At 48.9% G+C, this 108,385-nt stretch overlaps 2 protein-coding genes across 5 annotated transcripts; one reads left to right on the top strand and one right to left on the bottom strand.

Moving 5' to 3' along the window:
* Window positions 1-2,280: 2,280 nt before the first annotated feature.
* TTYH3 (tweety family member 3) lies at window positions 2,281-77,411 on the top strand. Of its 4 annotated transcripts, none has more exons than XM_074599432.1 (15): window positions 2,281-2,612; window positions 42,673-42,842; window positions 50,298-50,409; window positions 51,068-51,288; window positions 52,103-52,198; window positions 54,702-54,774; window positions 55,128-55,203; window positions 62,862-62,917; window positions 64,164-64,256; window positions 64,377-64,469; window positions 65,232-65,368; window positions 67,382-67,558; window positions 68,494-68,569; window positions 70,699-70,800; window positions 76,313-77,411. In XM_074599432.1, the coding sequence occupies exons 1-14, from the start codon at window positions 2,490-2,492 to the stop codon at window positions 70,777-70,779; spliced, it is 1,584 nt and encodes a 527-aa protein (XP_074455533.1). In that variant the 5' UTR covers window positions 2,281-2,489; the 3' UTR covers window positions 70,780-70,800; window positions 76,313-77,411. The 4 variants fall into 4 exon arrangements, with proteins under 4 accessions (XP_074455533.1, XP_074455534.1, XP_074455535.1 ...); XM_074599431.1 differs by lacking the exons at window positions 2,281-2,612; window positions 70,699-70,800 and adding exons at window positions 29,439-30,056; window positions 30,417-30,455; XM_074599433.1 differs by lacking the exon at window positions 70,699-70,800.
* A 12,036-nt stretch (window positions 77,412-89,447) lies between these two features.
* On the bottom strand, window positions 89,448-101,223 carry LFNG (LFNG O-fucosylpeptide 3-beta-N-acetylglucosaminyltransferase). The gene is made up of 8 exons (XM_074597825.1): window positions 100,756-101,223; window positions 93,347-93,395; window positions 92,355-92,454; window positions 92,044-92,197; window positions 91,867-91,952; window positions 91,412-91,577; window positions 91,034-91,119; window positions 89,448-90,942 (listed from the first exon to the last, which is right to left on the bottom strand). Exons 1-8 carry the CDS (start codon window positions 101,146-101,148, stop codon window positions 90,876-90,878), a joined length of 1,101 nt encoding a protein of 366 aa, XP_074453926.1. The 5' UTR covers window positions 101,149-101,223; the 3' UTR covers window positions 89,448-90,875.
* Between the last annotated feature and the right edge of the window lie 7,162 nt (window positions 101,224-108,385).

Below are 108,385 nucleotides of genomic sequence, written 5' to 3'. Positions count from 1 at the left end.
GAGAAAAAAGCAGTTGGTATTACCTTTTTTTTTTTTTTTTTTTCCAATGGGATACACAGCACTCCAATATTTTTTTGAGTTTTCATGGGCTATAATGGTTTCTAATTCTAAACAGTGCTAATTAGATGGGGGTTTCTCGAGCCTGTAAGACCTGAGAGACCTTGGCTTGAAGCCTGTTAGAAGGATGGATGGTCCTCCTTCTCCTTCCAACTCCGAGTTGTGTTGAGTGATATTTCAAATGTGTTGCTTTCAGCTTCTCAAATCGGCAGTGGGTGAGTTGTGCTGCTGCAGGGCTGGACAGGAGACTTTGGTCCCTGTTGACCGTACAGAGAGGGCAAAGGCCAAGGAGATGGTCTGAATAGATTGGGCAAGTTTAGAAATGTTAATGCTGGACCACACTGCATAGTTAGAGCAAGAATGAAATGATTTGATCTCTTCCTTTTAACAGAAAACAAGAAATATTTGTATACATTTCAGTTGTTTTAGGAACAGCACAATCTTCGTAATGAAGTGAATGAATTTGGGATTGCTGCTGCTTACTGCTGTTACCGTTTCTATTTTACTATGCTATCCTAACCTTATCCAGAATATTTATGTACTCGCTGGTTTCTGACACGTCCCCCCTGAGAGGGTATGCTCGTATTTTTTTACCTTTAAGACTAAAAATAGTTTGGTTATGTTCTGTTTAGGAAGAAATGAAAGTCCTTTCCTGCCGGGTCAGAGTATAATCCTTGGGGAAGTTGTGTCTGAGCTGCTCTGCGGGGAGCACCCCACACGCTGTTACCTTATGCACAGCTCCGCTGCCGTACGCAGGAAGATGCTGTCATTGCTTAAACACCGAGGTGTTTAATTCACGGCTCTGGTTTACATAGTCATCAAAACAAGCTGACAATTCCAAGCCCATTGAAGTTAACGAAGCGATGTAATTGGCTTTGGGTCACGGACTGGAAGAGGCCAAACCTTTGCCTGCAGAGAAGACAGTGGAAGTTAAACCCGAGCACTTCACGTCTCTATGAAACGGATGAGGATTGGGCATGCTGGAAAACCATGCAAGGGGCCGTCAGCTTTTTCAGACACCTCGGTACTGATAAAAATTTCCCCCTGAAAAAGCCAAGGCAGGCCAGGGAAGCGAACAGGGACCTAGTGCTGGGGAACACGGGTGTTGCAGGAGGCACGTTCCTCTGCTAGGGCAGCTGCCACGTTGGCGCCCATGGCCTGGGAACGGCACTTTCCTCAGCAGCACCCAGGGAAACTAAGCGCCGTGCAGTTGAGTGCGTTTTGGGGTTATTTTGGAGGGAAAGGCTGCCCGGCAGAAAAGGACTTGGGGGTGTTGGTCAGCTGCTGGCTCAATATGAGCCAGCGGTGTGCCCAGATGGCCAAGAAGGCCGGAAGCATCCTGGCCTGTATCAGGAACAGTGTGGCCGGCAGGACTAGGGAAGTGATCGTCCCTCTGTACTCGGCACTGGTGAGGCCCCACCTCGAGTGCTGTGTCCAGTTTTGGGCCACTCACCACAAGAAGGACACTGAGGTGCTGGAGCGTGTCCAGAGAAGGGCAACGGAGCTCGTGAGGGGTCTGGAGCACAAGTCCTGTGAGGAGCGGCTGAGGGAGCTGGGGGTGTTCAGCCTGGAGAAAAGGGGGCTGAGGGGAGACCTTCTCGCCCTCTACAGCTCCCTGAAAGGAGGGGGCAGCCAGGGGGGTGTCAGTCTCTGCTCCCAAGGAACAGGCCATGGGACAAGAGGAAATGGCCTCAAGTAGCACCAGGGGAGGTTTAGGATGGATATTAGGAACAAATTTTTACACTGAAAGGGTTATTAAGCATTGGAACAGGCTGCCCAGGGCAGTGGTTGAGTTGCCATCCCTGGAGGTATTCAGAATACACGCAGACATGGTGCTGAGGGACAGGGTTTAGTGTGTTTTTTGTCAGTGTTATGTTGATGGTTGGACAAGGAGATCTGAAAGGTCCCTTCCGACCTAGACCATTCTATGCTTCTAAGGGGACGCCCGCTGATGCCGGCTGTGGGACGTCCACCCTCTGCCACCCGCGTCCGCACACCCAGGCACCATGTTACCGCACCAGCCTGCGGTGCTGCCGAAGGCTGGGCGACCCGGGCGCGCCGGGGCACCCAGGAGGACGCAGGGCGACCCGGCAGGGCCCGGCAGCCGCTTGAGGCCAGGGCCCGGGGGAGCCCCGAGGGTCCGGGGGAGGCCTGAGGGCCCGCGGCGGGCGGGGCGGGGCGGGCGGCGGCGGCGCCAATGGGAGCGGGCGGGCGGCGCCGGGCGCGGAGGCGGTGGAGCCTCTCGGCGAACAAAGAGGGAGCGAGCGGCGCGGCGGGAGGGAGGCGGAGAAGGCGGGGGGTGCCGGCCATGCGGGGCCGCGGGTGAGGAGGGAAGGAAGGAAGGAGGCAGCCGAGCGAGCAGCTCCATGGCCGGCGGGTCGGGGTGAGGTGAGGTGAGGTGAAGTGAGAGGCTCGGCTCGGCTCGGCTCGGCATGGCGGGCGTCAGCTACTCGCCGCCCTGGTGGGTGATCCTGCTGCACCGCCTGCCGCACCTCAGCCTGCGCTGGGAGCTCACCGCCGCCGACTTCCGACCGCACGACGCCGAGTACCAGCAGGTGGGTCCCCGCACGGGGGTTGGGGGGTGTGTGCGGGGGGCCGTGTCCTGCGGGGGGACTCCTCGCAGGGTGGGCGGGGGGTGGCTCCACAGCCGTGGGCTGTGCGGGGCAGGGGGCTCGGCCCGCCCGGGAGGTGTGGAGGGGGGGGGGCCCGGCCCCGGCTGGGGGTCCTGGGGTGGGCGTCTGTGGGGGCCGTGTCTCCCCTGCCCCGTGTGGTGTGTGTCCGCCCCACCAGGGGCAGGTGGGGGCTGCCTCCCTGCTGGGTCGGGGGAGGCAGGAGGCCATCACCCTCCGGCGGGGTGGGCGGCTTGCTGGAAGGCCAAGTTCTTCCTGGGAGAAGGCGAGGTGGTCCCCCGGAAGGGGAGGCAGGAGGTGGCCCTGGCCAGGTGCCCTCACCAGGTGCCCAGCTGTCGCAAGCGGGCACTGGATGAAGGGGCCGGCCCGGTCTGATGCCCCTGGCCGGGTCATAACCCCTCATCGCTGGTGGTAACTGCGCTGCCGGCCATCCACGCACCACCACCGCCAGCCAGCCCTGTGCCGCCGCCAGCCATCCTGCCACCCCGCACTGCCACCGCCAGCCAGCCCCGCACAGCCCCGACCTGCGGAGAGGCCGGCAGTGCCTTTCCAAAAGCGACCAACTGCCTGCTGGAAAACGGATGACTTAATGCATGAGCGGCGTTAGCATCAAGTGCACGGGAAGATGCTCGCGGAATACTTGTGTGACGCTTTTTCTCTTTTTCTTTTTTTTTTTTTTTTTCTTTTTTTTAATGCTGCTTAGCCTGTATCCTGTGCTTGGTTGGCTAGGCATGTAATTAAAATGATTGTGGAGTGAATCTGTGTGCCCTAACATCTGTGTTCTCTGCTGTCATCTTGGAACAGAGCTGCAGTGACTCTGCTGCCTCATTTTGCCACGGTCTCTGGTTTTGAAAACACCATTTTGCTTTTCTGAACATACTTGCAGTGTCCTATATATGCAGCCTGCTATCGTGCACGCAGGCGGAAAGGCTAGGGCATCTAAATGGTTCTCATTTGTCCTAGAAGTAAAAGGTATTAGAAATACTTTAGAAAGCAGTACGTTTTGGCTTTTTATTTTAAAGAGATGAACAGATCTGTGGGCTGAAGCTAGAGCAAAATGTGAGAGATGTATTGAAAGAGCAATGGGTGGATGCAAAGTATCATCTTTAAACCAGTAAACAAAACAGACTTTTGACTTAACTTTTGTGTTTGGGTCTTCAATTTGTTAATTTGTTTTAGTTCCCTTGCCTTAGCACAGTTCAAGATGGCCACACACAGATGTAACACTGCACAGCAGCTTAGCTGTGTTTCCATGACCTCAGAGGGTAGCTGCCTTTAAAACAAGGGATATGAGATGCTCGAGATCAGAAGTTAAGAGTTCATGGAAGGATGTTCTTGGGAGCGTGTTATCATGAAACAAGCACTCGTTGACCTCTGAATAGACAGCAGATGTACTGTTTTTCACTTAAATTGCTTAAAAGCATTCCTCGCAACAGTCTGGGGTTGTGTTCATTTGTCAGATAATTTTTCTACAGTAATCATATTCCGACTTAAAGGCTCCTGCTGTTCTCCTCCTGTGTAGCTGCCTCCCCTCCCTTGATTATATTAGGGACTTCTTGCACAGCAGTGATGGCCTTTTAAGTCTTAACATCAGTTCGCAAAAAAAGGTCTTATCAAATCCAAACTCAAATGTCTGGGTTACCGAAGTGTCTGTCATCAAGAAAATGATTTGGGCGGCAGCAGCATTGCTGGTTTTGGCATCAGTGAGGGATAGGAAGAAGGCTCCAGTAACGCAGCCCGTGTTATCAGTGTCGTCCCTTACATAACGAAGCTGCTGTGGCTCTGCAAGTTGGCTCTGGAGTTCGCAGCCACGTAGATTAATTCTAATGCAGTGAAACGGGGAAACTTAATCCAGGAGTAGGAACTGTAATGCTAAGTGTTCTCTCATGCTTTAAATTGTTCTGAAGGCCTTTTGGTTTGAGTTCTCATTTTTGTCCGTTAGCTTTGTTATGAATTTGCATCTCTTGCTCTGTTTGCAGCCAGTGCTGGCATAGTCTCCCCTTTTCTTCAGGAACCTTTCGCATTTAGCAGGCAAGATTGTATAAGTCCTGGAAATAAGAAAGTCCGTGGGGTTTTTTTGTTTTTTGTTTTTTTTTAATTTAAATTCTGCATTATTTTTCTTTTCTTTGTAGGTCTCATTGGCACAAATTCTGTGTATTTTTGTTTTCTGTTCCATTAGTGGTTGATACCCTGGTTCTTAAGTATAAACTGATAAACTGCACGCTGCCTTTGAGCTCTCCAGTGGCTGAAGAGAGGTCAGTGGGGGATGCTAGCTGGGAGTTTATGGGGATGGGAGAGGGCAGAGTGTCCCTAGCTGCAGTAAGGAAGGATTACCTTTACTAAACTGAAAATACCTTTAAAGTTTCCATGACTTCAAGTCATCAGGTAGCTAGACTGTTGTCATAAATAGGCAACGAGCAAGGCTCAGCGTCCTTTCTCATTCTGACTTGTTAGGAGGAAGGAAGCAGTGTACCCTTTCTGATTCTTCACAGCTTCTCTAGAAAAGATTTCACAGCCCGTGACCAAGGGAAAACATTGCTTTCCTTATAAAACCGTTTCCTTTGGTAACCTCTTTGTAAAGACCTAGCTTTTTTGTGTACTCATGTTTTGATGATAGGCTTTGAACTTGTGCATCAACTGAACATCCCATTTCAACCAAAAGTGAAATACAGTGGCGTGGATTTGAGTGCTGTCACGTCACTTGTTGCAGTGCCACGTGCTCCTGCAGGTGAGGAGGCTGCTGATTTAACAGGCTTTCCACCTCTACCTAGCAAGGATTACTGTAAAGCGCAAGCCACTATTGCGCTGAAGCAGCACACATGCTTTTGTCCCCTGAAACCTCTCTAAATATGGTGTAGCTTGTAGATAAGCACATACTGCCGGTCTTTGAAGTCTAGGTCTTTGTTGTGTCTTATGGGACCCTGGATGATGGAGAATATCTGGAAGGACTTAGATCTAATGGCTAGTTATGCTGTTCTGTCCCATGTAATCCTTTTCGTCAGAGCAGCAGGGACACCCACTGTGCGCCGGCCTCTCTCAAGGCGGCTGAGTCCATTGTGTACCAACCTACAGGAGCTTCCTCCTTTTGTCTGAAAGCATGAGAAATACTTATGGCAATGTTGTTGCCAAGGGCTGAGATCAATGCAGCTGCAGGTTTTGGCTGCGTACCTTCTTCACCTGAGTCTGTCTCTAAAATGCTCTCTCTTGGCATTACTTACTTCTTATCTTCTCCCACAGCATATCTTGTTGCATGAGGTTAGAACAGTGTGTGCAAGTGTGGAGGAGCAGAACAGATCCCTTCCCTCTGGACTAGATTGTTTAAAAATGTACGTGTATACATATGTCCTTCAGATGTTTTGCTTCCATCATGACAAGCTGTGGACGGCAGTACAGCTACTTGTTCCTTTTTCTGGGGGAATGGAGGTGAGCTTCAGTGTAGAATAGGCTGGGCTTGTGATCCTCCTTCTCCAGGGGTTCTGGCATGCTGGTGAGTCCTGTCAGAGCTGCCTTCATGTGCTCCTTGCAGGACTTGCTCCATAGAGTCATCCCCACAGAGGATCTTATCAGACCAGTTCTAATCAAACCTCATCCTCCCATGAATCATTGGGGTTGAAGATATCTTGATATGAACAGTTTTGTTCTGGCTGTATTCTCATCTGAGTCATACTGCAGTGCTCTGCAAAGCCTTTTCATTGTGTAGTGAGTCACAAACTCTGGAGTGAAGGGAATGTAAAAATGGAGCAAAGCTCGTGTTCCTTCTGACAGCATGATGCTAAAGCCAGTTCTGGTCTGTGTGCCTTTTGCTGCTGAACAAATGATGATGATCTTACCAGTACTGTCCACTTACTTTCCAATTCAGTTAATCAGAGCAGTAAGATGGTCCTGAGACTGCTGCTCTCACTAATTTAATCTATTTAGTAATGTAAGTACTCCTACTTGTGACTGACTTAGTTGCATGGCTTTGACTTTGCTTTATTTCTCAGGGTAGAGTTGGTTGAGAGCCTTGAGGTAGTGTGGAGGTTACATGCTGGAAAGAAGTAGAAAAGCTGAATAGCTTTTTAATACTCACGACAACAGGCAATGGGATATCTGCCTGAGACAGGGTGTCTTTGGTAATGACAGAAAAAGAGTCAAAGTACAATGCTTTATTGTAGCTCTTAAGTCTCACTGGGTGCTGAGAAGTGTCCTAGAGACAGTGAAGAAGAAAAGAGGGCTGTAAAAGCTAAGCTACAGACCACCTTGACTTGAATTTCTGCTTTTCCCTGATTGTTAGAAAGTGGCAATGTTGACCTGAATCTGTGTAAACATATGGGTTATGTGTGAATCAGGCTAGAATAAAGCAAAATTCTCTAGCATCTTTGAAACTCTTTCCTTGCACCACTCTTGCTTTTTCTGTGAGAGTCAGAACTGCAAATGCACAGATAGTAGGTGTAATGGCAACAGTATGTGCTTTGGAAAAAAGACTGGATGATTGATTCACAGCAATTAAGATGCGGAACCACGCTAAAGGAAGCATTGATAAGGAGTATGCTCTAGTCCTTGGTTTTGAGGTGGGCTCTTTAGTGTTGTCACCCAGGAGTTTCCTGTCATACATCTATCGGTGCTTTTGTGTTGTAACATTCTTCTTCTACTCCTGTATGTGTGTTGAGGGGGGATCCAGCAGTGAAAGGTGCTGTGTAAGCCCAACGATGCTTCCCACTTCTTGGCTTGCGGACTCTAATCCAAGGCATGTGTGTTTGAACCTCTAGGCAAAGGTTCAGTAAGGAATTAATTCTGTCAGGTACTTTCTGGCTCTGTGAGGCTGTTTCCCTACACAAAACAGCTAATGTCATCTTTGGAAGCGTATCTTGGCTGGAAAAACACGATGGAGCCTAAACTGCCAAAAAACTTGGATTAGAGAGATTGTTTTAGAACTTCCTCTACTGTACTGGCATCTTATTTCAATTCTGAAATCAAGAGCCTTTCTGTAAATTGGAAACATGTGTATTAGTCAAGTTGGATGACGTGTTCTTGTCTAGTTGGCTCAAAGTCAGAGGGTAATGTGCCTTTCTTAAAGGAGTTAGACTGAAAGTTTCTTTCAAGAATAGATGGACCAGTTCCAAGGTCTGATCAGCTATCCTGCTCTAGCACTAGTTTGCTCACATTTCCAGAAAGGCTAGGTGATCCTGGTTAGTAGAATCCAATGTTTTCTAATTAAACTGAAGTTGCTTTTAGGTTTTTAAGAACTGATGGTAAATCCCCTCTTCCCTTTACTCATCAGTTTCGGTTGCATGAGTAACCATGCAGTAATACCTCTCATCAGCACATTGGTGCTGTAGTCTGACTCCTCTGTTGTGTATTTAATCTGGAAGAGCCTTTACTAGGGATCTGCAGCATAGTGAATAACCAAAAACGTAGAATCAAGACAATTTTTGATGGCCGGGTTTTACCAAAGGTAGACATGCAGTGGTTTCTGCTGACCATAAATCCAGTCATGCAGCAGCATATGGTATACAGACAGGGTGAAAAAAGTCAACCTTTGCCAGCTTTCTGTCTGCAGCCTTACTTTTTTGCTGACCCATGCTGTGCTGCTCCGTTTTGAGATGGTCTCCTGAGAACTGACAGTTTCTGGAAACCCTGACTGTAGATTACCTTCCTCTAGTCAAAAAAAGTAACTGTTCTGAACGTATGGTTTTAGCAGACCAAAGTACGCACAGAGGGGTAAAAGGTGACTTGGACAAATGCGAAACACGTTGTGGAGGGAGGAGGGAAGGAGACGCAAGTGAGTGTGCAAAGATGTAAACCATACTTGCTTCATCTGGGTAGAATCCTAAAAGTATTAATACTGCACAGAGAAGATGCTTTTGCCAGCACTGGTGAGTTTCCCAGTCTTAGGAGACCTCTATGCTGCATGTGGTGTTCTGAAGGTATCACGCTGGTCTTAGCTGGAAGAGTAGAACCAGAGTTAAAAGCATTAGTCTGGTCAGGTAGCGGACAGACACTGGTACCTTGGTGCTGCTGCACCAAGACATTTGTACTCTTGAAAATCCTTATTTTTTTTTTTTTTCCTACCGAGTGTAACAGCTTATGTCTCCTGGTCTGGATTTAAGTACTTACAAAGTAAATCTCGTGTAATGCATCTGCCTCCTCTGAGCGCTGTCTATGTGTTGTAGTTACCTTCACGCACACGAGTGTTTATCCGTTTGGAGGAGCTGACGTTCATAAACCAAATTTCGCATTTGCTTTGGAAAAAGGGAGTCTAAACAGGAATTGAGAATGCAGATGAGAGTCTCAAACCTTCACTTTGCCACCAAAATGATGTAGCTACTTAGGAAGTTTATCTTGATGTCCAGCTGCAAAGGCTGATCACTAGCATTCTGGAGAAAGGTCTAATCAAAATCAGTTCAGTCTTACCATCTCTTCCCTTTTATTCTTTTTTTTGTCTTCCCCTCAATTCTTAATGCCTTTTTGAGCAGAGAAAAATCCACGCTCTTCAGGTTAACAAAAAGCCTTTGTTTAAATGTTGATCCAATAAAACAAGCCGTGTTTCAAGCAGTTGTTGGTGTGGATTTTTAGTGCTCCTTATTTTTCATTATTAGGGAAAGTGAGAAATTCTCACCCCGAAGAACATATCCCATTAGGCATGACTCTGGAGATTAAGGGTGGGAAGTCAGGTGCTTTCCTCTGACTTAATCCCAAGGTTTTGAATGTGGATTAAGAAAATGTGCCACAAGTCGTCTTGATCTCTGACTTGTATTTTGGGATTAGATTTATTTTTGAACCTGTAAACAAAAATCTGTCTATTGAGAGTGAGATAGACAAAAGTTATGGGCGGGCCTTCGTCACATCAGGTTTCTTGACATATGTGTTTTCAGAACAGACAGTTGGAGGGACAAGCACTCTCCAGTCCCTTGGCATTTCTCTCTTCTTTTTTTTCCCCTCTATTTTTTTTCCCTTTTTCTTCTTCTTTTCTTTCTCCTTTTTCTTCTAGGGCAAGACTAATTTTACACCTCTTCTCCCCCACCCTTTTCCCCCACCAGCACACTTACTGGTGGAAAGGGTGAAGTCCAGAATCGATGGTTCATGCTATTTGTGTTGATGTGGTAAGACTGTGTTGTGGCAGAGCTTGCCTGGCCAGCTCTGTGTGACTCCTTTCTGGGGACAGTTCTGTACCTGTAAGGATGCTGAAGACTAAGCAGGGATGGCTGGTGCTTCATTCTTTTATGTTCTTTGATGTCAAGTGAGTACGTTTGGGTGGCTGCAAGCAAGCACTGAGTAAGCTCACTCAATTCTTGAGGTGGAGGGGAGTCAGCAACTAACCTCTTGATGACTGTCAATTCTCCTCTTCTTTCTGCTTTATCTTTTAGTAGTAAACTTTCCACCAGTTACGTTGAGATTTCCCATTGCCCTGGAGTGGGTAGGAGAACTTGGCTGTTTTTCAACTGAATGTAATTCCCATAGCTGGGGGAAGGGACGTGATGTCTGGGAATTTATTTGCTCTAAGATTCATTTGAGACTTGAGTAATTTTGGAATATATCAGGATTACTTTCTGTACTGAACTTTAATTCTCACTTTTAAGACATGGATAAGACTCAGAACACTCAGGGTCATACTGATATATACTGGAGAGTTGTCTCTAATGATGATAATAATAACAAAAACAAAACCTGGTAACCCTGCTCCTCTCTCAGCAAGGCTGTTTGTACTTTCTGGGTATGTCATCCTACTAGCTCTTTGTCTTAGCTGATGATGATTAACAAGACAGATGACCTAAAATCAAGGAGGATCCAAGTTCATGCAAGATTTTTAGTCCTGGGGGTGCACTCAGAAGACAGTCTAAAAAAAGAAAAAAGCCATCACTGTTAGAAATCCTTCCCTTTCCTCCACTTCAAGGAGTGGCTGAGGCTGTTGGTTGTAATGCAGTGGTGAAAAACTAGGAATTGATTATGTTTATCCCCAAATCAGAAATAACTTTTGCTGCATGGTGAAAGGGTCTGCAGGTATCTAGCAAATAGTCACTGTGGGGCAGTGCCATGTTGATGCTATTTCTTTTTTATTTTTTTCATATTAGATGGACTAGGAAAGAGCAAAACACAGTGCACTTTCATGCTGCAAAGGCTTTAATTTCAAATTTTTTTTTTTTTTTTTTTTTTAGATTTCTGGGTAATGAGCCGCTTGTAGTTTTTGAGTCTGATCCTTATAATTGTGAGCTTTAGGGTTTGGTAAGCCACAAGTGTGCATGTTCTTGCAAAGTAGTCATTTCTGTGCTTAAGGCTGCAAGGCCATTCTCTTGCTAAAAAGGAAAAAAAAAAGTAGTTTAGCGTGCAATCCATGGACACGGCAGTCGGTGTAACTCAGCCATGATGCTTGTACTGATTCCCTTCTCTAAGCACTTGGATATGAGGGTAACATTTATAATAATGTAGGCTTTCACATGGTTATCAGGTTGCTTGCTTCAGCAGATACAACGTGTGCCAGACTTAAGTTACGATTTTAACAAATGAGCGGGTTTTTTTGGTGAATAGCAAGAGCAGCGTTGAAACCAGCCAGGGGAAAGAGCTGACGCTCCCCTTCACCCTCATGCAGACTGGAGCTGCACCCTCAGATTGTGATTTCCTTGGTCAGTGCTAAATGCTTTTTCTGGCTGATATGCCTCAGAATGGTGCTACACGTGCATATGCATGAAAGTCTTTTGTAGTGTGAAATTAGGGATGAAAGATATTGCTAATCAGTCCTAACAATGCTGGACTTATTCCTGGACAAGGGGAAACGGGAATGTGGGGAATGGATGTTTCACAAATGTATAACACATTCGGACGCGTTGTTATGCCAGTGTTGGTGTCTGTGCATGGACACCCTTTTGAGTCTGTAAAATGCTGCCGTTCATGCAGAGAATTTAAACAAGCTGCCTATTCAACACTGAAATTCAAAATAACACCAAAATCCAAATGGAGGCACTTCACTTGCATAATAGTGTCTGTTACAAGGAGGACTCAGTGCCGTAGATGATGTAATGCTCCTTGGGAGCTGGGGGGGAGAGAGGGGAGAGGGTGTCTGTGAAGGGAACCCTTCAGGGTATTGGTAACGGTATCAAAGCTATCCATAGGGTGTTAATTAGCAAACCTGAATGATCCCAAAGTTGATTGGGTTACAACTGTACGTGGGGGGGGGGGGGGAGGGAAGGCGCATTGCTTGGTACTACCTGTTTTCTCTGATTATAATTGCTTTAGTGTTGAATAGTAGATTTCTGAATAATGCGGAGGGGCAGAGTATGACCTCACCGTACTTCATGCCGTTTTCTTGGGGTCAGCTTTCTTGCAGTTTAACAGTGTGCTCAGGTTCCGGTAGCTGGTAAACTGGTAATTCTGAGGCTTGCTATAGGAGCTAAGATTCTTTTTTTCCGCCTGCCAAAGAGATGCTCTCTGTTGCATGGCTGACACTGTAATGCTTTTCATCTGGGCTGTGCCTGTAGCCTTGCTACTTAAGTGCTAGTTGTAACGGATGATGTTACTGTTCCCAGGCCTCTGGCAGTTTGGTACTTTCCTTCCTCCCTAAATTTATGTTTAGCATATACTTATTTGTTTCAGTTTAGGAATAGCCCTTTATGTTGTTTCCTCCCTGCCAGGGCCTCTCTAGCCTCTTCTCGGACTGTCATGGTCAGAGGGGCAGCATATGATTGCTGCCTCACATACGGCCCCCCCGCCCCCTTTCTCTCTTGTTTTACAGTATTCACTCCAGGAAATGCTGAGAAAGTCGAGAGTAATGGAATTCATGAAATTCAAGCTGTGCTTCAATGAAAACGTGTTTTCAATTTCTGCCTCCTTGGGAGCCTGAGACTGAACTGTAATTGTCAGCGCTGGGTGGGGGCTGGGGCTGGGGATGAATGAAAGCGGTGGAGTCAGCGCTCGGCAGAGCCTCTCGCCCAGCATCTCCCTGCTCCTCGGCATTCAAAGGCTGGTGTGTGCTTTGTGACCGCTTCAGGAAGCGTTTTTGTATTCAGCTGTCCAAAAGGGCCCAGGCATTTTCCTGCTGGGCTTGATCTGGCTGTTGGGATCTGAATGACAGTGACATGTTGGAGAAGAACGTGATGGGGGAAGCATCAGCTGGGGGTGGTTTATCCCCCCTCCCTGCTCTTCATCTTGCTCACGCTGTCCTTTGAGTGTCCTGCTGCCGATTAAGGGTGAGAATTATAATGGTGACTCAAAAGCCTTTGGTAAAACTCATTAATTCATTCCTCCTTTAATTAGACACCCAGCCATGGGCTTATAATTATCAGACCCTAGGAACATTTGCAGCTGTAATAAGCTGTGCTGCACCAGTTGCAGAAATCATGGATTTCTGGCCAATGCCGCTGTGGCGAGCTCTGACTTGGTTTGGGTTTTGGTGAGGAATGTGGAAGGGCATAGAAATGGAGGAAGTAGCCGAGAGTGTGCGGTGGTGACCTCTGGCTGAATCTTGCCTCGTGGGGTTGAACTTGGAGGAAAGGGTGGAGTTGTCATGCTTATAATTTTTTTTTTTTTTTTCCTTTTGAGGTGTAATAATGTAACTTTCAAGGAGAGAAAAGAAGAAGGAGAATCTATTGAAAAGTTACGCAAACACCTTTTCTTAACTTCAGCACCTGAGGGAATTGTACTTTTGGAATAAAAGTGTAACAGGAGTACTTGCAGGCTTTGCAAACAGTGCCCGTTTTGCTGTTTGGAAGTTAGGGAATGGTCGAGTGTTTTACAACAAAAAAGTACCAGCTTCCTTTTTTTGGGGTCTTCTGGGGGAAAGAATCAATAGTAAACTTCCATTATTTTGTAATCTCTTCTTGTTTCTGAAATATGAAGGAAGGTAATTTTCAGAACTAATTTGGTGACCCCTGACAACAGATGACTAGGGTCTTCTGAGAGAAGTTTGTGCTACTTCTGGTATCTTTGAAGTACTTGTGCTTTTTTTTTGCCTTTTTTTTTTTCTTTTCAGAAGGAGAAGTAGAGGGAAGGCTAAAAGGACTTCAGGGAAGAACTTGTTATTTCTACACTACTGCAACTCTACTTGTAGCTAGGATCACTGCGAATGCAATGGTAGACCCTGAAAACATGATCTCCGTTTAGCTTTGGACTGACAGACTGTCAAGTGTAAGCAATACCGAAAGTCACAGACCTAGGAAAAGGCTAGGGACGGAGCTAGCTGAGCTTAGATAGGTATCCTTAAAAAGATAGGTTTGCTTTTCTTTTTCTTAGGATTTGAACTTGAGTAAGGTTAGACTGAAAGCCTTGGACTTGAGTAAATGGGGGCTATTGCCCAAGACTAGGTTAGAGGTACTTCTAGTCAATCGCAAGTATTAATGTTCATGCTCCCTTAAGAGGGAAACCGTTTCAGTTGTAGTAGGTGGCAGGAAAAAATGGATCAGCTGTGTTTTGGGTCTTTTTCTGTCTGGATTTAGTGGAAAGCACAGATAGCACATCCAGTGAGGATGGAATGATTTGCTTGACACTTCTGTAGCTAAACAGAAGTCTTTACTTCGGATGAGAGTGCTATTTTAAAAGCACTGTACAACACTTCCTGTGTGCCTTTTAGTATTTCAGAATGTGACCGATGTCTTCTGTTTGTCCTTATCGTCTTCTGCCCACACAGTCTGAGTTATTCTTGGCTTACGAGACTGAGAAGTGCATAGAGCTTGGGTAGGACAGGGTTTCATCCCTGGTCTCTGAGGTCAAATACACTGGATCACTGGCCATTCGTTATATAGGTATATATATCCAAAATTTTTACAGGTTAGACAACAGATGTCGCATCAATGTGAGTAGACAAATTAGTGGGAGCGACAAATTGACAAGGTTAAAATAGCCTTTCGTTCTCATAAGTACAGCCAGGTAAAGATGCTGGTAACGCTCTTGGCTGGCCTCAGGGACCTTGTTCTGGGGCAGGTTGAGTGCTCTAACAGTGAACCTCTTGATCACTGCAGTGGTTGTTTTTCGAGCTTTTTCAGCTTGACCTGTTGCAAGTTAAAAGCTCTTCAAACACAAGCTCTTCAAAAGCATTTTAAATGCTTTAATATTAAAGGGTAAACTGAAGGTGATGAATATAAAATATGCCCAGTGCTGTTGACAGAATTCTCCAAGTGGACAAGCGGTACTCTGGGATGCGCTTCCAATGCCTGTGCGTTAGCAGGCGGCTCTTGGAGAAGCTGTGTGAGTGATAGTAGATGCTGGGAGCGTTCTGCTGAGGTGTAAATAACAAGGTTGGACAGTTTACGCTAGCTGTGCTGTTTTTATTAGTGCAGCTTAGCTTTCGCCTTGGGCGATGTGGAGATTATGGGAGAAGGAGGAAAGGACAAGCTGTGAACTTGCCTCTGCTCCCAGCAGAAGATGCTGAGAAGGTATGGGGATCTTGTTACCCTAATCCCCATTTGGCATGTTAATTCTTCTTGTCTGTGCAGTCCTATCTTAAGTCTGAAATACTTACCAAAGCAACTGCATGCTGGGTCACATGTATGTCTTGCTCCCGTGCCCTTTCAACCTTTTTGATGTTTGTGTGGATTTTGCTGCAGCTATTAAAATTCAGTTGGCTGCTATAGTATTTCATCGCTGTTAATTTTGTTTTCAAGATAAAGTTGCTCTGAGAGACTGCTGCTCATCGTATTACCTCTTCTAAATTCATTTAATAGCTAGTTGCTAGCTATTGCTTCTTCTGTCCGTGACTGACCCATCTCTTGATGTGTTCCCAGTGCTGAAGAGGACTGCAGATCCAAGTTTGTTTGGTGGGTAGATCTGAATTGTCTTCTGATGATGTCAGCTACGCTTTAGCCTGGGGGGAGATGTGCCCCTTTTACCACAGCAGTGGCATATCCAACAGGTGAAATGTAGTTCTGCAGGTATAACCGATGGGCAGGACTTTCAGCACCAACTTAATTATTAGGTTTGGTTTGCTTGTGCTGGCTTCCGTAAGAGTGATCTTGATGACTTGATGCAATAAATGAAATCTAAGGTTCCTAAAAAAGAACCAGTTTCAAGGATAGGCCTCAAATGCTCATTGAAGTTTGGGTGCAAACCAGGCATGTTTTTCCCTTCCAAAGTGGAATTTGCTGCTTGATGTCTGATGTAGTGAATGCCAAGTTTTCTTTCTGACAACTGCGCCTTCAGATGGGATCCACCAGCTATTTAGTTCTTTACTTCCTACTCACAAACACTTACACCGCCACTTCTTTGATACTAAAACTAGTCCTACAAGACTTTCGTCCTTGGGGATGTCCTCAGCTAGCCTTTGACATGCTATTGCCTTCCAACAAATCACTGATTATGTCTCCTGGGAAAGCAGATATCCTGAGTATTTTCAGTGTAGCTACACTCGGACCTTGGTCAGTGCATGGTCTCTCCCATGTGCTATGAACAGAGGCTAACTATAAAAAGGGCTGAGAGCTTCTGGAAACTACGCTGTAGTCCTCAGCAAGAATATTTTTTTTTTTTTTTTTTTTTTCCTGTTAGGACACCTGTGCAGCAGAACCGCAGCGTTGTTCTAATGCTGCAGTCAGAAGTATTACATGGTGCACAGTCTGATGTTAATGTCAAGCTATGTATTCCTCTTGTACTCAAAACATTAACTATACTGGGATAAGAATCTTGTTCTTGGTGCAGCTGTGGTTTGGATTGTGCAAGGGCTCTTTGGATTCTACTGCAATATTTCTGTATCTCCTGATCTAGATCAGGGTCTTGATGGCTGAAGCTGTGCTGGCAAGACCTCAGAGGCACGCATGCGTAGATACATGCCATCAGTTGGGCGAATGGTGCTAGCTGCTGCGTGTGAGCATCAGTGCTGTACGTGGGGCGCTGGCTCCCTGTGCAGTCCTGGCTTTAAAGATCTAAAGCTCCTCCAGTGTTGCTGAGTGGGGTCTCAGTAGGTAGGAAAGCGTCTTGTTTGATTCCCAGTTGCTTGCAGGGAGTGCGGTCTTTAGGTTATTTATGCTGCACGCTTAGCTGTCCTGTATTTAACTTCCAGGCAGCACCCAGATAACCCCCAATCCTTGTGCCCCTGGTAAACAGGCTTCCAAGAGGGGTTTTGCATTCCAGGCACGTATGCTGTCCTGCTCTGCTAGCTCAAGCTGGGTTAGTCATGCGTCTCACCGAGTGTGTCAGATGGTCTGTCTCTCTTGCTTCGGATCTCTGAATCCTTGCTCTATAAAAGACAGTAATCAACAAAAAGGCAGTTAGAGTTGTGGAGCTTGGTTATATGATCTTGTCACTTCTTTCACCCTGATCTTTGGACTAAGGAGATGGTGTTTTGGGTGCAGAGAAATTTTCAGGGTCCCGGGAGAGTGGCTGGGACTGTACTGTTCAGCTGTAGGGCACTGTCTAAAAAGAAATAGTGGGAGCCAGTGACAGGACAGTGAAACATCTGAGTTTTAGGAGAAAATCGAATGAAAACTTGATGCCTCGTGGTTAGATTCTGCCTCTGGAAGCTACTGTTAAAGCTCCTAGTCATTACACGGGGATTGCACTATCATGTCTTTAAAAGTATGCAAAAACCTGCTCTTGTTCCTTCACTTACAGGTTTTCCACCTGAAGGTATAATGTAGTGACAATATAATCTCTTCCATAGCAACCAGCATGTCGTAAACAGGATTATGGTGCCTAGTAAGGATGGAGGGCACAAAGAATTTAGGAAGGAAGTATCCCCTCGTGTAAATACCCTCATTAACATGGAGCAAAGAAGGGTAAATTGAGTGTCATACGTACAGAGAGCAGCACCCTGCTTTGCATGCTGTGTGGCACCTAAGGGCTGTGTCACCAGGAGAACAGGGGAAGAGGAAGGGCACACAGGCACGTGTGTAGCATGACGTGTGTCCTTAAACTAATGTGGCAAGGCCCTAAGAAGGTGAATCTGTGCTGTTAGCAAGCCAAGGTAAACCCTACAGAGAGCCTGTTATTGATGTCAAGGTGCAAGTGCAGCAATCTGCCTTGTCTCAGCTAAAGTGATTAAAACTCTGACGGCACCACATATTCTAGCCATCTCTCTTCCTGCCTTTCTTCTTTTCAGTCCCCCATCAAGAATGTCCTTACCCCCAGTCTGGAGAGGGTAAAGTGTGTCTGCTACAAAGTACTGCATTTTTCCCCACTAGTACTGTCTGTAGAGTTAAATTAAAATGCTTTCTCAATACACATTCAAGCTTGCTTTCTCTTTTTAGTAAAAACTTGAGCTGGCTGTTTTATTGTAAAAGATGATGGGAAGAACCAGCAAAATCAAAAGCTTCTCTCTTTAGCCCCTTCTGCAGTGAAGACTAACAGTGTCTTGTGACGTTCTTCTGCAGACCCATAAAGAAGAGAGAGCTACTTGACTTGCACACAGTTACTGCCAGAGGTCGCGTGGTGGGTTTTATGCTGCATAGAGTTAAGTGATAACAGTTACTGAATGCTGTGTAAGAGTGTTTGAGCAGATGCCCTGCTCTACTGTGTTCCGCAGTTCATGCACCACTTGCTTTCATTCAATAAAAAGCAACACGAAGGCATGAGAGTTATTGCAGATATTTGTTTTGTGGCTTCAGGGTATCTTATCTTGGGGCTGCTCAAAACTTCTTTCTAGTGAATTGCTCTCACTTTTTGGAGTGTTTGGATGATGTAATGAATGGTTCGATTGCTTCAGTGAGTCAAAATTACTGCTTGGCTCTTTCCCAGAAGCTTTAACACCTGCTAAAAGGGTGAAGAATTCCAGGCAACTGCTGCCAGCCTGTAAGTGCTGTGAAAAGTCTCTTGTCAAAGATCCAGTTTTCTGTATAGGTTGGGAGTCAGATAATGTTCCCTTCTAATGTAATGCGATTTGTCAGAGCGGATCTGGGCAGTATTGCTGCCCAAACTGATTTTCTTGGTGGTGGTGTAGTGAGCTGAGTTTGTAGCAAGGGATCGTGATCACTAGTGGTGATACCAAAGCGGCGATAGAGCTAAGGAGAGCATGGCTCTCTCCTTCCTACCTTCAGAGAATCCGTGATGGATGTCTTTAAACTGCTGGTTCTGTACTTAGTGAGGTCTGCCAGCCTCGCCTGATTAGAGAATAAGCTTCAGTAAGAGATAGTATGAGTCCTATACTGGAGCTTATAGTTTTTGCTTCTCTTTGTTCCCGATTAGGATACTCTCTGAAAATAAGTTCACAGATGTGGCTTAAAATACCTGTCTATAAAGAGTAAAAAGAAGAATTGTGTGTAGGGAAGGGTGGCTCTTAAGTTTGAGATTTTGAGTGCAAGTTGAAAATCTAGTGCAACCTGGCTTAAAAAAATGTATAAAACTACTCAAATGCAAAAAGATCCACCTGGCTCCCTTCTGTGGCGTCTTTTATAGGAGAGTTCATAAACAGCCTGGGGGACTTCTGCTTACAAATTGGTCAATCTGACTTTGTGTTCTAAATAGGCAAATTGCTGGTCTGCACAGCTAACAAGATACTTGGTGCTTCAGAAGAGCTATTTCAAACTGTGAAGATAAATGTAGGTATTAACCCTGAAGGTTATTATTAAGCTAAGGAACGTGATTCACCAGTCAAGATAGCTCGCTGAAAGTCCATCCAGCCGCGGTAGTGAACTGAAAGGCACTGAATTAAAAATAAACAAAGCAGGAGATGGTTGGCAAATAGCAAATAAGTAACTAAGCACCAGTTCCTGGTGTGGATCTGATGAAAATGTGTTTCAGGAACCACAACAGCTAGAAGAGGTGAGCCCATGTATTTCTGCATTCAGCATTGGGGGAACCTCTAACTTCAGAATGCTGATCTGGTGGCAGCCCTAACAGCTGTTTTTAAATAGCCTAATTTTTTATATTTTTAAGTTTCTGTAAGCACTCCCTGGAGGACTGGTAAATGCTTTTTTTGAGTTTTGGTTGTGTTTTTTGTTCTGTTTGGGGCTTTTTGTTTTGTTTTGTGTTTTTTCTTTTTTCGTTTAATGGAAGCGGCCAACCTTGGTGACGTTGCAAACATACTGAATTTGCTATGAAGCACCACAAGGTGTGTGTTGGATGGCTTGCCAAGGCAAAGGTCAGAGGAACCACAAGGATGGTTCATAGCAGGCATTGCCCACTGCTCTGCTCTCAAATGGCCGTGGCCTGGGTGTTGTATGGGAGGTTGGATTACATAGTCCTTCCCAAGAGTTTTCAGGCCAGGAATCTATCCTGACTCCACATTGCTTCAAAGCACTGCAGTACACGAGTACATAATAGTCAGTGGACAAGACAGCTGGCTGTTGTCCATTGGATTTCTTCTTCTTTTGCTGGATTCCTCCTCATATTTCCAGTTTGAATGTCAGGAGGCCGTGTTTCTATCCCCAGATGTGAGGTTAAAAATGAGACAGCAGGGTGAAACGCCTGTGTTTCTGGGTCTTCTTTCTGAAAGACACTGTAATCCAAAATCTGCCGCTCTTCTGCCAGTCTGTAGTTTTGAAGGTGCTGGAGGAAGAGAGCCTGGTTTGTGGTTAGAAGTTCAAGGCCCTTGCGTGGCCACGTGAGGACCTGCTGAGCAGGGAGCTCTGCAACCTGGTTGGTTCTTCAGCTGGTGCTGGTATGACGGCTTGTTGAGTCCTGGCTGCTCTTACTCGTGTGCCAGATGCAGATGCCGTGACGGGGTGGGGTGGGGGGGTGGCGGTGGTGGTGTTCACAGCAGCTGTTTTGAGTGAAGAAGCCTTTCTCTTGAGGTTTATCGGGTGACTGTGCAACACCTTGGACTTGACCTGTTAAGCTCTTCAGCTGTAGTGCTTCTGGCTTGTTGTGATTCTTCACGGATAGAAAGGGTTCATCTCAAGCACTGGGTGTTAATCTAAAGGTATCACTGAGAAGACACGGAAATATACAGTAATTACAGTGTATCTATCTAGAAGAAAAGAAAAAGGGGTTGGTGGGAAGCATAGCTCAGGATTACACTGAGGGGGGGAACTATTAGCCAGTTTAGGATGTGAAAGAAAAGGTACTTCCTCCTTCTACTTCTTTATAATTTTGCCCTCAGTGGGTAGCGTTGCTGCTGCTGTCTGAAGGAAGGCTTCAGCGTGCGTAAGGTTTTCAAGGTCAAAGGCGCAGGGCTGCTGACTAGCGAGGCTGTCTGGTGGTGGGAGGATGTGATGCTTTCAAAATGCAGAACTGCAGTGGTGGGATGAATAGCCTTTTGGCGGGTGGAGAAATGGGGAAAGGCTCCATATCTACAGCCAGTGTCTAAAGTGGCTTAAATTTCCCAATGAAATACAAGATGAAAGATTGCAAAGGGTAAGTTGATCGCAACTGGGGAAACCAATTTGCAGCCAGTGCCTTTATAAAAGGCACAAATTTTGCTTTTAGCTTGTGGGGATCGCTTTTTTTCCCAGACAAAAGGTGGCATTTAGTGCAGCTCTGCATTGGTAGCAGTATATAAATCATGCATTGAATGGCCCTAAAAGAACAGCGTTGCCAGACGAAGGCATGTCAGGATGATGGCTTGCCTCTCTGTGGTTATCAGGTGTGACAATATCAACAGGGGAGCTGTTTGCGGTTATCTCGGAGCTAACACTGGTACTCCAGGCCCGGCTTTGGAGCAGCAATCCCAAGTAATGAAGCGCACTCGGTGGCTGCGTCCAAGTGACAGACACACGGCTCAGCGCAGAGGGTTGGGGTGGCACATATTGACAAGGCATGGATCTATGGAGCTCTGAGCACTAAAGCTTCAGCAGAGCATATGGTGTTTGCATTTCTGCCTCAAGACCTGATCCAAGTACTGCTCTGCTGAGAGGTAGATGCTTTGCAGTAATTTCTTCTCCAGATGTAGCTGCTATGAAAACAAATGTTGAAGGACTTATTTTTCCACAATAGCCCTCTCTCTATCAAGGGCGCTTCAGTGTTCGCAAGTTACGGGATTAGCATAAAAGGGGTGGCTTGAAGCAATGCCGATAAGAGCAGAGTGTTTCCTGCTAAAATTATGACCGAGTGACTTATAATTCTGCTGTCTTGCACATTTTTCAATCACAGGCTTAAGAGGAAAGCTTTGGCGGCCTGAAGTGTCACCACTTCCTCTTTTGCATCTGTAAATTGCAGAAGGGTTTGATGGTGTCCAAGCCTGCAGCGCAGACTGGGGTTAGTGCTCAAAGAGGTCACTCTTTGTTCTGGGAACTGTGAAGCGTTACAAAAAGTTTCCTCCCTTGTGCTGTGATTGGAAAGACTGTTCTTTCTAATAACCCAGAAAAACAGGGCGTTCACAAGTCCTGCGTGGGTGTGTTTTTGGTTTTTGTTAAAACTGTTTTTTTTTTTTGCAACATGCAGGTGCTTAGATATGCTCAAGGGATCCAAGAGAAAACTAACTATTGTCACTTTCCTTACAAGTTGGACAGATGTTTTGAAGTTGTTTAAAAACAACAAAAAATCCACCTTTATATTGTAGAAGCCCATGCAAACAAATTGACTTTAGGTTTGCCTGTTTGTACACTGAAAACCCAGGAAATATGATTATACTCAGTCCAGACTTTGCTGTGTCGTTTGTATTTGCGATCTGAATGTTTGAAGAATGAATCCGTTTCTCTACAGAGCAGCAGATCTTTTTTAAACATCCCCAAATTGCTTCTGCTGGGCAAGCCATGACTCATTTTGAAACGCACGCTGGAAGTTGTCCTTGCGTAACATGCAGGAGAAGGCGATAATGCACCGAGCGCAGGTAACCTCTGCTTGCGGTGGAACTGGATGTCTGCGTTCGGTAACTGCCTGCTCCGCTCCAATGCTCTGGAAGGCGGCTGTGCTGAAGACAGCACGGCTGGAACGTGCTGCTGCTGGCAGTTCTTAGACCACCTAGAAGTCTACGGCAGTGTGTACTCAAATATTTGTTGGTGAATCTATAAGCAAAAAGTAAATAAAAGTTAGTAGAAGTCTCCAAAGAAGGTGGTGGTGAATGCAGTGCAGGAGTGCACAAGCTGTGCTTCCAGGGAGGTGCAGCTCAGGGGGAGCAAGGTTCTAACGAGCTCTTTCTGGCATTATCTTTAGCTGTGTGCTCAAAGTCTCCTTATTAGCTTTTTCTTCACTGTAGAATTCTTCTGCACAAAATTTGGCACCGAGTTGCCGAGCTGCAGCCTTGGAAAGCTGGATTATTATTTTTTTTATTGGCATCAAAGACTTTTTTGCTCCTGAACTGCTGTGGAATGGCACTGCTGTATCGCTGCTGCAGTGCTCAGACCTCTCTCTTCCAGCATTCACTTGGAATAAATACATGTGTAATCCTTGTTGGACAATATTTCTGTACAAGAGGAAAAAGGATTGATAGTGCTGTATTCTAACATACTGAGTGTGATTTTAAAATTAGATTTGGGCTGTGAACATGAATGCTTGTCCGTGCAAGGCCTCTTCAGACAAGACCTCAGTGGAGAAATAGTGCAAAAATGTGGTTTCCACATTGTGCCTTTGTTTGTGTAACTGGGACCTAAACCTGAGGGCCTGCGTAGGGAATCCTGAAACTGATGAGACTCTCCCATCCCTAATAAAACTTGCAGCTTCAGACCCTTTAATCACACCTGTCTGAAGTGGAAGTTTGTGGCTCCTGAGGCCATGGTCCAGGGAAGGCGGCTGGAACACTTTGCACCCTGGAGCTGCTCAGTGATTACATCGGGGAACTGACCTGGCTGAAAACAGGGTTCAACACCGGCACAGAGGTATGTCTGATCCAGGTTATAATGTAACTAGCCCTGGTGTGAAAAGAAGCAGTCCGGCTAACCAGAGGCCGAGGTATTTGAACGGCTGCCCAGTGAACGACATTGAGCACCTGATCCGGGCATAAAACACTGTTTCTTCTTGTCGGATGAGTTGTAACCCTGCGCTGGCATAAGCATGGGGTGGGAAGAGAGTAGCTGTGCTTCAGCGTTAAGAAAGTCAGGTGGAAAACTGTGCACCACACTAGGCTTTGTCTTGACTCTACCTTTTGGAATATTTTGGTGTGTTGAATCAATAAGCAGAATTCAGGAGGCAAATAAAAGTTTCCTGGCTGACATCTGTCTTCCTGTGAACCGATAGTTTTTTCTAAACCATAGCCTTTTTTTAAACCGTCATGGAAAACCACACACTTCTAGGTTTGGCTTATACATTAGCTGCTTCCTGCCCTTTATGGCTTCTTTCTGGTTTGGAGTCGGAAACAATGCTGAAAGCTGGTAGAACAAACCCCTGTACCACTAGTGAAAGGAACCTGTAATAGCATTTTATTTCTGGTTACTTTGACCTGCAGAATTGAAGCTGAGCAGGGAATATTCCTGTTAAAGTGCTAGCATCAACCCATACTTTTCATCCTTTCTTGCTTTGTTTCTCTCTGCCCTGAAGACCGCACTCCATCACTTTAACAGTCCTGAGCGGTTCTTGTTGCTACATGAGCAGTTGATCAATTGTTCACTTCTACAGCAGTGGATTATGTGATTTGATGCTCTCATTGGGTGGTGTGTGTGCATCTCCTCCTCACCCAAGTGCATTGAAGCTTTGGGCATATCCTGTGAAATCGCACACGACTGTATTGTGTCGACACTGAGCGTCCAGGGTGGCGGTGGAATGCAACTGTTAAATGCTAAATGGTGTAATGATATAATGTGGTGGAATGCCACTACAGTGGGACAAGCAGTAACACAAACGACTGTCTTCGCTAGACCCCTGGAGTTCAGCTGTACCTCTGTAATGTAGCCACGGTCCTCAGCTTCCCTTCAGGTTCCGCTGTTGCAAGTCTCTCTGCATTTTGAAGGCCTTTGCAGAGTTGTACCTCTTTAAAAGAGTAATGAGGTTGAAAGCAAGATACAGGGCTGTGTGACTAGTTCAGGCCCATCCATTTATCAGGGAAATTGTTTCCTAGTGCTGCATACCGATAGAAAGTGTCAAGTCTGATAAATATGCTCGAGCTTCTTCACTTCTTCATTCTCCCTAGAGCTTAGTTTCTAGAAAGAAATATTGATATGTAAAATATTGGAGATACTCACCAGGGGCCAACCTGGAGTGGAGACAGGGTAGGAATATTTTAATTTTGAAGCTGGCTGGATAAAGTCAAACAAAGAAATAGTTTCTTTTGTTTTATAAAGACTTTATTTAACAAAAAAAAAAAAGGAAGGGAACTGAACTTCATACATTGAAGTGTCTGGGAGGGAACATCCTTTCAGATGTTTGGTGTGTTTGAGATAACAGCTCCCTTCCTTTAATCAGTAGCCATTTTTCCAAGTGCTTTTTTAATGCAGTGCAGAGCCAGTGAGTCTGGGCTTCTGGGCATCTTATTTCTGTGCTCTGGTTGAAATAGCTCTTCCTGCTGGAATCGAAATCGGAAATGACTTGAGCCTACACACACTGAACAAGAGGAAGATGGGGAGTGGCTTGCCAGCTGGAGACTTGTTAGTTCTGTTTATCTGTTCAGTAGCTTAGAAATAATTACTTCTGAAATGTTAGGAATTTGTCTAGTGGGAGCATTTGCTGCCTTGTTATCTATGGAAGTGTGGTGCCGGGAAAAAGTGGTATTCTCCTTGTAAGATTTTATTTATAGTAAAATTTGTGACTAATATGGTTAAAAAACTTCCCCTACCCCTCCAACACCACTTTCATAGAGAGAGTTGTCTTGAATCTACCTCAGAACTATTAGTCTGAATAAAGATTTCTATGTGCTTGGTGAACAGGAGGTCAGTCAGATGATAACCACGCATGGGCTATGGCTGGACGTGCTTTAACCCCAGTCACATTGGTTTGCAATGTCACATTGGTCATGTGTGGTATTGAAATGCCATGCTGTTATTCCTGGGCTCCATGGATGAAATTTCAAGTTGACTTTAGAACCGAGAACCTCTTAAATAGTTTTTCTTTCTTACAATATCAGCGTACAGGTCAATATTCAAAAGAGTTGCTTTATTTTAAAGATCATAGGTATGTTGATACTTTTGAATGCTTTAGTCTGAAGTGCATAAATATAAAAGGGCTGCTTCTCTTATTTGATTGTAGTGGGAGTAAATTTTTCCTAATGCCTGTTTGCTAGGGAGTAACCAAGGGATCTAGATCTTGGCTATGGCTTAAATGTTGTCTTTTCAACTGAAGGGCGTAGAAGAAAATAAAAAGGTTGTCTCTGAAGGACAGACTGAAGTGACCAACATGTCTTAAATATGAATGATGAGGTCTTCCTAAATGTAAATGCTTTGCCCTGGCAATCTGTGGGTGCTTTTATATTTGCTTTAGGATGGTCATGTTTTCTAGAGGGACAATTTCAGTTGGAGAACGATTATAGTAATGGGATCTTGTGAACAGCAGGTCTTTCCTCTACCTAGGAGAGCCATTTTTGTGCCTGGAGAAATCACTAAGGATCTGAGCAAAAAGGACAGAAGACTAAACCTAGCTTGTCTAGAGATCAAATGCTTCACTAGAGTGGGTATTAAAAATAGTTTTGGGAGCTAAGATGCTCTTTGGTGCCTACAGCAATGAACTACGCGAAATAAGCCTGCTCGAGTCCTGGGACATCAGAGGCTTATTTTGAACTGACCTCCCATTAAAGGACTTGAAAAGACAGCCCTTGCAATTCAGCTTGTCCAACTTGATTAGATTTTATCTGGAGCTTGATTGAATTTGTGGACGAGATTATGAAAAGCAACATGACTGTCAATGAGGTGAGCAGTCTTTGAGGGGAAATTCTCTAGTATCTCAGAGGGTAGCGCTTTTAAGTCCAGTTATGAATATTAGAATTCCTTGATTTAGTTACAGGTTTTAATAGGGCATTCTTGCTGCTATGCCGTCAGTGATACCAGTTTAACACATAATTTGCATGGTGCTTGTTACCCTGAGCTTGGTGTTTGCTTCAGTCTTAACTATCCTGAAAGCAGAGGGTTTTCTTCCCATCTTAGCTGTTACCAAAGTGTTCTTAGCCCCTGGGATCATAGCTTTTTAGGGAAAAGCTTTGATCCTTAAGTGCAGCAGCAAAAATAGCCTTGCTCGTTAGGGTGGAGTTGTGTCCGCTGTGCTCTGTTGCTCTAGCGGGTCAGATTGGGTAGATGATGACCTCTGGGTAGCTCACGCAAACAACACATCTTAATATTTGTGTAGTGGATATCAAAGTCAGACTCTCACTTGAGGACACAGAGATAGCCTTTTTGTAAGATGAGAGGAAAATGGAGGAAAACCTTGATATCTTTCCCCCTGCAGATGGGGTAAATAACAAGTTTTAGAAGCAGCTATGCTGCCGCTCTTTTGCTGGCTCTGTTTTAGTAGAAGCGTGGCATTGTCTGCAGCTTGGAGACCAATTGCTTGAGCCCATTGAGAGCCAGCCTGAATTGTCGCAACCTTTTTGTGGTGGTGGTGGTGTTTTTCTTCTGTTGCTTAACACTCAGTGGCGATGCTGGAGAAGACAAAGAAAAAAAAACTCTCTCTGACACATTCATATATAGTGGCAGCTGTTAATGGGGAAAGTAGTACTTTGTCAATACTGGGGACATCTCACTTGTTAAAACTATGATTTTACCTCTTTTTGTTGTTGTTGTTGAAGTAAAAGCAAGTTGATGCAGAAATAACAGTAATTTATAAGCTTGAGAACTATGCCCATTTAAATGTTTACCAACCTTTTTGGCTGCTGCCGAATAATGAAGAAATCTAATCGTTAACTGTCTGCTTGTCAAATGTCTCCGCAACTAGTTTTGCTGTACACGACTCAAGGGAACTAACGAAAGATGGGACAGACTTTCAAATGAATTGGTCCTCTTAGTCCCTAAAAACTTTAAAAATGTTTTCGTACTGGATATGCTGGCAGGATCTACCACTTCTCTGACAAGAAAGTGTATGGGGAAAGTGCTGTATTTCTCAGAGATTTTTCTCTGTTTGAGACAACCGTAGCAGAAATGGGCATGTGTATGTGCGCGTGTGGGGAGTCTGTGGGTTTTGTCTCTAAGATATTAAATCTGCTCTTTGCTCTATCCCCAGCAGAGCTGGCAGCACGGATTTCTTCAGGGCCTCTCATTTCAGTGCAGAGTTTCGTCGTCAGGAGCCAAGCTTATCTATTTGACTTCATGCTAGTGCTTCTCATCTGCCTCTGTGCGGTTTGATCAGATGAGGGGCTGGCAGTTCAGGGGAGGCTGTGACATAAACCAGTTTTTTCTGCAGTGGTTTGACTTTTGGTTTATGAATAGTGGTAAGCAGGTAGCTGTTATAGGCTGCATAAACAATTGCTGTAATTACAGTTGTGCAATGGCAAAAGGGAGAGATGCCAGTGCTTTTCCACCCTCTAACACACTTTTCTTTGCCAGGGAAGAGGTGAAGGTGACAGCGTTGTATGTGATGGACTCCTGAGGTTTGTAGCAGCTGGACCACTGGAAAAAAAACTAGAGAAGCCGTATGTGCATATGTTCTAAAATACCTTCTCCCTGTCCCAAAATTGTCATCTTCCCCTGCCACATGCTTGTAACTTACCTGGGATCTTGTACGGGCCTCAATAGTAGCCAACATTAACTTGTCACAATCTTTGTCTGTTGACTGCCCTAAGACCTTGCCATGGTCTTTGGTTTTGTGTTCAGTGGCCAAGTCAGGAATGCAACAGAGGTCTTTGCCTTGCTTTCTTTGGAAAATGGTAGAAGTTGGGCTGTTAGTTTTGCCGTTCAGTTTTCAGCCGCCTGCCTTCTTTTAGTTCTGCTTTTCCAAGCTCAGTCTCAGCACTGTGTGACCAGGCGCTGCCTGCAAAGATGCACCTGATCAGTAAGGACTGCTCAGAAGACGAGGTTCTCCTGGGCAGTGGGGCAGAGGAGTTCAGAGTGACCTTTGCTTGGCTCTGAGTAGTTCTGGGAGATAATGATTTTGTGTCTGGGCAGAAAGAATTCTAGACTTTTCTTGTGCTACAGCCTGCAGACCATTGCATTTGAGTTCTTTGTCCAAATGCAACATTTTTTTGTGTGTGTGTGTCTTAAAAATTAATTTTTGCTTACATCCAGTGTTGTTTTGGTTTAGGTGGTTGTGCTAGAGGAAAGCTGTAACAAGCTCTCCTGCTGTGAGCTGTCGTGCTCAGGCATTAGAACTAGTTTTCCTCCTCCACATCCATAGCACATTTCATGATCTGTTTTGTGGCTGCGGTGGTAGTGAGCCCAACAGCTGGATCACTTATTCTTCCACATTATGCCAGTTTCTGTACTCTCCTGCTTGTCCTTCTGCGAGAAGCTCTGATAGTCTTTTGTAGATGTCGGTGTGGTCTGGGACCCTGCAATTGGAGCCCCTTTTGTAGGGAAGCTGAGGCTGGGTAGCTTTCTCTGTTGTGACAGCTTCCTCCCTTGCTTTCTTAAATTAACGGAGTGAAGCATCTACAGGAGCAGCACCAATGCTGTGCAGTCCTGCTTTTGAGGACTATTAATACCTTTTGGGTGTCAGCACTTCTCTGACCTGTGTCAGACACGAGCACAACTGCACATCGTACCCCTTCCCCTCCACTCCATCCTTGTTTCTGCAGTACTGTCTTCCCGCTCACCGAGTAAAAGCTGAGCTGTGGACTGAGGCAGAACATGGGATTGTCCTATCCTGCTCTTGTTAAAATTACCTGGTGTGGCTGCTCTGCATCGACCCTGTCATTCGTTTAACCGAGGTCCTGCCTGCTTTGATTGTCTCTCTCTGATTGACCTCTGGTGGGGGAAGAGCGATCGATATTGCGATGAGCTGGAGCAGTGTCGGTGCTTGTCAGGCTGGGCTGTGGGGATGCGGAGGAGGGGTTGAGCAGGGAGCTCTCATGCGTGCTGGCAGCCTCCCACCTCCCGGGCTCGTTGCTGTGCAGCTCTGGAAGGCGGCAGCCAATGGGATGCACGAGCATCCATGCAGTTGGGTTCCGAATAACTCCCGAGGTGCCTTGTTTTCAGTCTGAAGCGTGTAACTTCTCTATTGCTGCTTTTTTTTCCTTCCCTACCTCTCCTTTCCTCCCCCCTCAGCTGTCTCATTTTGTTGTTTTGAGGAATAACATCCATGCTGTTGAGTCTCTCGCTCAAATGCTACTTGCTGTATGCCTCGCGCCCACAGAGCGACCGTCCGTGCTGTTCGGCGTGGGGGCAGATCTGTCACCTTTTGGTGCTTCGTGACTGTGTCAGGTAGGGTAAGTCATGCAGCTGGAGGCAAACCTGAGCTCTGAAGGCTGGTGCTTTGCCTAGCCCTCTAAGCAAGCTGAAAATAGCCCTAAAATGGGGTCATCAGCCATTTTGCGCGCATGGGCTCTCCTCCAGTTATGTGTGCCAGCATAAATGCTGTATAACTGCATAATGATTTGGGGCCCCCAGTGCAGGGGGGAGCATGGTTAGAGGAAGGCCACTGAGATGGTTAGAACCCGACCTGGGAGGCTTGGGACCCTTCAGCCTGGAGAGGAGAAGACAAAAGGACAGATCCGTGAGCAGCCCTTGCATACCTGGAGGGGGGACGTGGAGAAGACAGCACCAGGCTCTGCTCAGAGGTGCCCAGCAAAAGGACAAGCGACAACAACCTCAGGTTGCAATGGGAAATGGCACTTGGGTGCAATCATTTATGAACGCTTTTCTTTGTAGTGCTGGAGCAGGGGCTGAGGGGAGCTTAGGAAACTCGAGCCTTAGAGACGCTCGAAACTTGCCTGGGCAAGGCTCTGGGCAACCCCATCTATTAAATTAGCCCTACTTTTAGCAGCTGGGTGCACTACAGTGACCTCCAGAGGTCTCTTCCAGCCGATTGTTTTCTATTATTTCATGGAATCTGTGAAACTGAGGTTTGTCTCTGAAATCTTGTAACAGTAACGTGTTGACTTAGTGGAGCGAATGCTATAAAACTGGAGTTTTAAATGTGGACATTTAACATTTATGGGAATTAATCTTTCAGGACTCTGCCTATTTTCAAGTTACTGGGAGAGGAGACCAGGTGAGTATGAATGCTGCTTTCCCCCTTCTCCGTGGGGTGCTGACTTAAGGCTGAAGGGTGCTCTGTTTTCCCAGTTACCCACCCCCCATTAGCATGTTCTCTATTTAAAAAGTATGTCTTACATTCACATATTCTCCATATAGTCCTTTCAAAATAGTCAAGACAAACATGTAAAGAAACAGTCATTCTTATTTTATCGTTAATAAAGTCCAGTGGTGTGCACGTGGGTTACAATCTAACTGTAATGAAAAGGCAATCACAAGCCTTCTCCACCCACTGGGATCCCAGGAGGTTACTGGAGCAGCACACTGCCCCAGTTTCTCTTCCTCATGTGTGTGATTGAATTTTTTTATTTTGTTTGGTGTTTTAAGCATGACTCTTGATAAGCTAGTTTGATAGTTGGCTGCTATGTGTCGGGCCAGCATTTGACGGATGACTTTAGAGGGGGAAAGCAACTTAAGTAGCTTAATAGGATTTAGCTCTGTCTACACTGTCCAGCCAGAGCACGTTATAAACCACTTTAGTGGGATTCCTTCTTTAAATATAGCCATGACATCAGTGCAGGGAGAACGTCTGGGAACTTTCCTGAAAAATCGATCTCGAGATGCAATTCAGAAGAATTGATGAATGAATGAATGACTGCACAGGAGCTCGAGGAATCCTACCCGCACTGATCTCATGGCAGAATAGAAGGATCCCTGAAGGAGGGCTGTGTGTGTCTTAGTTTACCTATGAAGTGTATTGATTTGTAGTGGAAATGATGCATCTGCCTTGGGAAAGCGGAGCAGCTGATGAAAAATCCTGTTAGGACACAGTGGGGCAAACGCCTGCTTCTTTTCGCTGTGGTAGTTAGAGCAAAATAGCCCCATGTCCTACGTATTCCCAAAACTTGGTGGTAAAGGAAGCTCAAAGTGAGGTGTATTTTTCCCTAACTAGCTGATATAAACCCAGCACTTTAAATTTTTTTAGGCCAATAGTCCATGGCAACTTTCAGCTTTGCAGGCAGACAAGCCCTAAGGGAGTTGAACAGCTTTCCTTTGCTGAAAGGAGAAAGTTTCCTCTCTTCCCTGACCCGTGGGGAAATGGAGAAACTATGACAAGCTGCACAGAGCCAAAGGCGCGAAGCGGGCTGCCCTCTGTAAATACCTGTTGTGGCACCATATTTGACTTGTAAATGCAAGGGGTTTTAATCTATATGCACATCTACTGTTATCTGTTGCCCTGTTCTCGTGAATGGCATCCAGGAGGTGAATTTAAAAAGCGTATGCTCCCCTTTTTTATCGGCATGACAACCGGGCAGCAGAAGTGGGGGGGTAAGATGTGACCGCTGGCCAGGACGCTCGCTGCTCTTGAGGGGGCAGCATCTGATTTTACTCTGGTTGCTGAGAAAGCCATCTTCAGCTCTGCGCTGCTTAATGGGGAAAGCTGTAAAGAAAGCATCTCTATTCAAATTGTATTTCCCTTCAGTGTAGCTGCCGGAGGCCCTAATCCCTTCTCGGCGTTTGGCGGGGAGCCTGCATGAGGCCTTTCTTAGCTCCGTAGCTTCCCTCGCACAGGCTGCGGTGCTGAGCGGAGAAGTGGTTAATGACGCTCCCAGTCTTGTCAGTGGTGCAGGAACACGGGCTCCAGCTGTGACTGTGGTGGGTCTTGGCTGGCTTGGAGAGGTTTTTGATCTGCTTCCTCTGTTAGTCTCTCTATGGTATTTTTTTTTTTTCCTGAGTTTGAAGGTTCTCAATAGTGAATATTGATTGTCTTTGTCCCTGAGGGCATTTTTTCAGACCTTTTTTTTCCCTCCTTACAGAAAGAAAAGAGGGGGGGGACGACACCAACACAAAAAACCCCAAAATAAAACCAAGGAAGACTCGATATGGAAATGTTTCCTGCATATGAATGAGCCTCTTTTGGGAGAGGGAAATGTACAGCTTTAAGTTGAAGGAAGAGATTTCCTCCATTTTCTTTTTCCGGTGTTTTTTTGTTGTTTGTTTTTTTTTTTTAAATCCTGACTGTAGTAGTCTTCAACGAGGAAGTTTGGAGTGAATTTATGGTGAGAAGCGTTGCACTTGTTTGTCCCTGGCAGTTAAATGGCATGTTTGCATTGTTTGTGCAAGGAGGTCGCTTCAGATCCGCAGTCAATAGACAGGTCAGAGGTCTGTGTTCCTCCTTCCCAACTTACAGAAGGTATCCCTGTGGGATATCACCCCTTTCCAGTTCTTCACGGCCTCTCCACATGACTGACATACTGCATTAAAGCTGGCTTCAAATACAAATTATTTTAAGGAAGATGTCATATGGAGTGCTAGCTGTAGCACAAAGGGCTGTGACTTTTGAAAGATGTAGGGCAGTTTGCCTTTGATTTTGCTCTTTATCCCCTCCTAGAGGTCAGCCATCAGGGCAGCTAGTCCCGAGTAATTTGCTAATGTAATCGAAAGTGCTATTTCTCTCACCTTGTAGTAGGCTTAGTGTGTATTATGAACTACACTAAGTTTTTGCTGTGTAAACAGCCATTTTGCCCGCTTTAGTTGCGTAGATAAATGCTGGTAAAGCTGAATGAGGCCAATATCAATGGAAATGCAGTGCCCCACTTTTTAATTGTTGCTATTTTTTGTTGTTCCAAATGCCTCCCTTTTGATTCTGAAGATTGGGTTCAGGTAGCAAACTGAGCACAAACTGGACATGGATTTCCATTAGATACTTACTGATCTAGCCCATTCCCATCAATGACACATAAATGCAGAAGCCCAATTTTAGCAACTTACCTTCCTGTCCATTCACTCCTAATAGAAGCAGTTTATAAAGCCATTTGCGGTGGATTTGTTATCTTGGCCAGAAAGTATCTCTCTTCCTCCTAATTAATTTTTTTTTTTTAAACGCGGGTACCTCTAAATGCCAAAGTGTGTGCTAGAGCTTCTTACTGTGGCTCAAACGTTTTCCTAATAGCTCCTGTTTAGAAAAAGATCTCTTCATGGTGCTAATGACATGAAACAAGTTCTATAAATGTCAGCAGGCACCTTTCAAGTCTAACATTAGTTACAATTTGATGTTGGAGTTTCCATTCCAATTTGGACTCTCTCTCAAATTATTCTGCATCACTTTTGTGGTTCAATGCAGCAAATGTTATGCTTGAGTTTATAGCGTGCAGCAGTAGACGCATGGCACAAAAACTCCTAAGACACAAATGGGATTAAAATGTTGCCTGCAGAGATGCTGCCATTGAGAATTTTCTGGACAAGACATTGTTCTGCAGACGAGTGAAGGACACGACCCCATTGGCCAAGCAATGATCATGTTTTTGACGTTTGTCTTAAATTTTTTCATCTCTCTGGTTTCTTCATACTTTCTGTGTTCCTGTGGTACACTCAAGACACTCTCATAACCCTGATTGCAAGTACCAATTCCTTGTTTCCAGGGATATCTGATTTAAAAAATAAAATAAAAAAAAAGGTATTTAATATTCTGTGCATATCAGTTATGAGTCTTGCCATAAATCATTGCTCTACCCTGAATAGTCTCCTTAAAAATGAGATTGGTAGGTCCGAGCAGGCATTGCACTATGTTATTTGCACACAGTGCTTGGGAACCGAGGTAAAGTTTCTGCTTCTATCAGTCCTGTTGTTGCACTTCTCCCCAAAGCCAATGAGCTTCCCTACCTGTTTGGGCCTGATCAGTAAGCCTTACTAAATCCGGGTTAATCCCACCAAAATTACTGGTGGCGGAAAGTTGCAGTGGTGTTGCGAAGGGAATGAGGCACCATGCATGGTCCCGTAGTGGAAAACCATGAAAGGCAGCCTGCCTTGGCTTTCCAGAATCACTTCAGTCCAAGTGTAGTGGTTAAAAATATCTTCTCTTAAAATGAACTTCTTTCATGTGGAAATTTTGGAGACAAATTTGGAAAATCAGGGTGGGTTTTTTTATCACTTGGGGTAGACGAGAAGTGGCCATACTCGAACTGTTTTCTTCCTCAGCTGCTTTGGTATGTCTGCAAGTCACGAGCTGCAGAGAGAAGATGCCAGAAAAGTATAGTGAGAGGCAGAATGCTTGTGCTGAACGTCTGTGCTTGCATCCTATGCAACTGACTGCATACGCTGCTACGAAACTTGAACAAATCCTCTCTGCCTGGCAAAACTTCTGAACTAATGCATGTGATGTGATATTGAACCACTGAAAACAGTCCAGCAAGTTCAAATAATGCGAAAACAATGGCAGAAGTGAGCAGAACCACATTACATACGGCGGTCATTCTTATGGAAACACTGCCGTCCCTGATGGTGGGATGGGTTGACCGTGTTGATGGGTTGATGTTCCTTTGGGGAAAGTTTCCACAAATTGGACAAGTTTTTGTTTTCTGTTCCACTTAGGGGTGGCTCTGCTTGTTTCCATTTTCCTTCCTCTCCCTCCCTAATGCCTTGTTTATCCTCTTCCAAATAGAAATGGCATGTGAAAGCCTCTCCAAAGCGGGCTGGTGGCTGCCTCCTAAGGTGGTACTGTATGGTGTATGCAGCTGAGGGCTGAGCTCAGTGTCTTCAAACTCTGTAGTGGCTGATCTCTTCCGATTTGGTTGGGTGGTTAAAGAGGAGATGATGAAGATCGAGAAAGCTGCTGTGAGCCTAAATACAGCATTTAATCTTAACCAGTATCATGTCGTTACCTATCCGGTCCTGGAAAGGACAGGGTTTTGGTCCTACAGAGGAACAGGGGACTCGTAGATGATGCATGTAATCATTTCTACTGAAAGATCCTGTCTTTGTGGAGAACTCTCGAAATTCACAGGAGCAGTATGAATACTCGGGTTTCAAACCATATCTAATAAGAAACAGCAACAACTAAAGAGAGCTGGTGGCCTGCAGTAAAGCACAGACTCCTTACAGCTGGAGTCTTGAAAGAAAATCCTTGAGGTTGGCATCTACTCCAAGCATGCATGGTCAGCAGAGATAGATTAAAAAAAAAAAATGCGATGTCCCAGCCCTTTGCTTGATAGTGTGTAAGGATAGGCACATAGGAGGGATTTTTTTTCCTCTCTAAATGAAATGCATTGTCTCTGAGAGCCCACGTTGTAGGAGGGGGAAGGGAAAAAGGATGGAAATTGGATTAAGTCACTGGGCTTCAGGCCTAAGCATTTCCTGCTTTTTTTTTTCTTTCTTTCTTTTTTTTTTTTTTTTTTTTTTTTTATATATACACTAGTGCTGCCTAGCTCACGTGCTGGGCTGGGCGAGTGTACCCTGGTCCCTGCCTGTGTGCAACAGGCAGCTTGGCAGTGCCACGTCTTGCCTTCGGGGAGCTCCAGGCCAGCAGGAGCATAGCTGAGCTCCCGCTGCGGGGATGGGGATGGGGAATTGTCTTGGCATGGGAATTTACACAGCCCTTGGGCTTCAGCCAGGTAACGCGGGCAGTGCTTGCTTGTCCCTGAGTGGTAGGAGCATTAAGTTCATACTTCCTTTATAGCGTGGGGTTTCTTTCCATTATCCAGTTTGCTGGAAAATTACCTTGTGAGGAGATTGTGGTTTAAGACTTTAATGGATGATACAGCTTTCTAACCAAGGAAATAAAGCTGCTTCTAAAGGACCTCGAGTAGAGGAGTCGCTGTCAGATGGGAATGTGAGAGCTAATCTGTCGTGGGAAAGGAATGTCTGGTGAAATCGGGCAGATCTGCTATGGGGAAGCTCCGCATGGACATAAGCAGTGCACAACACCCGCTGGATTCTTCCAGCTATCCTTCACCTCAATATTCCAAATATTTATCTGATTCTTGCCTCTAAACAAAGTTAACTAATGTTTTTAACTTTGTCCAACTGGGAATACTAGGAAGGAGTAAACTTCTGAAGCTGAAGGCCTGTTCCCAAGAGGATTCCTTACACATTTTGCTGGTCTGGGATTTGGGGCAAAGACCTGCATGAACACTGATGCGTCCATGGTGTGTTTTTTAGAGCCCTGCAAGGGAATTTGCAGAATCCCCAGAAAGGAAATCCGCCTTTTCAGCGAGAATGCTCATTTGACAAGCTGCCAGTTCTGAGCTAAGCCTCATTTAATAAAGATTTAGTCTGTGGGGACCTGTCAGTGGAAACTGAATTTGGTGAGTGTCTCATTCTTTTCATCGCTGTAGTGCATAGAGGCTTTCAGCCAGCATTATGGAGAAACTAGGGATAAGAACATCCAATTTAGAGGACCCCCTTACCTCTGGGAACGTTTCCTTGCTGTGCAAGATGGAGATTGCTGAGTTGGTAACAGCTAAGGGAATAAATGGATTGTTATTTGACTTCAACCCAATAGGACTCGAGTGTTCACTGCTGATTAGCACGTCTTAGATCTGCATTTGTGGGCAGAAAAAAAAAAATCCAACTGAATTGTTAAGTAAATCCTTTCTACTCCATGCTTTCCACCTCTGTTTCGCGATAGGAGATGCTCTGATGAATTCTAGCACCTGCCCCGATGTAAGCTGTGGGAGCTGAGGTGTGCAGATGTACCTGCGCCATATATTGTTTAACCACAGCTCTCAAAACTCTGGCAATGATTGTGTTGCTTGTTGGATCCTGCAATAAACCGAGTATTGGCAAGGTTGTGTCTTTTCGGCCTCTGCACTGGTGGCTTCTGTAAATTGGACCAAATATAAAGGCAGCCTTGAAAGTCTTTAATTATGAAATAAGGGGTCAGAATGTTCATATGGAGGAAATGATGAATCTTTAATCAACCTAGCCTTGTTTTCAGTCGTTGCCTGCACAAGGGCACTTGAGAAATTAATCTGAATTAACTGGAGGAATAAATTCAAAAGAGATTAGTTAAACCACTTTAAATGCACTGAAGTGAATTAAACTACACTGAATTAAGGCCATTCTAGTTAAACTACACTAAAACCCTGTGTGAACACTCATTTGTAATTAAAGTGGCTTTAGTTCACAGCTCTAATACCAATTATCTGTGGAATGCCCTTGCCTGTGCAGCGAGCTTCAGCATTGAGGAAGCTAGCCTGTTTATTTAACCAACTTGGTTAAATAGATTTGACTATCTAGTCGTGCTAGGAGATGTTTCAGCTGTGGATCTGTTTTATTCTAATGCGTCTGCTGTATTGTCTTCAGGTGATTTAAAAAAAAAAAAAAAAAAAAAAAGCATGACATAATCCTTGGCATTTTCTCTTTTCCAGAAAGGAAAGCCAATTGCCAAGAAAAGCTAAAGGCAAAGTGTTGGCCTATATTGCTTGCTCTAGTGTGGACTTGCCCTAAATATATATATATATATATCTATCTCCTGCACTCCTGTACAGCGTGCTTTCTCTGGGAGATGTCTGTATAAGGAGATTAAAAGGTGGAACCTGTCCTCTGTTTCCATGGTGCTCTGCCATGCTGCGGAGGGATCCCTCACGGAGGAGAATACATCTCGGTACCGTGGGAAAAGCCTCTTCCACAGCACGTTTCCTGCCCAGCCTTGCTCCTCTACTGTCTTGAGTACAGTAATTGGCCTGGGAAGGCCTGTCCCCCAGGCAGAGGAGATATGGATGGTTTAGTGCTGAGATCAGCAGTGGTTTCCACATCCTCCCCCCACATTACATTTGCCAATACACGGTTGGCTGCATTCCCTACCAAAGCCTGCATCCTTCTGTAGAGGCTGTGGGATGAATGACATCCTGAGACGCTTAAGTATCTCAACAAACGCCACATACAGCATTTTTCAGAAATGAAAATTGAGTCTCTGAACGTACAGCTTGTTCAGAGCAAGTTGATGAGTGGGTCAGAGTGTGTTCCTTGTGTTGCCAAAAAAAGTCAGTTTGGTAGGGCATACTTACTTATCTATGGGTACGTAAGCTTCTTAGACATGTCATGAAGTCTGCAAAAAAACGGTGTAGGAAGTAGTGTAGGCATGACACTATCCCACAGCAGTTTCTTTTCTTGCTAAGAAGACTTCCGTCCTTCATGGAATAAATAGAGATGAGTGCTCCTTTGGCAGCAGCCCAGTTTGCTTCATTTGTTCTTCTGGGTGAACGTTTTTCTCTTCCCACACTCCTTTAACCTCTTCTCTCTGTTTTATTATCACAATCTCAAGTCGCTGCATGGAAATCCAGAAGGAACATTAGTTGCATATTCAGTGGAAAGCTTTCTTTTGGCAAAAGCTGACTTTAAGGTAAAACTATAAACAGTTCTCGATCTGGCAATGATTAAGACAGCTGTGTTGTTGAGATGCTCAAAAGCTGTAGCTATTTTGTCCTGTGGGTTGAAATTATGAAGTTTTAAGATGAAATAACTTTAAAATTATTGATGGAAGATGAAAAGGGAAACTGCATGCTTTTCAGAAACCACCTGAAGGCTTGAGCTTTGCTCTCAAGTTTCTTAATGAGGTTTTAGTGGACTTTCTAACTAGTAATAAAATAGTAGTGCTATCCAGAAATAGCCATCATCTATTCCATGTGAAGAGCTGCTCACTACACCGTGCTGCTCTTAGTACAGTTAATGTCTAAAGAATGTGGCAGCTGGAAGTTGGATAGCTTGAGATTGGTAAAACTCGTATTTAATAAACACATGGATTATTCTGAGCCCGTGTGTATTTGGAATTAACTTTCTAAACCTTTTCTGCTGCCAGGACTTCTTGTGCCGAGTAACCTTCATGGCAGAGGGGAGGTGACGGTGTGAGGAGGTGTCTGTCCCTAAGCCAACACTCCTCTGTGCAGTTGAGTGACCAACAAACAGCACTTAAGGCAGCGCTAAACCTTGACGCTTAGGTGAATGCAACCCGGCGTTTACCTCCTGCGTTACAGCGCTTTGTGGCTTCATTTAGGCTTTCCCTTCTAAGGAAACGCACTCAAATGTATCTTGTATATCCATTTCTCATGTTATCTCTCACTTCTCTTTGTGACTATATGTAGGAAGGGGTGGAATATACATCCCCTTAAGTGTAGCTTCAGTGGCTAAAATTGGCCTTCCAGGGCCACAGTGATCAGAGGTACATTCAGGTAACGAATGCTGTGGATCGCAGTTTGGAACTTGTGGTCTGAGAGCTGAAACCAGCTGTCTGGTATAGAAATTTTTCATCCAGTAGACAAATATATCGGTCGAATTGATCCGCAGTAACATAAGGCATGGTCTTGGAAACCAAGGATTGTGGTAACTGAAGGCTCGTCTACACATACGTCCTTAGGTTTAATATCAGCACCTGCGGGTGCCCTTACACCGTGTGGAAGAGCTAACCAGCCCTGACTGTTTTTGCAGGAGATGTTTTTGCCGTACCCAGTGATGGTGCCCCTCTCTGTCTGTGGGAGCCTAGGTATTTTCTGCCCTTTTTTTGGCTTCTTACTCCCATTGAGAGGGTAAGTACTATGAATCCTGGCAACCATGCTGGAGTCGAGAAAGGCTGTTAAGGCTGCAGCAGGCTGTCGAGTACCGTCCCTGCACAAGACCGAGTGTATTCAGGTTTCATGGTGCCTTTCCATGCTAGCAGTGCTGCGCGTGGTTTCTTCCCTGTGTACTGCTATTAACTTTTATTTTGAAAGTGCTTCCTAATGCTGTAGCTTCGTCTCCTGCCAGTCTGGCTGATACCGCTTGGATTTACACTCATTTTCAGGGACTGCTCTGTCTCCACTTCTGCCATTAGCGTCAGCACAGTGGTAAAATGTTGCTCCTCCAAGTTGTCTCCATTTTCCTGTAAGGGCAGTCCATGCATCATTTGCTATAAAGGTTCTGATAGCTCAGCAAATGTTCGAAGAGGAATTGATGCTCTTCTGTGGCAAAAGGCCCAGTGCATAATTTTACATTTACTCAGGATAACGTGGCCTTGGATAACCGAGCCCCAGATTTACTGTTGCAGCATAGAATGTCTGAGGGTTTACCCAGCCTCAACCCCCCCTTTTTTAAATACTGTCATTTAATCCCGACGAGCAGGCACAGGCATGCCTTTGGTTGCCACCAGGCTTTCACTGCCAGCCAGTTTCTGGGTCCTAAACTGACTCATCAGTCAGAAAGATTAATAACTGCTCTGCTGGATGATTTCACTTGTTGTCATGGCACATATCCATTAATGGAAAACAAATATTCTCTGGAAAATGAAACACAGATCGTGGTGTAGTGGCCAGCCAAGTCCTTTTGGCCAGATGCATAAATAAAAGCATATATTAAGTATCAAGAACTTCAGGTTGCTTGCTGCATGGTAGTCTTTAGTTTGGTTGGGTTTCTTTTTCCTCTTTTCAGTATTTCCTTTTTTTTCCTTTTAAAGGGGGGGGGGCTGTTTCCCTTCGTCTGGAGCTGCAGTGTGAATTTTTTGCTGATGAAGAGTCACTGGGAGGATGTTTTCAGCTGGGTTTTTCTTTTCAGCGGCAATGCCTTTTAGCATCTGCAGGAAGGTTGAGGGTGTGAAGAAAGAAGTGCAGGCGAGCAGCGCAGGAAAGCTTTGCATTACAGCAGCCTGACGTCTTTAAAAAATAAAGAATATCCCCAAGGAGCTTTGGTATGCCAAATGTGTTAGTTAAATTAGTATTGAGTGCTCGTACAGGGCAAGCCTTCAGAAGTGGGAGAACGTGGGGCTCTGAACGCAGCTTCCCTCTCGAAGGCCCCTTTCTGCTCGGGATCTCAAACGGCGCGCACACCATCTGGTGTAATCATGGGAAAGGGGGACGGGGCTTTTTCCCTTCCAGCTCCACTCCTCTCTGTTAAAGATCCCAAAGTTCACTTTCTACAGTGGGACTGGGTTTCTGCTGTGTAGCTTGGGGTAGCAGCACCTGTAAGCTCCCCCCATCCCAGTGCGCTTGGTGGGCTTTGGGTGGGTTTCCAAGGCTGGGGAAGCAACGAGCGCCTGGCTGCGTGGAGGATCTGTGATGGGAGCAGTTCGGTTTAATTAGCGTGAATCCCGTTATGTGTGGCTGATGGGCCCTGCAGTCTGTGCAGGCTGACGTTTGCTTGGCTGGGGAGTACGTTGTGTGGCTCGGGTAGTTTGCCAGGATAAGAACTCAGCAGGGAGTACCTGTGGAGCAGGCTGGGGGGAAAGAAGGGGAAGAAAAGCCTACGAAGAGCAAGTTACTACCAGACCCTGTTAGAAACAGTCACGGGTTTTGCTCAGAATCTTACTTTAATCGCGGCATTCTTTGTTTTATTTCTTTGACCAGGAAGAAGTTATTGTTTCAATCAGGAGGAAGTGTATAAATGTTCTTTAAGAACTTTCTACATGGGGAGGAAAGGAGATACTGATTTAAAAACCCCAAACCTTTGTTTTAGGTTTGCTGATACAGATCTGTGTCTGCCTTCCTGATATTTGAGGCAACAGTAAGTGACTTAGGCTCTTTCCAGATACTTAAGTCATTTCTAACAAGTTGGCATTAGTCATCACTACCAAGGGTTCATCCAAAAAAACTTATGGATAAAATGACATCCTTCTTCTTCATCCATTCATGTGGGAAACTGTGGCTGGATTTGGTGTTAGAATAGATTTAAAATTTTTTTTATTAATATTTTACTTAACAAAATTGTTTTGCATTTTTGGGTTTCACCCAGGATTTTCCAAATAAAAAGAAATTGGAATGGAGTTAAATGAAATTGGAATGGAATTAAATGCTTACTGCTTCCCTTTCCTCCCAGGAACATCTGACTAGAAATAGGTATAACACAGTAATTCAGCTTGTGACGGCTTCAAGCCAGTGTGTCTGTAGCATCCACGTTTGTTGTACCTATATATGTGGATGGTATATGGAGGGATTTAGCATTTATTCCAGGTCTACCTTGAACAGAAGCATTGCATGGGGATTCATTTTTTTAAAATCAATCTCATGCATGTATAATAAATTCCACCCCCTTTCAAACCCACTCATGCACTTGGATTTCTAATGAATAAGCCTGCATATTTATTCATGAAGATTAAACAACTGTACAGATAGAGGCAGCTGGCTGAACTATTTTTTTTTATTTATTTTTTTTTTTCTTTAAATCTGCTGACCTCTGATCAGGGGTAAAGAGGAAACCCTCCCTGCTTCGCTTAGGCTGTTTGCAGACTGGGACAGACAAAACGGCTCAGTTGTTTCCTGCTTAGGTACAGAATGTGGTTTCGTTGAGTGGGATGCAGAGAAGGGAGGAAGTGAGGCTAAAAATCTCCTGTTTATATTTAAAAAATATACAAAACCCACAAAACAACTTGTTTTAAAGGTTTGCCTTCAGCGCTGTCTTGTTGCAGAGCCCTCAGACATCTGGCCCCTGATTCACACCCCCTGCTATGGCTGTGCGTGGTGGGATGTGACACCCGTCTCTGTTTTCCGCAGGCCCTGTTGCTGTTGGGTGGCATCGCTCTTTCCTGCCTTGCTCTGGACCTGCTCTTTCTCCTGTTCTACTCATTTTGGCTGTGTTGCCGCCATCGGAAGAGCGAAGAACATCTAAATGCTGACTGCTGCTGTACGGCATGGTGTGTCATCATCGCAACCCTGGTGTGCAGGTATGGTCCATGCCCGAAAAGGGATCTTCCCTGGTACTTGGGGTGGCGTATCCTGTGCGTGCATTTTCACACTGGGTATGCTGTGTCTGTAGTCAGTCAATGTTGGCAGTAATCCTTCTTTCCACTTGGTACATGTATTTTTTAAATATCTGTAATGTATTTTCTTCCTTCCTGCCACTTGCTGAACTGCCTAATGGCTTGAGCAATGTGGAAAGGAATAGCTAATGTCCTGCTCTTGATACTTCGCAAGTGGTGAATCAAGGACACGGTGTCCCCAGATGCTTATCACTTGAATAGGACGGATACAGTTGAAATATTTATCAGGTCTAGATGTAGATTTCTTAGAATCTAGTGTCCAAAAAGAATGACTACGTGGGAGAGTAGATTAGGAAGAAAGAGGCACAGATTATTCTTTTGGGTTTGGATGTATTGGTGTTTGACTGGAGAGGACGTTCAGATCTTGCAGCCTGTGTAAGACACTGCTGCGTTTCATTATCTGTACTAATGTGCCATCTCCAAGGGTTGCTAGTAATGCTGCTAGTGTCAGCAACGTTTCATGTTATGACTAAGCAATAGAAGGCCTTTGGAGGGGAGGAGAAAAGAAGGGTTGCCGAAAACAAGAAAAATCAAGTAACTAGTGGAGAACACGGGCAGAAGTTAAAAAGAGAGAACTTTACATTTTGTTTGTTTTCTGGGTTGTGGCTGGTTTGGTTTGGGTTTGTTGGGTTTTTTTTGTCAGCACAGATGAGGATCCCATTTCCTAGAAAGTTAATGATGGGGCATCTGAAAGCAGGGATATGTTTGCAAACTTCTGGAAGGAGCCTTGGACTTAGTTTGTTTTGACTTGGACAGAGCAAATGCTCTGAGCTCTATGGATGTGTGCCCTGAGATTGAGCACCACATTTCTTACCAATTCCGAGCATTGTCCTACTCTTCCCCAAGGCTCCAGGTGGTCTTAGTTGCCCCTCCACAGGGCTGGCAGGTCTGGGAGCAGTCCCCTGTTCAGGAAGGACATACTGAGACGATTGTATTTTGCAGTGTCTCATGGCTCACTTTTTGTATTAACCTGCTGATAGGTGATGGATCTGGTATGTGATCTTTTTGGAGGTGAGCGTGTTCCTTGAAGGCCAGGTTTAGCTATTCAAGGGCTAGATCGTGCTACTAATGCATTTGTGTATTTGTTCTTTTGAGGCACATACTTAAGAGAATAGAAAACCCCTGAAGTACTGGTACAAACACAGCAGAGCAGACATTATGTTGTGAGTTTAGCAGCTGGGGATGGATCTGCCTGTAGAGGCAGGAGCTCAGTGTTGAGGAGGAGAGCTAGTGCGCTAGCAAACATTGCCGCCTTTGCAGGGAGCTTGTCTGTGCTTTGCTGACTGCAAATAGGTGCCTGGAATGGAAAGCAAACTAGAAGACAACTTGTGAAGAAGAAATCTCAGCCTCAGTCACCTTTCTCTTTAGTGATCTCAAGAGATTCAGCTGCATCCATTCCAATCCACTGAAAGTGCTGTGGTCCTAACCCTTTCTTACAGAAGCTCTAGCTGATGCTATTTATAGTTGTGCTGCTGCTACAGGCTCTCGTTAGCTATTGTTACGGAGCATATGTGTCCAAGACAGCCGCTCCGAGTGTGATAATTGTTTGTTTTGAGTTGTAGAAAGTGGAGGTATTCTGCACATCTCCCAGAGCCTGCATGAGACAATTTAAAGTTGGAAGGTCAGCGTATAAATTCTGGTAAACTTGATGCGACTCCCAGTCAAGTCTGCAAGCTGGAAAACTGCTTAGATTCCTCAAAGTGTGAACCACTGGTTTCCACCCCTGGTGTACCATTTGTTTTTGCAACTATTAAATGCAGGAGTATCCTTAAAAGTAAGATCCTACCTGAATCTACAGTGATATTGGATGAATATCTGTCTCGACCTTTTTAATTAAGTTTTAAATTTGCGCTCTGAGATTGGCTCTGTTGGACGATGGCAGGTTGGTACCATCCCTGGCGAGTGGAGCTGCCGTACAAGTGCTGCCGCTCTCCTGCAAAGCCGAGGTCGGTTTTCTGCCCCTCTGAGAGCAGCTGGATGTGACAGTGCACTTGAACCGGTGCCTCTTTGGCACTCTGTGCTCAGCGTCTGGCTGGGAATGCAGATACGGCTCCTGACACGCAAGGAATCTAATCTGTGCTAGCAGGAAGTCCCAGCTAGATACCAATAGTTAAAGATTAGTCCACTGGATATATCCTATCCTAGCTGTGCGTTACACGTAACAGAAGTGCCAGGCCGGCAGATGCTGTTGTGTTTCGGAGTGATGGGGAATGAGGCTATTGTGAATGTCTGCCTGACGGTAGGCTGACCCAGGAGGGAGTTCGCACCACCGTATGTGAGGGGAGAGAAGGAGCTTGGATGGTGAAGCAGCAAGAGATTCCAAACAGTGGCTGGTCTGGTCTGTCTGAGTACCGTGAAGTGGACTGTTGTCTTCCTAGCTGAGAACTAGTTAACTCTGGTTAAGTCTAGCCATGCCTAGTAGATGCTTGTCTAGGTAGTACTCAATCCCAGAGGGCTGTTTGTACTGTGAATCCTGCTGAGTACTACGGATCACTGTTTCCTGATGACTTGATATTTCCTGCTGAGCGAAAGGGAGAATGCTGAGCCAGCAGGAAGGTGTAACTGGTTAACAGGACCTCTCCAACAAAATGTCTCTCTAATCAGTCTTCCCAGTTGCTCTAGCCACAAAGCTGCAGGAATGATTTGCCTAGACTATTCCTTGAATACTTAGTTCATTTCTACTCCTTACCAGTTTTGATCGGTTTCTGTGTATGGGGAGTTGTCTTATAAATCGTCTCATCCATCAGTTAGGTGACCCCAACTCTCCCAGAAGGGAGCTCAGCTCCGAAGGCGGATAGGAAGCTTCATGGAGAAGGTACCTGAAAAAAATCAGGTCCAAATAGATGGTGAAAACTTGCTTTCTCAAGTGTCAGTAATAGCGCTTTCCTCTGGCGTGAAAGTGCAAGGTGGTAATTAGGCAGACAAATTAACATTCCTCCTGAGAACACGAAGTCTAAAAAGGGCTCTCCTTATGAAGTTCCTGTAATTAAAGCTGACTTGGTGTAGTTAGATTATTCATTTCTAAGGATGTGATGTGAATGGCTAGTGTTCATCTTTTCAGACTGGTGACTGGGTACCCAGAGGGGTTTTCGGTGTGCGTGTCTGCGTGGGTATTACAACGGGAGGATCTCTTCACCAGAAGGCACGTTATGCTCTCTGGATCAGATTAACACTCTGCTGTTCATATATACTTCGTGTAATTCAGGAAACGTTTTTTTACGGGTCATATTGCAAGCTAATTTGGAATTACACTTGATTATTCTCTTCTGGTTCTTTATCAAGGGGTGTCCTAAGCACACATGATTCTTGCCTATAAACAGCAGGAAAACTGTGCTCCAGACTTAAATTTCTTGAGTCTTGCTGGAGAGTGATACTGAAGTATGTGTACACAAGCTGCAGTGCTTTAAGTCATACTATTGTATCTGGAGGAATACTTAGGTATTACGGCATGCTGCTCTTCAGGCTCATGTCACGGAACTCTTGGAAGAGCTGGCATAGCGTACCGTTTCTCTCTAGTGCATTTCTGTGGGTGTGTGCCAGTGACGATGGTGTTAATCTCAGGAGTCCAGTGTTTCCTTAACGCAAGTGAGTTTCCTAAAACTTACCCAAATGACTGAGTAGCCAAGTGGCATTTTAAATGCAGTACTGGACAGCAGGAGCAACTTTTTAAATGGCCCGTGAGGGCGTAGAAGATTGATTTTTAAGATATTTATTCAAAAATACAAGTGAGAAGGAACGCGGGGAGAGATGGGGTGGTGGAAGCGACAGGAGACTGATACAGGTAGGTTCGGGAGGAAGAACTGAGGACGGGACAGTGTGGACGCAGGAGGAGAGAGGTGTGTGTGCGCTAGGGAGGGGAGTGCGACAGAAGCCAGAATAGCAGAAGTGGAGATGACTTTCCTATAGAAGCGTCGAAAATGCGTTGGAGTATCTTCCAGAGGGTGCTAGGGTGGAAAAAAGCTGTGTCATTCAGGAACGCTGTTCTTGTATCCACACTGCGTGATAGAAATGAAGGCTTCCCCATTGGGTGATGTTTTTGGCATCCTGTACTGGGAGATGGGGCTGCTGTATCTTAGGCTACAGAGCCTCCCAGGGTTTGTGCGAGAAGCCGTGTGACTTGTCCTGACCTCCAGGCTTAACGCTGTTGGGTTAAGATGACTTGATCTATTTTTACATTAAAAGAATGCACTTAAATAGAAGGAGCCCCTCGGTTTCCCTTTAATCAAATAAAAGGTAGTTAAAAACTAGTGCAAATCTCTAAATCTGCTTTAAACAATAGCAACTTATACCAGTGTGTGTAGGCAGGGATTTGAAACAACTGTTGGATTTAGAAGCAGCCAAATGCAAACAGAAAACTAAACAGCAGTGGTTCTCTCCTCTTCCCCCACCAGCAGTTCCCCCGCTGCCTGCCCTTCAGCTCTGCCCCTCCACAGTCCCAGCGTGGGGCCGGGCACCTGCCCCCAGGCTGGGCTTTGGGGATGGTTTCCTTCCCTCTCTACCATGGTAGAAGGGGGAACTGCCACAAAACCGTACAGCTTGCTCCTAGGAGAAAGAATGGCTGCGTTAAGTGGCTCTTGCTGGCACAAGGTGTGAGTGCAGAGCTGGCTTTTGCTGGGCAGTAATGGAATAATTAATGCTTTACGTATAGTTTCCAGTGAATGTGTGATACGCATGTCCAGAGGAATTTGTTACTTGAATTAAGTGGCTTTTACCCCAGTTCCTGTCGCTCGAGTGTTTTCTTTCAGGAGTAGTGACTGTGCCTAGAGGGTTAAGGGCAGCTGAAGCTGCGGTTCGGTTCGTGCAGGGCTGGATGGGACGCCTATGGATGGGACGCCTACGAGGATGGCTGCTGGGGTGGTTCTGCCTTGCATAGGGTAACGACTTTCAAGTCACTTGCCAGTAGCTACTGGCACTTCATAAATGGTACCTTTGGGTAAACTGGCTAATACACCTAGCTGTGCTGCACCTTTAAGGACGAGATGACTGCTGCTACTTCAGAGTGCTGTTTCTGAGTCTTTTCCACCAAAACAGCGCTATTGTGCTGGGAATACTGAGAGCCAAGCAGCAGGTTTTGGGCACTTACCAAGGCTTTGCTGAAAGAATAGGTTTCTAGTAGCTGTAACAGGCTGAATAAAAACCGCTCGCTAATTAAAGGGGTCAGATCTGCATATTCAATGTCAAGAATGTTCTGGAATTTATTTGGTGTCTATAGGCGAAAAAACTGTTAAAGTTTTCTGCTGCTCAGGAGAGTGAAAGGGTCTGTGTGAATTTTTTTGCTCTGATAAAGACAAAGGGGAATTCAGGGCAGAGGTTTGTAATTGCCAGGATGGGATGCTGGGTTGCCTTATCCTGGGCATAGCTCTGGATGTGGAATCTCTGTAGTTCAAGGGGAGGGGTATGTGTGGGTTTTGTTTGGTTGGTTTTTTGTAATCCCCTCCACCCCTGTGCATCCTAGGCATGCGTTATCAGGCTCTGGTAATAGCTGCAACTAAGGAGGAATGCAGGGGGCTTTTCTAGCTCTAATTATCGGCATCACTTGGATTAGGAAAATGTTTGAGGAACGGTGTTCATGAAGAAAGATGCTGATTTCTTGCATTAACACTAAATATTAAAAGTTACAGACCTGCTGCCTCTCTTTCTGTATATGAGGTAGTCTGACTACTGTCCCTGGAAGACTCTTCAGCGGAGGCTTTTATGGGCCAAGCTCTCTATAATTTATGGAGATTCAATTGTTGGAAAAAGCATGAGGCTGACACAGATTTTCATAGTGGATCCGCTTCCAGTGCGTGATCTTTGCTTCCATCTCATGTATGTATAAGGAGAAAGTAGAAATGCAACCAGGTGAACTGTATTTTTCTGCTCACTTTTTCTGAAGTGGATGAGCCCAGGAAAGCATGGATGGATGCTGTCCTCTTGCAGGAGAGGAGCGAGAGCAGAAACAGTCGTTTGGACTGCAGATTGAAGTATGTGCCAGAGCAAATCTGTGCAAGGGTCTCTTATCTAGGCAAAGCCCACTCTGACCTGCCTGCTTGGGTTCATTTCCAAGCTGGGTGGTGATGGTGCTGAAGAATGCCTAACGTCCTTTAGTGACCCTTCCTATTAAACAAAGGCGCTACGCTTACTTGTCCTGAAAGCTGTTGTTTGGCTTGTTTCCTTCCTCCTTCATTCCTCCTTCAAACCAACTCTGTGAGGGCAGTGCCATAACCCAAGCACGAAGTTGTTGTGAAGAAACTGAAATGTTTCATCCAGAATAACTTTAGATTTACACCAAAACCACCATCACCACCTTCCTTTCCACTACCACAAACACAACCTTGTTCTGAGAACCTTCCCAGAAAAGATCCTGGGTGCTCTGAAGTTAAATAAGACATGAGAATAGGAAATTCATGTCTTAGTAATGTTTGTTTGGGCCTGTAATGCCTTGAGTTTAGTTGTGTGACGCCTTCATAAGTTCTTTCCTCCTCTATTATTAGGAAAAATGGGCTTGGGAAGAGGAACTGTGAGTTCCTGCAGCGTTGTCTTAGTAGAAGAGGTATTGCTGACTTGCATGAGATAATCTCCTGGTTGCAACTCATTTACAGGATCTTCCTCCTTTAAGTGAGGCTTAAGCTAATATGGTGTACTTCATAATTGGGGCAGACTGATATGTGTGGACAGTTATGGCAAATCAGCTGATAGGTGGTAATTTGCTAAGCAGCTGGAGTTGAATTGTATCTGCAAGCTTGAAATTCACTTGCTTTAAAAATAAATAAGCCTTTTGTCCCAGTAAGTTATTAAGCCTTCTTTCCCAGTACTCTAAATCAGTGTGACACAAATGCTTCTAATGGGAAGATAAATCAAGATAGATGATGTTCATAGATATTTCAGAGTGTAGAGAAGAGGGCATGGATAATGTGTCTGGAGGAACCACCACCATGGGGAAGTAGTCAATGTGAGCTCTTTGTGTCCTTCTTTTTAAAAGATGTCATGAAACAATCTGTATTTCATGTCCAGAGAAGGCAGTGCCTCCTGGCACAGCAATGGTAGCTCTTGCGGGAGCCACTGGAGAGCCGCTTGGCTGGCTGGATTTCTGGTTGCCAATGCTAGATCTGAACTCTCATTATGGTACCATAAATGAAACATACATATTGAGAAGGGATGGTGTTCCACTGTTTAGCAAGTGGATGCTATGCGAACAATTGGTGGCTGTGTGGAAAACACAGGTAAATGTTTATAGGTGAATTTTTTTAGTGGTTGCTGAGGAGCGTGACTACCCCGGTTTTCTTTGTGACTACCAAGGGTGCTGTAGCAGTAAGCCATGCATTACATAGCTTGCCTCTTAGCTTTAACTCTGCCCTTTCTTGCTTTCTTTCTCTGCAGTGCTGGAATTGCTGTTGGCTTCTATGGGAATGGAGAGACCAGTGATGGTATTCACCGGCTGACGTACTCGCTACGCCATGCAAACCGCACCGTGGCAGGTGTCCAAGACCGGGTAAGCGCCAGGGAGACACACTAGCAAATGGGGAGAGTGGAGCTGAGCAGACTTGCTCAGCACCTCTTCTCTTGAATCTGGCTGTGCCTGTGTCTCCTCTTCTTTTTTGTTAGTCTCCGGGCTTAGAGATGTGCTAAAATTTCCATTAATGGAGTGGTGCTTTCTTCAGCTCTTCTAAAAATACCAGAGCAAACACAGCTTGTTAAATGAAGTCTTCTCTTTGCTAGGTCTGAAAACAGCTTCTGATCAGCTCTCTTCCACACCCGGAAGAGGAGGCAGGCCAAAGCAGGCATGTCTCTTAGTAAAATCTATCATTTTAGTAGAATCAGTTGTTGCTGTGCTATCTCTAATTTCATGGTATCGTTCAGCAACCCTGATGGCTGTGAAATGTGTCCATGTGTTAAAGGCTCGGCTGAGTTGCCATCATTGGACTACTTGCAAAATCTACTTTATAGATGCTTATAAGTTGCTTTTGAAGGGTAAGCAGTCTGAGCCTCTTAAGATGGAGGACTGGTAATCTGGAAGCTGTCTGTAACTTCCTAGTAAGGATGAATCCTCTTTTACTTCCTTGACTTCCTGTCCTTCAATTATTTTTCTCTTTTTTCTGTTTTTCTTTTTTTTTTTTCTTTTCTTTTCCTTTTTCTTTACCATACTATAGGTACTAGATACCACAGTGGCCCTGAACCAAACAGTGGAACCAAACTTGCTCATCTTGGAGGAGATGTTCACGAAGCAGACGGACTACCTGCATGTTATCCAGAAACTGCAAGGTCTCTTGGATGATCTGGTCAGGAAAACAACTGAGATCCCCTTTTGGAAGAATGAAGAGCTGTCCCTGGAAGAGCTGGCAATTCAGATTGACCTCTATGACTGGTACAGGTGCGTAGCATGCTGTAGGGTAGCGGTTGTAGCATCTGTTTTGGTCTGTTTTGCAGCAATAACGTGCGTGTTCTGGGTGGCTGAGCCAAAGGCTCTATATATTACTGCAGGTGCTCTTGGCCCTCCCAGCTGACTTGTTTCTTACAGCAAAATTGCATCCAGTTTAAATCAAAATGGATGAAAACAACATTTTTCTTAACTGTGTTTATTACCAGCTGAAGAGGAACTTACTTGCAATGTACAAAATCCATAGCTTGTGTTCTAACAAGCAAGGGAAAAATGAGCCACAGAGATAGCTACTCTTGTGTCTTAACAAGTGCATTGTTGTTGTCTGACACATTAACTAAATAGAGTGGAAAACTGAACTAGTTCCATATGGGAACACCACACCCTTACATTTCTTTTTATTAAACTTCTTCAATAAAAGATTGCATCCAGTGTATTCCACAAAAGAAACCTCTGTCCACACATGTGGAATAACTGAAGCATTTTCTAACAAATGTCTAGGAAGTTGAAGAAGCTGCAATGCCTGTACCTCACTCAGCTGGTGGCGTCCAGTTGTGTTCTCAACAACTGTGCGTGCTGTGTTGTGTAAAGTGTTGTGTAAATGCTTTTACCTGCCTTGATTCCACACCCAGCAAATATCCAGAGCTCTCTGGAGGTTAATCATTAGTGGTGGCTTTTACTTGAAGAAAAGAAGGGCTATGTTTTTCCCATGAGTCACCCTAGCTTCTTTATCTGTGCCTTTTATACGCCAGTTTTCCTTCGCAGACTATGTGTTGGGTTTTTTTGTTTTGTTTTGTTTTTTCTGCAGGTGGCTGGGGTACCTGGGCCTGCTCCTCTTCCATGTCCTGATATGTTTGCTGGTGCTCTTTGGGCTCATTAGAAACTCCAGGGCCATTCTTATGGGGTAAGTCCTGACCCAGGCGCAGTGCATACAAGAAGGTCAGCTGAATGCAAGTGCTTGCTAGTTTAAACCTCTAGACTCTTGTGAGTTCATTTCAAGAACTTCCGAGACTGAGCAAGTTAAATTTGCCTCTCAGTGTAGAGAGACACTTTGTCAAGCTCTGTGGATAGGATTAGGGCTACGTGAGAGATGTTCACAGGAGGGTTTTTGAGCTATAAAATGCGATGGTACTTTACTTGTGTCCATTGCTTTTGCGTCGAAGACGAGAAACTCATCTGGGCAGTCTGCCTTTTGCTGGGCAGCATTGGTAGCCTCTTTGCTGGGAGGCAGTAATGTGAACTGTCCCTTAAATTTACAGGCTTTAAAAATCTCCCTTTAATTCTCTACAGTTGTGAAGGCATATGTTAATGGATGATAAGCATTGCATGTGTCTACACACCCTGGTAGCATGCCTTTTGTGTCACGATCTGCTCTTGTTTACCTTTGGCTGTCACACCTGAAGAAATTTTTAAACTGAGAACAAGCAGTGGTTTGTACAGTTACGAGGAGGAGTCTTGTTGCCATGGTACCGCGATATTAATGCGTGTCTATTTCTAAAAAGCACTGCAAATGCTGCCATGCTCAGGCCCCATTACAAGAAAAAAATATTCCTCTCCCGGTCTTGTAGCTTGGTTTAGCTTGGCATATTTGGCAAAGACGCTGGTATCATAAACACAGTGACAGTTTGACAACTGACATGGCCAAGAGTTTATCCTGGTACGTGGTGATGCCGTTAATAATTGGAATGCGTATTCAGGTTTATTATTTGCCAGATGACTTCATACCTGGCAGGTTATACAGACAAAAGTCCAAGTGAATGCACAGATGGTAAACCCAGGGCTTAAATTAGAATCTCATTCTCTGTGAGCCAGAAGTTCATATTAAGGCATTCCCCAAAGGGAGCACATGGCAAGTGTGTCACAGCCAAGGAAGACGGTGAAATGCCAGTTTTAGATCTTCTGGCCAACCAATCAGTTACTGACCCAGTCATCTTCATTTGAAGTAAAACAACAAATATGTCTTATTGAATTGATTACCATGCTCAGTTGGAGGCACCACGCCGTGTCGTCCTTATGTCACAAAACCACAGAACCTTGCTGATCTGTGGCTGGTAATTCTTGCATCCATTTGGAAAAAGCATAATAAAGTCCTTAGCCATCTTATTCCAGAGTGCCGCACGGAGGTCAGATTGGTGAAGCTCCATTACTTCTGCAAGATAACTTACAGATCCATTCACAGAATAGGGATTGCTCAGGATTAAAAGAAGTTTGTAAACTGAGGTATAAATCTTTTTCTTTTTTTTTTTAATGTAGGCCCATAGATTTATTTTTTTAGGGCTTTAGTCTTCCATGATGTGGCAGAATGTAGCGGAAAAGAGGTATGTCCCTTCCTTACAGAGATGCTTGTGCTAGGTTTGAATAAAGAATATCTTGGTTATGAACAGTGTTTTGTTTTGTTTTCTTGTGTTTCAAAGCCTGAAGGAAAAAGCATCCCTGAGAGAGCAAGCCAGTGACCCTTTACTTTGAAGACAGGGATACATAAAACGAAACTGCTTATTAGTCTGCATCCCCATACCTGAGGGAGCTGAGGAGCACTTTTGCCTAAGTATCTCTAGCACTCACGCTGACAGCAAAGGTGAAGAGCTAATGTGCTGGCTGGGGAGGTGCAAAAGCCTTCCGCCAGCGTGCCGTGCGCTAGCTGCATGTCACCGAGACCACTGCTCTGTCATTCCTCTGCCTTGTCTGCTTGAGAGCAGACACTTCCCACTATTTCTGTCGGTAATGAGGTCCAGCTGTCAGAACAAAACCTTTAAATCTGTGCAGAGATGCACTCGCGTGGCTGTGGTAGGCACCTGAACTGTTGCTCTGGACTGTCTGCCTGCAGGTGACCGTCTCTCTTCTGGGGCTGTGTGGGGCGCTCAGGTGCTGTTTGGGTGCACGCAGCCTGGAACCAAAGTCAGGTGTCCTAACGCAGGCTGAGGCTCCCTCCCACTGTCTGTAGCTGTGCAGTGCTTACACTTAAACTCATTTATTCTAGAAACAGGATGGATTTGTCCAATTTTGTATCAGTATATTTTTGGGGTTTTTTTAATATGCTTTCCTTTGAATATCTTTGGACCAGCATGGGGATGGTGGAAGTGATGGGATTGTAGTCATCCATCTGCCAATCTGCCTTCCCTACGGCTACCCCTCTGTCTTTGGCTTTCCTGCTAGAAGCAGAGTAAGACACTGCTTCCACCCTCTTCTTTCCTCTGCGGCCCTAGGGCCAGGTAATGTGGGAACCGACAACTGGACATAAACTTCTCTGATTGCTGCTGTCCCCGTAAAATTGAGTGGTTTATCTGAAGATACAGTGGTTGGTAATTTCTTGGATTTGGTAATTGCTTTGGACTCCAAATAATACATTGTGTGAAAGGATCTGCTTGAAATCAGAGCTTCTACATCTGCCATCTGTCTGTCTCCCACAGGGTGTGCTTGCTTGGGGTGTTTGCCCTGATTGTCAGCTGGGGATCCCTGGGTCTGGAGTTGGCTGTCGCTGTGGTAAGTGGCTCTGATCCAAGTCCCGTTCACCCTTTGCTGCAAGTTTATCTGACCGGAGATTAATGCTACGCTGTGCCTGTTTTATAGCGCATCTTGTCCAAAGTAGCTGTCCTGGCAATTTGCATCTATGAAAAGTACAGAGCTCCTCCTTCCTCCCTGGTGTGGTGCGCTAGCTGGTACTCCAGCACTGCTGCGGTTGTGTAAAGCAGCGCTGGTGGGGGGTGACGATGAGAGACTTCAGCCTCTGAAACACCCCCATAGGAGAGTGTTCCCTGATGTTAACCTGGCTCAACTGCTCTTTGATCCCGGTATTCTTTGATACTCCTTTTCCCTTTTGTCTTGCATCTATCTAGGGCTCCAGTGACTTCTGTATTAACCCCGATGCTTATGTCTCCAAAGTGGTCGAAGAGAATGCGGTGCTTAGTGCTGGTAAGTGCTGGGACTGGCTTTGGCACAGGGTACGGCACCTCCAGCTGTCACACGGGAGCGTGGCAGTGGCTGAGAATTCAAGGCATTGTTTGGAACAGAGGAGCGTGAGACAGTGGGAAAATCAGATGCGTGTGGAGCTCTGCAAAACCAATGTTCTTCCCAAAGAAGCCTTTATACCCTTGTCAGAAGTGCACATCTACGCTTTTCTTTCTCAGAAGAGCCCTCAGAACCTTTCTTCTGTCTTGGCCCTTAAGTGGAAATAAATGATAAGATGGAACAGAAGTTCCTGGATTATTTTGCTTTAAATGTAGCACTTCTCTCTAAGTGACAGAACTGCGGCAATAGCTGTGTGCCATTTGAGTTGTCATTTTTAAAACTTGCTCTTAGATCTCTATTCCTGAATCTAGAATACTTATTTTTATATCTGTTATAAACAAATATATATCATTTTTTCTCTTAATGGTGACTATAAATAGGAGTCTCTTTAAAGCTAATTTAGAGGGTAAACGAATGGAAACAGCCACACAGAAGTATGAATTGCCATTATAAATGCAGTATTTTGACTGCTTTGTTTATCCTGTTCCATTTAAAGCAATCTGCCTGCATCACAGCGGCATCCAGCTGAAGCACTGATGGATTTTGGGTTTGTTGCTCCTGATTTAGACTGAAGTGCTTGATGAGATGAGCGGTGCCTCCAATTTGGACCTTGGGCGAGGGCAGGGGCAAAACTGTGGCTTAACAAAAAAGTGGCTGGGCACCTGTCAGCGGGGATACCTTAAGTGCTAAAAAGTATTTTTCAGGTCTGAGTTTGCTGCTTAGATAACAAAGTTAACTTTTCTTTTCTCCTACCTCATCTCCCCCAGTAGTTCTTCTCTATAGTTCTGTGTATGGTAAAACACAAATAAGCAATGACACTGATTTGTAAAAGGAGCCACTTGTGGTTTTCCTGGTTCTTATTTAGTGGAATCGGAGAATCTTTGCCTTGTGTACTGAAGGTCTAGCGTATGGCCCTGCGCTTAGCCAAATGCTGCCTCTTACCGTGCAACTGATAGGAGATTAGGTATATAGCTGTGGCTGAGCACGCGGGGATTGAAAGCAATAAGAAATGTTTATGTCTGGAGGCAGAACGTAGTATAAGAGAGTACGTACAGTTGATGTTACCACCCTACAGCTTATTTTTGGAATGCCTTATTTATTGATTTCCTGGGAAGGAGAGGGTAGAGTCGGGCCAGCTCTCTTTGTAACAAAGAAATGCAATAAGGGAAGAGAATGAATGCTTAACACCCTGCAAGATGAAAATCCTCTCCTGGCTGTGAAGGTGACAAAGACATGGCTTCAGGTACCAAGCTGGCTTCCTGATTATTCAAGGAGGCAAACGGGTCAGTGAGGCCAAGGGGAAATATCTGATGCTAATGCCAGCTGTGTGCTGTGATAATTTGGTAACCCACATCAGCTCTGGAGCGTGTTTGGTAGCAATTAGATTGACCCTGGGAAACTGAAGAAATGCCTCTTTGTGCTTCTCCATTTCGGTTGTCCTTGTCTGCTTGGCTCCGGCGGTTCTTTGTTAATCAGTACCATTCATTTAGAGGCTAACGGTGAGTGCAGGACTGACGTTCCTGTCCTTCCTCCTGTTTCCCCTGGCAGGGACAGTCACCTCCCCCGGGTGAAATCAGGCTCTGTTCTGGCAGCACCGCCAGCTATAACAGTTGTTGAGGCTCCATAAATAACAGTGAATGGCTCTAAGTGAAACACTGAAGAGGAGGAAGAGCAGGTGTTGTCACAGGCTTGAGTTGGAAGGGTGGCCCCTTCCGTGGGTTGCTGGTGTGTCAGCTCCCTGCTGTTAGGCAGCCGTTGGGTGTTCGTGAGCGCCTTTTCCTTTTTTTCAGAAGGAAATCAGTCTAACTTCTGAGCCTGTCATCGCGCTAGGCAGCTGGTTGGGAGATGGTTGAATGTTCTGCCTTCCCGTGTGGATTTTCACTGCTGTGTCATAACTTAATATCGGGAAGCTACAGAAATAGCTCTTGGTCCCCGATGTCGGGACCGTCCTGGGCACCTGAGCAGGAAGGAGTATCGCAATGTGAGGACTGCGGTGTGGCACTGCTCAATGACACTTTAATCACCATGATGGCTCCTTAGAAATGCCTTTAAAAGTCTGAAAGAAGTGTTGGTATCCCTTAATGTGCTTGAGTGTAAACTGTAGCAGCTGCTTTGCGAACAGTTCAGCCGTATGTACAATGAGAGTGAGGAGCTCAAGGAGGCAGGGCAGGCAGCTGGGAGCCACCATCGATGCTCTCCCCTCGGAGGAAGCCGCTCTGTTTGAAGGCTCCCAGTTCTAGTGCACGGACTCTTCACGCTCTCTGGTTTGCTGCCTCTGCCCTGTGGGTGATGGTGTCCGACATAAACAGCTGTATAGACAGATGAGGCTGAAACACTTTTAAGGTTCTCCAGCTAGTTTCACTACGGTGTATTTCACCATGCATTTTTTCACTTCAGAAAAAAGACGACTAGGAGAGGATGTGAGTGGGTTGAGGGACTCAGGTAGTCCGTGGAATAAGAATCCATTGGGAATTGCCATGCATGTAGGAATCGCCTTTACCTTGGGAATCACTTGAGCTGAAGTTGGGCTGAGAGGACGCTCGTGTTTTCAGTCTTGCCTAGGTGTCTGCTTTTGGCCGGTGCTGGGGTATGGCATACTGCGCTAGGTGCTGCCGCCTATTTTTAAGGATATAAGAACCAACAAGTAATCTTAAGAAGCTTTGTAGCGCTGGGTCAATTTTTCCCTTTAATCGCTACTTTTAGTTGTTGTTTTTAAATATAATATGTTGTGATATTCCCAGCCCTATGCTCTGGCATTCAGACTAGGATGAGTCATCTAGGTTTGCATATTTGCAATGCTTTTTTGTTGGTGGTGGTTATAGGAGTTTTCATAGAACAAGAACTGTGTTGGATACTGGGCAACTGGTACGTTAATGTTCCTATTTGTGTATTAATTGCTGTTTGCAAATCTAAAGAGAATTAATGGAGCTGAGAATAATCTGATTAAGTGCATTATTATTGTTGTCGTGTTTTTAGCTGGAGAGGAGATGTCCTTGTTTTGTAGATAAAATGTGCTGCATTAGAAAAAAGCAGGGGAAAAGTGGGGGCAAAGCCTTAATGCAGGTTTCCTGGAGAAGGAGAGACTTAAATCATTTTGCAGAAGAGGCTGACATATGTGCCTAACTCGTGCAGTATTCATTAATTGAGATAAAGCCAATGGAGTTGAACAGTGGCTGTATAATCAGCTCCTGCTGCTCGTAAAAAGACTTGGTGCAGCCAAGATGTTTATTTTCAAAGCAGGAGGCCATCTTCTAGTCTCATTCTTTTTTCATTGATGTTATGTTATTATCAGATGACTTATTGCATAAAATTAAATAAAAAGGCACAATCTGTCTAAACAACAGGAAGAGCTTTCTCCAGATTCTCTTACTGGAAATCTGCGTGGCGAACAGACACTTGCTTCATCCAAAGGAACTGCAAACCTCAGGGGATGGATAATGGAGCCTTTTACCTCCAGTCCAGCCAAGTTGGTCAGGCTGGATGCTGAGACTTCGCTACTCGGATATAAGCAGGAAGCGTTCTTGTCGCGTGCAGCCTCCTAGTTGGCCTCTCACTGATTCACTCTCGTCTTAGAAGCCCAGAGCTGAATGAAACAGAGGACTGACACCGCCACCACCTCCCTTTCCTCTCTAGAAGTAAGGTCAGGACAAAACCTCACATGGGGCATGTGGTGGTCGCGCAGTTATTACTTGAGCTCAGCGAGCACTGCAGAAAAGAGTTTGCCCAAAGAAGCGCTCCCGAGAATCCTGCTGCACTGATGTTGGTGTTGAGAAGCTGTATTTTCCTGCCTGGTTTTATTGGACTCCTGATTAGCAGAAAGCTTTGAGCGGAGGGCATGTGGGATGGCTATGAGCTCCTTACTGAAGGCCCCCGATGAATGATTTCACCAGTACAAGAGTGGCATCTAAGAGAGAAATATAAATGTTACGCAGATACCTCCCTTTGCTGTCAGACTGTTGCCTTAGGGAAACAAACTCTTGGTGGAGAACGTGTTACCTGGGCAAGAAAATGCTTCAACTTTTTCTGATGATTGAACGCACAGAGTCAGTCTCATTTGGGTGTATGTAAAATGCAAGCTGCTTAGAGAATGCTCAAGTAGAGATGAAGGGCTGGGAAAAGCTGTTCTAGGTGTGGGGATTTATTTTTTTTTTAAACTAGGATCTCTTTTTCTGATTGCTCTTTTACCCTGCAGACCTTCTCGCTGCCTTTTGGCGGGTGCATAATGCCGTTTTTGCATTTCAGCTGGGCTTTGAAGTGAATAGTAAGTCTCCATGGTTGCAGAAGCAGTAAGTAGTTCTAGCAGCTGAAGCCGTCTTTAGTAGGCAGTTCTACTTTCCTTTCTAGGAAAAACAGACTTTGCAAAAATAAAGCATTTTGGGTAGTTCCCTTCCTTGCCTTCTGCTCCCACATTGCCTGCGCACCAAGAGCGTGGGTCAGGAGGATTGCTGCTAGCAACAGCAGGCACAGGCAGCTGCAGATGTCGCCCTGCCTAACCCTTCTATGAACTGGATTGCCCAAAGGCCGGCTTCAAAAATCAGATCCAACCTTCAGGAATTTTCCGTGAGAGGAAAATGCATCAGAAAGATAATTATAGAGAGAAATTGCCTGGAGCTGTTAGCAGAGTACAAATGATGGGTTAGTGTAGCTGTTCTCTGGACAGAAACGTGAGATTTGGTGTTGTAGAGGATAGCCTCCACCGGGTTTAAAACTGGTGAAGATGCCTCCTGCTCTTTCCTCTTTCCCATCCAGGTGGTATGGAGGCGCAGGGGTCACGCTCCTTTTGATTTCCAGGCTTTGCAGCACAGGATCCCTTTAAGGGAGCTTCAGTGCCTATTGTAGCCTTAGTCTTAAAGCACCACAGCTATTAGCACACTGGTTGCGGTGCAGGGGAAGGCTCCTCCTGCTGGCTTTGCCATTTTTGAAAGCACATTTTATGTACAGAGTGTCACACTTGTCAGCTGCAAAGCCAGCGCTACCGCAGTGAAGCCTTGTTGATCCTGCCTTCCAGGGTGAAGCATGGGAAGCACTTATTTCGCTGTACTGCTTTTCACTTCGCTTGTAACCAGCAAATCTTTATCCTGGGCTTACAAGCTGCAAACTATGATGATATCAGGAACTCTCATCTGTAATCTGCCCACCAGGGATGATCCAAAAGGCCCTGAAGAAATGTTTCTGGAGCTCTGTATTAGCGGTATGTCATGCCACTTAAGGCACCTACAAAGGCGATGTAAACTTGATAGCACTGTGGGAGACTAAAAGAAACTTCTAGCGGTTTGTTGATTTAAAATAAATAGGTGACAAGATCACAGCTCCTTTAGGTCGTCGTGTGTGATGCTGTGGATGGCTGCTGCTATGCTGTTCTCCCAGCACAGGTACCTTTTAATCTATTTTTCCGTAGCCGTTCAGTGTGATTTATGAACCTGGGAGGAGCAGCCCTTTCCTTGGCTCAGTAGTTGTGGACAGTCATTTGTGTGGTCTGCCCAAAGGGAGGCACACAAAGCAATTCTTGCTGCCCTCCTATCTACTCAGATTTTGCTGATTGCTGTTTAGAGGCTTGGCTGGGGAGATGTAAGCCATCCCAGAGAAAGAGCCGGTGGGGGGGAGATGGAGCAGCTGGCAGAAGCTGCCCCAAAGTAGGCTAATGAATTATAAATAACAGCTGTCAGGTTGCATTGCCAGTGTGCAGGAGCTGACAGTCTGTGTTGTACCACTTGGTCTCCAGCGGGTTGGCTTGCCGAAAGGTGCATTCAATATTTATGGGAAGCGCAGCAGAGTCAGGATACAGTCAGGTCTGCCTTCTTCACAGCTCCGCTCACTTGTGGTTGTGCCTTTTACTGATTTCTGAGTTGGGACTGATTAGAATACCTTTGCAGCCTGGAATATGCGTGACTGAAAGTCACCGGCAGGAGATTAAAAAGAATGGAGAAAAGGATGCTAGTCGGGGGGAAATGCAGAGTGTATGTGTGTTTTGGGGCTTTTGTCATCTTTAGCAAGCAAATGTCACCCTTGCTTTTGCTGAGCTGATGCTCTTCCATTTGTCTGAAGAGGAACTGTAAATGTTTGAGAAGTAATCTAAAGGTATTTGGATGATCAAGTCTTTCAGAGCTCTCTCCCTGGATAGCATTATTGAGAATGGCGGGGGAAAGCCTGGTATTTGTAACTTGTGCGTGCTGGCAGTTGTAGCGTTATGGAGGGCTCATGAAGGCACCAGGCTGGTTTCATACACACTTGAATGAGGAGAAATAAATCTGTGTCTTCAAGCCTGAAAATAAGGGATGCTGCTAGCAAAGTACTTCAACAGTCTTATTTGGAAGTTTACGAGTGTGTCTTCACCATACTGTGATTGCTGGTAGAGCTACTCAGTGCTAAGACTAACTTTGGGGATGTTGCCAGCCAACGATCTGAGGTCCCTCGAACGGGTAAACATGTTGCTCATATCCTAATACGTGGAAAGAGCTTTCTTTCCTGATCAAGTCTGCAGTATTGACTCAATACCGAAAATACCTTTTTTGCATAAGTCAAAAGAAGGATGCAAAACAAATGACGTGCACTTCTTCTAGTTAAAGTCTAATTAAAGCCTTCTTATTAAAATCTAATTGCGTGCAAGTGACATCCATCATAAAACAGACTATTTACTTGTTCGCCCCTAATACCTGTCAGAAAGACAAGAACTTGTTGTCTTCCATCCGTTTCCTTGCTTGCTTTTCATTTTTAGGAAGTGACATTACTGAAAGTTCTGGTTTTCTTGAATTAGGAGGACTTTCTTTTGTTCTTCTACAGAACACTGTCTAAAACCGGTCTCTCCTTGAACACGACAGAAGAATCCCCAGTTGTGAAGATGTCTTTTTTTGCCTGTTTTTCTTTTAAATGCTTGAACTCGTATGTTTAGTACGCAGTATATTCAGCACTGTGTAATAGCACAGGGATGTGTGTATGCACCTCCTTTGGCCCAACGGTGTGCTTCCACAGGTATTTTTGATAGCAGCCTGTATTTATATCACAGCTCTACTGCCTCTCCTGTACTAGTATTTTGTGGCTGTGTAGTGACCTATCCGGTGAACTGAATTGGCTGAAAGTTGAGTTGTCTCTTTGTTTTGTGCCCTAGGCAGCAGCCCGTGGCTGCTTTCAGGGACCATAGAAGGGTATTCTGACACTGGGAAGTTGCAGAAATTAAACATGCAGTTGGATTTATCCTAGACTGACGTCTTGTCTTATGCCTATACTGTGGATAGTGTTGACTTTTGAATAAAACCTTTTGGATGTTTCATCTAATGGTGTAAGTGGGGCAGCCCCGTTGCCTTTTGCTGTTCACAAAAAAAAAAAAAAAAAAGAGAAAACCAATCTTTCTTTTCTCCCCAAAGGCAGCTTACAAGGGTTCCCTTTCTCTAGTGCCATCCTTGCACTGTAATCCTACATGGAGAGAGGGAAGTGATTTTATTTATATTGCATTTTCATTTTGCTTATTGCTTTCAGAATTTAACACCTCCTTTGTGGCAGTCATAAAATACTGCAAAGCTGGAACAATGTATTTAGCATGACTTTCTTTTCTTTTGTCTTTGTAGATACTCTCCGCTATTACATCACCTGCAGTGCTGGGTACCCCAACCCTTTCCAGCAGGTGAGTGTAAGCATCCTAGCTCTCTTCAGCCCTTCTCAGTATCCTGCAGGGTATTGGTTAAAGGCTTTTGATGCCAGCAAGTTGCAGGGTGTTGGCTTTAGGGAGCACTCCACCTGTTGGTAAAGCTTTGGTAGCTGCTTTCCAGCTGTGCAAGAGGTGGCACTGTGATTTAGTGAGCAGTTTTTTCCAACTTCATCACTACCCGCATAGCTTCAGGTCCAGGATGCCCTCGTAGAAGGGCCCATGTGTGATGTGGTGAAGACCATGGCTTTGTTCGTGGCACCTCTGTTTACATGGCACTCCTAGAAGAGCAGCAACGCGGAGACAGAGCACCCACAATTAATGCCAGGGTGGGAAATGCCAGACTTCCTGCTTTGAATCTCTTCTTGCAGGTTCTTTTGGGTTAAACAGTGACAACACTCCACTCCCAAAATGCAGCCACTTCTGTGGGTGAGGGAGTGATTCTCACATACACCTCTTAAATCCCTTGGATGTTGAAGGGTTTGTATCCTGAAGTATAAATGTGAGTCATTATTCTTTTGTGTGGGGGCTGAGGAACAGCACCTGGGCCCATCCCAAACTTTGTCGTATGCATCAGAGGCCAGAATGAACCCACACCACCCACCGTTTGGCAGACACCAGCTGCTTCACCACTTATATTTAGGATTTTTTTAAGTCTTGTCTTCCTCTGTTTTAAAGGGTGGGGTAAGAACACTTCAAGCTGTGGTATGATGCACCGTTGCCATCTGTTGCGTTTCTGGTTGCTCAGTATGCTCTGACATGCTATTGCATGTGAAATTCCCATGGATGCTTTAATGGGATGGGAAGGCTGCACCCCAATACAAACAACGTCTAGCGTTAACATGAAGTCTTTCTCAGCCATCCGATTTAATAGAAAAATCCAGCTGTGCTCTGCGGTGAGAACCTGGGTGCTTTGTGGCTTTCTCCTCCTCTATCCTGGAGCCAGCCCCAGCTGCGCAGATGTTTTTGTGTGTGTACATGTTTGTTTTTTTCTCCTGGTTCTTCCCTTTCCCTCTTCTTTCTGTCCGTATTTCTTCCAGGTTGGTAGAAGTCAAACTTAACCCTATCGCAGCTGCATCAGTGTCAGTTGGGACATCCTTAACTCGTACCATTCATACAGATAATGCTTCAATATTTGGGTAGTAGGGTTTAAGTCTTTTCCCAGGAGTTCTGTTGGTTCGTGTGGCCTGAATTGCTGAAATATTGCATGTTTTGTGTTGAGCAGAAGCTGTCAGGAAGTCACAAGGCTCTGGTGGAAATGCAAGATGATGTTATGGAACTCATGAGGTCAGCAAGCAGAGAGCACCCCACCTCCAAGGTAACTCTCCTTAAGTTTGTTCTCCCTGTACTTGCTGGCTTCCCTGACCCTTGTACAAAGCCCAAGATCACCTCCTGCTAAGCCGTTTCCTTGCTGTAATCACTGGCTTGTTGCTTACAGGAGTATCTTACTCGGATTCAGGAGGTTTTAAATTCGACAGAGATCAACTTGCAGCAACTGACAGCTTTAGTAGACTGTCGGAGTCTTCATTTGGTGAGTACTCAGTGACTGGGCTTGAGCTAAGAAAGAACAAAGCGGGTGTAGAGCCTGTAGCGTACTGATTATTTTGGAGTTTCAAATCTCTGGTGTGCCAAAACAGTTTACAACAGATTTTACTGATTGACTCCAGCAGAAAGGAGAGTGGGAATTTGGGTCAAGTTAGCTTTCTGTTTAAAAATCAACATAGGAAACTAGATAACATGCCTTTATACATCGACAAGCTGCAGCCTTAAGGTTTCAGGGGCCTTCAAGCATTTTTTTCTATAGCACGTAGCTTGTTGCCTTTCCTGTGGAGCGGAATGAAGGCTGCCGTATAGCATGGCCTAACTGTTGCCCTGGCTGCGTCTCTGAAGGCAGAGGAACAGATAGTCCGTGCTTGTGTTCTTGGGCAATGGGAGATAGTGAGGGAGCTGAGAGGCTTTAATGAAAAATGTGGTATCGTAAGTTGGGTGGATAAGCTTGCCTTGGCTTTTTTTTTTTTTTAATTATTATTTTTCCTCTCTCTTAAAGTCTTATTGTGTGAGTTTGAAAATATTTCCGCGTCTAAATCCGAGCTGGACTTCGTGAGGGGAAATAAGGGTTAGATCAGTTATGAAAAACATTGGGGTCCCTGAAATTAAAATAGAAATATGCTCTGGAAAAGGGACTACAATCTCTTAAGTTGTTTCGGAGAATGTAATCCAGGGGAAGGGCTTTTGAATTAGAGCTCAATGTTAACTCTCTAGTGATCAGGAAATTGTTCATTTCTCTCCCCAGGATTACGTCCAGGCTTTGACGGGCTTTTGCTATGATGGAGTGGAAGGCCTCATCTACTTGGTTCTCTTCTCCTTTGTCACAGCCCTCATGTTCAGTTCCATTGTGTGCAGCGTCCCACACACTTGGCAGCAAAAGAGGTATAGAGAGGGTTTAGCTCCTGTAGCGTTGTAGAGCTCTTTCCTAGTGAAGACTGGCTATTGGATTTGTGCCCGTGAGCATATGGAGCTCTTTCCCATACAATCCCGGGAGTGTGAGGGATGAGGCTTTATAAGCACAGGTCCAACAGGAAAAAAAACAAACTATTGGCTTTTGCTCTGGCTGTGGTTAATATTTACATCTGAACCTTATTGCACTGGAATACCTTGTATGCAGAGTATTCAGTATGCTGTATGACCGACTGTGAGTCAAGTCAGAGATGAATGATTATAGCTTAAAGAGAAGTAATGCTTGAACTATGTGCCATTGCTGTAAAATACCTATTCTCTTGCATTGCTTTGAGGCATTTGTTCGAGTACGGGGAAGAGAATTGCAACGAGAAGCAGTTCACACTTGCCTTTTTGGCTTTGCTCACCTGGGGCGGCTGACTTGCATAGCTAATAGAAACCAGGAACTGTCTTGTTGGCAATAGCACGGGCAGGTGAGATACTTGCAAATTGGGGGCAATCATCTAACAGCAGAGTTGTTTGGAACTAGTATTAATGATGGTAACCAGGCTGATCAGTAAGTCTTGAGCAAACCTTCGCTTCACTGACCGGCTGCTGCGCCACATGCAGCTATTAAAATAGCCTGGAGTTTCTGTTCTTGCAGAAGAGCCACAGACTGTGCAGCAAATCCTCTTCTGTGGTCCTCAAACGGGACTTTTGTGGTCTAAGCCCAGGCTCAAGGTTCAAAGTAAAATGGAACATCCTGAACAATAGCAGGAAGCCAGAGCCCGCCAGGCCTGCGCTGCCCACAGAGAAAGCCTTGGGAAGTGCGTCAGAACAGCACTTAAGAAAATGGCTGGGTTCCTTACCTCTTCCACATGCGGCTGCAGAGGCGATATCAAGAAGGGAATGTAGTCAGCCCGTTTGAAGGAAAAAGATTTACCCAGTGGTATCTCTTGTGCTGCCTTCCATGAGGGCTGCTGCCTGCCCTGCCAACCCCAGCAGGCTCAGGCTGCTGCTCTGAACTGAAGGATTCCCTCTTGCATTCCCTGGAGCACCATTTCTTCCTCTGCCTCCCTCCGGGAGGTGGAGGATGTCGTACTTAATTGCCTGTAAGAGCCTGTGCAGGCCGCAATTCCCTGAATAAATCTTCAGTGCCACCTTGTGGCACAGAAGCTGCAGGTGATGTTTGGGATGTTTTAGTGATGTCCATGCTGTCTCCCCTCAGCAACGAAGTGTTCCGTGTAGACGGTTTTAGTAGCTTTGTCAAGTGTCACTAAAATAGATTTCAAATCTCGTTGCTTCATCCCACAATTAGGGAGATGAAATCGTAGTGTATATTACATAGGAGGGACAAGAGAATGCTGTGGGAAGGGGGGGAAAGAACCAACTGGCAAACTGGCTCTGCTCTGCAATAAAATGGATTTAAAATCCTGGCGTCAATGAGCTGAGAAAGCCTCTAGACGCAAATGTTACAACTTAGTCCGTGTAAAGACTTCTGAGATTTTGTTAGAAGCTGAAGCAGACCCTTTTGTAACCAGAATGGGAGTTCAGAGAAGTCTACAGGGAATTATCCTTAAAAGTTCTTTGGACATGGCTGCAAGAAACGGAAAGACAGAGACTGCAGTTTTGAAGGATGCTTTCTGAGGGCTGCATGGCACTACGTCCCCACTGCCTCTCCTTCACTTTTTTTAAAAGTGCTGTGTATTGCAGGATGTTTGTCCATCCTTTGGCTGTACGACTGGGCAGAACTGTGCTGTCTGCCAAGCCCGTAGGGAGACTGCAGGGGATCACGCAGTGTAAAAGTCCAGATGGTATCTGTGGGAGGTCTGAGTCACTGTGGTGTAGGCTGTGTTTGACACTGCCACCCTGAGGCATCCCAAATGGGTATAAATGTGGAGGTGTGGAAGATGGTTGGGAGGTTCCTAGGATTACCATGGTTTCCTGCAAACCCCACGTGTGGGGTAATTGTAGGGTTCTAGGAGGAACTTTTTCTCCTTCTTGCAGAAGCTCAGATGATGATGGGGAAGAAGAATCAGCTGCTCAAGGGAGTAGACAAACACACGATAATCTTTACAGAGTGCACATGCCCAGCCTCTATAGCTGTGGGAGTAGTTATGGCAGTGAGACCAGCATTCCAGCAGCAGCACACACAGTCAGCAATGCTCCCGTCACGGAGTACATGTGAGTATCCCGACAAGAAGGCTCTATTGCGGCTTGTCCAGGTTGCTTCACTCTGATTTCTGTCGTCGCCAAGTGCTGTGAGGCTGGGACTTCTGACCAAGCAGTAGAAGTGATAAAGGATTTTATCCAGAGTGTCAAAAGGCATCTTTTCTGATTGGCATCTACTGGGAGAATAGAATAGCTTAAACGTGCTGCAGTCGAAAGGGTTGTTGTATTAGACAGCACGCTGCAACGTACGAACAGCTTTGTCCTGCAGGACTTAGAAATCTGGCTAGAGAAAAGAAGTAAGAAAGTATTGTCCGGGCTCCTTATTACACAATGATTCTGATCTCCAGAAGACTTAATTCTTCAGACAGAGCAGTTTTGCCAGAAGATTTTAAGCCTCCTGAGAGACCAAGAGTCAAGACAAAACCTGCAGGCTCCTTACACAATATTTGCAGGCAGCTCTGACAGCCGTTGCACTATGGAGCTACCTAGTCCAGGTGGGATCTTTAGAGCTTTCTCCAGAAGTGCCTAACCCTGATCACATTCGGATTACCTTCAGGGCCCATTTTTTTGGGGCTGGCACATCATTTTGTTCTTCCTGTTAGATTTTTGTCCTCGTTTTATCTCCATTTCTGCAGCTTGGCAGTTCTAACGCTGCAGGGAGGCAGATTTTCACACAGACCTATTTTTAAATCACTTGGCGTGATTCAGTGTGGGCCCTTCTGAGTAAGAGTGTAAAGATAGTGCTTGATTTGAGGAAAATAATGCTAGTTTTGTGCCCTTGTCTGGAAAAGGGGGATCCACCTGGCCTGTTAGAAAAGCTTTGAGGAAGACTGACCTGTTACAGTAGTTCTGGGGGTGCATATGCTCTGTCCTATGTCACCGTCAGAGACCTTCCCCAGAGAAGTGTGACACGTACCCCTGTTACCATGTGTGTCTTCCTTTCCTAGGAGCCAGAATGCAAATTTCCAGAACCCCCGTTGCGAGAATACCCCGCTCATTGGCCGGGAGTCCCCACCTCCCTCAGTAAGTCTCTCTTTACTGCTCCTCTCTGCTTCAGCAACTTTGGGGAATACACGTTTACCACTCCTGTATACTCTCAAGGGAGCTGATTGTGCCGCCAAACACAGGATCTGGCCCATAAGTGGCAGCAATTTGAATAGACAAGCCACGTCTCACCTGCCGCGGGGAATAAAACCTCGCTCTGCTACTTTGGACATTGCACATAAAAAGAATAAAACTCGGTCTATTAACACTGTTAATGCTATGGGCCCAGTCCTGCCACCACTGGAGTGCATGACTGTCTTGGTGGGTGACTTCAGCAGGATGATTCACTTGCATGCAGTGTACTTGCTATCTGTGGCATTGGTTCCTCAAGTTTAAAATGAAAATTGTTAAAACAGTAAATTCAGAGTTATTGCTGAACCTCTCTCCTTAATCTGCCCTAAAGGGATGGTAGGATGAAACCTGTATTATTTTTTCGTTGAGATTTTTTAATTTAAATCTTTATTTCACAACTGTTTTTACTTTCTTTAGAATCTATTTTTTGTATTTAATTTCCTATGGAGGAAAAAAAAAAACCAACCAACTTTCATGGAAGGTTTTGGTATTTGGAGTGGCCTGATAGCCATTTCTGTGCGCTGGATAAAACATGGGCTTGCCTTCATGTATGTGTAAGAACTAGATGAATCTTGCCCTCCTTCACTGGATCCTGTAAGCCTTACTTACACCAGAACTTGGAGAACATGCCATCACAGTGCTCACTAACTTGGTGGTGTGGATGCAGAGGATGAGTAGTAGCATGCTTTTAATGATCAACCAGTCTTCAGGTATAGATAAAGAAAACACACTCCGTGGTGCATGGTTCAAATTTATGGGAAGGGGAGGAAGAGGATGGAGGAATAGAAACTGTGGTGGAAAAGGGGACATCACATTCATGTTTTCACTTCAAAATGACCAGCTCATCTTGCTGTAGAGAAAGTGGAAAAGCGGAGAGTTAATCCTTGTCTCTATACTTGGCCAGACTCTTTCAACCTTCACAAAGAGTTTTCCCTGATCTGGTGCTCTTATTGCAAGCTCTGGTAGCGTTATCTGCTCTCAGCAACGAGGTGGTCCTCGGGAGAAGAGCTGACGTGTTGCACACCAGTACAGTGTGGCAAATGCTTTACCGCTGGCGTTCCCTGTTGACCGAAGGGCACTGTCCCTCTGGTGCTGCCAAGGCATATGTTCATTCAGCGTCTGTAGACCCAAGGTCCTGTTTCCCCTTCCCCTACGGCTCTTCTGCTTCAGAGGCAGCACATTCCTTTCTACGGGGGCTTTAGTTACACAAGAAGTTCCCTGGTTCTTCAGTAGCTGTTTGTGTTAATACCCTGAGGGGGGATCCGAGTCCTGGTGCCTTAGGCTGGTTTCTGACAGGAGATAAAGATGAGATTTTTTTTTACTTGGCAGCCATCGATATGGGCTATAGGGAAGCGCAGGAGCTGGAGGAGGAGAGCGCATTGTTGCTCCTATGGACAAGGGGAGCTTCTCCCTAGACAAGGCAAGGAACAGGCTATAGGATGAATGCGTTTTCTGGAGGATCAGAGTGGTAGTAGCCGGGCAGTGGAAACAAGAAAATTGCTGCCTGCTCTCATATTGGCAAGCAGCAGAGAAGGGGGCTTTTCTGGGGTTTTTGTATTCGTGGCTCTCCATAGCAGGTGGCTGAGACCGTACTGAGGCAGGAGAACTTGCAGCTTTTCATAGCAAACCATCTGTGGGAGGAGAGAGATGAAAAGGGAATACCAATGCACATGTCCCTGCCTCTTCCCGGGAGGGAGGAGGTGGGGGTAACCATCCAAAGAGGTTACGTCCAGCGGGTGGACAGAGCTGATGTATTCCATTTAGCTTTCTGTGAACAAGTGGTGAAAACTAAGATGTGATGATCCTGCTGCATTGTTTGTCCGTTACTTTTCCTGGCTTTTTGTTTGTTTGTTTGTTTTTTTTCCCTTCTCTCATTCCTTCTGTTTTCTCCTTCTTGCCACAGGGCTATTCCCTTAGGGTTGTAGAGCCCACCTTGTCACTGACACACACCACGGCGTTTCACTTGCTTGCACTGTGTTTTTCATGCACGTTGAGGCTGCACTCTCTTTTTCTCTCTCTTTCTTGCGTCATCACAGTTGTATTTGGCTGCCATGGACAGTAGCAGCCATATGAGCTGGCAGCTTAAGCCCTCGGACAGTGCACGGACATACTGGTAACAGCGCCCGCAAATGGAACAGGTACTGGAAAAAAGGTCCTTCTTGCTCAATCCCTTCTCCACTCCCAACCACTCCCTTCATCCCTGCACTGTTTATCCCAGGCCAGTGCCTTTTATTTCTTCACATTCCTTCCCTCTGCACCTCCCACCCCATTCCCTCCTGCCAAGGGTTAAAATTAAAAATCAGTTTCGCTCTGGTGCAGACTCAAGGAGCAATATCAACCTTCCAAAGGCTTCTGGTGCGCGTTGTGAGGGTTAAAGGTGCCCATGCCTCACAAAGGTTGACTCACAGCAGCTTCAACTCAGGAGTCCACACCTGAGAACAGCTTGAACACTTAGTACTGAGTGCTGCCCAAATGTAGAACTAACCTTTCACTTCAAATGCAAAATAGAAGTTCTCCCACCACAAGAAGCCCATTTCTAGAAGTAACGAGAACCAACCTAGCAGCTTTTCAGTTGGGACTGGTTGTCTTAATTCAACTTTTTGACTTCCCTTGAGACCTGCTGCTGTTCTGTTTGTCTCGACTGGTCATAACGGCATGTGCCCCAAACCACTGATACCTATCTGCACATGCTTCAAGCTCCTCAGCAGGATTTTTAATTTGTTGAAAGATCCTAGCTGGTAATGGTGGCCTGTCCTGTTCATTGCCTGTTAGATCTGTGTGCAGCTTCTCCTTTTTTATCCTTGCATTCAAAATCAAAAAGGAGCAAGTTTAAAAAAAAAAAAACCAAACAAAAAACAACTTCCCAGAAGGTCCAGACATAAGCACGAAGATCTGTTTCATTCTGTTTCAAAACCTTTTACTGTTTTGTTTGTTCTGTGTGTGTCCAAATCATCCCATCCATGTCCCACAGGCTCTGTGAGCAGGGCCCTCCTAGTACCATTTCGTGGTCTGAATTCCTAATGGGCTGTAGTTGCTGATGTCCTCCAAGATAGCCAGCGTTTGTTCCTTTGCAGTGGTCCATGACAAAGCCATGTGCCTGCAGAAGGAGTAGGTGGTCTGCATTAGGCCTTGTAGTTTTTAGCTTGGTTGAATATAGGGTATAATTATTGCTCTTAGGCTCGTCATACTCATCTGGTCTGAAGGACAGCGTGCTCCTTCAAGGGAACTACAGCCACACAGTCACTGGGAGGGGTTGGTTCCAGTTGGAAAAGAGAGCCCGTTGCTTTTGACTCATGTAGTCAATGACCTCTATCTTACTTTGTGTTCCCGCAAATACGTGTCCATAAAGCTGCTGTTCCTCCTTTTCTGCCGTTCTTGTTGGGACTTTTGTCAGCCTTGCATTGGATTCCGTTCTGTCATGTTGCTGCTTGGTCTGCATTCTTGCTGCATCTTGCCGTTTGTCTGCCTGCCTTGTGACGTGCTGGGAAGGGTGCTGTCTGAATCGGGTGTCTTGATGCCCTCTGCCGTGGTGCATGAATGCAAACAAACTTGTCTTGAAGCATGGTGCTAGCACCCTCAAAAGGCTCACAACTTTATTCAGTCTTAAGTCTTGCAAAGACTACTTTTGGGTGTCAGCTTATGGTGGGTTTTCTGCTTTTTGATTCCTGCAGGTGGTAATGTAGTGATATTAGATGGGTCTATTCCATGAAATAAAATATTGCTCGGGGGGCGTGGGGAATTCTAGTGCCTTCATTCTGGCCTTGAAATCTCCTCTGGGCTGAAACATGACCTATCTCAGCTTGCGCTGTCTTCTGTTTACCTAAAGTCACACCCAGAGTTTAATGTGGCTGTCTGCAGGGCTAAGAAAAAGGCATTGCGTTCTTTCCAAGACTTTAAAAACAAACAAAACAAACAGAAGCTCTGTTCCTTGGACTTGGAAAAGTTAAGTCACTTTGAATTCAGAACCCACTGGCTGGAATTGGCCGTTTCCCTGCATCTTGTACCTCCCATACATAATGGTACCAAACCCTCTGTGTTTACTGTGCTCCGGCCATCTGAGAGGTGGATCAACCATGAAGAACTTGAATCCAGAAGCTTTGGTCTGTATTGGATTACCTGAATAGCTCTGGCAGGAAATCAAAGTCGGGGCAGCTGAAGAGAGATATGTATGGGGTTTTTAACCACAAACAGTAAATGGTTTATACTCAGAGTCATGGTTTCATATGGTAAGTGATCTTCCAGCACAGCTCAGTTAGCTGTGAAGTACTCGTGGTCTGCACAGTTCACAGCAGTTGGTAGAATTTATGGTCTCTAAAATTAACTGATTATTCTCGTTATTTTTTTAACTTTTTTTTATATTTTTTTGCAACCAATGATTCCTTTGTACACAGGCTTTACGTGTTAAGCACCTAACTAGTATGTGCTGGCAAACCATACCTATGAAAGTTTATACCCTCAACAAGGCTGAATGAGAAGGAAAGCCTTTTTTTTTTTTTTCTTTGGAGAAATGCAAAAATAAACTTACGTGCAATCAGCTGTGTTTGTCCTAGCTGACTGGTAAGTGACTGAGAGGTGTACTGTGTTGGATAGCACAAGCCGTCAGGAGAAACGGTAAAAGAAGTCTTTTAGGTACTCTTTTTAGGGTAGCTGAGAGTGTGGTGAAGGTATGGGTTGAAACTTGTCCTCCGTGCTGTTTTTGAAAGGGTAAATGAAGGTGTATAGGCACGTGGGTACTTCCAGAGAGAGCAGCGGAAGAATGACTGCATTGTGCATGTTCTTTAACCTTCTATGAAAGCTCCTCTTTGAAGGAAACTAAATGCCACCGTATACCTGATAGCTGTTGGGTACTCTATCCACTTTATCTCAGAGTCCGTGACCTCAATGGCTCTGACTTGTGCTCGAGCTTTAAGTCTTTAGAGTTACTTTTTAAAGGAGCCAAAGACTTAGTTGTTTTAACTGTGGATAATATAGTTTGGTTTTGTATCCATGTGACTGGCAAGCTTCTGCTGATACCTCTTCATCTGCTGGCCTGTCCAGACGTTGGGATCTGTCTGTTCTGCAGCATCTTTCCTCTGCTTCCCAGCAGAGGATGCCCTCCCCTGCAGGACTTGGATGAGGGCCTACTGTCAACAGCATATGGAGCAAAGCATTTGTACGTGGAGTCTGATGCAGTGGCTGAAGATCCGGTGCACGCTGATAGAGCTGCGCTGGTGACGAGAGGTGCACAGTGAAGTGTTAGCTCTCTACTTCCAGCTTTCAATCAGACTTATCATGGTCGTTAAATTACACTTTAACAGAAGGAGTGACTGGTTCAAACTGTAATGGGAAAAGGTACAAAGGCGCAAAAATCCTGAGTTAAGGAGAGAACATCAGCCCTAACTCTGACTACTCTGAGTCTTGATTTTGTTCCTTGTGGTGGATTGCAGGTAGGTTTGAATGTAAAATACCCTCTGCTTGACTGTCCAAATCTCATGTTCCTGATTACTTGGGTTTAACGATACTTAAACAACTGTGGGGTGTTTTCTTAGTGGAGGAAGCAGTGAATTTTTTTCGACTTCTCCCTCCACGATGGGTGTACTTCGCACATCCTTGAAATGCAGTTCATCAAGTGGCCCTTCTTGATTTTAATGCTCTAATGAAAGTTGATGTTGGATGTTGTGTGCCGAACCTATATGACTTGTCCAGGAACCTATATGACTTGTCGAGGAAGATGCACAATAACCTTCCATGATCTGAGAAATATTTTTTTCTAAATACTTCTTACAGAAGCTTAGCACCTGGAAATTCTCTGTTCGTACTCGTCTGCTGTCACATCACATTTAGAATACAAATGGAAAATGAACGATCAAATGCATTTTTCCTTCTAAGACCCTCTTCTTAGCATGATGCTTGGCTGGTAATTTCAGCATTTTGCTGCCCTACTTCCTCTATGAGAAAGTTCTTCGACTTGTAAGCTTCTCTGAGCCCGTTGGGTTAGTGTCATACATTTTAATAATGCCCTAAACTTGATTTCTGAAACAGTAATCCCACTTAATAAACTATAGAATGTAGTCCTAAAATGGGCTCAGCTTGGTATTTTCTACCTTTTTCCTTCTCACTGGCAAAAAAAAAATACATCTTAAAAAGAGAAAGAACAGGTGTACCCTTTGTCTTCTAAATATAGATGCCATTTCTGGGACAGACTTTTATATTAAGATCCATGTTCAGCTGAAACTTTTCCAATTATGGAAGACACTAAGAGATGAGTGTGCAAATAAGCCACAGGTGTCTTCATCTTGTGCCGATGGGGTCAGCTCTGCCAAAGGAGCAGTTTCTCTCTTCTATTGTGCAGAGGTTCAGCCCGGGTCAGTCTTTGAAGGAAAACTGATAAAATACTGTTAATTCTCTGAAAACCCCTTTGGACAGCTGAGCTTTTGAGAGCCTAAAGATGCCTCATAATGTTCTTTCCCAGTGGGCAAGATAAATCATACCTCCTGGGGTGGAACTGCCTTTCAGTTGTCTCTTTGCCAGTTTAACCGGCTATTTTATGTGGTTCGGTTTTAAAGGTGATAAAAAGTCAGTACGCTGAAGAGCACTCTTGGGAAGTAAGATGTCGGTATTATAGAATTATTCAAGCTCCAGCTGGTATAAAAAGATGAATAAAATGTCTGTCCTCGTTGCTTGGTTGTTAGTATCATGGTAGCAGAATCCCAGAAGCAGTAATGTGGTCATGATGAAGGTATTGAACACATTGGCACAAAGAGGCAGAAAGTCTTTTGTTCTTTCTGCTGGGTATTATTTACATGCTTTTCAGCTTGTTATTCAAAGCTGAATGGCATATGTTACCTCAGTAGCTTCTGGGAGCTGTTTTGGATTACCTTGCTTAGAATAAAACAGAAAATAAGAAAAAACAACTCCCCCCTCAAGGAAAACAACCTCTCGTCTTTCTGACTTTCTCTTCTCCCCCCAAGCTGGAGTCTTGTCTACTGCTGCACAGTACGCGAGTTGGATCCCAAGCCTCAGTGGATTATTACCCATCTGATAACTGTTAGCTAATATCGTCTTGTTTGATGGCGACCTGTTTCCAGCCTGACAGGGTCTGTTCTTTCTTGGGCGTAAATTGTTCAGAGACTCGTTCTTCCACACTTTTCTTTCAAACTGCCCATCTGTGATGCACGCAGTCTTGTGATGCCTTCGTTGCCGTAAAATGCAATGTAAGAATGCAGTGCAATCTCATTCCCTTTTCAACCTCCTTTTCCAGCATGGTTGAAAGCAATAACATGACTAAGAGAGGATGAAGGTGTGAGGCGGGTTTTCTGCATGGTTTCCATTTCCCTCTCTTCTCCCAAGCAAAGTATGGCATATCTCGTCTCAATGACTACTGAATTTCCTTCTCTGTAGAGAGCCTGGATAAATCATTAGCCCACCTGCACTGACCTGGCCAGCATCCTTGCAGCAGGCCGACTCAGAGTAGACTATGCAGTGACTCGTGAAACTTTCCTTGTCAGACCGAGCCAGCAGCTCCTTGACATGCTTGCTGTAAATACAGACCAGTTTGTGCTGGGAGGTGGTCGTAATCTGTGGTTCAGTGTTTGCATTAGTCATTCTGACTTACTTTTCTGTTCTGTTTGTTTTTGTTTTTTTTTTTCTTCTTGTCTTATCTTCCTCCAGTACACCTCCAGCATGAGAGCCAAATACCTCGCCACCAACCAACCTCGTCCAGATGCTGGCAGTGTGCATTAAAATGAAAAAGCAAAAGCAAAAAAACAAAACCCACACGTGCAGTCAGACTAAACAATGTGCCAACTGCTGTGCCCCTGTGCTGTCCTCGTAGAACAATCCTGCTGTTCTGCCCAAAATCCAGTGCAGCTCCTTCTGTTTCTCCAGTCCAGACCATCCTCCAACCTGGTTCCTGCCCATTGGAGCAGAAGCCCCTTCTGAATTTAAGCCTTCACCTTGTTGTACCTGATGTGCGAGAGAGAGCAAGCACGTGCAGGCAAGCAACTGGGAGCACCCAGGCAAGAAACCGGGTCCACCTGCCTGGGGCCAACTCTATCAGAGTAGCTTATCAGAAAAAGTTGGTGAATATCTTCTGCCCCCCTTTTTCCCCCCCCTTCTGTTCCCCAGAGGGACTCGGTGAAAGACGGTGGTAGATCTTCTTCACTTCTGCAGTGGGATCATCAGTCTCAGAGAAACACTGAAGAAGCAGAGGCTCGGTGCCAGTGACTGTCGTACAATGAGGGAATGCTGAGTCAAAGCACGATGCAGCATTTTGGGAGTCCTCTGGTCTGGTGCCCTGTGTGAGGGAGGAGGGAAACCCCTGCCTGGTGGTGTCACTATATCCACTGTAATTCGGGAGCCTGGGGCTCTTCTAGAGCAAACCATTCCACTACCCTGGTTAACTTTTTTTTTTTTTTTTTTAAAAAAAATCCATTAAGAAAATGCTTTTTTCTTTCCCACTGTATCTGGCCTGTGAATTCTCGAGGAGGAGCAGGGGACTCCCGGCACCAGTCCATTGCTCTGAACCTGACCTCTCTGCTCCACCAGGGGAGCCCAGGTACTTGCAGATGGTGTTCTGGGTGCTGTCTTTACGAGGCCGACACACAGAGCAAACAGGAGCCAGCCACCCACTTGGTGCCAAATTTTTCCAGGAAAAGACTTGTAAGACTTTATGGGGGGTATTTTTGCACTAAAGAGTTTCAGCTCTCTGATGCTAGATTTTATGGGACAGTCAGCTTGCAAAAAAAAAAAAAAAAAAAAAAAAAAAGAAGCAAGAGAGACTGGAAGCACCAGTGGATTTAGAGCAAATGCAAGTTCTCCCTGCAGGAGTGACCTGTGAACTCTGCTGGACTTTTTCTTTTCTTTTTTTTTTTTTTTAAGGTCATAATTTACAGCACAGGGTTGCTGAGCTGGCATTGAAGGAGGTTTTTAGAGCCTCAGTCCTAACAAACTCACAAGATTGTCAGTATATCTTCTTCCGTGTTCCAGAATCAGAAACCCAAATGACATCTGAAGAACATTGTGACTGTCAGAACAGGTTTTTATTTTATTCTATTTTATTTCGTTTTGTTTTTCAAGACATGTTGCTAACCACTATCTGACCGTATTAAGGCACATGTAAGGCATTTTTCTCGCCATGAGGCAGAACAAGGCTTGCAAAGGGGCAGCTGGGTGCCTGCAGAGGGCAACATCCTCCATTGGTGCTGTACCTTCCACTGAAGAGCAGTGCTCCAAAGGGCACTGACAGCTTCCTACTGGAAGAGGAGACCGCCTCTTCGGAGGTACTGTCGAATACTGCCCTTTCAGTAGGGTAGCTTCGATGTTCCTTTTTGTCTTTTTACCTCTGAGCAGGGGCATCTTAGTGTAGTTGCTGAGCATTATATTAAATAACTGGCAGAGTAAATAAAGTGGGGAAACGTCTCTCGAACTGGAGTTGAGCCATTGGCAGAGGCAGTTAGTCTTCGCCTCGGCGATGTTCAGACTCGATGTCTGTCTACCCCACGTTTGCTGAACGGGGCACAGAATCTACCAATCTGCCTTTACTCAAGTCAGTTGCCTTCTTGCAGTGAGGTAGGAACTGCTCCGAGCAGGTGGCTAACTAGGATGATGATATCTGCTGTAAAATGGTACCAGCTCTTGTCGAAGAGCAAGCTTTGAGACTCCTCTTAAGATAGAAACCACTACTAGACTGGAAAAGCTGTAGGCCAGCTATTACCATTCAAAGGAGTGAGGGTGACAGGGAGGAGGCACCGCCATGCAGACAGGAAGAGAAGGTTTTGGAGGAAACTTCACACTTCACTATAAATCTCTGGAAGCAGGATTTTCTTGCTCAGGACTGAGTACGCCCTTTCAGACACGTTTGATGGGCTTCACACTGAAACATACCTCTGTGTTATCAATAACAAGGGCAGGGAAATGTAGTCACAGGTGATATGGAGGGACACTGTGGCTCACGAGCACCAGGTTTTCCACCCTGTCTTAAAGCCTACCAGGAGACGGGGGTGTGCAAGCACGTGGCATGGTTAGCTTGCAGGGCCCAAAGCACACTGCTGTCTGGGGGGAACTGAACCTCCCCCTTGCTTGGAAGAAAGATGCAAGAGCCATATAATCCTTATCAAGACTGAGTTGTTCTGCCATCATCTCTCTTTGCAAGGACGTGCTCGGATTGTTACTTACGCTATCAGTTTTAGGGAAGCTGCCCTAAAACCTGTGGCCCGGTCCTACTCATTGAAGGCAAGTGTTTTGGAGGCTGGAGGGTGTGGGGAACCCATGAAAACAAGTGCTTCTGTGTATTGATTTTTCTGATATACAGAATGCATCCTGAACATGCGTGTGGCTGCACTTTGGGTTGGATCTAAATTGTCACAGTGGTATCGTCTGTGCCAGCAGGGGTAACGGGGGAGCGAGCCTATGCCTTTTTGTTTGCAGCATCTAATGGAGCAGCCACCTTGACCTGCTTCCTTCCAAGGTTCGGCGTAGCCACTCAAAACACCCGGGACAACTGCTGACAACGTTTGGGGCTTGCAGCAAGGCACAGATGTGGAGATATGTGCTCTGTGACTTCAAAATATAACTGGAAAGAATGTTACGGAGATAACATTTTGCTCTCCGGAGGCCAGCATAACGTGACTGCGGTGTGAGCTGTGTACCTTTGTCCAGCCAGCACTTCCTTTACTTGACATGGATATTGCACTTTTGTAAAGCATCCTGGAACTCTGCTGCCCCGCTGCATGCTGTGCAGAGCGCTGGATAGGAAACACAGACAAATGGGTTTCTTTTGGTTTATTGTTATTATTGCTACTTTTTTTTTTCTTTTTTTTTTCTTTTTTTTTCTTTTTACTGGAACCTTGAGCAACAGTGTGGCATTTCTGCAGGCTGGTCTGAACAGATCTGCTGAAGAACAGATGGCCTTTGCCTACTCTTATGGCTGCGGCGTAATCAGCCCCATCCATATGGTCACATTTTGTCTGAGGAGGGGACTTTCCAAAGCCAAGATCTCCCAGACTCGGTGCCTCCCTCTTGGGTGAACAGCAGGTGCTATCTGGCGAAGACTCATCTGTTCTAGATGGCATTCATGGTTGAGGGAGTCCAAACTCTTCAAGCTGTAGGAGGTAAAGCTGTAGAGACTTCTCTCTCTCTTCCATTGTGTCTCTCTGTTTTTAATGTGACAAAATGCCAAGGCCATATCACTTGGTGTGTCCCAGCTGACCTTATCGGAACGTTACTCGTGTTACTGGTTGCTAGCAAAAGGGTCCAGAATTCAGGGGAGATGAGATTGGCCTCTGGACGCCTTGCTGACTGCGAAATGGAAGGCAGCTTGTCCGGTTGAAGGCGACTGCATTGGTGAAGACACTTCATGTTACCTTTTCAGAAGCACAAATGTGGTCATGGGCTTGTCTGGTTGGCTTGGTTTATTTCCACTGCATCATCATGTGTGAGTGACACTTTCTTTTGGAACTGAGAACTCTTCCAAGCACACAAACATCTCCACAATGTGAAATGTAAATAGCATGTTGGACTCTCGTGTCCAGTGTTCAAGACTGCATTGTAATTGTAAAGGAAATCGAATCGAGACTTGGCTGTGAATTTCTTGTGCTGTCTTGGGAATATAACTGTAGTGTTTGTATCCTGTATGTATTATTAAACTGAGTTCATTTTATGTGCTGATAAAAGGGTTCAAGCTAAGATTTTTAGCGTGCATCCATGTATCCAAATGTGAAGGATGGAGTGCTCCCTTCCCCTCCTGTCCTTTTTCAGTTTTCTCCATTTGATAGGTGTTAATTTTTCCGTGTACAGTCATCTCAGCCAAGATGCAAGGATTTGAGTGCTTTGAGGGGGACACAGTGCATGGGGTTTTAAGTGATCCTAAGCCAGGATTTCCATCGCAGTTCCCTGAACATACATGCAAAGTCTGGCCTTTCCGAGAGTAAACCGTGTCTCGGGGGGCTGCTCAGCCATCGCTCACGAGAGCTGTGGGTGCTGCAGGGTGACAGCGGACAGGAGCCGGGCGATGCCCGTAAGAGCAAGGTACAGGCCCCTGTGTGGATAAACCCATGCTTCACTTCTGGTCCCGCCTTCCCCTCCTCCTAGCAGCAACTGCAATACCACGCTGAGCCCTTTGAAGAGGAGAGAAGTGTCTTGGCTTGTTGATTCTAGCCCCCCCCCACCCGACTGGGGAGTAGATGGGGTGGGTGGGTTTTCCTTTAGCTAGGGAGGGGAGGTGTCTTTGAAGTACTTCCTACCTGGGGACCAAGGAGAAGCCGGGGTCTTCCCCAGCTCGCCAAGGCTGCTGGTGTAACTAAGGGAGCATCTCTGCGTGGGAGGGGAAGAGCCCTCCGGGCAGATACCAAGGAGTAGATCTGATGCCTTGAGAGAAGAGACCCGACAAGACTTAATCTGTACCTGTAACCAGGTGGCTTCTTTCATCACAGCCTACTCCCCTTTTCTAGAAGTTGTTCGTGTGCGTGCTATGGATGGCTTCCCTAGTCATTCCAGGAGGCCCGGCAGAAGCGTGGGATGTTTTTGGTAGCGAGTAATCTGTGCTTTTGGTGGGGGGGGAGAGCAGGATCTCCTGCCCAGCCCTGATGGTGAGTGTGTTGCCCAGCTCGAGAGAGAAGGGACGGGTTACTGGTGGTAACTGGTGAGCTCCCGGGTGCTTGCCCAGCCCCTGTGCCTGCATGCGTGAACAAAGTGGAACATAAATTGATGTACAACCAGAAAGTTCAAAATATTCCTTTCCTAAAGAGGATAACTGTAGCATGAAGCTCTTAGGTGCTCTGCATATTTGATACCACATCGCTCCTCACTATGCAATTCCCAACTCCTTCCTTCCTGTTCCTCCTCTAATCTCACCCCAAGACTTCACCAGCGGCTTCCACCCAGGAGGCCGCTGAAGTCCCAGAAAAGCTTCGTTTCTTTCATTGTCCTCTGCATTGGGTCCAGGTGCCCAGCCCTCACGTCGCGTGCCTCAGGTCCCTTGATAACGGGAGGCCCCATGAGTTTTATTCACATCATTCAGAGGGAAGTTTATTTTCTTGGACACTGTGCACAGAAACCTAATGGTGAACATGTACCTGGCCTTTTTGTAACTTTTCTGTTTTTTCTTCTTAACCATAATGGTTGTATATCATACCACTTTATATACATATATAATATATAAATATATATAATTTTTTTTAAAACTTTGGACCTGCTAGTTTCTTTCAAGTGTTCCTGCACTTACCCAAAATGTTTTTAAATTGTGAGGGTTAAAGAGGATTGAGCCCATTTTTGTATCTTTACTTTTAATTCTGTAGTTCTATTGATTGTAATGTAGCTATTTTTTACTGTAACTTTTTGGTTTGCAAATACTAAACAAAAAACCTAAATGTAATTTCTGTGGTTTCTATTCAGCTTGGGTTTCATGTTTTAAAAATAAACGACTTAAAACCACTGTTCCTATTTATCGAGTCTTCTGTTCTTTTCTTTTTTTTTCCTTTGGTTTCCCTTTTCATAAATCTGCTTGAATTTTTGTTCCCTTTCCTACATTGTGGTAGATCCATGAGGTGAGGCTGGGTGATAGAGCCATAAAGTCTAATGGTGGAGGATAAGAGGAGCGGGAACCCGAGTGCCCTGTACTTCAGAAATCAAGTTCTTGGTGTCAGTGCTGGGGGTGAGACGAAGCGTGCTCCCGGGTGTTGGCGGGGCTGCGTTTTCCTTTGCTCACAGGTCTCGGGGCCTGCCCTGGTTGCTGTTAGAAATCCCAGACTTCGGGATTTCTAATCCCATTTGAAGACTGGACTGTTAAAATTGGGCAGCCCCAAAAGAACCTCTGAAGAAAAATGATTAACGTGGATGTTTCCTCCATGGGAAGCTGCTCTAATCCTGCTTTAGAAAGGAGGTGGCTTTTCCCCCTCCCCCCCAGGTGAGGTTTTGGAGCCTGGATGGGGGCACAGAGCCGGGCTGTGGGGCCGTCCCTGTACCAGGGACCTCTGGGGCCACAGGCACCGCTGCCGAAGATGCTGGAGCACTTGGGGGACATGTCCATCAGCCCATGGAGATGTTCACCCTGTGCACGTTGCGTGGCATGGGATACCCCCCCACACCCCGAGCAGCAGCGGACGCGAGCAGTTCATTTTCACCAGCAAAAGAACAAAAAGTGTGGAAAAACGGTATGGGGGCAGGGGGGGTACACCCCCCATATCAGCTACCGCGAAGGCATCCCTCTTCGGTGAAATGCATGTCTGCGCCTCCGGTAGCGGCACACGGGCGCCGGAGGAGCCGGCGCTGCAGCTCGGCGTGGGCTCGGCTCTGCCCTGGGCTACCGCGGGTTTCTTTTTAGTTCTTCCTTTGTTCTGTTCTCTGATGGCGGGCCCACTCTGCCGCCTCGCTGGCAAGCGGTGAGCCGAAACCTCCGCCTTCCTGTAACTCTCTCGATCTGTTTTCTGCCTGATGCTGCCAGTCGAAGGGAGGGACTGGTCTCCTGCCCCCGTCCTGCGCTGCTCTTGCCCCCAACCTCGGCCCCTCGCTGACCGGCTGCGGGTCTTTGGGAAAGTGCCCCCCGAACCGCGGTAAAGCCAAACAGCACCTCGTGCTGCCGGACACCCCCGCACCTGAACTCGACCCCTAGGACGAGGGACGGGGGAGCAGAGCAGCTCCTCACGCAGGAGTGCAGGGCTTCTGGGGGAGAGGAAGCCACCGTGGGGTGGGAAGGGACATGGAAAAGCCCCCTCATGGCGTTTGGTGACAGCAGGTACCTCCGACTGTGCTGAGTGCTCTTAATCCAGCCATGGGTCAAGGCAGAAAGCTCCCAAACTACGCAGTGATGCTGTAAAGACCAGCTGACGGTCCTGGATGTCACCGCTAAGTGGCAGAGCCAGTTTGAAGGCCCCTGGGAGGGGACAGTGTCCTGCAGCCCTGCCACCTGAGCGGGGCTCCCGGCCACCCTCCTCCTCGGTGCCGCTGCCCCGGCCCCGCTCCCCTGGGAGAGTGCGTGTGCCCGGGTACGTGCCGCTTCCCTGGGAGGCCGCACGGCTCTCAGCGAGGCTGTAGCTCTGTCGGTGAATGCTGTGGGGTTTTTCCTGTGCTGTGTGTATTTATGTGACTGAAACCCACACCCTTGCCCTCGAGTCCTGCCCGTCGGTGCAGTGCAGAACCACAGAGGGCTCTTTGCTGCCTTTCGCCCTCACTGCTGTGAATCTCGACAGACACCAGTTTTCCTCCCTTCACTAATAACTGACAGATTTGCCTCCCTTCTTTTCTTTCCCACCCCTAAAAGAGGAACCCACGTTTTCCGTCTTCATCCCGGACGTGAGCTGATTAAACCTGCTCTCCGGTGCCAAGGGCTTGGGGAGCAGTGAAGGGAATCGGACGGCGCAAAGGAAAATCAAGCCCCCATCGGAGTCAGCACGTAAATATTTTACAAGGTTTACAGACTCCCACCAGGGCTGGGAACGTGCAAAAGCCACCTGCGGTGACCTTTCCCAGTGCTTTCCAGCAGCCGCAGGCTTCGCTCGCCCTGCTGCTCCGCTGCCTGTCCCGGCCGGAGCAGGGTATGGCTCTCCCCGGAGCAACCAGGAGCCGGCAGAAACCAGAGGGGAGGGTGAAGGATGTGTTTGAATAAACCTTGCCTTCTCATCAGCCTTCAGTAGTGGTCCATTAGATCTCTGTCCTGGGAGATAAAGCAGGGAGGTGTGCCCTGGGGAGATGCTTTCAAACTTCTTTGCTCTGTGGTGTGCTGAGCTGTGCTAACAGGAGCGCTGCCTCCCGGAGCTGCCGGTGGGTTGGCGGCTGGAAAACCGGCAGGCAAAGCCGGTGGTTGCGGCGTGCTCGCTGGGACGCAGGTACGGGCTACATGTCCCCACCTCCTGGCACCTCTCGGGGTGGGAAACGGCAGGTGCTACTTGGCGGGGCGATGCTTTCTGCGGAACGTGGCACTGTGCGTGCAGCGGCTGCTGGTGATGCTGAAGCCTGGGTCTGCCCAGCGTCATTCCATCGGATGCACCTGAGATCTGGAGTCACAGCTCTCCTTTGGCAGGGTCTCGTCGGGGCTCTGCCTCCCCACTTGTCCAGGGAAGGCAGCAGGCAGAGGAAATCCCATCTCATCTCCTCTGACCCCTTCTAAAGCACCCTTGTCCCCGAGGAATGACCCCATCCCACTCTGCCCCGGCAGGTCTGCTTTCAGGGTCATGGCCAGCCCTCTCAGGGTGAGGGAGGCCAGGACAGACAGCCGAGCGCCCGCTGGCCCCTTGGCTTGAAAGAAAAGCCTAAACAGGGAGACTCTGATCTGTCTGACCACATGGGGATGCTGAAGTCCTGCTCTTGGCGGCTGGAAGGGTTTGCAAGAGGAGGCAGCCACGGGAAGGGCGAGGGGAGAGATGCTGCTGCTGGCCCAGGGCCCGTCCAGCCCCGCTGCACCCCGGGGCTCGGCAGGGCTCCTCCGCACCCCGCCATTGCAGCCCGGCCTGGAGCCACTCCAGGGGTCACAGCGCCGCGGTACAGGGGGACGTGACCACCCCACACGTTTGCCAGCCGCCTTCACTGGCTCTGGCGGCCAGGGAAGGAGGGAGGGTGGCCTGGCTGTGGCCACCTCGGGCCATGGGTCCAGCCACCGTGATGGAGCAGCCGGTCGCACTGCTGTGCCCTCGTGGAGTAAGGACGGATGGCGGCAGGGGCAGAAGGACTTTTCCTTCTGTGGGTGATGTCTCCGTTGCCGCACGCAGGGCGCTTTGCCGCGGCTCTGCAGGAAGGTCTTTGCCCGGCGCAGGCGGCGTTTCTCACCATGACCTCAGCAAAAAATCCCTCCTCAGGCATTTATTTTTAATCCCAGCCCGGTGCGTGGAGGGGAGTGGGAGGCAGCAGAGCTCCCTTCTCACTGTGAGGTGTCGCAGATGCTGGTCGTTCTCCCGCCCGCTTCCTCTTCCCACCAGCGCAACACCGCGGGACCTGGCGCTTGCACCCCATAAATCACCCGGTCACTCGTGATCCCGCTCAAAACGCGGCTGCTCTGGGGCCCGTGGGCTGCTTGGGCAGGGAGCCAGCAGGCCCCCCCGCTCCCCGAGGGGCTTCGAACTCAACAGCCCGTCCTGTCGTCCCCCCCTCTAAATAAAGGGGGGAGCTCCCCAGGCTGATGTGGACACGGCTGGAGCATCCCCCAGCGCTGGCCGCTGCTTTGCTGGGTGGTGTCACTGCTGTCCCCTCAGTGGGGGCAGGAACAAACCGACACTGTCCCCCCCCCACCCCGGTGAAGCCACCCCGGTTTGGGGGGATGGAGGAGGACACATCCGCCGAGGAGGAGGAGGGAAGGATTGGGAGCGGGGCCATACAGCGGTGCGGCAGCGCCGTGGGTCTCGTCCGGCAGCGCCATGGGAAGCGTTTCCAGCTGCTTTTAAGATGCTCAATTCATCTCCTCCTCCGCTCTTGGCTTGCCAAATGGCTACGGGAGCAGAGCTGGGCGGCCGAGGCGGGTGTGGGAGCCCCAGGGCCGGGGCTGTGGGGGGGGGGATTGGTTTTGATCGATTCAAGGCTGGTCTTAAAAGTCAGGAAGAGAAAAATAAAACTTTGGAGGGTTGGGGGCGGGGGGGGGGGGGGGGGGTTGTATTTCTTTTAACCACCTGCAAGTGATGCAGGGGTGGGAAATAGTAGAAAGGTGAAAAAAATAAAGGGGATGTGGGTGATGGCTGGGAGCTGCTTTTGCTGGGGGGGGGAGTTGCCCTGCGCCCCCCAGCGCTGCGTCTCGGCCGTGCTGAAGCCATCGCTACCTGCCACAGGGCTTGGCAGCCCCTCGCTCCAAGGCAGAGGATGCTGATGGGGGATTTAGTCACCTCTGGCTGCACAGAGGTGGGGGGACAGCTCATCCCCCCCCCCACGGGGACCCAGCGCTCTCTTCTCCCAGCCCTGGACCAGGCGGCTCCCAAATCCGCAGCTGGTGTGCTGCGTGCATCGCTCCGGCCCTGCAATTCGTCCACTTTTATGTTCGTTTCCCACAAATATTCCAGTTTGCTGCGCCAGAGCCGCTGGAAGTGGCGCTTGGAGCCGATTCACACAAGTTTTGTTGTCTCCTGACACACACACACACACACACACACACACACACACACACACACACCCCGCCACCACCAGTCCTGTCCCACCCCGAGTCTCAACTGTTTATCGGCACCGTCGGTGCCAGGTGTCCGTCCCGTCGGTGCCAGGACGGGTGTTGGTCCCGTCGCCGCACACCCAGCGCCCTGGTGAGCAGCCACAGCCAGGCTGGGACCACAGGGAGTCACGCGGAGTCGAGTTCCGAGTAACCCAAATGTAAAATGAAGCAAAAAAAAAAAAAAAATATAAAAATAAATAAAGGAGGTGGAGGAGCAGCAAAAGGACTAAAGCAGTGTGTTACTCTCGACCCGTGATGCTGCAACCACCCGGGCAGCAGGAAAGCCTTTGTCCAGGTGCGGTGCCGGAGCATCCCTTGGGCAGGACGGTGGTCCCTATGTGATGGCAGTGTCCCCACCAAGCCGGGCTTGTCCCCAGACCATCGCTCTCCAAAAGGTACAGCCGCCTTATCAGCCGCCACGAGCAGACGAGAGTAAACAGGACGTCCCACGGCAGCGCCGGGGCGCAGATGAAAGCAGGCTGGCCTGACGAGCCCGCCAAGTATGCGAGAGCAGCAGGCTTGGCTTTTGTTTTCCTCTTGTTTATTAATGCCTGTATTTATTTACTTTTCAGCCCACGAGGAGGGAGGGAGGAGGGAGAGGCTGGGAGTCTGGTGTGGGACAAACCGGAGGGATGGTGTGCTGCCTGCCCCCGCTCCTGAAGGCTCAGTGGGGTGTATTTTATTTTATTTTATTTTATTTTTTTAATATTTTATTTTATTTTATTTTATTTTATTTTATTTTATTTTATTTTATTTTATTTTATTTTATTTTGTTATATTTTACTTTATTTTATTTTTTATTCTATCTTTTATACTTTATTTTATTTTAATCTTTTTTTTTTTTTTTTTTTTTTATCTTATTATTTTTTAAGCCCCCTCCGGGTGTTGCACCGTGCCCAGCATTCCCCCCCCCCCCACCACCCCCCTACCCGCTGCCAACCCTTTACCCCTGCCAAGGGGCTCCTGCTCCTTGCAACAGCATCCCAGCCCCATGCCACAGCCCCCGGCCCCCCCAGTGGGTGCTTAGCACAAGATTTGGGCTGTTTTGCAGCAAACAGGCCCCCTGCACCCAGCTGTGCCTGGGTGCAATGGGTGCTGCCCCGTCCTGGCTGAATGTCCCCATCCTGGTTGGATGTCCCCGTCCCTGGCGGGGGAGCGGTGGCAGGGCCAGCCTGCAGAAGGGGTGACGGCATCGCTGCCGGGAAGCGCCCGCGCTGCCGAAACCGCGGCCCGGTGAGCAATAGGAAAATACGCGGGCGAGCGGCGGGTGGCACGGCTTCCTGCGCCTGACGCAGGTCCCCTTCGCTGACCCCGTGCCGGGGACAGTGCGGGGGGGGGGTGCGGAGAGACACAAACCGAGAGGCACCAAACCCTGCACCCACCAGCGCCCCAGCCCTGAGCCCCGCGCGCTGCGTGAAGGCGGCTTTGCAGGGTTTGCTGTCCACCCTCCTTTCTCCGGAGAGCTTTTTGGGTACCTATGACTTTTCGGGGGGGGGGATCCGGGTGAGGGTGATGCTCAGTTCCCCAGGGCAGGATCTGCAGCCCCCCCGCCCACACACACACACACACACACACACACACCCCCACACCCACACCCACACACACCCCTCTGCCCACCAAGAACTGCAGAATTTGGGGGATTATTTATTTTTTTTTTTCTGACTTTTGGGGCTGTCTGAAGCGAGCGGGGGTGCGGGGAGGAGGGGTTGCTGCTTTAGCACACGCCGACTTCCTGCTGGGCCATATTTTTAGCAAGGCCAACCCCCGATAACCCAGAGATTCAAGTGAAACTGTGAAGTAAGAAAGTGTGCCTCGAAAAGAAATTGAAAAAAAAAAAAAAAAAAAAAAAAAAAGAAAAAAAAAACAGATGCTGGGTACAGAGGAAGGCGGGGGGGAGGAGAGAATGGCGCAGGCGAAAACCGGTACCGATGTGGCACAAACAGGGCTGGTTTTAGTATGGGGGGGGCAAGATTTTCCGCTATTGCCACATCCCGTGAAAACTGGGGCTTGTTACTGGCAGGTGGGTGCTCGGTGTCGGCTGAGTCGGTGTTGGAGAGGGCGAAGGGAGGGCTGGGAGGAGGGACGGGGCTCAGCCCCCCCGCAGCCCCCAACCTTCCCACGCACACGCCTGCCTGCTGGCTGTTAACAGCACCCTGCTAACAACCGGCTCCCACCCCCCTCCCGAGCCTGGGAAAAACCAGCCCCGAGGTGTCGAGCCCGGCCCTGGCCTTTTGGGGAGGGGAGGGAGGAGGAGAGGACCCTCGCACCCGGGGATGCAAACAGCCAGCGGTACCCGTGGGAACAGAGAGGGATGCAGGCGCGACCCCTCCTCGCTGCATCCCTGAGAGCTTCACTAGAGGCGATAACATCCGCGGGGGTGTCGGGGAGGGGAAGACGGGGGTGTTCAGCGCAGCCCATCCATAAAGAGACGCCGGAGCCCGGGACCAGGTGACTGTGGTCAGCAAAAAAGCTGCTTTATTGGTGACGGCTCCCACGGGGACCCCGTGGCAGCGATCGGGTTCAAGTCCCTGAGAACACGCTGTCCATGCTCGTTCCCCATCCCACATCTATTGCTTTAAACGCATCCTAGTTATAAAAAGCACAGAGTGACGTTCCAGATACTGGAACACATAAATTAAGGTAAGTGATAGTTACAAGACATCGCAAATTTTTTTTTTTTTCTTTCTTAAACAGATTATCAGAAGGTTGGGGTTGGGTTTTTTTTTTTCCGATCCACAGAAAACGTATAAAAAGCATTTTAAAATCTACATAATTCTCAATGGTTTTTGTTTGGGGTTTTTTTTGTTGTTTTTTTTTTTTTGTTTTTGTTTTTGTTTTTTTTTTAAAAAAAGAGGCACAGTAAAAAAAATACTGGCGCAATAACATATTTACAACGCACCCATTATGGGCTATTTTCACTCAGCTTCGGGTTGGAAATGTTCAGCTCCGGCTCAGCCTGCTTATCCCAGGAGCACAGGGCTGGGGGGGGCAGGCAGGGTGGCAGGTGGGGGGATGTTGAATCCTTCTCCCTCCCCGGCTACATCGGCAGGGAGCAAGGGCCAGGCTGGGAAACGCCGCCTGCCCACGGTGGGTGTCCATCCGTCCGGGCACCTCTTGGGTGCTCCGGCCACTGCAGCATCCCCCGCTGCCGAGCCAGGGATGGATGGAAGATGCTCCGGCCCCACGGCGGGGGGGGACACGGACACCCACACAGCCCCCAAAGTGCTCCTTCGCAAAGGCGCGGGCCGGCGAGCAGGCGGGGGGGCAGCACTGGAGGGAGACTACAAACACAGCACCCACACTGTGCCGGCGGCTCCGGGAAAATCCTCCTCCCACCCCCCCCCACCCTGTATTTATAGAAAATCTTTACATTAGTCTCTATAAATAGTGCATAGATCGATGCCGCCAGCAACAGTTTAGCCAGAGGAGGGGAGCTCCGGGAAACGGCACTCACGCCAACACCGGCTCGCAGCCCACCCCCCCGTCCCCCTCCAGTGCGGCCCCCCAGCACCCGGCAGCTTCGCAGCGCCCTGGAGCAGCGTCAGCCGTGGCGGGGAGGCCCCCCCTGCCCACCGAGCCGGGCAGCGGGACGCCCCGCTGACCCTTCATCATCCCCATCGGGAGCTGGAGCTTCGCTGCTGAGATTTTGGGGCTGGGAGAGAGGACGGGGCGGGTGAGGGGGGCGACGGAGGCACACAGCAAAAAACACTTAACATTTAAAAGGAAAAAAAAAAAAAAAACAACCAAAACAAAACAAAAAAAGGAGAAGCAAGCCTGGGGGAGGCAGAGCCACGCAGCGCCCACGGTCGCTCCCCACACATGGCGTGGGGCTCGCCGGCGCCGTGGGGTGCCCAGCGGTTAAGTGCTCAGGACCCGTCCCCTCCCCGCCGTCCCGGACGGAGCGGGCAGCGGGCGCGGGCAGCGGGGCAGGCAGGGCAGGGGACAAGGGGCCGCACAGCAGCCTTCAGTACACACACACTGTGCAATACCACAGCAACGACGTCTCCGACCGTCCGCCTCGCGGCGAGGCCGGACCGACAACACCCGCACGCAGGTCCCGCACGCCCGTCGGATACCGGGGAAATTCGGGACGAGGTTGGAGGGGACACGCGTCTCCTAGTAAACCACGTTGGCGGGGCACCACGGCGTGTCGGGGTACAGCAGGCAGTGCACGGAGCGGAACCTGCGGAGGAGAGGAGCGATGCTGAGCACGGGACGGTGGTGGCCCTGCGACACCCCGGCTCGGGGCAGGGGACAGGGTCCCCCCATCTCACCTGGATGGGTCCTCCTCGACGGAGAAGGCTCCCTTCATGTGGATGGAGTTGCGCTTGTTTTCGAACATGCCGTAGCTTAGTGTCACCTGGCGGGGAGGAAACGCAGTGGGGTCAAGCAGCCGACACGATCACGAGGATCGAGCAGGGGCATGGGGGGGGCTGCAAAATTCACCCCTTTTCCCACAGCCTCCAGTTACGCTCTGCATCGCCCCACGGGGATGGGCTGATGGGGCTTTCCCCCCTCCGCTGATGTTTTGGAAGCACATAAATCAACATCTTAGTTGCGATGCCCAATTTTTAGGTGCCAACATGAAAGCAGATGATGGTACCATCCAACCCAAGCCCTCCATCCACCCCAGGGCATCAGGACAGGGATACCTGTTTGTGGATCTCCGTCTTGGGCACCTGGTGGAGGTTCTCCAGGTGTGAGTGGAAGAGGTTGCTGCGGATGAGCTTCACCCCCAGCACGGACTCAATGATGTAGCCAATAGTGCAGTCGTCGGGCAGGCGGATCTTCTCCGCCGTGCTCATGAAGTGGCCCCCGCTGCGGGGAGAGAGAGAGGAGCTGCAGAGGAGCAAAGCCCAGGGATATGTGGCCACCCCGCAGGGTCTGGGCTTGGCCAGGGGGTGCCCAGCTCTAGCTCTAATTAAAAGTCAATTAGACTTGGGGGAACCGAGGTTCTTCCCAGCTTCTTTGCAAGCCCCCTACAGACACCCTCAGCAAGGCAGGGTGGTAGAACATGGTCGAACGTCCATCCCCAAAGATGTCACCGCTCTGTGCCCCGCTGGGACCACAGTGAGTCCCCACGGGAGAGCAAAGCCAAGGCTCTTACCTGGCCCACGGGCTCATCTTCAGCGCCAGCCCCCGGCTGATACAAAACCCCGCTCCTCCCGTGGCAAACCAGAAATGCACAGGGTGCTGCGAGAGAGGGGAAGCAACGGCAGTGAGACCTCCTGCCGCCGAGCGGGGGGCGAACCCCAGCCCCAACCTCTCCCCCTCGCCCCCTCACCATCTTGTTCTCGCTGATCCTCTCCGTCGCCTGGATGGGCCGGTCCAGGCTGGGCTTCCCGATGTAGATGTCCTGCGTGTGGGGGTAGCTGGAGAGCAGCTTCACCAGCGTCCGCACGTTCACGTAGTTGTCATCGTCCACATGGCAGAACCACCTGCGGTGGCAGCAGTGTCACGCCGGGCCGGGGCAATTCCCCAGACCCCATGATGAGATACGGCCCCAAACAACACAAACAGCCTCTGCCTGGACCATCCCACCACACCCCCCGCCCAGCCCCGCCGTCCCCCGCGGCAGCGCCGGGCACTGCTTACTTTCTGCCAGACTCGATGAACTTGTCGTACTCCACGGCCATCTTGCAGGAGAGGGCCTGCCGGCTGTGGGCGGCCGAGCAGTTGGTGTTGATGACGTTTCCTGCGGGAAGAGACAGGGGTCAACGCCCGGTGCCGGGGTATCCCACGCCTCCCCGCCTGCTCGAGCAGCGATGCTTCACCATGCACATTCCAGGGGCAGCAGGTGGGATGGAAACCCCAAGGATGCTCGATGGCTTCCCTGCCACATCACTTTGGGCAAAGAATGATTTTTTGGGGGGGTAATGGCTTTTAGATCCACACGAGACAAGGGAAGGGATGAGCAAGGGATGTGGATGCAGCAGGTGCACCAGAGTTGAGCCGTATCCCACGCGCATGATGCCACCCTACGCCACCTTGCCCATCCTGGGGCCGTGCACCAGCCACCCCGGGGGTGTCCGTGAGCTGGCTTCTCCACCCACGACACAATAGCCGAAATCCTGCCCTCTTCCCACTGCCTTTTCCCACAGCAGCCACCTGTTATTTGCTTGCCCAGCTCAAAGGCAATCCCTTCCCGGCCTGAAAAGGAGTCATTTGCATGGGGAGAATAGATGGAGCTGACCCTGGCCCGAGGGACCGGCTGCCAGGGAAATGCTCCCATGAAACCCTGCCCATGTTGCCTATCAATCCCAGCTCGCCCCAGGGACACACTGGTGCAAAGGCACCCCCAACCAGTTAGCGTGCTCCCCAGCACTGGGCTGACTGGGAAGGAAACCCATCCCCATGTGGGGCTTCCAGGCAGAGGGTGCTTTAGGCACCATCAGTGAAACAAGTTGCCCTTGTTCTCAGCCCAGGTCCCGACGGTGAGAGCTCCTGAGGGCTGTAACTGGTGGCATTTTGGCCATTTTTTCGGAGTTCCCGGGGCAGGCTCCATGCCAGCCGTGCTCCCCAGGCAGGGGCTCCTCAGAGAACCTCTCCAGGTGATGCATGCAAAGGGACAAGGGCCACGGACTCACGTGCTTGCTTCTTCAGCTCCTCATCCTCGCCATCCGTGAAGATGAAGGTCTGAAAGAGAAGATGAGGCACCTTTGAGGACTGAGGAGTCGAGGCCACGTAGCTCTAGACCCCACCTGGCACAGCCGGGTGGCACTGGGGCCTGGTCCCACTGGGGCGCCAGTGGTGACTCCTTCCTCCTCACCAAAACCCAAGGCAGCACCAGAGAGCCAGGTAAACCCAGGACACGCTCAGCCTCAGACCAAGAAGGGAGCCAAGACGTTCTGGCAGGACATGACACGCAATGCCATGCCTCGCCGGGGTGCAAACCCCAGCCCCCTCCGGGCGCCCGCGCTCAGCATCCCCATCCTCCGGCCTTTTCCATGGGGCAGCAGCAGGCAGGGGGACTTTGGGTGACACGGGGGCCGTCCCCAGCACGAGGCGGGTGCGTGGAGAGGAGCGGGTGATGGGGAGTGGGTGCAGAGTGCGGCTGGATCTGAGTGGGGACTTCAGACTTTATCGGGCGCGGGCGGCACGTGTGGCCGGGGACACCAAAGCAGCCGCCCAGCGGCTCTCCCTGCCCAGGCAGGTGTGTTTGCCCGCGGCGCCGGCTGCCAACCGTGTCCCCACCTGTGTCAACAACACGTGGCCGTCCCCGGCCACTTGCACAACACCCCCATGGCTCCTCTCCGCTCCCCGTCACCCCCCCAGGGTGGCTGAGCCGCTGCTGGTGGGTGACTCTTGCCAGCCCCAAGGAGGGGACGGTCCCTCGCTGCCCGCCCCAGCGCCGTCCCCGTGGTGCCAGGCAGCACCCTACCTCCTCCCTGGGCACCCGTGCTGCCCGCCCGGCCGCACTCCTCTATTTACACAGCTAATTCCTGGCATATGCTGCCTGGGAAGGAGGATTGGGGTGGGGTGGGGGGGCCGCTGTTGGCCTGGAATTTGGGGAAGGGGGAGAAGCAGGAGGAGAGAGCAGGGGGTGGGAAAGGCATCGCCATCAATCAGCGGGCAGCAAACAAAGCTGGAGGAGAGAAACCACAACCAGCTGCCAAGCGCTATTAAAAACCAGACGTGCACAAAAGGGCAAAGGAAGAAAGACAAAAGGGCTGGGGGGGTGGGGGGGGGAAGAAAGGCAGGAGGCGACAGAGGGGGAACGATGGAGCCCGAGAGCGTTGGGGATGATGAATTACAAGTGAGCTGGAAATTGGGTGCCACCCCGCAGCCGGCCGACCCCGGGAACGCGCTGGGGTTTTGTGGTTTGTTTGAGGAGGTGGGTACGACGTACAATAGCGGGGGCTGACTTTACTCAGTGGAGGGAGAGTTAAGCGGGCAGCGGCGGTCATTAGCATACAGCTGCGCTGGTTAAGCCGGGCCCGTGTTTGCTCGGGTCCCCAGGCTGGTGGGGACAGCCCCGGCCTGCGGGAAGGTTGAATGGGAGGGGACGGGGCTACAAGTGACCTTTGAGGCTTGAAAAGGAGAAAAGAAAAAGTGGTGGGGGGGGAAGGATGGAGGAGGTGGGAAGGCAAGTTCTCACAAATGCACAGCCCTGCTTTTGGGGAGGGACAGGGGTCAGACCCCCCCCCCGCCATGGATCAGGAGGGCTGCGAGCAAAGGGTTAGGGGATGGGGGAACCTGCTGATGAGGAGGGGACAGCTGGGGGACGGGGACATTCGCCCATTGGCTGCAGGGCCAAGGGTGCCCGTGGTCGTTGCGGCCCTGGGACGCATCGCCGCTGGGGTGGGACGGGGTCAGCGCTGTACGTGGTCACCCCCAACCACTGCTGGGGTGGGACGGGGTCAGTGCCATGCATGGTCACCCCCAACCAACACAGGGTCCAGCCAGCACCTCGCCGCTGGTCCCCATTACCTCCAGGTGCTCAGGGAGGGGTCAGGCTGTTGCTGGGGGCATGAGCTGACGCAGGGCAGGCGGAGATCATCCAAGGATGCCTAGAATGACCCCATCACAAGCCCTTTGCCACCCACCCCGAGACATGTGGCGCCCCAGTACGTCTCACACCAAGCCCCATCCCCGCTGGAGGGGGACGGGGGAGGCGGGGGACACGCAGCCTCCGCACAGGCGAGACAGAAAATGTTTGCTTGATTAGCTCAGAAACGCCGTCCAGCAACTGTGCCTTCAGCCGCTCCAAAAATAACCCCGCAACTAATCCTCCGGTTCAGCCGCTATAAATAGACCACAGGGACAATTGTTTATTATTCGCCCGCACCGAAAGGCTTCTTCCTAACGAGGCATCTTCCCTCTGGCCTCTCCCCACATACATCCCGTAATTTTCCTGGTGTGGGTGGACCAGGTGGCACCTTGGGGACCAGGACAGGGGCACGCAGCCCTGCAAGCCACCTTGCGGGGGCTACTGGGGCCTCACAGGTTCCCCACTTCCCTCCCAACCTCACCCCAAAATTCAATTAAAACTAAAAAAAAAAAAAAAAAAATCAGAGGCCCTCTTTTTTGCAATTAGTTTGTCTGCATTTCTTGGAGAGGAGCTGTGCCCTTCCTGCATGGCCCTCTCAACCGGGGCTGCAGGGAGGGGACACACCAGGAAAGGAGAGGGACAAGAAAACATCGTTTCCACACGCCAGGAAAAAAACGTGGGTCAGCCTTGGGCATCCCCGATGCAGAGCACTGGGCATCAGGGCAGTGCCCGGTTTGCAGCAGGGTAAGTGGGATGGGACACTGCAGCCAGTGTCCCCGAGCCGTCACCTACCGAGCCACCACCTCCAGACCCAACAGCAGCAGAGCCATTCTGCCCCCACCCAGGCAGAAAGCACCCTCAGCCCTTACACCCGCTCCCCTCCACCTCTCCCCCACTTGGCCCCCATGCCAGCCGTGGCACCGAGGGGTGCCAGGACCTCTCGGGCCCCCCCGCAGTCACTTTTCCTGCGGGGTGCAGGAGAGGAAGGGCCCGCTGCCCCCCCCCCCCCAGCCCCTGCAGGAAACCTCATTGTTCTCAAAACTGCAGCTTCAAGAAACACAGGATGCCAAATCCCTCCCGAACAATAGCTGCCACCGCTCCATACAGCCCGGCACAATGCGCGGCCTCCGTGTACGGGGACCGAGAGGCACCCGGGGTCCCTATGGCCGGGATGGGGTCAGCCCCCCCCAGCTGCCTGCAAGGAGCCAGGCAGCCGCCAGCAACCCCCTTCCTCCTCCTCACCCTTGGGGAGGGCCATTTTTTTTTTTTTTTTTTTTTTTTTTCACCCTCCCCTTCATTTCTCCTTTTGCAGTGACTCATTTCCCCTCCACCGACCGAGCTCGTGGGTCGCTCATGGCTGGGTGCTGCGCAAGGCGTCCCGCTAGCCGGGGCCACCCCTCTGTCCCTGGCCGAGCATCCCACCAGCTTCCCGGGGTGACACACGCTCAGCCGACCCCACGTCCGCTGCCATCCCCACCGCCCCCGGCAGCAGACCCGCCGAAAAAGGGGAACCTCAGCCGGGCGGACACCCCCGTGACCCTGCGGCACACAAATCCTGCCCCCGCGCCATGTCTCACTTCCCAGTGCTGGAGCAGCCCAGCACCCACCCATGCCGCACCCGGGGGGGGCTGCAGCCCTTTTCACCACAAGGACAAGGAGGAAGCGGTCACCCTGCTTGGGTGCAGGGGGAGGGAGGCAACGGAGAGGTGCTGGGGGGGGCTCAACCTCCAGCTGGGCAAGGGGCTCCGGGGGGAGGCAAGGATGCTGCTGGAGCAGGTCCCTGCCCGGCTTTGTGTCCCCCACAGCAGATGTTTTCCCTCCAGCCCATGGGGGTTCGGAGGGAAAATCCCCACCTCGCTCCAACGGGCTGGGAGCAGCGCAATGGTGGTGTCCCTGCCATGGCAACGTCCCCACCATGGCAGCGTCCCCACCATGGCCTTCCCCAGGACAGGGGGGTCCGTGCTGGCACAGGGTCCCGGGGCTGGAACCTGCAGAGGCAGGGAAGGGGCTTGCAAGGCCGTGGGCCCTTCCTCCCCCCCCGTCTCCTTTCGGCAAGAGGAAGAATCTTCCACTGTAATTTTAAATGCTATAATTTTTTAATAACCTCCTCGCAAACAATGAGCTCATTGTGCGGCGAGGGTCCCCCACCCTCCCGCCTGGCGCTCCACGCGCGCCGCTCGCCGGCCCCGCAGCTTTTATGGACAAGGACAGCGGCATCATCCTTTGGGGCAGGCAATTAAGGGGCCTCCACCCCCCCACCCCCCTGCCCCAAACCACACAGGCTGCCCGGGGCCGGGGGGGAGACAACAGGGAAGGACCCTCACACATGAGCCGAGTTCAGCAGTGCTCAGCAGGCCCTGGCACACAGCCCAGGACTGGGGGGAGCCGGATGCACCGCGGAGCTGGTTTGGGATGAGCAGCCCCCATGGTCCCAGCTGCTCCGGTGGGAGCGCAAATGGGACATGCTCCACCGAAGCCCCCACCCCCCGAGGATGGGGACCCTGGCCTAGGTGCCAGAGAAATCTGGGAGCTGCCATCAGCGGAGCGCGCTCTCCGAAAGGTTAAACCCATTCCCTGTGCCCCGAGAGCAGGAATTTTTCAAAGCCTGTAATTATCGCACCGAGCTGGAGGAAGCCAGCGGATCCCACGCCGGCGGGACGGCAGCCCAGCCCAGGCCCCTTGCAGGCACCGCGGCGTGTGCCGAGCCGCCTGGCCGCCTTCGGGCTGCCCCGGGGACAGGGGACACGTTACTTATGCAACTCTACCACAGCAAATCACCCGACTCAGCAGGAAACCAGTGGGTTTGGACTCGCTCCTGTCCAGGATTTCTGCCTAATGGCCATTTTCCTCCTCCCCCCCATCTCTTTTCTTTCAAGTGTAAAGTTTCCCCAGACTGCACTCCAGCATCCTAAGGGTACCGGGACAGCTGGAAACTCTCCCCAAAGCAAGTAGGGGAAAAAAATCCATAACTCTCCTCCAACAGCAGCTTGTCCTGCCTGGATTGTGCAAGCTGGGGAGCAGATTTCAGAGACAATAGGCATCTGCCCCCGCTCCCGTGCGGAGAGAAGCAGGAAGGAGAAGGGGGTGCCCCATTTTGGGGTCTTGGAGGGGACAGAGGGCAGGAAACAGGGACTATTGTAGGCAGAACAAAGAGCGGCCGAGGAAGGACACAATAGCTATTCCCCCTATCTGCCAGGGTCTGGCCTGGAGTTACCTGCTGGATTTAATCCCTTCTCCCCAGGGCCGGCATCCCTCCTCCCCAGGGCAGGGAGCTGCCTGGCTAATGAACAGCCAGGAGGGAGGCTGGGGTTTGATGCCAGAGGAGGGTCAGGGAAGGATCGGGCACGGGGGATTCTCAGCCCTTGGGCAGGAATTTCCCTGCGTCCTCGAGGCGGCACAAGACGCCGTTAGCGAGACACAAACAAGAGAGGGACAGGATGAGCAGAGCCGGGCCTGACTCAGACCAAGAGAGACGTTTGAGCAGAGGCAGCGCCCCGCTGTCACCACACCACCCGCCCGGGGCAGAGACCACGGGGCAAGGAGGGGATGCAGGAACCGCACAGCCCCTCCCCAGACAGGGATGCAACGGAGAGGAGCCCCGTGGCACCCATCCTGCACTCTGCAGGCAAAAGAACCCCAGCCTGATGCCAAGTTTGGGGGAGCCCAGGGTGCCCCAAAGCTTCCCAGAGCCAGCAGCCAGGTCAGCGTGGGAAGGCAGGAGCTGATTGCCACCGGCAGCACGGGTTTGTCCCCTCTGCGTCCGTGTGTGTCCCCCCCACATCCAACCCTCGCTTTGCTCGGCTGGAGTTCGCGCCGCCTCCGGCTCTCTCGGCAGCTCCTTGTCCTCAAGTGCTGTACAAGAGCCGTCACTCAGCGGCTTGGCTTGTCAGGCGGGCACCTTGCCGGGCTGCGGCCCCCCTGGCTTCATGGCCCTCATCTCTAGGCAACCTGACCTGGACACGGCCGGCTCCGGCTCCCCCGTTCCCATGGAAAGTGCCACACAAGAGGCTGCGAAGCCTTTTCTCTGCGCCGGGAGAAAAGGGGCTTTGTTAGCTTGCCCAGGGGGACAGCGTGAGAGCCGAGCCTCGGGTCTCTGGGAATCCAAACGGACAAACGAAGCACAACAACAACAAAAAAAAAACCTAGAAGAAAGCCGGAGCTCACAAGAGGGAGGGGGAAAAAGAAAAAAAGAGCAGCCATTCCCAGGATCATCTGTAGGTGCTCAAAGAGCATTTCCCCCCACCGCCACTCGCCACCCCCTCGCAGTGACAGCAGAGCATAAAAGAGGTTTCCATTAAATAACTGTACGAGGGAGAGACGGCAGAGCCACTGCCAAGCCCAGGAGATCTCAGCAAAAAGAAAGGGACAAGATTCACAGGGGCGGGGTAAAAAAAAAAAAAAAAAAAAAAGAGTAAGCGAATGTTTGGGGTAAATTGCAGGCGCCAAGCCCTCCCGCGGGGTCCAGCAAACCCGGGTGAAAGAGGCAGGGGCAGGTCGATTCCCCCCGACACACACCCCTCCCCTCCCTCCCCAACCACTTTAGATTTCCAAAGAAAACAGTTTGCAATCAAGAAACACAAATCCAGGCCAGGAGGAAACACGTGGAGACAGTAGGATGGAAAGGTTAGGGCCAGGCATAACTTACTTGAGAAGCTGTCTAAGGACAGAAAAAGCGTCTTAAGAGCAGATGGCAAAGCACATTTCCTAAGGAAACAGCATTTTTTTTTTCCCCCCCTTTTTAATTTTGCTTCACAACTTGAAGGACAGCGTAAGGGACAGCCAGGGCTCAGGGCAGGACATCAGTAAGGTCAGCAATCAGACTAGCTGCAACTGCCCCGGTGCGGGTGAGCCAGAGCAGACCTGCAAGAGCCCCCAGCCACTCCAGTCCTGCCCAGTTCCTGGCAACGGGACCAAAAGCCTCAGCACATCCCAGTGCTCTCCCAGCCCTGGGCTGCTAAACCGAGTGTCCTTTGGGCAACCCAACTGCAGGCACCTCCTGGGGACCTGCCAAACCTCATCCACAGCCAGGCCCCGCAGCCCAGGAGAGCATCCGCAGGGACCTGACACCACAGCAGGCACCAGTGGATTGGGCTCCATCCCTACACCGTGCCTCAGCTTCCCCAGTGGATAGCAACTCGGGGCAAGCTCTGCAACGGCAGCTGCTCAGCAGGAAGGCCCCAGAGCAGAGTTCTGGGGGGCTGCCGAGTGCGAGGAGCTTGTGTTGGGCTCCCTCCATCGCTCACTCATCCCAAACTCACCCTGCAACGCTGCATTTCACCCTCCCCAAAACACAGCTGGCTCCAGCACAGCCCTGACGGCCTCGCAATAGCCCTCCTGGCTCAGCGATCTGCGGGGAGCAGAAAGAGGAGGTGGCGTTTGCCGGGCCACAGCACCCCTCGGACCCCGCACAGCAAAGGGCTGTGACCGCGGCTGTCACTCGTGGGCTCAGCCCGGGCCGCGTCGCTCCACCCCGGCGGGGACCGTCCCCATCCCCCGTCCCCTTACCATGTCACGGTTGCGGGAGATCCAGGTGTCGAGCAGCAGCTCCAGCCGCGCCTTGTGGAACTTCTTGGTGGTCTTGACGGCGATGAAGACATCGCGGGGGGAGATGTCCTCGGCCGGCGGCCGCGGGGGGCTCGGGGGGGCGGCGGGCAGCTCCCGCCGGGCTCGGCTCAGCCGCCCGAAGTAATCGGCGAAGCTGCGGAGACCGGGGGGACCCTGCGCCGCCGGGGGGGCGGCCGCCGCCGCCCCCAGGCTCTGCAGCGCCCGCTGCGCCCCGCCGGCCTCCCCCCGGGCCAGCCCCGGCCTCCCGGGCGGCTCCACCATGAGCACCAGCAGGCAGGTGAACATGGAGCCCACGAGGGACAGGAGCAGCTTCCTCCCGCAGCTCTTCAGCATCCTCCCGCCGCTCAGCTCCCCCTCTCCGCTCCGCGCCGCCGCCGGCCGCGCTCCGCCCGCCCCACCGGCCCGGCCCCCGCCGCGCCGCCGCCTTTAAACCGCCCCCGCCCCGCCCGGGGAGGGACCGCACCGGGGCCGCCCCCACGCGGGGCGGGAGCAGCGCCCGCCCCGATGCGTGTGTCACCCCCCGCCCCCGCGGCATCTTCCCCGCCAGCCCCCTACACGCGGTCCGCCCGCCCCTCGGCCCCGTCCTGCCCGTGGCTGTCCCCCGCTCCTCTGCCTTGCCCACGGGCGGGACGCGGGGGTCGGTGCCCGCAGGCTGCCCGCTCCTCCTTCCCTCCCATCGCGGTCCCCGGGGGGGGGATGGCGGGATGGGGGTACGCCGGTCCCTGTAACCCCCCAGCGTGCCCGGAGCACGGGTGGCTGCTGCGTCGGCAGCGATGGTGGCCCTGGGCTGTCGTTTCCCAGCCCTGCACCGGGGGTTTCTCACAGCCGTGGCCAAGAGGTTACCAGAAAGCCGTCCAGCCTGACCAGACTCCGGGCTGTTTCCCATCAAGTCTCATCTGAGGCCAAGCATAGAATCATGGGATTATAGAATGGTTTGGGTTGGAAGGGACCTTTAAAGGCCATCTAGTCCAACCCCCCACCATGAGCAGGGGCATCCTCAACCAGATCAGGTTGCTCAGAGCCCCCTCCAACCTGACCTGGAATGTTCTCAGGGATGGGGCATCTCCCACCTCTCTGGGCAGCCAGTGTTTCACTACACTAATTATAAAAAATTTCCTTATATCTAGCCTAAATCTCCTCTCCTTTATTTTAAAGCCATTACCCCTTGTCCTATCGCACCTGGCCCTGCTAAAAGGTTTGTCCCCATCTTTCTTCTAGCCCCTTTAAGTACTGAAAGGCCACAATAAGGTCTCCCCGGAGCCTTCTTTTCTCCAGGCTGAAGACCCCCAACTCTCTCAGCCTGTCTTCATAGGAGGGGGGCTCCAGCCCTCTGATCGTCTTCATAGCCTCCTCTGGACCTGTTCCAACTGGCCCATGTCTTTCCTGTGCTGAGGGCTTCAGAGCTGAACATAATGAAAAAAAAAAACAAACCCAAAAGTCCCCCAAAACACAGCACTCCTCTCACTTCCACCAAGCTCCAGTCTGGTGGGTAAATCTGGGCACTGCGTGCTGGGGGGTCTGTTCCTATGCCTGCTCGGGGAGTCCTGGAGATGCTCCCAGACCTGGCTAGCCCCATTGTGGGTGCAGCACCGTGCTTTGGAGCCCCAAGGTGCAGGGGTGTCTGAAAACAAATGCTGCATAGATGCCGAGCAAGCCCCACCAGCGATCACTAACCATGATAACGATGCCTTGTTAAGTGAGACATGGATGTTTCCAGCCAGGCAGTGGGAGAAGTGGCATCTGCAAGGGAAAACTGGGTTGAAATCTGCTCCTGGATGTGCCACCAGCCTGCTATTTTACTGATGCCAAACCCCGGGGCATCTTTTCCCCCTTATCCACCCTCTCTGCAGGCAGGCAGCGCTTGGGGTTTTCTCTCCCTGCGTGTGCGCTGCTACAGGGAGGCGGATTTGGGTTTGGGCCTGGGCTGCAATGTAATGCCCTAATCAGGGGCTGCTGCATTTTTGGGCAGGGACCTTGTCCAAGTTGCATTTTTCCTGCTGTCACGTGCTCCATTCATCTCTGGCACTGGATAAACAATACCATAATACCAGCCAGGACGAAGCAGGGAAGCTGCTTCCTCAGGCAAGCCCCAGCATTTGCCGCCTCCTGATTTTAGGCTATACATTCCCCTGGTCAGCCCTTGGACCACAGCCCCGGGCTAGAAATGCTCAGGGAGGCTGTGGGGTTTGCTTTTGCAGGCACTGCCCATGTCTGGGGAGAGACCTATGCTGCCAAAGAAGCCTCCCATAATAAAATAAAAAAAAAAGCAGTTAGACCGTACAAACACAGGAACCGAATCCCACACTCCCCACTTCCCGCTATTGCTGCAGAGCCCAGCCTTCCAGTCTCGATTTGCCTTTTTTTTTTTTTTTTGGGCGCCCTTTGTCTCCAACCCGATGGCACAGCAACCGCTGCTCGAGAGGCAGCTGAAAAGCCCGATCGGCAAAACCCTGAATGAAGAAAGAGCCCTTTTCTCCAGGAGCCAAAAGGGGAAGAAAGGCATTTTCCCCCGACCAGCTGCTCTCCCGCTCCCGCAGCCCCGGCGCTGGCCCGGGACACGCGCCGTGCCCAGATGTTGGGGTCCCAGCCGGCGCCGCGAGGCGAGTGACAATACGGGCTCTGTGTGCCGCCAGAGCGATGTGGCGGGGTCTGCCGAGAAGCTGTGCCACCACCAGCGCTGGCACAAGGGCTTTTCCGGCCCCCTGGCACTGCTGTAACCCCCTTCCCGGGGCTGGCACTGGGCTCAGCCCGGCCACCCAGGGTCGGTGAGCTGTGGTGGCAAGGGGAAGCCATTCTTTTGGTGGCATTGTCCCACTGGAGCAACACTCCACAGGGATTGTCCAGCCACTGGCTGCATCCCCACAGGCTTCCTCTCCAGGTGCCTGGCCTCCTGTCTCGGCGTCACCTGCCACATGGACATCCCCAGTGAGGCACCATCCCCTCAGGGAAATGGTGATGGGGTACATGGTCACCCCCTTGGTGGGCACAGGGTGGTACCCAAGGGGCGGTGAGCAGGAGGCTGCCATGGGGAGGGTGCTCCAGGAACGCCCCGTACCCTTTTCGCTGGCATTCAGCCACTCTCCTGGGTACGAAGAGCCTAACCCTAACCAGAGTGTCCCCACTGCCAGAAAAATTCGGGTGCCCCATAAATACAAGAGCCAGGGGAGAGAGACGGTAGACAGTCCCGTCTGCTCTGCAGGAGGGATGCCAGGGCTGTACCGGGAGGGGCATCTCACTTCTCCCCCAAAAGGGATCCCATTTTGGACACAGCCCGCTGAGGTGTCGCAGGGTGAGGCTGGCTGTGGCTGCAGGGTGGCAATGTGCTCCCCGCTCTCCCCAGCCCCCCAGGGATGGGTCTGAGCCAGAACCCGCTGCCCAAGTCCCCCAAATCTCAGGGATATGCCCTTCGCAGAGGAGCCCCACCAGCTCATTCCCACTGCAAATTAACCTCACCGAAACCCCACACTGGTTTTCCACTGGAGCTGGCTGGATTCAGCCCTGCACCGACCCAGGGCCGGGGCTGCACGTGGGGCATCTCCCTTTCAGCCGTACCACGGTATTAGGTCTGTTTAAATTGGTTTAAACCCTCCGCATCGCCCCCCGCTCGCAGCCTGACCCCGGCACTCGATAGGTGGTCCCTAAGAGGCTCCCAGGTTCTCAGGGCTGCTGAAAACGGTTAATAAATCCCCAGTAATAAAGTGTTCAGGTCATCCGAGAGAAACGCCGTGCTCGGGCTGGAAAGCTGCATTGTCCGTCCGGAGCGATTTACGCGCTTCGTCGGACAGGGGTTAAAAGCTCTGTCAGGCGCCGACTTCGCCGCCATCGTATTGTCGCGGGTATTTAACAGGGTTCGGCCCCGACACGCAGCCGGATGGCCGCTGCTCCGACCGCAGGGCCGAGGGGTGCGAGGGGGACGTCGGAGGAAGGCGGCCCGGGAGCTGGAGCCTGCCCGCGGTCCCCCTCCCACCCCCAGCTTTTTCTTTCTGGGATTTTCTGAGAGCACAAAAGAGACTTTGCATCAATTACTGGTAGGAAAACGGCAGCGCCCCGCGGCAGACTTCTGCGCTCCCCGGCCTGGGTTTGGTTAACTTCCCATTGTCTGACGGGCTGTGCTATTCAGGGCCAGTTGCGAGGGCTCATTTTTTTCATCTATTGGTTTTTTTTAACCACCCTGGGAACACAAAACCTTCCTGCCCTTGCAGCAGAGGGCCCGGCAGTGCCATGGGGGTGGCTACGGAGAGCGGAGCACGCCGGTGCCTCTCTGCCCGGCACCCAAATCTCCTGCAACGGGTGCTCACGGTGCATCTCCTGATGCTGAACCGCCCCTGTCCCCATCGTCCCCCGATGTGCTCCAGCTCTGGCACCGCCCTACGCCAGGACCCGCTGTGGCCTCAGACCCTACATCGCTTTCCCCCTCCACCTCGGGGGACCGCAGATCCCCTCGGCGGGGCGGGGGGTGGGGGGGGACAACGCTGCGATCCGTGCGGGGCGCTCGGCGATCCCACGGGGCCAGGGGGCTATAGAAATGCAAAGCGTTATTATTTTCCCGGGGCTGAAGCAGAGGCCTGAGAAAGGTTGAGGGAGAGAGAGGCAGCGAGCGGGGAACAGCGGGGGATTTAGCTCCTGAAAAGGAGCTGGGGAAAAAAGCGGGCGAAGAACTTCATTGTGCGCTGGGCAGAGGGGGTCACGAGCAAGTTAAACTGGTTAATGTATTGGAGAAGCTTCCTCCGAGCTGCCGGGAGCAAGCAAAGCCCTGCAACAAAAGGCCGAGGGAGCATTCTTGCGGGGAAAGTGGGCTCTCTCTAAAAGGATTTGATTTCTTTTCTGTCAGTTGAATGGAATTCGGTGGTGACTCCTCCAGGTCTAAGAATTTGGGGCTTTGGCAGTGGCGGTGGCGGGAGGGGACGGTCCCCGTCTCCCCCTCCCCGCTCCTGCATTCTTCTCCATCTCCAAGCCCGCTGCCCCCAGATTACAGCCCCTGGTGCTGTGGGGGGAGAGGGGGCTCGGGGAACACAAGCGGCCCCGTCGAGGCACTGATCCTGAAAGAAAGCTCGGGGCACGGGGCCATCCCCGCCCGGCCTGGTTTCTCATGCTCCCTATTCAGCCCAGGGGAGGGGAGGTAGATATGGGGAGAGGGGAGGGCAGCGGGGCGGCCGCCGCTGATTTAACGCCTCTCTCGGGGCTTCGTGGTCGAGGCGGATCTCAGGGGGGGTTTCAGCGGTGTAAGGTGTGCGAGGGGAGCTTTCCGCTCCTTCCTCGGAGCGAATTTTTAATGTTAGAACTGTGGAACGAAGGTAAAAACAGGAGGGAAAGGGAATCAGTGAACCAGCTGGATCCGACCCCGCTTTCACGCAGCCTGCGCATCTCTCTCCTCCCAACAGCAGCTCCTGGGGCAGACCTGGCCTTACGGACCTGGCTCTCCCACCCCAAAATCCCCCGGCTAATGGGCAGGAGCCCCCCGACTCTTCGCGATGCCGTGAAGGGGTGAACTGCTGCCGGCCAGGGATGCTGGGCTGGATGCAGGGTCTCTCAGGCTGCAGGTCCCTCATTTGGTGTTGACCCTGACAGCAAACCAGGGAACTTTAGAGCTGCCCTGGGCTGGAGGCTTGCTGTCGCACACCGCTTGGATTTAACTAGCAGTGTGAGTTTGGGGTGGTAAAAGGCAATAATTAATTAAGCAGAGCGTAAGAGTCTGGTGGCCCTGCGCTGCATGAGCTATACCAGAGCCAGAGCCTTCAGCCGCAGTCAGCTAGGCGGACAGACAGACAGACAGAAGTGAGTGGGGCAGCAAAGACTCCCATCGACTGCGCCCAGCTCGCCGTGCCTCAGTTTCCCGAGAGGTGACATGCCTCCGGCAGAGATCCCATGGCCCCTGTCCCCTGGGCAGCTGCGTGCTTGGGAGATTCCCCTCTGGGCTGTCCATGGAGCCTGTACGTGTCCGTCTGTACAGGCATGGCCAGAGCACAGTGAGATGAGATCACGCTTTGCTGCAATGATGGCCAGCCTGTCCCAAGCTCCTTCCAGCCAGAGGTGGGGTCAGAGGAGCTTAACAGCTCCTGGCCTTTAATTTCTGGCATCTCATTCTTTCTGGCCCCAGATTTTTTCCCATTCCTGTCCTGAGCTGTCCCTCTCCCCACTGCCTTTCTGAAGATGAGCCAGAAGCTGATGTCAGGGGAAGTCTTTAGAGATTACCCCTAGGAGGAGGCAGGAATCAAGTCTCATACTGGGCTGGACTGGGCTGGACAAAGGCCCAGTAAATTCAATGTCCATCTCCAGCAACAGCAGACCCGGAGTATAAGGACAAGCAAATAAAGGGGGGGGCTGCTCCCAGACCCCATCCCAGCTAAGCCCTAACCTGTGTTTGCTGGTCACCGCTGTGCGTCCTGGGCAAAGGGAGAGAAGGCAAGAAGGGAGAGAGGCAACAAGTGGGACCAGGTGAGATCTGGCCCCGAAACGTCACACCTCAGCTGTGCCAGCAGCCACAGGCAAGAGCAGTGCTGGGACCCTCCTTGCAGGGGACAGCCCCGACGCTGCACTGGGGAGCTGAGAGGAGCCCAGGTGGCTGCTTGCCCCCAGGGCTCCCGTCCAGCTCAGCCCTTAGTGACTCCCTAACTCTCCTGCTTTAAGGTCCACGTTTATGCAGCAGCTGGTCCCCCCTTGATGGGACAGCGGCCACTCTTTTCCTGCCCACAGCTCCCTACAGCTCTAGCTCTCCAAAAACCTGCCGGGGAGAGGATCGGGGATGCATTTCAACTCCCTGCCTGGACCTGAGCATCTCAGTGCCTGCAGCTCGCCCCGGAGCAGCGATAGCTCCGGCAGCCGCCCGTGCACACCCTCTGCATCCCACCCACATCAGATACGTGTGTCACCCCGGCCCCGATACGCTCCTGCCAAGGCTATTTCCAAACGCTGGCTGCCCCCAGGGAATTTGGCTTCTATCTGGGCCCCCACAGCTTCTTGGCTCCTTCCTCACCCCTGGGGTGCCCCGATGAAGTTGCTGAGTAGGTTTCCAAAGGCGGATCGGTGAGTCAATATTCCCCCACTGCTTCCCCCAGCTTGCCTTGGTGGTCTCCAAAAGCCCCTTCCCCGTCACACCCCTGGGAAATTGTTCGCTCCTTTCCCATTCCTCCTGCAAAGGGGATTAAAAGCAACAGTTCATTTTTCATGTGATGTTAGTTTAAATAGGAATTTCGCTGCTCTGGCTTCGCCTGGTTTCCGGGAGCCGAAGCAGAGAGAGGGTGGTATTAGCGCTGTGCGAGGCAGGGAGGAGGAGGAGGAGGAGGGAGGTGGGAGTTGAAAGGGGGAAAAGGAAGGGGGGGGGGACGTGCGGGGGTGAAGACGGGATTAAAACATCCCATTAGAATTTCTGTTTTTGGAAAGCTCACAAAAATGTTGACATGTAGCATGACTAACATAGTGCAAATGTCAGCCCGGCTCTGCGAACGGGGGCCCTCGCTCTCCTCCCAACACGCTGGCCCCCTTTTAAGGCAAAAATATACAATGAGCCGTACAATGGCCGAATTCCAGAGAGCAGCGCTAATTGTTCCTCGCTCACGTCGTTGGGCTAATT

This window comes from Larus michahellis, chromosome 8 (assembly GCF_964199755.1).
Source record: "Larus michahellis chromosome 8, bLarMic1.1, whole genome shotgun sequence".
NCBI lineage: Eukaryota > Metazoa > Chordata > Aves > Charadriiformes > Laridae > Larus > Larus michahellis.
This window is presented reverse-complemented; position numbering and strand designations above follow the sequence as displayed.

What these genes read in the sequence shown, in the direction of transcription:
- TTYH3 (XM_074599431.1), top strand. Translation starts at nt 29,865, where the DNA reads ATGGTTAGAGGAAGGCCACTGAGATGGTTAGAACCCGACCTGGGAGGC. An exon ending in TGGCAGGTGTCCAAGACCGG is followed by an intron (nt 50,410 to 51,067) that starts GTAAGCGCCAGG and finishes ACCATACTATAG; the next exon opens with GTACTAGATACCACAGTGGC. An exon ending in GCTCCCGTCACGGAGTACAT is followed by an intron (nt 67,559 to 68,493) that starts GTGAGTATCCCG and finishes TTCCTTTCCTAG; the next exon opens with GAGCCAGAATGCAAATTTCC.
- LFNG (XM_074597825.1), bottom strand. Translation starts at nt 101,148, where the DNA reads ATGCTGAAGAGCTGCGGGAGGAAGCTGCTCCTGTCCCTCGTGGGCTCC. An exon ending in TTCATCGAGTCTGGCAGAAA is followed by an intron (nt 92,198 to 92,354) that starts GTAAGCAGTGCC and finishes CTGCCACCGCAG; the next exon opens with GTGGTTCTGCCATGTGGACG. An exon ending in GGATCAGCGAGAACAAGATG is followed by an intron (nt 91,953 to 92,043) that starts GTGAGGGGGCGA and finishes CCTCTCTCGCAG; the next exon opens with CACCCTGTGCATTTCTGGTT.